At 30.8% G+C, this 115,486-nt stretch overlaps 1 long non-coding RNA gene across 4 annotated transcripts; it reads left to right on the top strand.

Annotated features, from left to right (window-relative positions):
- Window positions 1-4,517: 4,517 nt before the first annotated feature.
- Window positions 4,518-66,517, top strand: LOC137237993 (uncharacterized). 4 transcript variants are annotated; one of them, XR_010949083.1, is made up of 4 exons: window positions 4,518-5,264; window positions 9,202-11,227; window positions 11,291-18,682; window positions 66,431-66,517. It is a non-coding gene; the product is annotated as an uncharacterized lncRNA (long non-coding RNA). The 4 variants fall into 4 exon arrangements; XR_010949080.1 differs by having other exon boundaries at window positions 9,202-18,682; XR_010949082.1 differs by having other exon boundaries at window positions 9,202-18,682; window positions 64,855-66,517.
- The last annotated feature ends 48,969 nt before the right edge of the window (window positions 66,518-115,486 follow it).

The raw sequence follows: 115,486 nt of genomic DNA, 5'->3' as shown, positions 1-115,486 counted from the left end.
TTTCAAACCGCAAAAAAAGATCAAGTACAGTAAAGACTGATGTTGGAGAAATAGAAATTATGCTGGGCTCTATGTTTGATATGTCTTATAATAAGCTTCCGGCATTAAAACATTATTGGTAAAAATTTCCTTCTGTAAGTAATTCTATAATCAAAACTGCCATATTGCGTGTCCGTTATAAATTTTTGTCATCAAAATTATATTTTGCATCAACTCAGAAACGAACTGATTGCAGTAAAACTTACTACATCGACGACGTTGTGGCCTGTTTGAAAAGTACATTTCAAAAATACCGGCAGGATAGTCTTAGGCAGAGTAGAGATGAATGAATCAATGACAGTAAAAGTCGTGACACAATAACATTTTTCATAAAGATCCGCTTAACACAAGCTTATGCATTCCAATAACATCGCAGCAATCAACCAAGATGTTGCGTTTGTAAATATGAAAGAACTTCAGACTTGGCAATTGAAGTTTATTTCGCCTTGCCCATTCACATACAAAATTTCGCGAAGCATTCTTATAAACATTCTCACTGTACAAGAAAAATACTTGCTAACATAGTTTGTGTCGTATTCGATTATATTGCAGTTTTTACTTGGAAAAATGTTAGAAAATTTACCAACCAGTGGGAAAAATAATTTCAATTGCAAAGTGTGTCAACGCCCTTAACAAAAACAAATGTCACATTCTTCTTCTTATGCTTTGCTTGTAATAAAATTTGGGAGATGGCTACTTTTCATTATCAGATGGCGCCAGTGTCGCTCATTCTACCGTGCGTGCAATCTACTCATAATGCATAAGCTTGTGTTAAACTCATCTACATATATGAAAAAGTGCTTATGTGTCGGGGCTTTAAGTTTCGATAGATTCTTTACTACTGTAAATCTACTAGAGACCCTTGAGTTCTCAGGGTTAGGACCATGCATGAAAAATAGAAATAATTTACCATAAACAAACGAAAAGTTGGATGCGCATGGTCAGCACATCTGTAGTGGAATTCACTAACTTATAACGATGCGATTTGTCGAGATTTGAATTAACGATTTTGTCGCTTGCCTTATCGATTGTACTATTCACTAACTTAGTTTTAACGACTCGAAATATATGACATTTAAATTTCGTTTTAATAGTAGAAATGTGGCAGCACAGCTTAACGAAACCTAAAAAATGCGAAAAGCACAAAAGGAGTGCTAAAAATAAATAAATTCCGCATACTGACTGCTTTTAAAAGTTTTTACATATTATAACAAAAGGTAAGTAAATGCGGTATTAATTTTTTTTTTTCTGTTGATATCGCAGTTTTTCTTGTACCCCTTAATTCACCATCAAGTTGAGAAATAATATCATGAGCCAAGCCCAGGGTTAGTCAGTAAAGCTTTAGAAACTCCGTTGCATTCAAGTGGAATGGGTCATCTACTTCTCCACTGGCGATGGACTTAGTAATTCTTCATTTTGTGATAAAACGTACGCCAAGTACTCAAATGCCATTTGATTTATAAATAAAGCAGCTTTTCGTGTTTGAAAGTATTTAATTAAAGTTCCGATTTTCTTTCTTAACTAAAATTGCCAGAAATATAATATCGTGATTTTTAACGCACCCAATTTACTTGCCGTTTATGTAACGACACAGCTGATCGTCGATAAACGAATATCGATACAAAATAGTTACTGAATAACGAAATCGTTATAGTTATCGATTCGCAAATAAAGCTATTGCAAATGTCGTTAAAAAAGTTAGTGAATTCCTCTACTGGTCTTCTTTGCGTTAAATGGCAGGATACAGACGAAGTCATAATCGTTAGCAATTCCCATAAGCCGACAGTGAGTAAAACATTGAAAAATGGAATAAAAATAACAATACAATACAGGTCCATATTCTATAAAATTTTGGGAAAAAAATTGGTGGAGTTGATGGAGCCGATCAAAAGGCAGACATGCATGACTATGATCGCTAGTCAACGAAATGGTGGAAAAAAGTTTACTACCGTCTTGTGATGTTTTCTGCTGTGAATGCGTGGGTAGTTTATTGCGATCTCCGAAGAGACAAATTCCATTTATTGAGTTCATAGTAAGATTAGCCGAGTCATTAATATCTGAAGGTATACATACTCAAAAATAAATTATACCCATATATAATTTTCGAAATTTAAAAATTTTGTGTTTACTTTTTAAACATTTTTCTTGGAAGTGAATATACTTTCTGTAAAACTTCTATTTTTTTCAATAAACGATTAGCAATCAATATGGAAACTTTTTATTATTATTTGTAAGTTGAGAACTGCTGGTCACGAATATTTAAAGCACAGATTTCCACACTGCCAATTCAATGTGGTACATTCGTGCTTTCGGTATTGCGGCAATTTTACAACCGACACTTTCGTTGAATGCGTTATGGCTGGGAGAGAGGGAGGGGATAAGCATGCATTTTCGCGCTTTTGGCAGAATGCTCTGAACAAAATTGAACATACAGCTGCACATACATCAGTGGAAATGGGCAAAATTGCACATTCGTGACTTTGGCATTGTACCGACGATATGTAATTATAAAAAAATAATAATTATTAGGTATTTCAGTAGTTATCTTTCGAGACAGTTTTCACTAAAAATGATGAGGTCCCTGAACTATAGTTTGAAGAAAAATCTAAATATTGCAATAAAATTGCACACATTCTTGCAAAATCAATATGCATTTTTTCAATGTTGTAGAGCATAAAATTGTTTATATCTAAACTTCCAGAACATTACCCGACAATTTTTGGAAGACGATTTTCGTGCTGAGTCACATTCCAATAGAGGGAAAGAGCTGAATATATATGTAAAGCCGTGTTTGTATAGTATGTACTCATTTAAGTGAAAAAATATGTTTGTGAGTACAAGTGTTGCTGTGATATGTATGTATGTGCATATGTACATTTTTTATCTACATATACATGTCTTCATGAGCTTCAGGGGCTACGTAAAATTTTTAGGGAGTATTGTGAAAATAAGGTTCGAATTCTTTAGTTAAGTCTAAGGCAGCCGCGTGGAGTCTGTTACTGTCAGACCTTCGTCATTTTATAAAATTTTGTCAGCGCATACTTCCAACTTAAGTAGGAATAGAGTATATATAGGTACAAAAAAAAAATTGCCTTACTCTCGTCATTGTGCTAGACACTTAATCCTTCTAAACTTTAAAGAACATTCAAGCAATTTTATAATAAAACTTAAATACAAAATCTTGGAAAAAAATGTCAGCTCTTATATTATGAAAAAGTAACTGTTTTGGGTTACAAAAAGTCTCTGGCTGGATAAAGCTACTATGGAAAGTGTCTAGCAATCAGCCTAGTCACTTCTAATATCGTTAGGGGACATATAGGGAAAGTAAAGTCTATATATTTATTACTCGTTTAACATAAAAAATTATGAGAGGTGGTATCAAAACACGCTTTTCGACCATTGTTTTTAGAATCCAAAAGTAAAAATTGTAAATGTGTCGAAAGATATTCAAAAATAACCGGATGATGACCTCCATAGTTTTTTTGGATAGAGCACCTTTCTGAGTTGACGGGCTTCTGCCGCGATTTAAAAAAACAAACCTGGGTGGGTCCAACACCAGTGTGGGTATCAAAATTATATATACATGAAACCTTGCAAAATACAACAACCACATGAAAATTTGAACCGATTATTTGCTTATATCTTTTGAAAGAAATACAATTTTCGATTTCGGATTCTAAAAATGGAGGTCGAAACGCATCTTTTGATACCACCTGTGATAATTTTTGATAAAAATTAGGTGGTACACCGTTTTCAAACTGGTATTCGATATAGTAAGTTTTGTATCACATTAACCGCATGGCATAATGGGATCTAAACCCCTTGCAAACCTGGTGCTTGCGTGCGCCTATGAGCTAAATTAAAATTTGTAGGATCCTATAGCGCATTTACTACAGAGTAGCTAAATAATGGCATATTTAGGAATATGCAAAAAAATCTTCACATGAATATATATTTTCCATAATAATATCTGAATAAGCCAAGAAAATTTCATATTTGTCAAAAATCAATTCGATTGGATATGAAAAATAGAAAATTTTTTTCAGAAACGTAAACAAACCACTTTCAATATATGTACATATGTAATACATATATGGATGCCATTTCCAATCAACATACCCTAACTCTTCTTACATGATGGAATCACCATGCCTCTTTCTATTAAACCACTTTTTGTGCCGTTTGGAATGAGTCAGATATGGGGCGGAAAGAGCAAAAACCATATAACCTTCATAGTACGTGTGAATTTTTATTGAATTTGTGTGCATACGCTGGGGGCCTTCCAATGTACAAATGTTTCTTCTATATGCCTTTTTCGTTTATTCCAATACGAATTAGAAAAGGTGACTCATAAACTTCGTATATGCCAAAGTGAAACAAAAATACTTTGAATCGAAAATCAATACAGACGAGAACTATGGAAAATTCTCGACTTTTCGGGCGATACGCAGTTAGCAAGTATAAATAGAGTAGCCACAGTCAGACCACCGTCATTTGTGATTTGAAAGTCTTGATAAGTGTTTCATAAGAAGTGAAGAAAAAAGAGTTAGAAAGTCTAAAAAGTGTGTAAAAAAAAAGTGTGCATCATCGATAAGTATCTAAATGGTTTTATTGGTCAGCATTTACTACAAATAAGTGGTTTCAAAAAGTGAAAAAGATGAAATCTACAATAATGGTAACCGAAAATGGGTATGCAGGCAAGAGAATAAGACGTGTACTGTTAGGAGAAGATGATCCCGGTTAGCAGAATATACCTAAAGCAGGAAATAAATTTGGAAAATCGCAAACAACACCGATGAATTACATCAAAGATATTCAGGCAAAGGTCAGGACGAATTGGAATTTTTTCCTGGTACTGGTTGAAAATGGCTAAATATAACCCCGTGGTGTTAGATATTAGCCTGCTGATGCTGGGGAAGCAAATATCAAGAAAATTTGCGTATGTACCCTAACAAATGGTATATAATTAATCATATACGTAGGCAGGATATATGAGTTCTGAGTGAGGAATCTGTTCAGGACAGGCCGGAAATCCAACAAATTAGAGACGAGGAATGAGCAAAAATAAATTACGTCAAAGGCAGTGAACAAAAATTAAACGAGCAGGCAGGGAAACGGCAAAAGAAAAAAAAAACGCGAATTCTGTACTGATTTTGTGAAGGTCAACATGATGAACCAATTTTTGAAAAAAGTGCCTCTAAAATGGAGCAGGAAAAATGCGTAAGGTACAAAAACTTAGAAATAAAAATGTTTTTTCTGGTATATATTAAGATATAATTATTTTCTAACAGTTATTACGTATAAAAAAAATCCTCCACTTTATGTTTATATATACATACCTACATTCGTTATTGCGTCGTTAAAATTTTACTTTATCTTGCTAACACAATCATTTTCTTAGACATGTTTTCTACTTAAACTAATGAGAGTTATGGTCGTAAACGTGTCGTAGGCAAGTGAAATAGCGTCGTATATATTTTTTGTATGTTTCGTAAGAACTGCGCCTTATTTGTAAAATTTTCCATCCAGTTTTTTCTGTATAACAAAATTTACCATACATACATAAAAATAATACACATCAACTCGAAAATTCTCTACCTCGTAAACGGTAAACTTATATGTTTCACGGTTTAAAAGTTAGAGCAAGACAGCATGCTACATATTTAGGGTGCCCCATTTATTCGCGAAAAAAAATTATCTATAATGTAAAATTTTCTATATACGAAATTTTGTTAGTAGGTACGTCATCATGTCCAAATATGAATTATCAGTAGCTCGGCGAAATTTCTAGAAAATCTACTTCTTGCTCTTCAGCCATTACACTTTGCTAAAAGACACGAAAAAATACATAAAAAATGATTTGGAGCCTTCAAATGAAAAAATGCATAAAAAATCGAAAAAATCGTTGAAATTTTGCAGGCTCAAAAATTATTTTTTTGGGTATGCGTAGTGGAACTTTTTTCCTGAGCCCAAATTACCTATATCGAAAAATCGATGACGCGATATCGGATAATAAATCGACCCAGTCTAATGTACATACATAGAGGCGGAAGTGAAAGTTGCATATATACAAAAGTGCATTCATACTCTATAGCCATTTCACTCTTTCATGGAAAATTTGTAAATGCAGTTGCGCCGAATTGCATTTTTTCTATACCAGCTCCCTAAAATTTATCACTTAACGATTCCGAGATACACATTTTGCAGTAGCAGCGAAAATTTCAAGCAGATACAGAAAATATATACATACATAATTACACTATAGCCATTTCACTCTGTGTTAAACCAAATTTTAGATGCAGCTCTGGCACCGTCGGGTATTTTAGCCTAATATGTACATATCTGCAATTTTTTTTTTTTTTTTTTGTACCCGTATATCACATGTATATTGAGTAGGGGAAGTGAAAATTAAGAGATACAAAAACGCATTCATACGCTTTAAGCTGCAGCCATTTGGTGCTTTATCGGTAACCGTATCGGTAACCTTATAACAGCTGATTCGACCAACCTTATGGGAATCAATGCAATCGATTATTGGTGCCGATAAGGTCGTAACCGTATCGTATCCAACCAATTGGTTTTTGGTTTACCGTCGTAACGATAAACATCTGATTAGGTTAGGGATACGACTACAGCGATGCGACATACGGCACCAATGACTCCCGCTTTAGACATTTTGCTCTCTCCTACGGAAATTTTTTTAAAGGCAGTTACCCAAATAAATTTTTTTTGTATACCTACATTTTTTTTATCGCTCTTCAATGAAATTTCAAGATACATATTCTGCGGCATGGGTGTAAATTTCAGACATAAGCATATGTATTACATATGTATGTGATTTCAGATACCGCAAAATTTCATCTGCATACTAGATCCTTTTCACTCTTCTTTAATTTAGCATTTTAGATACAGTTGCGCCGTATTGCACATTTTTTCTGTATACCTACCTGTGAAATTTTTAAACGAACTTTCTAGATTTAGCGGAAGCGATTTTTTTTTTTTCAAAACTCTTCCAAGTGAAATAGTTTATTGCGATGCGTTTTTTTTTTTTTTTTTCTCAGCATTATAGCAAGAAAATATGGATACACGTTTCTTCCGTCGACAAATAATCTCAACAATACTTCACAACGAACGTTACGCTTTGAAAATCGTATAAAACTTCAGTATTTTTCCTCCAATAATCAGCTTCAAAAATTATCAAGCAATATTCCAACGAAAGTATTATACTCTACTAAAACTTAAAAATTTTTAAATGACATATTTTTCCCTATGAGACTGCAAATAATCTTTCATTTATGTATTTTAGCACGAGTACTTGTGCTTCGCCGTTCTACAATTAGTGAGATCTGTGAGAAAGAAAAATACTACAATTTCGAATTTTCAACATCAATATCAAACCATAACTTCGAAACGCTAAAAAGAAAGATTTTAGTTTAGTAAACATTTTTTTTTCTGATTTTTTCTAAATTTTTGGTACAGTTTCTGGAAAACACTGGACTTTGCAAAGCTTCAAAGGATTATCTTACTTCGCAGCAAAATGCATTATTCTACATCATTTCAACAGTGTTGGTTTTTTACGAGAGCAGCTAGGTTTTCGCTAACTTTTCCGAGTAAATTAAGTATATTTCAGATAATGGACAACAAAAGAGATCTCATCTGCGAAGAGCTGCAACAACTTTAGTAGACTTTTTTTCCTCGCCAATACTCTCAAGAATTTTGTTTCAGTTTTTTACAAAACAGAAAATAATTTGTTTAATTTTTGTATTTAAACTAGTCATATTTTCTAGCATTTGTATATATATTCAAAATTCTAAAATGGAGAGGATTTTATCTACGAAAACCTGGATATTTCTTTCAGCAGTAGGCTCTAGCAGCTCTTATATACAGCAGCTCTTATATACACAAGTTACAAAGACATCTCATTCTAGGCGTATTTCAGAAATTCAATTTCACTGAAGCCGCAAAAATTCATACATTATCTTTCAGTAAAGCTACAACAAATGGGATTCAATCTACCAAAGAATGCAACAATTTTTGTAGAAATTTTTTTAATCGCCAAATTGTTTAGGCCACGAAAATGGGAATCACTCGTAGAAAACTTATGCATTCGTTTATGCTTTTGAAAGCTTTGTATCACGCAAACAATTTCCTACTCAAAAGGCTAAAATAATTTAAGTAGACGTTTTTTCTCACCATGTTTTGCTATAAATCATGCATCATCTTTCCTATATTCTACGACGAAGGGAATCACTCGTCTAAATTTTTTAAGCTAATCACATTTTCATGTTATTCTATGCACTGATACTAAAACAATTTTTCAAAACTTATTTCAAAATAACATTATAGCTTGGAAGAGATCAAAAAATATTGTCGATATATTTTCCATTGTTAGAATTTTTTGATTTTGTTATATGTATGTATGTACATATATCTTTAAGCAGACTGAACAAATCTTCGTCGATATTCTCACTCCGTCCGTCTTTTTAATTTAACGTTTCTCTATAAGAAATCATATACTGAGTACAACTGCATTGTAATCCACTTAAAATACTTTTGTTATTTCGAAGTTTCCTTGAAATTTTCACTTATCAACGAAGCCTTCGTTTGTTGTTAAGCTCTCTCTACGGTTTCGCTGGCTTTTATGATCAAAACTACTGCGCATGTGAAGATTTATTTCCTTTTTACCTTCTTTATCCAAGAACGGTGCCCCAGAATAAATTTTTTTTATATCGTCCCTGAACACTACGCCATCTTCTCTAGCTACTGTTTAAGTTGAAAATGTATATTAATTTCCCAAGTTAAAAATAATATAGTTTTATTATTTAGGTAAACGCAGTATATCTTAAGTCTGTTTGAAGTTGTTTAGCGTTAATCCACGTTTAATTTGAACTCACTTCATTATCAAATAAAAAAAAAAATCATAAATACATATCGTAAGAGCAAAACTGTAATGTATAAAAACAGCACCTTTTACATATTTACGGCGTTTTTAAAAATCGTTTTTTTGTTTTTCAACTAATATACACAAAAAACATACATAGTTCTAAAATAATATTCTTAAATAACCTTACTAGTTATAGCAAGCATATATAAATTAAGTTTAAAAACATCAAATCTCCTATATATATCGTAACCATATATTTCTTTCTTTGAACTTTATAGTTTACTCGTCGTCGTATGCAATTTTGTCTCGATTTACTTCTACTACATACCTATCTACCAAAAAAAAAATGCAACCATATATAATGTAGATAACTAAATGTTATTTGCAGTTTGCTGGTATAAATCTGAAACTGGGTATATTAGACAGAACATGTACAAATTGATGGTAGGCTGCAGTGATCGTATAAAAAACCGAAGACAAAAGCAATACCGAAACCGATAGCTATTCTTCCTCTACTACGCGCCATTGTAAACTTCTCTTACATTTGCCAAACAAAGCAAAATATACATATATAAACCCCTGTCAGCGATGGTATATAGCAGAATTCTGATTGGTATGTGAGATGATGCAGTGAAAATTTGGTATAATTATTATACTACGTTTTTTGATTATGAAATAGCATAACATATCTACTACATTACAAACCCGAAAAAAAGCGCAAAACTAAAAAAATGAATGAAGAAAAAAAATAATAATAACAGTTAAAGCGTATAATTTTATATAATTTAAATAGGGTTTGAATAGATCACACAAAAAAAAAATCTTACGCAGTATGTTAATAGCTGTAAAATTACATAGTTAAATTAAAACCACAACCTTATTACGAAATATTTTATAAATTTTCCAACTGAATTATGTTACTTTGAAAACTACGTTTTATTTACTAACAACATGTTTTTGAAAACAAAAACAAACGTATATAACCCAATTAAAAAAAAATTAAAAAAGATTGAATAAATAACGTCTAAGCTACAAATAAATTACAAATCTTCCCCCAATTCGTCTAGTCTCTTTAATTATTATATAATCTTTATAGCGTTCACGTCGAACACAAAAGTGAGTACCTATATATACTTACATTCATGCATAATATTTATATTTAAAAAATACTTAAATTAATTAAACTAAAAGGGGCATATAAACAAATTTTAACAGCCAAAAGTAGAAATAACAGGATCCAACTGCGTCGTTAACTGGTAATGTGAACACAAACAATACTTCAGCAAATTCAAATATAAACCAAAATAACTTTTCATTAAAAATAAAAATCTACTAACATAGGAAATAGGATAAACAAACTGAAAACTGCGACGCAACATGTGAAAACGACCCCTAATTTAAAACTTTTAACTATAATCTGCGTACCCAATAAGAAATACAAACTGCGAGGCACCACTTAAAATTCTTCAACTATAGCTTGAAAAAAAAAATTTATAAGACTCCGTACCCAATATTAAACAAAATCCTTAGAAATATATTGCAGCATTGTTGTAAAACGATTTCGCTCTTCCTGTTACGACACAAGTTTTAATTTTTGAACGAAGTGTTTGTTGTCCTTCGTTTTTGAAATCAAGTAGAAGCCAAAAAAAAAAAAAAAAACAAAACTAAAAACTTCCGCATTTGTTCCAAATAATTTAATTGTAATTTTTTGGTAAAAATCCCAGTAGCCTAAAGCTTCGACTTTTTAACAAAATCTGTATCACTTCTTCAAAACTCATTTCACATAAAACACTTTTGCGGTAGTAATTCGCATTACATAATTTCATAATCTAATTTTATCGAGAAAACACACAGTAGAGACAAGAAACAACAGAGAACTAATACAATATAAATAGACTAGACGAGAAAACACCACTCATACAAGAGACAATCTAGAGAATATGTAATACTGACAAACACATCAGAAGGAATACTACTAACTAGTTCGAACAACTCATTAAAACACAATACAAAACACATAGGCAGAAGAGACGAACGAACAGACAGCGAACAATTTAGAAGGATAAAGCCAGACGAGATAAAGTATGACGAACAAAACATAGACAAAAGATAGTTCAGAACAGGAACGAACAATTTAGAAGGATAAAGTCAAACGATATAAAATACGAACAAAACGTAGACAAAAGCTAATTTCAGAATATATAATTCATATCAGAGAACACTCAAATGTGTAGAAGAATTATATATGCAACAGAAGGCAATTGGGAAAAACTTTACAACAACTAAGGCATGGCGTAGCTGAATGCGTTTGTAACCATTTCAACTATCGTAGAAGTGCGGGTTCGAATCCCACTCCCGGGAGAAAAGGCTTTGAAGAGGTTTACAAGGTATAATCGAAACAGCTGTCGCCTTGTCCGTCCTGATGTCACGTTGTTTAAATTTTTCCCAAATTATTAAATAAATTATAAAATTAAAAATTGCTTGAAATAAATGTTTTCATACATTTAAAAGCAATACGGGCAATCCCCGATTAACTCATACAAACTCAAAATAACACCAAGGCGTGTACACATCATTCTGACAAGAAACAAAAAAAAAACCTGATACAAACAAAAAACTTCAGGAGGGATTACAAAGATGCAACGATTCAGATAATACCACTACCTACATTCAACGAGTAATTCGTAGAGAAAACAATACGCACAAGAAACGATCAGGATAATACAGCAACAATGTGGAGAGAACAAAGTAAAAGATAAAATCTAAGGAGAATAATACAGACAATAGAATATAAAAACATTTGCGCAAGAAATGAAACTCTTAAGACGACGTTTGGAAGAGCCCTTCCAAAATATCAGGGAAGCAAATCACTTTACTTGAATGCTGGAATATATTCGATCGGCAAAGAAAAAACGTTTTTAATCATAAACAGACCATCGCAAAATGACTAAATGTCTAATTGACTGTCCCAGTAGGCCAATTTAAGACATAAAAGCACGTATACAATAATAAATACGTAAAAATCAAAGGCCATAGTTTAATGCGAGAGATAAATAGAGTTGAAAAATGGTTGTCGATATATGTATATATGCTATAAATGCGGAAAGCGTATGAAATAAAGAGCTTTGAAGTGAAATTTCTCTTAAATCCCACGAATGTAACGAAATTTAATACATCGTGTTTAAACATATAAAACTGAAGTACGGCTAATACGTCTAGAAATACGGAATTCTACTTAAGGAAATGGTATAACTTTGAAGAATCTATGATAGTGAGGTGTGTGATTTGTTGAGAATCGTTTAACAGCGATGATTATCACAATTTATTGCTCCCTTTTTTCTACTACAGCGTTGTTTTAACTCTGAGAGAAATGTTGAAATGAATTATTCCATTCTTTAATAAACTATTATTAAATTAATTTTGATCTTCGAAAATTAAAATAACTTAATTCTAACTTTTGTCTGAAGACTATGAATTTTCAATTTTTTAATACTAATACAAAATTTCTCTAACAATATTTTTACTCAAATTTTAAAAATGAAATTTATATGATTTCTTAGCAAAATATTCCGACGGCCACAAGGGAACAGGCTATATCAAAATTCTGAAAGTTAAAAGCGCAAATTAAAAATTTGATGTAGATCATTTAAAAAAAATAAGAAACAACTTGAATATGCATATTTGATTTGAAATTCAAACTAAGCAAATAAAATTAAATTCGTATAATTATTCGAAAACGTCTTCCACAACCACAAGGTAAACTGGCTAAATGAATAGGAAAAAAAGAATATTTCTTCGAAAACATATCCGAAACAGGGAACAGGCTTAATGAATAGAGCAACAAAAACACTTGAAATTCAAGTTAAATAAAATAAATTTTCGTATACTTCTTCGAAAACAATTTCGAAAAGCATTAGAGCCACAAGGGAAACAGGCTGAACGAATAGAAAATGAAAATATTTTTTCGAAAACATGCTCGAAAGCCATATAGGACCACAAGGGAAACAGGCTTAATGAACAGAGCAACAAAAACACTTGAAATTCAAGTTACATAGAATAAATTTTCGCATATTTCTTCGAAAACAATTTCAAAAAGCAATAGAGCCACAAGGAAACAGGCTGAACGACTAGAAAAATTAAATGTTTTTTCGAAGACATTCTCGAAAGCTATATAGGGAAACAGGCTTAATGAACAGAGCAACAAAAACACTTGAAATTCAAGTTACATAAAATAAATTTTCGTATATTTCTTCGAAAAGCAATAGAGCCACAAGGGAAACAGGCTGAACGAATAGAAAAATTAAATTTTTTTTTCGAAAACATGCTCGAAAGCCATATAGGGCCACAAGGAAACAGGCCTAATAAACAAAAAACATTTAAAATTCAAGTTACATAAAATAAATTTTCGTATATTTCTTCCAAAATAATTTCGAAAAGCATAAGAGCCACAAGGAAAACAGGCTGAACGACTAGAAACATAAAATGTTTTTTCGAAAACATGCTCGAAAGCCATTTAGGGCCACAAAGGAAACGGGTTTAATGATCAGTGCAACAAAAACACTTGAAATTCAAGTTACATAAAATAAATTTTCGTATATTTCTTCGAAAACAATTTCGAAAAGCAATAGAGCCACAAGGGAAACAGGCTGAACGAATAGAAAAATAAAATGTTTTTTCGAAAACATGCTCGAAAACCATATAGGGCCACAAGGAAACAGGCTTAATGAACAGAGCACCAAAAACATTTAAAATTCTAGTTACATAAAATAAATTTTCGTATATTTAATCGAAAATAATTTCGAATAGAAAAATAAAATGTTTTTTCGAAAACATGCTCGAAAACCATATAGGGCCACAAGGAAACAGGCTTAATGAACAGAGCACCAAAAACATTTAAAATTCTAGTTACATAAAATAAATTTTCGTATATTTCATCGAAAATAATTTCGAAAAGCTAAGAGCCACAAGGAAAACAGGCTGAACAACTAGAAACATGCTCGAAAGCCATTTAGGGCCACAAGGGAAACGGGCTTAATGATCAGAGCAACAAAAACACTTGAAATTCAAGTTAAACAAATAAAATAAATTTTCGTATATTTCTTCGAAAACAATTTCGAAAAGCAATAGAGCCACAAGGGAAACAGGCTGAACGAATAGAAAAATAAAATTTTTTTTCGGCATAATGAACAGAGCAACAAAAACACTTGAAATTCAAGTTACATAAAATAAATTTTCGTATATATCTTCGAAAATAATTTCAAAAAGCAATAGAGCCACAAGGGAAACAGGCTGAACGACTACAGAAATAAAATGTTTTTTTCGAAAACATGCTCGAGAGCCATTTAGGGCCACAAGGGAAACGAGCTTAATGAACAGAGCAACAAAAACACTTGACATTCAAGTTACATAAAATAAATTTCGTATATTTCTTCGAAAACAATTTCGAAAAGCAATAGAGCCGCAAGGGAAACAGGCTGAACGAACAGCAAAAAAAATTTTTTTCGGCTTAATGAACAGAGCAATAAAAACACTTAAAATTCAAGTTACATAAAATAAATTTTCGTATATATCTTCGAAAATAATTTCGAAAAGCATTAGAGCCACAAGGGAAACAGGCTGAATGACTAGAAAAATAAAATGTTTTTTCGAAAACATGCTCGAAAGCCATTTAGGGCCACAAGGGAGACGGGCTTAATGAACAGAGCAACAAAACACTTGAAATTCAAGTTACATAAAATAAATTTTCGTATATTTCTTCGAAAACAATTTCGAAAGGCAATAGAGCCACAAGGGAAGCAGACTGAACGAGTAGAAAAATAAAATGTTTTTTCGAAAACATGCTCGAAACCATATAAGGCCGCAAGGGAAACTGGCTTAATGAACAGAGCGACAAAAACACTTAAAATTCAAGTTACATAAAATAAATTTTCGTATATTTCTTCGAAAATAATTTCGAAGAGCATTAGAGCCACAAGGGAAACAGGCTGAACGACTAGAAAAATAAAATGTTTTTTCGAAAACATGCTCGAAAGCCATTTAGGGCCACAAGGGAAACGAGCTTAATGAACAGAGCAACAAAACCACTTGAAATTCTAGTTAAACAAATAAAATAAATTTTCGTATATTTCTTCGAAAACAATTTCGAAAAGCAATAGAGCCACAAGGAAAACAGGCTAAATGAAAAGAGAAAAGAAAACATTTCTTCGAAAACTACATAGAGCCACAAGAAAAATATTCTTCGAAAAAATATCCGAACCCATAAAGAGCCACACGGGAAACAGGCTGCACGAATAGAGAAAAATAAAATTTTTCTTCGAAAACATGCTCGGAATGTATATAGGGCCACAAGGAAAGCAGGCTAAATGAACAGAAAAAAAAAAAAAACACTCTTGAAAGTCAAATTAAGCAAATTATATAAATTTCGTGTATTTCTTCGAAAAAAAATTCGAAAAGATGATAGAGCCACAAGGGAAACAGGCTAAATAAAGAGTTAAAAAAACCACATACAATAAGAAAAACTAGAAAATCTTGCCAACATAACTAGAGTTACATATGTATATATCTTTGATGAAATGTAGATCGAGCCGTATATTTTTTAATTTATATTTTTAAATTTTGAGTTTAAAGTTAACATTCTTAAAATAAAATTTTGGACTGTTTATTAATTTAAAGATTTTATGGAAGCAACGGATTAACATATCTGTAAAAAATTTTAGCTTAAAAAATCATATTTAACTTTCAAGTAATTTAATAATTTTCTACTTGCAAACAAATTTATGATAAGGTTCAGTAGGAAAAGTGGCGATCTTACTACACTTCATCAACGATATGTAAATTTTGAATACTTAAATTAATTTTACAAAGTAATGTTTAACTTAACGGTAAACTTATTTCAAAAACATAATCAGACCAATTCTAAATATTCTCGCGGAATTTTGTTCTCGCGGATTTTTTTATTCCCGCGGAAAAATTCCTCCAATTCTTTTCTCCTAGGGAGAAGAAAAATTGGGGAATAGGAATTTCGAATTTTCGAAGTCAGCTGTTTTGTCAATTGAAATTTCGTTGCGCATTTCTTATTTTGTTTAAAAAATTGAAAAGTTTAATTATTGTTGCGAATTTGTTTGAAATTAAGAAATAAGGTATAAACAATGCACATTATTGCATTTCATGTGGTATACACTGAAATGAGTAATGAATTGGTGCCACAGCAACATCAACAGAGGATCATAAAAAGAAGACGGCGGATTAACACAAATCCGCCGGAGTTACCTGCTTTCATTCTGCAAAGCAATTTTCTGGCGGCCACGTCGAGTTGAGTTCGCCTTTCACCATATGCCAAAATCTAATTAAGCCTTCTTAAAAAATCCTTGCGCAATTTCTGGATGGCTGCATCAAATATACAAAGAGCTCTTCCGTTGCTTATGATATACTTTTCGACTTAAAATAAAGAATATTGTGGTTGCTGTTGTTGTTGTATTAACAGTGAGAATATTGTGGTAGAATGTAAATACATATTTTAGCGCAAATTTGTACAAATAAGTGTTCTTTCTTAAAAGAACCAATTTCCTTTAACTATTTTGATGCATTCCCTTCAATTTAAGAAAGTGAAAAAACTCCTATGAAATGGCAAAGAAATCTCCCTCTCCCTCACATTCATAATACCTACTTTTCTCCCATAACCGGTTTCCTCTTTTTCGAACATTGTTCAGAATAGGAGGAAAAGGAGAAGTGAAAAAACTCTCAAGGAATTTTTATTTAGAATACGAGGAATGGGAGAAGGGAAAAAACTCGCACGGAATTTTCGTTTAGAATTGGGCTGATAATTTCAATCTTCAAACTGAAATCCTTACTAATCTAAATTTTTATCTGAATAAAGATAAACTTTTGAAATACTTAATAATTGCTTTGGAAATAGAAATTCTTTAATAATATCTGAAACTAGATTTAGTAAAAAAAATTAAATTGAAAATCAAAGAGTTCCTTAACAAATTCCTTCTATTCACTAAAAAAAGCCACAAGGGAAACAGGCTAAATCCAACCTCTAAACGTATAAATAAATAACTATAAAAAAAGTTTCGTAAACAAATATCAAATTTTATATTTCACAAAATAAATCTGAATTTTTTTGGAAATTTCCAAAAAAAAATTCAATTTTAAAATTAATAATTCGAAAGAGGAAGGTTCCAAACTAATTCAATTCGCAAAGAATATCTTAACATATATGTATGTCACTGAAAGAGCCAAAAGGGAATCAGGCTAAATCCTCCAATTTCAAAACCACACCTTCAATATACATAATTTTGAATCGTATAAAAAAGTGTTAACTGTATCACATTCCATAAAAAACGCCTTTCTTCACATAATCACATAACATTTTCATAAATTTCACTCAGGAAGTTTCACTTCAAATATATACCGATTACATTATGAGAGCCACAAGGGAAACAGGCAAAATCCAGGTTTTAAGTATTCACATTAAATTTGCATTAAAAATAAGCTTGACAATTTTTTACTTCGAAAATCGTTTCTCAACTCTTCTCGCTTATAATAATTCGCTTTGATAATCTCAGCCCAATGTTGTGCAAAACCACCAAATATCAATTTTTTGCTGATTTTTTAATAGTACATTAAGTTAAAAAGTAAATTTTTTTATTTGTGATAAGCACACAATTGGAGCGACTTTCCAAAGATAATAGAAACAAAAACTCGAACGACTCTTCACGATTTTTAAGAAATTGTATTTTATGAAAAACAATTTGGGAACAAACCTTACACTTAAAAACTGCGGTTAAATACAAAAATAATTGAATAATAAATAAAAATGCATTGTACTAAACGATAAATTATTTAAATCAAGCTTTTGGAAGCATTCGGATTCTGTATTGAACAGCCAAATAAATAATCTATATAAAAAAAAAAAAAAACAAGGTTAACAAACCGCTATTCGAAACAAATATAAACACGTTTTAATAACTAATGAAATTTTTAAAGGAATATAAAAAAAAAATGATGACCATTCGTTACATTTCACTGAAATACTTTGAAAGCCTGCAAACACAGTTTACAATGAAAGTTTGAAATCAAAGTCAATTATACATAAATTTGAAAGAAGTTCCTCAGTAAATAAAACTCGGATCAGGAATATAAATATACTAAAGACAGTGATCCCAATCATGCCTAAACTATTTCATAAAATATTAATGACTCCTCAAAAGACTTAATATTGCTCCCAAAAAAAAGAAAAAGAGATTCGCTAGTTTAAAAAGAAACCCATAATTTGCAGTCTTGAATGATCTCAGTTTTTTTGAGAGATTAAAAAAACTTGAAAACGAATTCTAATACCAAATTTAGAATAAACTTAAGTGAGTTAAATAATATGGAATCATCTCAAAAGCCTCGAACATTGGAAATAGTCCACCAATACTGAAATTAGAATAAATATTTCACTTCGAAGTATCTCTTATAATATTGAACGATATAAAATGCGTCGAACTTAGAAAATAGTCCCATTAAAATAGGAAAAAAAACGTCGAACATAGAAAATAATCCCATTAAATATGAAGAACTTCGAACTAAGAAAATAGTCCCCGAATATTGTACTTCGAACTAATAATAATACTGAGTTGTTTTATATGAAAATTCCATTGAAATATGAAAAACGTCGAACCAAGAAAATAGTCCCCGAATATTGTACTTCTAACTAATAATAATACTGAGTTGTTTTATATGATAATTCCATTGAAATATGAAAGAGTTGAGGTGTTCAAATAAATATCCTAAAAAACCATGAAAAGCGTCGAACCCTGTGTGTTGACCCTATAAATTTAACGTCGAAATACGTTAAATAGCTGAGTAAGATAAAACTAGAAAACTATAAGTAATATGAAAAACATAAATAGTTAGCTTAAAGTAAAATTGAAACAGTTGAGGTGTTCAAATAAATATCCTAAAAAACCACGATAAGTGTTGAACCCTGAGAATGGACCCTATAAATTAAACGTCGAATTATGTTAATCAGCTGAGTTAGATAAAACTTGAAAACTGGAACTAATATGACAAACGTAGATTTAAATTGAAAGAGTTGAGGTGTTCAAATAAATATCCTACAAAACCGCGATAAGCGTCGAACCCTATAAATTAAACGTCGAATTAGCTTAGTTAGATAAAACCAGAAAACTATAAGTAATATGAAAAGCGTAAATAGTTAGCTTAAAGTAAAATTGAAAGAGTTGGGGTGTTCAAATAAATATCCTAAAATACCACGATAAGCGTCGAACCCTGAGAGTGGACCCTATAAATAAATCGTCGAATTATGTTAATCAGCTGAGTTAGATAAAACTTGAAAACTGCAACTAATATGACAAACGTAGATTTAAATTGAAAGAGTGAGGTGTTGAAATCAATATCCTATTAAAAAACCACGAAAAGCTTCTAACCATGTGTGTTGACCCTATAAATTAAACGTCGAATGATGTTAATTAGCTGAGTTAGATAAAACTAGAAAACTATAAGTAATATGAAAAGCGCAAATAGTTAGCTTAAAGTAAAATTGAAAGAGTTGAGGTGTTCAAATAAATATCCTAAAAAACCACGATAAGCGCCGAACCCTGGGAGTGGACCCTATAAATCAAACGTCGAATTATCTTAGATAAAACCAGAAAACTATAAGTACTATGAAAAGCGTAAATAGTTAGCTTAAAGTAAAATTGAAAGAGTTGAGGTGTTCAAATAACTATCCTAAAAAACCACGATAAGCGTCGAAACCTGAGAGTGAACCCTATAAATTAAACGTCGAATTATGTTAATTAGCTTAGTTAGATAAAACCAGAAAACTATAAGTAATATGAAAAGCGTAAATAGTTAGCTTAAAGTAAAATTGAAAGAGTTGGGGTGGTCAAATAAATATCCTAAAAAACCACGATAAGCGTCGAACCCTCAGATTGGACCCTATAAATTAAACGTCGAGTTATGTTAATTAGCTTAGTTAGATAAAACGAGAAAACTATAAGTAATCTGAAAAGCGTAAATAGTTAGCTTAAAGTAAAATTGAAAGAGTTGAGGTGTTCAAATAACTATCCTAAAAAACCACGATAAGCGTCGAAACCTGAGAGTGGACACTATAAATTAAATGTCGATTTATGTTAATTAGCTTAGTTAGATAAAACCAGAAAACTATAAGTAATATGAAAAGCGTAAATAGTTAGCTAAAAGTAAAATTGAAAGAGTTGAGGTGGTCAAATAAATATCCTAAAAAACCACGATAAGCGTCGAACCCTGAGAGTGGACCCTATAAATTAAACGTCGAATTAGCTTAGTTAGATAAAACCAGAAAACTCTAAGTACTATGAAAAGCGTAAATAGTTAGCTTAAAGTAAAATTGAAAGAGTTGAGGTGTTCAAATAAATATCCTAAAAAACCACGATAAGCGTCGAAACCTGAGAGTGGACCCTATAAATCAAACGTCGAATTAGCTTAGTTAGATAAGCGTCGAAACCTGAGAGTGGACCCTATAAATCAAACGTCGAATTAGCTTAGTTAGATAAAACAAGAAAACTATAAGTACTATGAAAAGCGTAAATTGTTAGCTTAAAGTGAATTGAAAGAGTTGAGGTGTTCAAATAACTATCCTAAAAAACCACGATAAGCGTCGAAACCTGAGACCCTATAAATTAAACGTTAATTAGCTGAGTTACATAAAACCAGAAAACTATAAGTAATCTGAAAAGCGTAAATAGTTAGCTTAAAGTAAAATTGAAAGATTTGCGGTGTTCAAATAACTATCCTAAAAAACCAATATAAGCGTCGAAACCTGAGAGTGGACCCTATAAATCAAACGTCGAATTAGCTTAGTTAGATAAAACCAGAAAACTATAAGTACTACGAAAATCGTAAATAGTTAGCTTAAAGTAAAATTGAAAGAGTTGAGGTGTTCAAATAAATGTCCTAAAAAACCACGATAAGCGTCGAACCCTGAGAGTGGACCTTATTAATTAAACGTCGAATTATGTTAATTAGCTTCGTTAGATAAAGCCAGAAAACTATAAGTAATATGAAAAGCGTGAATAGTTTGCTTAAAGTAAAATTGAAAGGATTGAGATGTCAAATAAATATCCTAAAAAACCACGATAACTATCGAACCCTGAGAGTGGACCCTATAAATTAAACGTCGAATTATATTAATTAGCTGAGTTAGATAAAACTAGAAAACTATAAGTAATATGAAAAGCGTAAATAGTTAGCTTAAAGTAAATTTGAAAGAGTTGAGGTGTTCAAATAAATATCCTAAAAAACCACGATAACCGTCGAACCCTGAGAGTGGACCCTATAAATTAAAAGTCGAATTATGTTAATTAGCTTAGTTAGATAAAACCAAAAAAAATTTAAGTAATATGAAAAGCGTAAATAGTTAGCTTAAAGTAAAATTGAAAGAGTTGGGGTGGTCAAATAAATATCCTAAAAAACCACGATAAGCGTCGAACCCTGAGAGTGGACCCTATAAATTAAAAGTCGAATTATGTTAATTAGCTTAGTTAGATAAAACCAAAAAAATGTTAAGTAATATGAAAAGCGTAAATAGTTAGCCTAAAGTAAAATTGAAAGAGTTGGGGTGTTCAAATAAATGGTCTAAAAACCGCGATAAGCGTCGAACCCTGAGAGTGGACCCTATAAATTAAACTTCGAATTATGTTAATCAGCTGAGTGAGATAAAACTTGAAAACTGCAACTAATATGACAAACGTAGATTTAAATTGAAAGAGTTGAGGTGTTGAAATCAATATCCTATAAAAAACCTCGAAAAGCTTCGAACCCTGTGTGTTGACCCTATAAATTAAACGTCGATTAGCTGAGTTAGATAAAACTAGAATAAATAAAACTAGAAAACTGTAAGTAATATGAATAGCGTAAATAGTTAGCTTAAAGTAAAATTGAAAGAGTTGAGGTGTTCAAATAAATATCCTAAAAACCACGATAAGCGTCGAACCCTGAGAGTGGACCCTATAAATTAAACGTCGAATTATGTTAGTTAGCTTAGTTAAATGAATCCAGAAAACTATAAGTTATATGAAAAGCGTAAATAGTTAGCTTAAAGTAAAATTGAAAGAGTTGAGGTGTTCAAATAAATATCCTAAAAAATCACGATAAGCGTCGAACCCTGAGAGTGGACCCTATAAATTAAACGTCGAATTATATTAATTAGCTTAGTTAGATACAATCAGAGAACTACAAGTAATATGAAAAGCGTTAATAGTTAGCTTAAAGTAAAATTTAAAGAGTTGATGTGTTCAAATAAATATCCTAAAAAACCACGATAAGCGTCGAACCCTGAGAGTGGACCCTATAAATTAAACGTCGAATTATGTTAATTAGCTTAGTTAGATACAACCAGAGAACTATAAGTAATATGAAAAGCGTAAATAGTTAGCTTAAAGTAAAATTGAAAGAGTTGTGGTGTTCAAATAAATATCCTAAGAAACCACGATAAGCGTCGAAACCTTAGAGTGAACCCTATAAATTAAACGTCGAATTATGTTAATTAGCTTAGTTAAATGAAACCAGAAAACTATAAGTTATATGAAAAGCGTAAATAGTTAGCTTAAAGTAAAATTGAAAGAGTTGAGGTGTTCAAATAAATATCCTAAAAAAACACGATAACCATTGAACCCTGAGAGTGGACCTTATAAATTAAACGTCGAATTATATTAACTAGCTGAGTTAGATAAAACTAGAAAACTAGAAGTAATATGAAAAGCGTAAATAGTTAGCTTAAAGTAAAATTGAAAGAATTGAGGTGTCAAATAAATATCCTAAAAAACCACGATAAGCGTCGAACCCTGAGAGTGGACCTTATAAATTAAACGTCGAATTATATTAACTAGCTGAGTTAGATAAAACTAGAAAACTAGAAGTAATATGAAAAGCGTAAATAGTTAGCTTAAAGTAAAATTAAAAGAGTTGAGGTGTTCAAATAAATATCCTAAAAAACCACGATAAGCGTCGAACCCTGAGAGTGGACCCTATAAATTAAAAGTCGAATTATGTTAATTAGCTTAGTTAGATAAAACCAAAAAAAATTTAAGTAATATGAAAAGCGTAAATAGTTAGCTTAAAGTAAAATTGAAAGAGTTGGGGTGGTCAAATAAATATCCTAAAAAACCACGATAAGCGTCGAACCCTGAGAGTGGACCTTATAAATTAAACGTCGAATTATATTAACTAGCTGAGTTAGATAAAACTAGAAAACTAGAAGTAATATGAAAAGCGTAAATAGTTAGCTTAAAGTAAAATTAAAAGAGTTGAGGTGTTCAAATAAATATCCTAAAAAACCACGATAAGCGTCGAACCCTGAGAGTGGACCTTATAAATTAAACGTCGAATTATATTAACTAGCTGAGTTAGATAAAACTAGAAAACTAGAAGTAATATGAAAAGCGTAAATAGTTAGCTTAAAGTAAAATTAAAAGAGCTGAGGTGTTCAAATAAATATCCTAAAAAACCACGATAAGCGTCGAACCCTGAGAGTGGACCCTATAAATTAAAAGTCGAATTATGTTAATTAGCTTAGTTAGATAAAACCAAAAAAAATTTAAGTAATATGAAAAGCGTAAATAGTTAGCTTAAAGTAAAATTGAAAGAGTTGGGGTGGTCAAATAAATATCCTAAAAAACCACGATAAGCGTCGAACCCTGAGAGTGGACCTTATAAATTAAACGTCGAATTATATTAACTAGCTGAGTTAGATAAAACTAGAAAACTAGAAGTAATATGAAAAGCGTAAATAGTTATCTTAAAGTAAAATTAAAAGAGTTGAGGTGTTCAAATAAATATCCTAAAAAACCACGATAAGCGTCGAACCCTGAGAGTGGACCTTATAAATTAAACGTCGAATTATATTAACTAGCTGAGTTAGATAAAACTAGAAAACTAGAAGTAATATGAAAAGCGTAAATAGCTTAAAGTAAAATTGAAAGAGTTGGGGTGGTCAAATAAATATCCTAAAAAACCACGATAAGCGTCGAACCCTGAGAGTGGACCTTATAAATTAAACGTCGAATTATATTAACTAGCTGAGTTAGATAAAACTAGAAAACTAGAACTAATATGAAAAGCGTAAATAGTTAGCTTAAAGTAAAATTAAAAGAGTTGAGGTGTTCAAATAAATATCCTAAAAAACCACGATAAGCGTCGAACCCTGAGAGTGGACCTTATAAATTAAACGTCGAATTATATTAACTAGCTGAGTTAGATAAAACTAGAAAACTAGAAGTAATATGAAAAGCGTAAATAGTTAGCTTAAAGTAAAATTGAAATAGTTGGGGTGGTCAAATAAATATCCTAAAAAACCACGATAAGCGTCGAACCCTGAGAGTGGACCTTATAAATTAAACGTCGAATTATATTAACTAGCTGAGTTAGATAAAACTAGAAAACTAGAAGTAATATGAAAAGCGTAAATAGTTAGCTTAAAGTAAAATTGAAAGAATTGAGGTGTCAAATAAATATCCTAAAAAACCACGATAAGCGTCGAACCCTGAGAGTGGACCTTATAAATTAAACGTCGAATTATATTAACTAGCTGAGTTAGATAAAACTAGAAAACTAGAAGTAATATGAAAAGCGTAAATAGTTAGCTTAAAGTAAAATTAAAAGAGTTGAGGTGTTCAAATAAATATCCTAAAAAACCACGATAAGCGTCGAACCCTGAGAGTGGACCCTATAAATTAAAAGTCGAATTATGTTAATTAGCTTAGTTAGATAAAACCAAAAAAATTTTAAGTAATATGAAAAGCGTAAATAGTTAGCCTAAAGTAAAATTGAAAGAGTTGTGGTGTTCAAATAAATGTCCTAAAAACCGCGATAAGCGTCGAACCCTGAGAGTGGACCCTATAAATTAAACTTCGAATTATGTTAATCAGCTGAGTTAGATACAACCAGAGAACTATAAGTAATATGAAAAGCGTAAATAGTTAGCTGAAAGTAAAATTGAATGAGTTGTGGTGTTCAAATAATATCCTAAAAAACCACGATAAGCGTCGAACCCTGAGAGTGGACCCTATAAATAAAACGTCGAATTATGTTAATCAGCTGAGTTAGATAAAACTTGAAAACTGCAACTAATATGACAAACGTAGATTTAAATTGAAAGAGTTGAGGTGTTGAAATCAATATCCTATAAAAACCTCGAAAAGCTTCGAACCCTGTGTGTTGACCCTATAAATTAAACGTTGAATTACATTAATTAGCTGAGTTAGATAAAACTAGAATAGATAAAACTAGAAAACTGTAAGTAATATGAAAAGCGTAAATAGTTAGCTTAAAGTAAAATTGAAAGAGTTGAGGTGTTCAAATAAATATCCTAAAAAACCACGATAAGCGTCGAACCCTGAGAGTGGACCCTATAAATTAAACGTCAAATTATGTTAATTAGCTTAGTTAGATACAACCAGAGAACTACAAGTAATATGAAAAGCGTTAATAGTTAGCTTAAAGTAAAATTGAAAGAGTTGATGTGTTCAAATAAATATCCTAAAAAACCGCGATAAGCGTCGAACCCTGAGAGTGGACCCTATAAATTAAACGTCGAATTATGTTAATTAGCTTAGTTAGATACAACCTGAGAACTATAAGTAATATGAAAAGCGTAAATAGTTGAGTTGTTGAAATAAATATCTTTTAAAACCTATGAAAAGCATCGAACCCTGACAGTTGACCCTAAAAATTAAACCTCGAATTATGTTAAAGAGATGAGCACGATAAAAATTTAAAACAATTGGTTATATGAAAAGCGTAGATTAAATTTGAAAGAGTTGAGTTGTTGAAATAAATATCTTATAAAACCTATGAAAAGCATCGAACCCTGAAAGTTGACCCTAAAAATTAAACCTCGAATTGTGTTAAAGAAATGAGCAGGATAAAAATTTAAAACAATTGGTTATGTGAAAAGCGTAGATTAAAATTGAAAGAGTTGAGTTGTTGAAATAAATATCTTATAAAACCTATGAAAAGCATCGAACCCGGACAGTTGACCCTAAAAATTAAACCTCGAATTATGTTAAAGAGATGAGCAGGATAAAAATTTAAAACAATTGGTTATATGAAAAGCGTAGATTAAAATTGAAAGAGTTGAGTTGTTGAAATAAATATCTTATAAAACCTATGAAAAGGATCGAACTCTGACAGTTGACCATAAAAATTAATCGAATTATGTTAAAGAGATGAGCAGGATAAAAATTGAAAACTATTGGTAATATCAAAAGCGTAGATTAAAATTAAAAGAGTTGAGTTGTTGAAATAAATATCTTATAAAACCTATGAAAAGCATCGAAACCTGACAGTTGACCCTAAAAATTAAACCTCGAATCATGTTAAAGAGATGAGCAGGATAAAAATTGAAAACAATTGGTTATATGAAAAGCGTAGATTAAAATTGAAAGAGTTGAGTTGTTGAAATAAATATCTTATAAAACCTATGAAAAGCATCGAACCCTGACAGTTGACCCTAAAAATTAAACCTCGAATTATGTTAAAGAGATGAGCAGGATAAAAATTTAAAACAATTGGTTATCAGACCAATTCTAAATATTCTCGCGGATTTTTTTATTCCCGCGGAAAAATTCCTCCAATTCTGTTCTCCTAGGGAGAACAATAATTGGGGAATAGGAATTTCGAATTTTCGAAGTCAGCTGTTTTGTCAATTGAAATTTCGTTGCACATTTCTTATTTTGTTTAAAAAATTGAAAAGTTTAATTATTGTTGCAAATTTGTTGGAAATTAAGAAATAAAATATAAACATTGCACAGTATTTATTGCATTTCATGTGGTATTCACTGAAATGAGTAATGAATTGGTGCCACAGCAACATCAACAGCGGAACATAAGAAGACGGCCGCATAACACAAATCTGCCGGAGTTGCCTGCTTTCATTCAGCAAAGCAATTTTCTGGCGGCCAAGTTGAGTTGAATTCGTCCTTCATCATATGCCAAAATCTATTTAAGCCTTATTAAAAAATCCTTGCGCAATTTCTGGATGGCTGCATCAAATTTGTATACCAAGAGCTCTACCGTTGCTTATGATATACTTTTCGACTTAAAATAAAGAATATTGTGGTTGTAGTTGTTGTTGTATTAACAGTAAGAATATTGTGGTAGAATGTGCATACATATTTTAGCACAAATTTGTACAAATAAGTGTTCTTTCTTAAAAGAACGAACTTCCTTTAACTATTTTGATGCATTCCCTTTAATTTAACTAGTGAAAAAACTCCTATGAAATGGCAAAGAAATCTCCCTCTCCCTCACATTCATAATACCTACTTTTCTCCCATAACCGGTTTCCGCTTTTTCGAACATTGTTCAGAATAGGAGGAAAGGGAGAAGTGAAAAAACTCACAAGGAATTTTTATTTAGAATACGAGGAATGGGAGAAGGGAGAAAACTCGCACGGAATTTTCGTTTAGAATTGGGCTGTATATGAAAAGCGTAGATTAAAATTGAAAGAGTTGAGTTGTTGAAATAAATATCTTATAAAACCTATGAAAAGCATCGAACCCTGACAGTTGACCCTAAAAATTAAACCTCGAATCATGTTAAAGAGATGAGCAGGATAAAAATTGAAAACAATTGGTTATATGAAAAGCGTAGATTAAAATTGAAAGAGTTGAGTTGTTGAAATAAATATCTTATAAAACCTATGAAAAGCATCGAACCCTGACAGTTGACCCTAAAAATTAAACCTCGAATCATGTTAAAGAGATGAGCAGGATAAAAATTGAAAACAATTGGTTATATGAAAAGCGTAGATTAAAATTGAAAGAGTTGAGTTGTTGAAATAAATATCTTATAACACCTATGAAAAGCATCGAACCCTGACAGTTGACTCTAAAAATTAAACCTCGAATTATGTTAAAGAGATGAGCAGGATAAAAATTGAAAACAATTGGTTATATGAAAAGCGTAGATTAAAATTGAAAGAGTTGAGTTGTTGAAATAAATATCTTATAAAACCTATGAAAAGCATCGAACCCTGACAGTTGACCCTAAAAATTAAACCTCGAATCATGTTAAAGAGATGAGCAGGATAAAAATTGAAAACAATTGGTTATATGAAAAGCGTAGATTAAAATTGAAAGAGTTGAGTTGTTGAAATAAATATCTTATAAACCTATGAAAAGCATCGAAACCTGACAGTTGACCCTAAAAATTAAACCTCGAATCATGTTAAAGAGATGAGCAGGATAAAAATTGAAAACTATTGGTAATATGAAAAGCGTAGATTAAAATTGAAAGAGTTGAGTTGTAGAAATAAATATCTTATAAAACCTATGAAAAGCATCGTACCCTGACAGTTGACCCTAAAAATTAAACCTCGAATCATGTTAAAGAGATGAGCAGGATAAAAATTTAAAACAATTGGTTATATGAAAAGCGTAGATTAAAATTGAAAGAGTTGAGTTGTTGAAATAAACATCTTATAAAACCTATGAAAAGCATCGAACCCTGACAGTTGACCCTAAAAATTAAACCTCGAATCATGGTAAAGAGATGAGCAGGATAAAAATTGAAAACAATTGGTTATATGAAAAGCGTAGATTAAAATTGAAAGAGTTGAGTTGTAGAAATAAATATCTTATAAAACCTATGAAAAGCATCGTACCCTGACAGTTGACCCTAAAAATTAAACCTCGAATCATGTTAAAGAGATGAGCAGGATAAAAATTGAAAACTATTGGTAATATGAAAAGCGTAGATTAAAATTGAAAGAGTTGAGTTGTAGAAATAAATATCTTATAAAACCTATGAAAAGCATCGTACCCTGACAGTTGACCCTAAAAATTAAACCTCGAATCATGTTAAAGAGATGAGCAGGATAAAAATTTAAAACAATTGGTTATATGAAAAGCGTAGATTAAAATTGAAAGAGTTGAGTTGTTGAAATAAACATCTTATAAAACCTATGAAAAGCATCGAACCCTGACAGTTGACCCTAAAAATTAAACCTCGAATCATGTTAAAGAGATGAGCAGGATAAAAATTGAAAACAATTGGTTATATGAAAAGCGTAGATTAAAATTGAAAGAGTTGAGTTGTAGAAATAAATATCTTATAAAACCTATGAAAAGCATCGTACCCTGACAGTTGACCCTAAAAATTAAACCTCGAATCATGTTAAAGAGATGAGCAGGATAAAAATTGAAAACTATTGGTAATATGAAAAGCGTAGATTAAAATTGAAAGAGTTGAGTTGTAGAAATAAATATCTTATAAAACCTATGAAAAGCATCGTACCCTGACAGTTGACCCTAAAAATTAAACCTCGAATCATGTTAAAGAGATGAGCAGGATAAAAATTGAAAACAATTGGTTATATGAAAAGCGTAGATTAAAATTGAAAGAGTTGAGTTGTAGAAATAAATATCTTATAAAACCTATGAAAAGCATCGTACCCTGACAGTTGACCCTAAAAATTAAACCTCGAATCATGTTAAAGAGATGAGCAGGATAAAAATTGAAAACTATTGGTAATATGAAAAGCGTAGATTAAAATTGAAAGAGTTGAGTTGTAGAAATAAATATCTTATAAAACCTATGAAAAGCATCGTACCCTGACAGTTGACCCTAAAAATTAAACCTCGAATCATGTTAAAGAGATGAGCAGGATAAAAATTTAAAACAATTGGTTATATGAAAAGCGTAGATTAAAATTGAAAGAGTTGAGTTGTTGAAATAAACATCTTATAAAACCTATGAAAAGCATCGAACCCTGACAGTTGACCCTAAAAATTAAACCTCGAATCATGTTAAAGAGATGAGCAGGATAAAAATTGAAAACAATTGGTTATATGAAAAGCGTAGATTAAAATTGAAAGAGTTGAGTTGTAGAAATAAATATCTTATAAAACCTATGAAAAGCATCGTACCCTGACAGTTGACCCTAAAAATTAAACCTCGAATCATGTTAAAGAGATGAGCAGGATAAAAATTGAAAACTATTGGTAATATGAAAAGCGTAGATTAAAATTGAAAGAGTTGAGTTGTAGAAATAAATATCTTATAAAACCTATGAAAAGCATCGTAACCTGACAGTTGACCCTAAAAATTAAACCTCGAATCATGTTAAAGAGATGAGCAGGATAAAAATTTAAAACAATTGGTTATATGAAAAGCGTAGATTAAAATTGAAAGAGTTGAGTTGTTGAAATAAACATCTTATAAAACCTATGAAAAGCATCGAACCCTGACAGTTGACCCTAAAAATTAAACCTCGAATCATGTTAAAGAGATGAGCAGGATAAAAATTGAAAACAATTGGTTATATGAAAAGCGTAGATTAAAATTGAAAGAGTTGAGTTGTTGAAATAAATATCTTATAAAACCTATGAAAAGCATCGAACCCTGACAGTTGACCCTAAAAATTAAACCTCGAATCATGTTAAAGAGATGAGCAGGATAAAAATTGAAAACAATTGGTTATATGAAAAGCGTAGATTAAAATTGAAAGAGTTGAGTTGTTGAAATAAATATCTTATAACACCTATGAAAAGCATCGAACCCTGACAGTTGACTCTAAAAATTAAACCTCGAATTATGTTAAAGAGATGAGCAGGATAAAAATTGAAAACAATTGGTTATATGAAAAGCGTAGATTAAAATTGAAAGAGTTGAGTTGTTGAAATAAATATCTTATAAAACCTATGAAAAGCATCGAACCCTGACAGTTGACCCTAAAAATTAAACCTCGAATCATGTTAAAGTGATGAGCAGGATAAAAATTGAAAACAATTGGTTATATGAAAAGCGTAGATTAAAATTGAAAGAGTTGAGTTGTAGAAATAAATATCTTATAAAACCTATGAAAAGTATCGTACCCTGACAGTTGACCCTAAAAATTAAACCTCGAATCATGTTAAAGAGATGAGCAGGATAAAAATTTAAAACAATTGGTTATATGAAAAGCGTAGATTAAAATTGAAAGAGTTGAGTTGTTGAAATAAACATCTTATAAAACCTATGAAAAGCATCGAACCCTGACAGTTGACCCTAAAAATTAAACCTCGAATCATGTTAAAGAGATGAGCAGGATAAAAATTTAAAACAATTGGTTATATGAAAAGCGTAGTTTAAAATTGAGAGAGTTGAGTTGTTGAAATAAATATCTTTTAAAACCTATGAAAAGCATCGAACCCTGACAGTTGACCCTAAAAATTAAACCTCGAATTATGTTAAAGAGATGAGCACGATAAAAATTTAAAACAATTGGTTATATGAAAAGCGTAGATTAAAATTGAAAGAGTTGAGTTGTTGAAATAAATATCTTATAAAACCTATGAAAAGCATCGAACCCTGAAAGTTGACCCTAAAAATTAAACCTCGAATTATGTTAAAGAGATGAGCAGGATAAAAATTTAAAACAATTGGTTATATGAAAAGCGTAGATTAAAATTGAAAGAGTTGACTTGTTGAAATAAATAGCTTATAAAACCTATGAAAAGCATCGAACCCTGACAGTTGACCCTAAAAATTAAACCTCGAATTATGTTAAAGAGATGAGCACGAAAAAAATTTAAAACAATTGGTTATATGAAAAGCGTAGATTAAAATTGAAAGAGTTGAGTTGTTGAAATAAATATCTTATAAAACCTATGAAAAGCATCGAACCCTGACAGTTGACCCTAAAAAGTAAAATCATGTTAAAGAGATGAGCAGGATAAAAATTGAAAACTATTGGTAATATGAAAAGCGTAGATTAAAATTGAAAGAGTTGAGTTGTTGAAATAAATATCTTATAAAACCTATGAAAAGCATCGAACCCTGACAGTTGACCCTAAAAATTAAACCTCGAATCATGTTAAAGAGATGAGCAGGATAAAAATTGAAAACAATTGGTTATATGAAAAGCGTAGATTAAAATTGAAAGAGTTGAGTTGTTGAAATAAATATCTTATAAAACCTATGAAAAGCATCGAACCCTGACAGTTGTCCCTAAAAATTAAACCTCGAGTCATGTTAAAGAGATGAGCAGGATAAAAATTGAAAACTAGTGGTAATATGGAAAGCGTAGATTAAAATTGAAAGAGTTGAGTTGTTGAAATAAATATCTTATAAAACATATGAAAAGAATCGAACCCTGACAGTTGACATTATGTTAAAGAGATGAGCACGATAAAAATTTAAAACAATTGGTTATATGAAAAGCGTAGATTAAAATTGAAAGAGTTGAGTTGTTGAAATAAATATCTTATAAAACCTATGAAAAGCATCGAACCCTGAAAGTTGACCCTAAAAATTAAACCTCGAATTATGTTAAAGAGATGAGCAAGATAAAAATTTAAAACAATTGGTTATATGAAAAGCGTAGATTAAAATTGAAAGAGTTGAGTTGTTGAAATAAATATCTTATAAAACCTATGAAAAGCATCGTACCCTGAGAGTTGACCCTAAAAATTAAACCTCGAATTATGTTAAAGAGATGAGCACGATAAAAATTTAAAACAATTGGTTATGTGAAAAGCGTAGATTAAAATTGAAAGAGTTGAGTTGTTGAAATAAATATCTTATAAAACCTATGAAAAGCATCGAACCCTGACAGTTGACCCTAAAAATTAAACCTCGAATCATGTTAAAGAGATGAGCAGGATAAAAGTTGAAAACTATTGGTAATATGAAAAGCGTAGATTAAAATTGAAAGAGTTGAGTTGTTGAAATAAATATCTTATAAAACCTATGAAAAACATCGAACCCTGACAGTTGACCCTAAAAATTAAACCTCGAATCATGTTAAAGAGATGAGCAGGATAAAAATTGAAAACAATTGGTTATATGAAAAGCGTAGATTAAAATTGAAAGAGTTGAGTTGTTGAAATAAATATCTTATAAAACCTATGAAAAGCATCGAACCCTGACAGTTGACCCTAAAAATTAAACCTCGAATTATGTTAAAGAGATGAGCACGATAAAAATTTAAAACAATTGGTTATATGAAAAGCATAGATTAAAATTGAAAGAGTTGAGTTGTTGAAATAAATATCTTATAAAACCTATGAAAAGCATCGAACCCTGAAAGTTGACCCTAAAAATTAAACCTCGAATTATGTTAAAGAGATGAGCAGGATAAAAATTTAAAACAATTGGTTATATGAAAAGCGTAGATTAAAATTGAAAGAGTTGAATTGTTGAAATAAATATCTTATAAAACCTATGAAAAGCATCGGACCCTGACAGTTGACCCTAAAAAATAAACCTCGAATTATGTTAAAGAGATGAGCACGACAAAAATTGAAAACAATTGGTTATATGAAAAGCGTATATTAAAATTGAAAGAGTTGAGTTGTTGAAATAAATATCTTATAAAAGCTATGAAAAGCATCGAACCCTGACAGTTGACGCTAAAAATTAAACCTCGAATTATGTTAAAGAGATGAGCAGGATAAAAATTTAAAACAATTGGTTATATGAAAAGCGTAGTTTAAAATTGAAAGAGTTGAGTTGTTGAAATAAATATCTTATAAAACCTATGAAAAGCATCGAACCCTGACAGTTGACCCTAAAAATTAAAACTCGAATTATGTTAAAGAGATGAGCACGATAAAAATTTAAAACAATTGGTTATATGAAAAGCGTAGATTAAAATTGAAAGAGTTGAGTTGTTGAAATAAATATCTTATAAAACCTATGAAAAGCATCGAACCCTGACAGTTGACCCTAAAAATTAAACCTCGAATTATGTTAAAGAGATGAGCAGGATAAAAATTTAAAACAATTGGTTATATGAAAAGCGTAGTTTAAAATTGAAAGAGTTGAGTTGTTGAAATAAATATCTTATAAAACCTATGAAAAGCATCGAACCCTGACAGTTGACCCTAAAAATTAAAACTCGAATTATGTTAAAGAGATGAGCACGATAAAAATTTAAAACAATTGGTTATATGAAAAGCGTAGATTAAAATTGAAAGAGTTGAGTTGTTGAAATAAATATCTTATAAAACCTATGAAAAGCATCGAACCCTGACAGTTGACCCTAAAAATTAAACCTCGAATTATGTTAAAGAGATGAGCACGATAAAAATTTAAAACAATTGGTTATATGAAAAGCGTAGATTAAAATTGAAAGAGTTGAGTTGTTGAAATAAATATCTTATAAAACCTATGAAAAGCATCGGACCCTGACAGTTGACCCTAAAAAATAAACCTCGAATTATGTTAAAGAGATGAGCACGACAAAAATTGAAAACAATTGGTTATATGAAAAGCGTATATTAAAATTGAAAGAGTTGAGTTGTTGAAATAAATATCTTATAAAACCTATGAAAAGCATCGAACCCTGACAGTTGACCCTAAAAATTAAACCTCGAATTATGTTAAAGAGATGAGCAGGATAAAAATTTAAAACAATTGGTTATATGAAAAGCGTAGTTTAAAATTGAAAGAGTTGAGTTGTTGAAATAAATATCTTATAAAACCTATGAAAAGCATCGAACCCTGACAGTTGACCCTAAAAATTAAAACTCGAATTATGTTAAAGAGATGAGCACGACAAAAATTGAAAACAATTGGTTATATGAAAAGCGTATATTAAAATTGAAAGAGTTGAGTTGTTGAAATAAATATCTTATAAAACCTATGAAAAGCATCGAACCCTGACAGTTGACCCTAAAAATTAAACCTCGAATTATGTTAAAGAGATGAGCAGGATAAAAATTTAAAACAATTGGTTATATGAAAAGCGTAGTTTAAAATTGAAAGAGTTGAGTTGTTGAAATAAATATCTTATAAAACCTATGAAAAGCATCGAACCCTGACAGTTGACCCTAAAAATTAAACCTCGAATTATGTTAAAGAGATGAGCAGGATAAAAATTTAAAACAATTGGTTATATGAAAAGCGTAGTTTAAAATTGAAAGAGTTGAGTTGTTGAAATAAATATCTTATAAAACCTATGAAAAGCATCGAACCCTGACAGTTGACCCTAAAAATTAAAACTCGAATTATGTTAAAGAGATGAGCACGATAAAAATTTAAAACAATTGGTTATATGAAAAGCGTAGATTAAAATTGAAAGAGTTGAGTTGTTGAAATAAATATCTTATAAAACCTATGAAAAGCATCGAACCCTGACAGTTGACCCTAAAAATTAAACCTCGAATTATGTTAAAGAGATGAGCACGATAAAAATTTAAAACAATTGGTTATATGAAAAGCGTAGATTAAAATTGAAAGAGTTGAGTTGTTGAAATAAATATCTTATAAAACCTATGAAAAGCATCGGACCCTGACAGTTGACCCTAAAAAATAAACCTCGAATTATGTTAAAGAGATGAGCACGACAAAAATTGAAAACAATTGGTTATATGAAAAGCGTATATTAAAATTGAAAGAGTTGAGTTGTTGAAATAAATATCTTATAAAACCTATGAAAAGCATCGAACCCTGACAGTTGACCCTAAAAATTAAACCTCGAATTATGTTAAAGAGATGAGCACGATAAAAATTTAAAACAATTGGTTATATGAAAAGCGTAGATTAAAATTGAAAGAGTTGAGTTGTTGAAATAAATATCTTATAAAACCTATGAAAAGCATCGGACCCTGACAGTTGACCCTAAAAAATAAACCTCGAATTATGTTAAAGAGATGAGCACGACAAAAATTGAAAACAATTGGTTATATGAAAAGCGTATATTAAAATTGAAAGAGTTGAGTTGTTGAAATAAATATCTTATAAAACCTATGAAAAGCATCGAACCCTGACAGTTGACCCTAAAAATTAAACCTCGAATTATGCTAAAGAGATGAGCACGATAAAAATTTAAAACAATTGGTTATATGAAAAGCGTAGATTAAAATTGAAAGAGTTGAGTTGTTGAAATAAATATCTTATAAAACCTATGAAAAGCATCGGACCCTGACAGTTGACCCTAAAAAATAAACCTCGAATTATGTTAAAGAGATGAGCACGACAAAAATTGAAAACAATTGGTTATATGAAAAGCGTATATTAAAATTGAAAGAGTTGAGTTGTTGAAATAAATATCTTATAAAACCTATGAAAAGCATCGAACCCTGACAGTTGACCCTAAAAATTAAACCTCGAATTATGTTAAAGAGATGAGCAGGATAAAAATTTAAAACAATTGGTTATATGAAAAGCGTAGTTTAAAATTGAAAGAGTTGAGTTGTTGAAATAAATATCTTATAAAACCTATGAAAAGCATCGAACCCTGACAGTTGACCCTAAAAATTAAAACTCGAATTATGTTAAAGAGATGAGCACGACAAAAATTGAAAACAATTGGTTATATGAAAAGCGTATATTAAAATTGAAAGAGTTGAGTTGTTGAAATAAATATCTTATAAAACCTATGAAAAGCATCGAACCCTGACAGTTGACCCTAAAAATTAAACCTCGAATTATGTTAAAAAGATGAGCACGATAAAAATTTAAAACAATTGGTTATATGAAAAGCGTAGATTAAAATTGAAAGAGTTGAGTTGTTGAAATAAATATCTTATAAAACCTATGAAAAGCATCGGACCCTGACAGTTGACCCTAAAAAAGAAACCTCGAATTATGTTAAAGAGATGAGCACGACAAAAATTGAAAACAATTGGTTATATGAAAAGCGTATATTAAAATTGAAAGAGTTGAGTTGTTGAAATAAATATCTTATAAAACCTATGAAAAGCATCGAACCCTGACAGTTGACCCTAAAAATTAAACCTCGAATTATGTTAAAGAGATGAGCACGATAAAAATTTAAAACAATTGGTTATATGAAAAGCGTAGATTAAAATTGAAAAAGTTGAGTTGTTGAAATAAATATCTTATAAAACCTATGAAAAGCATCGGACCCTGACAGTTGACCCTAAAAAATAAACCTCGAATTATGTTAAAGAGATGAGCACGTCAAAAATTGAAAACAATTGGTTATATGAAAAGCGTATATTAAAATTGAAAGAGTTGAGTTGTTGAAATAAATATCTTATAAAACCTATGAAAAGCATCGAACCCTGACAGTTGACCCTAAAAATTAAACCTCGAATTATGTTAAAGAGATGAGCACGATAAAAATTTAAAACAATTGGTTATATGAAAAGCGTAGATTAAAATTGAAAGAGTTGAGTTGTTGAAATAAATATCTTATAAAACCTATGAAAAGCATCGGACCCTGACAGTTGACCCTAAAAAATAAACCTCGAATTATGTTAAAGAGATGAGCACGACAAAAATTGAAAACAATTGGTTATATGAAAAGCGTATATTAAAATTGAAAGAGTTGAGTTGTTGAAATAAATATCTTATAAAACCTATGAAAAGCATCGAACCCTGACAGTTGACCCTAAAAATTAAACCTCGAATTATGTTAAAGAGATGAGCAGGATAAAAATTTAAAACAATTGGTTATATGAAAAGCGTAGTTTAAAATTGAAAGAGTTGAGTTGTTGAAATAAATATCTTATAAAACCTATGAAAAGCATCGAACCCTGACAGTTGACCCTAAAAATTAAAACTCGAATTATGTTAAAGAGATGAGCACGACAAAAATTGAAAACAATTGGTTATATGAAAAGCGTATATTAAAATTGAAAGAGTTGAGTTGTTGAAATAAATATCTTATAAAACCTATGAAAAGCATCGAACCCTGGCAGTTGACCCTAAAAATTAAACCTCGAATTATGTTAAAGAGATGAGCACGATAAAAATTTAAAACAATTGGTTATATGAAAAGCGTAGATTAAAATTGAAAGAGTTGAGTTGTTGAAATAAATATCTTATAAAACCTATGAAAAGCATCGGACCCTGACAGTTGACCCTAAAAAATAAACCTCGAATTATGTTAAAGAGATGAGCACGACAAAAATTGAAAACAATTGGTTATATGAAAAGCGTATATTAAAATTGAAAGAGTTGAGTTGTTGAAATAAATATCTTATAAAACCTATGAAAAGCATCGAACCCTGACAGTTGACCCTAAAAATTAAACCTCGAATTATGTTAAAGAGATGAGCACGATAAAAATTTAAAACAATTGGTTATATGAAAAGCGTAGATTAAAATTGAAAGAGTTGAGTTGTTGAAATAAATATCTTATAAAACCTATGAAAAGCATCGGACCCTGACAGTTGACCCTAAAAAATAAACCTCGAATTATGTTAAAGAGATGAGCACGACAAAAATTGAAAACAATTGGTTATATGAAAAGCGTATATTAAAATTGAAAGAGTTGAGTTGTTGAAATAAATATCTTATAAAACCTATGAAAAGCATCGAACCCTGACAGTTGACCCTAAAAATTAAACCTCGAATTATGTTAAAGAGATGAGCACGATAAAAATTTAAAACAATTGGTTATATGAAAAGCGTAGATTAAAATTGAAAGAGTTGAGTTGTTGAAATAAATATCTTATAAAACCTATGAAAAGCAACGGACCCTGACAGTTGACCCTAAAAAATAAACCTCGAATTATGTTAAAGAGATGAGCACGACAAAAATTGAAAACAATTGGTTATATGAAAAGCGTATATTAAAATTGAAAGAGTTGAGTTGTTGAAATAAATATCTTATAAAACCTATGAAAACCATCGAACCCTGACAGTTGACCCTAAAAATTAAACCTCGAATTATGTTAAAGAGATGAGCAGGATAAAAATTTAAAACAATTGGTTATATGAAAAGCGTAGTTTAAAATTGAAAGAGTTGAGTTGTTGAAATAAATATCTTATAAAACCTATGAAAAGCATCGAACCCTGACAGTTGACCCTAAAAATTAAAACTCGAATTATGTTAAAGAGATGAGCACGACAAAAATTGAAAACAATTGGTTATATGAAAAGCGTATATTAAAATTGGAAGAGTTGAGTTGTTGAAATAAATATCTTATAAAACCTATGAAAAGCATCGAACCCTGACAGTTGACCCTAAAAATTAAACCTCGAATTATGTTAAAAAGATGAGCAGGATAAAAATTTAAAACAATTGGTTATATGAAAAGCGTAGTTTAAAATTGAAAGAGTTGAGTTGTTGAAATAAATATCTTATAAAACCTATGAAAAGCATCGAACCCTGACAGTTGACCCTAAAAATTAAACCTCGAATTATGTTAAAGAGATGAGCAGGATAAAAATTTAAAACAATTGGTTATATGAAAAGCGTAGTTTAAAATTGAAAGAGTTGAGTTGTTGAAATAAATATCTTATAAAACCTATGAAAAGCATCGAACCCTGACAGTTGACCCTAAAAATTAAAACTCGAATTATGTTAAAGAGATGAGCACGATAAAAATTTAAAACAATTGGTTATATGAAAAGCGTAGATTAAAATTGAAAGAGTTGAGTTGTTGAAATAAATATCTTATAAAACCTATGAAAAGCATCGAACCCTGACAGTTGACCCTAAAAATTAAACCTCGAATTATGTTAAAGAGATGAGCACGATAAAAATTTAAAACAATTGGTTATATGAAAAGCGTAGATTAAAATTGAAAGAGTTGAGTTGTTGAAATAAATATCTTATAAAACCTATGAAAAGCATCGGACCCTGACAGTTGACCCTAAAAAATAAACCTCGAATTATGTTAAAGAGATGAGCACGACAAAAATTGAAAACAATTGGTTATATGAAAAGCGTATATTAAAATTGAAAGAGTTGAGTTGTTGAAATAAATATCTTATAAAACCTATGAAAAGCATCGAACCCTGACAGTTGATCCTAAAAATTAAACCTCGAATTATGTTAAAGAGATGAGCAGGATAAAAATTTAAAACAATTGGTTATATGAAAAGCGTAGTTTAAAATTGAAAGAGTTGAGTTGTTGAAATAAATATATTATAAAACCTATGAAAAGCATCGAACCCTGACAGTTGACCCTAAAAATTAAACCTCGAATTATGTTAAAGAGATGAGCAGGATAAAAATTTAAAACAATTGGTTATATGAAAAGCGTAGTTTAAAATTGAAAGAGTTGAGTTGTTGAAATAAATATCTTATAAAACCTATGAAAAGCATCGAACCCTGACAGTTGACCCTAAAAATTAAACCTCGAATTATGTTAAAGAGATGAGCAGGATAAAAATTTAAAACAATTGGTTATATGAAAAGCGTAGTTTAAAATTGAAAGAGTTGAGTTGTTGAAATAAATATCTTATAAAACCTATGAAAAGCATCGGACCCTGACAGTTGACCCTAAAAAATAAACCTCGAATTATGTTAAAGAGATGAGCACGACAAAAATTGAAAACAATTGGTTATATGAAAAGCGTATATTAAAATTGAAAGAGGTGAGTTGTTGAATTAAATATCTTATAAAACCTATGAAAAGCATCGAACCCTGACAGTTGACCCTAAAAATTAAACCTCGAATTATGTTAAAGAGATGAGCAGGATAAAAATTTAAAACAATTGGTTATATGAAAAGCGTAGTTTAAAATTGAAAGAGTTGAGTTGTTGAAATAAATATCTTATAAAACCTATGAAAAGCATCGAACCCTGACAGTTGACCCTAAAAAATAAACCTCGAATTATGTTAAAGAGATGAGCACGACAAAAATTGAAAACAATTGGTTATATGAAAAGCGTATATTAAAATTGAAAGAGTTGAGTTGTTGAAATAAATATCTTATAAAACCTATGAAAAGCATCGAACCCTGACAGTTGACCCTAAAAATTAAACCTCGAATTATGTTAAAGAGATGAGCAGGATAAAAATTTAAAACAATTGGTTATATGAAAAGCGTAGATTAAAATTGAAAGAGTTGAGTTGTTGAAATAAATATCTTATAAAACCTATGAAAAGCATCGGACCCTGACAGTTGACCCTAAAAAATAAACCTCGAATTATGTTAAAGAGATGAGCACGACAAAAATTGAAAACAATTGGTTATATGAAAAGCGTATATTAAAATTGAAAGAGTTGAGTTGTTGAAATAAATATCTTATAAAACCTATGAAAAGCATCGAACCCTGACAGTTGACCCTAAAAATTAAACCTCGAATTATGTTAAAGAGATGAGCAGGATAAAAATTTAAAACAATTGGTTATATGAAAAGCGTAGTTTAAAATTGAAAGAGTTGAGTTGTTGAAATAAATATCTTATAAAACCTATGAAAAGCATCGAACCCTGACAGTTGACCCTAAAAATTAAACCTCGAATTATGTTAAAGAGATGAGCAGGATAAAAATTTAAAACAATTGGTTATATGAAAAGCGTAGATTAAAATTGAAAGAGTTGAGTTGTTGAAATAAATATCTTATAAAACCTATGAAAAGCATCGGACCCTGACAGTTGACCCTAAAAAATAAACCTCGAATTATGTTAAAGAGATGAGCACGACAAAAATTGAAAACAATTGGTTATATGAAAAGCGTATATTAAAATTGAAAGAGTTGAGTTGTTGAAATAAATATCTTATAAAACCTATGAAAAGCATCGAACCCTGACAGTTGACCCTAAAAATTAAACCTCGAATTATGTTAAAGAGATGAGCAGGATAAAAATTTAAAACAATTGGTTATATGAAAAGCGTAGTTTAAAATTGAAAGAGTTGAGTTGTTGAAATAAATATCTTATAAAACCTATGAAAAGCATCGAACCCTGACAGTTGACCCTAAAAATTAAAACTCGAATTATGTTAAAGAGATGAGCACGATAAAAATTTAAAACAATTGGTTATATGAAAAGCGTAGATTAAAATTGAAAGAGTTGAGTTGTTGAAATAAATATCTTATAAAACCTATGAAAAGCATCGGACCCTGACAGTTGACCCTAAAAAATAAACCTCGAATTATGTTAAAGAGATGAGCACGACAAAAATTGAAAACAATTGGTTATATGAAAAGCGTATATTAAAATTGAAAGAGTTGAGTTGTTGAAATAAATATCTTATAAAACCTATGAAAAGCATCGAACCCTGACAGTTGACCCTAAAAATTAAACCTCGAATTATGTTAAAGAGATGAGCACGATAAAAATTTAAAACAATTGGTTATATGAAAAGCGTAGATTAAAATTGAAAGAGTTGAGTTGTTGAAATAAATATCTTATAAAACCTATGAAAAGCAACGGACCCTGACAGTTGACCCTAAAAAATAAACCTCGAATTATGTTAAAGAGATGAGCACGACAAAAATTGAAAACAATTGGTTATATGAAAAGCGTATATTAAAATTGAAAGAGTTGAGTTGTTGAAATAAATATCTTATAAAACCTATGAAAAGCATCGAACCCTGACAGTTGACCCTAAAAATTAAACCTCGAATTATGTTAAAGAGATGAGCAGGATAAAAATTTAAAACAATTGGTTATATGAAAAGCGTAGTTTAAAATTGAAAGAGTTGAGTTGTTGAAATAAATATCTTATAAAACCTATGAAAAGCATCGAACCCTGACAGTTGACCCTAAAAATTAAAACTCGAATTATGTTAAAGAGATGAGCACGACAAAAATTGAAAACAATTGGTTATATGAAAAGCGTATATTAAAATTGGAAGAGTTGAGTTGTTGAAATAAATATCTTATAAAACCTATGAAAAGCATCGAACCCTGACAGTTGACCCTAAAAATTAAACCTCGAATTATGTTAAAGAGATGAGCAGGATAAAAATTTAAAACAATTGGTTATATGAAAAGCGTAGTTTAAAATTGAAAGAGTTGAGTTGTTGAAATAAATATCTTATAAAACCTATGAAAAGCATCGAACCCTGACAGTTGACCCTAAAAATTAAACCTCGAATTATGTTAAAGAGATGAGCAGGATAAAAATTTAAAACAATTGGTTATATGAAAAGCGTAGTTTAAAATTGAAAGAGTTGAGTTGTTGAAATAAATATCTTATAAAACCTATGAAAAGCATCGAACCCTGACAGTTGACCCTAAAAATTAAAACTCGAATTATGTTAAAGAGATGAGCACGATAAAAATTTAAAACAATTGGTTATATGAAAAGCGTAGATTAAAATTGAAAGAGTTGAGTTGTTGAAATAAATATCTTATAAAACCTATGAAAAGCATCGAACCCTGACAGTTGACCCTAAAAATTAAACCTCGAATTATGTTAAAGAGATGAGCACGATAAAAATTTAAAACAATTGGTTATATGAAAAGCGTAGATTAAAATTGAAAGAGTTGAGTTGTTGAAATAAATATCTTATAAAACCTATGAAAAGCATCGGACCCTGACAGTTGACCCTAAAAAATAAACCTCGAATTATGTTAAAGAGATGAGCACGACAAAAATTGAAAACAATTGGTTATATGAAAAGCGTATATTAAAATTGAAAGAGTTGAGTTGTTGAAATAAATATCTTATAAAACCTATGAAAAGCATCGAACCCTGACAGTTGACCCTAAAAATTAAACCTCGAATTATGTTAAAGAGATGAGCAGGATAAAAATTTAAAACAATTGGTTATATGAAAAGCGTAGTTTAAAATTGAAAGAGTTGAGTTGTTGAAATAAATATCTTATAAAACCTATGAAAAGCATCGAACCCTGACAGTTGACCCTAAAAATTAAACCTCGAATTATGTTAAAGAGATGAGCAGGATAAAAATTTAAAACAATTGGTTATATGAAAAGCGTAGTTTAAAATTGAAAGAGTTGAGTTGTTGAAATAAATATCTTATAAAACCTATGAAAAGCATCGAACCCTGACAGTTGACCCTAAAAATTAAACCTCGAATTATGTTAAAGAGATGAGCAGGATAAAAATTTAAAACAATTGGTTATATGAAAAGCGTAGTTTAAAATTGAAAGAGTGCATCGGACCCTGACAGTTGACCCTAAAAAATAAACCTCGAATTATGTTAAAGAGATGAGCACGACAAAAATTGAAAACAATTGGTTATATGAAAAGCGTATATTAAAATTGAAAGAGGTGAGTTGTTGAATTAAATATCTTATAAAACCTATGAAAAGCATCGAACCCTGACAGTTGACCCTAAAAATTAAACCTCGAATTATGTTAAAGAGATGAGCAGGATAAAAATTTAAAACAATTGGTTATATGAAAAGCGTAGTTTAAAATTGAAAGAGTTGAGTTGTTGAAATAAATATCTTATAAAACCTATGAAAAGCATCGAACCCTGACAGTTGACCCTAAAAAATAAACCTCGAATTATGTTAAAGAGATGAGCACGACAAAAATTGAAAACAATTGGTTATATGAAAAGCGTATATTAAAATTGAAAGAGTTGAGTTGTTGAAATAAATATCTTATAAAACCTATGAAAAGCATCGAACCCTGACAGTTGACCCTAAAAATTAAACCTCGAATTATGTTAAAGAGATGAGCAGGATAAAAATTTAAAACAATTGGTTATATGAAAAGCGTAGATTAAAATTGAAAGAGTTGAGTTGTTGAAATAAATATCTTATAAAACCTATGAAAAGCATCGGACCCTGACAGTTGACCCTAAAAAATAAACCTCGAATTATGTTAAAGAGATGAGCACGACAAAAATTGAAAACAATTGGTTATATGAAAAGCGTATATTAAAATTGAAAGAGTTGAGTTGTTGAAATAAATATCTTATAAAACCTATGAAAAGCATCGAACCCTGACAGTTGACCCTAAAAATTAAACCTCGAATTATGTTAAAGAGATGAGCAGGATAAAAATTTAAAACAATTGGTTATATGAAAAGCGTAGTTTAAAATTGAAAGAGTTGAGTTGTTGAAATAAATATCTTATAAAACCTATGAAAAGCATCGAACCCTGACAGTTGACCCTAAAAATTAAAACTCGAATTATGTTAAAGAGATGAGCACGATAAAAATTTAAAACAATTGGTTATATGAAAAGCGTAGATTAAAATTGAAAGAGTTGAGTTGTTGAAATAAATATCTTATAAAACCTATGAAAAGCATCGAACCCTGACAGTTGACCCTAAAAATTAAACCTCGAATTATGTTAAAGAGATGAGCAGGATAAAAATTTAAAACAATTGGTTATATGAAAAGCGTAGTTTAAAATTGAAAGAGTTGAGTTGTTGAAATAAATATCTTATAAAACCTATGAAAAGCATCGAACCCTGACAGTTGACCCTAAAAATTAAAACTCGAATTATGTTAAAGAGATGAGCACGATAAAAATTTAAAACAATTGGTTATATGAAAAGCGTAGATTAAAATTGAAAGAGTTGAGTTGTTGAAATAAATATCTTATAAAACCTATGAAAAGCATCGAACCCTGACAGTTGACCCTAAAAATTAAACCTCGAATTATGTTAAAGAGATGAGCACGATAAAAATTTAAAACAATTGGTTATATGAAAAGCGTAGATTAAAATTGAAAGAGTTGAGTTGTTGAAATAAATATCTTATAAAACCTATGAAAAGCATCGAACCCTGAAAGTTGACCCTAAAAATTAAACCTCGAATTATGTTAAAGAGATGAGCAGGATAAAAATTTAAAACAATTGGTTATATGAAAAGCGTAGATTAAAATTGAAAGAGTTGAGTTGTTGAAATAAATATCTTATAAAACCTATGAAAAGCATCATACCCTGAGAGTTGACCCTAAAAATTAAACCTCGAATTATGTTAAAGAGATGAGCAGGATAAAAATTTAAAACAATTGGTTATGTGAAAAGCGTAGATTAAAATTGAAAGAGTTGAGTTGTTGAAATAAATATCTTATAAAACCTATGAAAAGCATCGAACCCTGACAGTTGACCCTAAAAATTAAACCTCGAATCATGTTAAAGAGATGAGCAGGATAAAAGTTGAAAACTATTGGTAATATGAAAAGCGTAGATTAAAATTGAAAGAGTTGAGTTGTTGAAATAAATATCTTATAAAACCTATGAAAAACATCGAACCCTGACAGTTGACCCTAAAAATTAAACCTCGAATCATGTTAAAGAGATGAGCAGGATAAAAATTGAAAACAATTGGTTATATGAAAAGCGTAGATTAAAATTGAAAGAGTTGAGTTGTTGAAATAAATATCTTATAAAACCTATGAAAAGCATCGAACCCTGACAGTTGACCCTAAAAATTAAACCTCGAATTATGTTAAAGAGATGAGCACGATAAAAATTTAAAACAATTGGTTATATGAAAAGCATAGATTAAAATTGAAAGAGTTGAGTTGTTGAAATAAATATCTTGTAAAACCTATGAAAAGCATCGAACCCTGAAAGTTGACCCTAAAAATTAAACCTCGAATTATGTTAAAGAGATGAGCAGGATAAAAATTTAAAACAATTGGTTATATGAAAAGCGTAGATTAAAGTGAAAGAGTTGAGTTGTTGAAATAAATATCTTATAAAACCTATGAAAAGCATCGTACCCTGAGAGTTGACCCTAAAAATTAAACCTCGAATTATGTTAAAGAGATGAGCACGATAAAAATTTAAAACAATTGGTTATGTGAAAAGCGTAGATTAAAATTGAAAAAGTTGAGTTGTTGAAATAAATATCTTATAAAACCTATGAAAAGCATCGAACCCTGACAGTTGACCCTAAAAATTAAACCTCGAATCATGTTAAAGAGATGAGCAGGATAAAAGTTGAAAACTATTGGTAATATGAAAAGCGTAGATTAAAATTGAAAGAGTTGAGTTGTTGAAATAAATATCTTATAAAACCTATGAAAAACATCGAACCCTGACAGTTGACCCTAAAAATTAAACCTCGAATCATGTTAAAGAGATGAGCAGGATAAAAATTGAAAACAATTGGTTATATGAAAAGCGTAGATTAAAATTGAAAGAGTTGAGTTGTTGAAATAAATATCTTATAAAACCTATGAAAAGCATCGAACCCTGACAGTTGACCCTAAAAATTAAACCTCGAATTATGTTAAAGAGATGAGCACGATAAAAATTTAAAACAATTGGTTATATGAAAAGCATAGATTAAAATTGAAAGAGTTGAGTTGTTGAAATAAATATCTTATAAAACCTATGAAAAGCATCGAACCCTGAAAGTTGACCCTAAAAATTAAACCTCGAATTATGTTAAAGAGATGAGCAGGATAAAAATTTAAAACAATTGGTTATATGAAAAGCGTAGATTAAAATTGAAAGAGTTGAGTTGTTGAAATAAATATCTTATAAAACCTATGAAAAGCATCGGACCCTGACAGTTGACCCTAAAAAATAAACCTCGAATTATGTTAAAGAGATGAGCACGACAAAAATTGAAAACAATTGGTTATATGAAAAGCGTATATTAAAATTGAAAGAGTTGATTTGTTGAAATAAATATCTTATAAAACCTATGAAAAGCATCGAACCCTGACAGTTGACCCTAAAAATTAAACCTCGAATCATGTTAAAGAGATGAGCACGATAAAAATTTAAAACAATTGGTTATATGAAAAGCATAGATTAAAATTGAAAGAGTTGAGTTGTTGAAATAAATATCTTATAAAACCTATGAAAAGCATCGTACCCTGACAGTTGACCCTAAAAATTAAACCTCGAATTATGTTAAAGAGATGAGCACGATAAAAATTTAAAACAATTGGTTATATGAAAAGCGTAGATTAAAATTGAAAGAGTTGAGTTGTTGAAATAAATATCTTATAAAACCTATGAAAAGCATCGAACCCTGACAGTTGACCCTAAAAATTAAACCTCGAATTATGTTAAAGAGATGAGCACGATAAAAATTTAAAACAATTGGTTATATGAAAAGCATAGATTAAAATTGAAAGAGTTGAGTTGTTGAAATAAATATCTTATAAAACCTATGAAAAGCATCGGACCCTGACAGTTGACCCTAAAAATTAAACCTCGAATTATGTTAAAGAGATGAGCACGATAAAAATTGAAAACAATTGGTTATATGAAAAGCGTAGATTAAAATTGAAAGAGTTGAGTTGTTGAAATAAATATCTTATAAAACCTATGAAAAGCATCGAACCCTGACAGTTGACCCTTAAAATTAAACCTCGAATTATGTTAAAGAGATGAGCAGGATAAAAATTTAAAACAATTGGTTATATGAAAAGCGTAGATTAAAATTGAAAGAGTTGAGTTGTTGAAATAAATATCTTATAAAACCTATGAAAAGCATCGAACCCTGACAGTTGACCCTTAAAATTAAACCTCGAATTATGTTAAAGAGATGAGCACGATAAAAATTTAAAACAATTGGTTATATGAAAAGCGTAGATTAAAATTGAAAGAGTTGAGTTGTTGAAATAAATATCTTATAAAACCTATGAAAAGCATCGAACCCTGGCAGTTGACCCTAAAAATTAAAACTCGAATTATGTTAAAGAGATGAGCACGATAAAAATTTAAAACAATTGGTTATATGAAAAGCGTAGATTAAAATTGAAAGAGTTGAGTTGTTGAAATAAATATCTTATAAAACCTATGAAAAGCATCGAACCCTGACAGTTGACCCTTAAAATTAAACCTCGAATTATGTTAAAGAGATGAGCAGGATAAAAATTTAAAACAATTGGTTATATGAAAAGCGTAGATTAAAATTGAAAGAGTTGAGTTGTTGAAATAAATATCTTATAAAACCTATGAAAAGCATCGAACCCTGACAGTTGACCCTTAAAATTAAACCTCGAATTATGTTAAAGAGATGAGCAGGATAAAAATTTAAAACAATTGGTTATATGAAAAGCGTAGATTAAAATTGAAAGAGTTGAGTTGTTGAAATAAATATCTTATAAAACCTATGAAAAGCATCGAACCCTGACAGTTGACCCTTAAAATTAAACCTCGAATTATGTTAAAGAGATGAGCACGATAAAAATTTAAAACGATTGGTTATATGAAAAGCGTAGATTAAAATTGAAAGAGTTGAGTTGTTGAAATAAATATCTTATAAAACCTATGAAAAGCATCGTACCCTGACAGTTGACCCTAAAAATTAAACCTCGAATTATGTTAAAGAGATGAGCACGATAAAAATTTAAAACAATTGGTTATATGAAAAGCGTAGATTAAAATTGAAAGAGTTGAGTTGTTGAAATAAATATCTTATAAAACCTATGAAAAGCATCGAACCCTGACAGTTGACCCTAAAAATTAAACCTCGAATTATGTTAAAGAGATGAGCACGATAAAAATTTAAAACAATTGGTTATATGAAAAGCATAGATTAAAATTGAAAGAGTTGAGTTGTTGAAATAAATATCTTATAAAACCTATGAAAAGCATCGGACCCTGACAGTTGACCCTAAAAATTAAACCTCGAATTATGTTAAAGAGATGAGCACGATAAAAATTGAAAACAATTGGTTATATGAAAAGCATAGATTAAAATTGAAAGAGTTGAGTTGTTGAAATAAATATCTTATAAAACCTATGAAAAGCATCGAACCCTGACAGTTGACCCTTAAAATTAAACCTCGAATTATGTTAAAGAGATGAGCACGATAAAAATTTAAAACAATTGGTTATATGAAAAGCGTAGATTAAAATTGAAAGAGTTGAGTTGTTGAAATAAATATCTTATAAAACCTATGAAAAGGATCGAACCCTGACAGTTGACCCTAAAAATTAAACCTCGATTTATGTTAAAGAGATGAGCACGACAAAAATTTAAAACAATTGGTTATATGAAAAGCGTAGATTAAAATTGAAAGAGTTGAGTTGTTGAAATAAATATCTTATAAAACCTATGAAAAGGATCGAACCCTGACAGTTGACCCTAAAAATTAAAATCATGTTAAAGAGATGAGCAGGATAAAAATTGAAAACTATTGGTAATATGAAAAGCGTAGATTAAAATTGAAAGAGTTGAGTTGTTGAAATAAATATCTTATAAAACCTATGAAAAGCATCGAACCCTGACAGTTGACCCTAAAAATTAAACCTCGAATCATGTTAAAGAGATGAGCAGGATAAAAATTGAAAACAATTGGTTATATGAAAAGCGTAGATTAAAATTGAAAGAGTTGAGTTGTTGAAATAAATATCTTATAAAACCTATGAAAAGCATCGAACCCTGACAGTTGACCCTAAAAATTAAACCTCGAATCATGTTAAAGAGATGAGCAGGATAAAAATTGAAAACAATTGGTTATATGAAAAGCGTAGATTAAAATTGAAAGAGTTGAGTTGTTGAAATAAATATCTTATAAAACCTATGAAAAGCATCGAACCCTGACAGTTGACCCTAAAAATTAAACCTCGAATCATGTTAAAGAGATGAGCAGGATAAAAATTGAAAACTAGTGGTAATATGAAAAGCGTAGATTAAAATTGAAAGAGTTGAGTTGTTGAAATAAATATCTTATAAAACCTATGAAAAGCATCGAACCCTGACAGTTGACCCTAAAAATTAAACCTCGAATCATGTTAAAGAGATGAGCAGGATAAAAGTTGAAAACTATTGGTAATATGAAAAGCGTAGATTAAAATTGAAAGAGTTGAGTTATTGAAATAAATATCTTATAAAACCTATGAAAAGCATCGAACCCTGACAGTTGACCCTAAAAATTAAACCCCGAATCATGTTAAAGAGATGAGCAGGATAAAAATTGAAAACTAGTGGTAATATGAAAAGCGTAGATTAAAATTGAAAGAGTTGAGTTGTTGAAATAAATATCTTATAAAACCTATGAAAAGCATCGAACCCTGACAGTTGACCCTAAAAATTAAACCTCGAATCATGTTAAAGAGATGAGCAGGATAAAAGTTGAAAACTATTGAAAGAGTTGAGTTATTGAAATAAATATCTTATAAAACCTATGAAAAGCATCGAACCCTGACAGTTGACCCTAAAAATTAAAACTCGAATTATGTTAAAGAGATGAGCACGATAAAAATTTAAAACAATTGGTTATATGAAAAGCGTATATTAAAATTGAAAGAGTTGATTTGTTGAAATAAATATCTTATAAAACCTATGAAAAGCATCGAACTCTGACAGTTGACCCTAAAAATTAAACCTCGAATCATGTTAAAGAGATGAGCAGGATAAAAATTGAAAACTATTGGTTATATGAAAAGCGTAGATTAAAATTGAAAGAGTTGAGTTATTGAAATAAATATCTTATAAAACCTATGAAAAGCATCGAACCCTGACAGTTGACCCTAAAAATTAAGCCTCGAATCATGTTAAATAGATGAGCAGGATAAAAGTTGAAAACTATTGGTTATATGAAAAGCGTAGATTAAAATTGAAAGAGTTGAGTTATTGAAATAAATATCTTATAAAACTTATGAAAAGCATCGAACCCTGACAGTTGACCCTAAAAATTAAAACTCGAATTATGTTAAAGAGATGAGCACGATAAAAATTTAAAACAATTGGTTATATGAAAAGCGTAGATTAAAATTGAAAGAGTTGAGTTGTTGAAATAAATATCTTATAAAACCTATGAAAAGCATCGAACCCTGACAGTTGACCCTAAAAATTAAACCTCGAATCATGTTAAATAGATGAGCAGGATAAAAGTTGAAAACTATTGGTTATATGAAAAGCGTAGATTAAAATTGAAAGAGTTGAGTTATTGAAATAAATATCTTATAAAACCTATGAAAAGCATCGAACCCTGACAGTTGACCCTAAAAATTAAGCCTCGAATCATGTTAAATAGATGAGCAGGATAAAAGTTGAAAACTATTGGTTATATGAAAAGCGTAGATTAAAATTGAAAGAGTTGAGTTATTGAAATAAATATCTTATAAAACTTATGAAAAGCATCGAACCCTGACAGTTGACCCTAAAAATTAAAACTCGAATTATGTTAAAGAGATGAGCAGGATAAAAATTTAAAACAATTGGTTATATGAAAAGCGTAGATTAAAATTGAAAGAGTTGAGTTGTTGAAATAAATATCTTATAAAACCTATGAAAAGCATCGAACCCTGACAGTTGACCCTAAAAATTAAACCTCGAATCATGTTAAATAGATGAGCAGGATAAAAGTTGAAAACTATTGGTTATATGAAAAGCGTAGATTAAAATTGAAAGAGTTGAGTTATTGAAATAAATATCTTATAAAACTTATGAAAAGCATCGAACCCTGACAGTTGACCCTAAAAATTAAAACTCGAATTATGTTAAAGAGATGAGCACGATAAAAATTTAAAACAATTGGTTATATGAAAAGCGTAGATTAAAATTGAAAGAGTTGAGTTGTTGAAATAAATATCTTATAAAACCTATGAAAAGCATCGAACCCTGACAGTTGACCCTAAAAATTAAAACTCGAATTATGTTAAAGAGATGAGCACGATAAAAATTTAAAACAATTGGTTATATGAAAAGCGTAGATTAAAATTGAAAGAGTTGAGTTGTTGAAATAAATATCTTATAAAACCTATGAAAAGCATCGAACCCTGACAGTTGACCCTAAAAATTAAACCTCGAATCATGTTAAATAGATGAGCAGGATAAAAGTTGAAAACTATTGGTTATATGAAAAGCGTAGATTAAAATTGAAAGAGTTGAGTTATTGAAATAAATATCTTATAAAACCTATGAAAAGCATCGAACCCTGACAGTTGACCCTAAAAATTAAACCTCGAATCATGTTAAAGAGATGAGCAGGATAAAAATTGAAAACTATTGGTTATATGAAAAGCGTAGATTAAAATTGAAAGAGTTGAGTTATTGAAATAAATATCTTATAAAACCTATGAAAAGCATCGAACCCTGACAGTTGACCCTAAAAATTAAGCCTCGAATCATGTTAAATAGATGAGCAGGATAAAAGTTGAAAACTATTGGTTATATGAAAAGCGTAGATTAAAATTGAAAGAGTTGAGTTATTGAAATAAATATCTTATAAAACTTATGAAAAGCATCGAACCCTGACAGTTGACCCTAAAAATTAAAACTCGAATTATGTTAAAGAGATGAGCAGGATAAAAATTTAAAACAATTGGTTATATGAAAAGCGTAGATTAAAATTGAAAGAGTTGAGTTGTTGAAATAAATATCTTATAAAACCTATGAAAAGCATCGAACCCTGACAGTTGACCCTAAAAATTAAACCTCGAATCATGTTAAATAGATGAGCAGGATAAAAGTTGAAAACTATTGGTTATATGAAAAGCGTAGATTAAAATTGAAAGAGTTGAGTTATTGAAATAAATATCTTATAAAACTTATGAAAAGCATCGAACCCTGACAGTTGACCCTAAAAATTAAAACTCGAATTATGTTAAAGAGATGAGCACGATAAAAATTTAAAACAATTGGTTATATGAAAAGCGTAGATTAAAATTGAAAGAGTTGAGTTGTTGAAATAAATATCTTATAAAACCTATGAAAAGCATCGAACCCTGACAGTTGACCCTAAAAATTAAACCTCGAATCATGTTAAAGAGATGAGCAGGATAAAAATTGAAAACTAGTGGTAATATGAAAAGCGTAGATTAAAATTGAAAGAGTTGAGTTGTTGAAATAAATATCTTATAAAACCTATGAAAAGCATCGAACCCTGACAGTTGACCCTAAAAATTAAACCTAGAATCATGTTAAAGAGATGAGCAGGATAAAAGTTGAAAACTATTGGTAATATGAAAAGCGTAGATTAAAATTGAAAGAGTTGAGTTATTGAAATAAATATCTTATAAAACCTATGAAAAGCATTGAACCCTGACAGTTGACCCTAAAAATTAAACCTCGAATTATGTTAAAGAGATGAGCACGATACAAATTTAAAACAATTGGTTATATGAAAAGCGTAGATTAAAATTGAAAGAGTTGAGTTGTTGAAATAAATATCTTATAAAACCTATGAAAAGCATCGAACCCTGACAGTTGACCCTAAAAATTAAACCTCGAATTATGTTAAAGAGATGAGCACGATAAAAATTTAAAACAATTGGTTATATGAAAAGCGTAGATTAAAATTGAAAGAGTTGAGTTGTTGAAATAAATATCTTATAAAACCTATGAAAAGCATCGAACCCTGACAGTTGACCCTAAAAATTAAAATCATGTTAAAGAGATGAGCAGGATAAAAATTGAAAACTATTGGTAATATGAAAAGCGTAGATTAAAATTGAAAGAGTTGAGTTGTTGAAATAAATATCTTATAAAACCTATGAAAAGCATCGAACACTGACAGTTGACCCTAAAAATTAAACCTCGAATCATGTTAAAGAGATGAGCAGGATAAAAATTGAAAACAATTGGTTATATGAAAAGCGTAGATTAAAATTGAAAGAGTTGAGTTGTTGAAATAAATATCTTATAAAACCTATGAAAAGCATCGAACCCTGACAGTTGACCCTAAAAATTAAACCTCGAATCATGTTAAAGAGATGAGCAGGATAAAAATTGAAAACTAGTGGTAATATGAAAAGCGTAGATTAAAATTGAAAGAGTTGAGTTGTTGAAATAAATATCTTATAAAACCTATGAAAAGCATCGAACCCTGACAGTTGACCCTAAAAATTAAACCTCGAATCATGTTAAAGAGATGAGCAGGATAAAAGTTGAAAACTATTGGTAATATGAAAAGCGTAGATTAAAATTGAAAGAGTTGAGTTATTGAAATAAATATCTTATAAAACCTATGAAAAGCATTGAACCCTGACAGTTGACCCTAAAAATTAAACCTCGAATTATGTTAAAGAGATGAGCAGGATAAAAATTTAAAACAATTGATTATATGAACAGCGTAGATTAAAATTGAAAGAGTTGAGTTTTTGAAATAAATATCTTATAAAACCTATGAAAAGCATCGTACCCTGACAGTTGACCCTAACAATTAAACCTCGAATCATGTTAAAGAGATGAGCAGGATAAAAATTTAAAACAATTGGTTATATGAAAAGCGTAGATTAAAATTGAAAGAGTTGAGTTGTTGAAATAAATATCTTATAAAACCTATGAAAAGCATCGAACCCTGACAGTTGACCCTAAAAATTAAACCTCGAATTATGTTAAAGAGATGAGCACGATAAAAATTTAAAACAATTGGTTATATGAAAAGCGTAGATTAAAATTGAAAGAGTTGAGTTGTTGAAATAAATATCTTATAAAACCTATGAAAAGCATCGAACCCTGACAGTTGACCCTAAAAATTAAAATCATGTTAAAGAGATGAGCAGGATAAAAATTGAAAACTATTGGTAATATGAAAAGCGTAGATTAAAATTGAAAGAGTTGAGTTGTTGAAATAAATATCTTATAAAACCTATGAAAAGCATCGAACCCTGACAGTTGACCCTAAAAATTAAACCTCGAATCATGTTAAAGAGATGAGCAGGATAAAAATTGAAAACAATTGGTTATATGAAAAGCGTAGATTAAAATTGAAAGAGTTGAGTTGTTGAAATAAATATCTTATAAAACCTATGAAAAGCATCGAACCCTGACAGTTGACCCTAAAAATTAAACCTCGAATCATGTTAAAGAGATGAGCAGGATAAAAATTGAAAACTAGTGGTAATATGAAAAGCGTAGATTAAAATTGAAAGAGTTGAGTTGTTGAAATAAATATCTTATAAAACCTATGAAAAGCATCGAACCCTGACAGTTGACCCTAAAAATTAAACCTCGAATCATGTTAAAGAGATGAACAGGATAAAAGTTTAAAACTATTGGTAATATGAAAAGCGTAGATTAAAATTGAAAGAGTTGAGTTATTGAAATAAATATCTTATAAAACCTATGAAAAGCATTGAACCCTGACAGTTGACCCTAAAAATTAATCCTCGAATTATGTTAAAGAGATGAGCAGGATAAAAATTTAAAACAATTGGTTATATGAACAGCGTAGATTAAAATTGAAAGAGTTGAGTTTTTGAAATAAATATCTTATAAAACCTATGAAAAGCATCGTACCCTGACAGTTGACCCTAACAATTAAACCTCGAATCATGTTAAAGAGATGAGCAGGATAAAAATTTAAAACAATTGGTTATATGAAAAGCGTAGATTAAAATTGAAAGAGTTGAGTTGTTGAAATAAATATCTTATAAAACCTATGAAAAGCATCGAACCCTGACAGTTGACCCTAAAAATTAAACCTCGAATTATGTTAAAGAGATGAGCAGGATAAAAATTTAAAACAATTGGTTATATGAAAAGCGTAGTTTAAAATTGAAAGAGTTGAGTTGTTGAAATAAATATCTTATAAAACCTATGAAAAGCATCGAACCCTGACATTTGACCCTAAAAATTAAAACTCGAATTATGTTAAAGAGATGAGCACGATACAAATTTAAAACAATTGGTTATATGAAAAGCGTAGATTAAAATTGAAAGAGTTGAGTTGTTGAAATAAATATCTTATAAAACCTATGAAAAGCATCGAACCCTGAAAGTTGACCCTAAAAATTAAACCTCGAATTATGTTAAAGAGATGAGCAGGATAAAAATTTAAAACAATTGGTTATATGAAAAGCGTAGATTAAAATTGAAAGAGTTGAGTTGTTGAAATAAATATCTTATAAAACCTATGAAAAGCATCGTACCCTGACAGTTGACCCTAAAAATTAAACCTCGAATTATGTTAAAGAGATGAGCACGATAAAAATTTAAAACAATTGGTTATATGAAAAGCGTAGATTAAAATTGAAAGAGTTGAGTTGTTGAAATAAATATCTTATAAAACCTATGAAAAGCATCGAACCCTGACAGTTGCCCTAAAAATTAAACCTCGAATCATGTTAAAGAGATGAGCAGGATAAAAATTTAAAACAATTGGTTATATGAACAGCGTAGATTAAAATTGAAAGAGTTGAGTTTTTGAAATAAATATCTTATAAAACCTATGAAAAGCATCGAACCCTGACAGTTGATCCTAAAAATTAAACCTCGAATTATGTTAAAGAGATGAGCACGATAAAAATTTAAAACAATTGGTTATATGAAAATCATAGATTAAAATTGAAAGAGTTGAGTTGTTGAAATAAATATCTTATAAAACCTATGAAAAGCATCGAACCCTGACAGTTGACCCTAAAAATTAAACCTCGAATCATGTTAAAGAGATGAGCAGGATAAAAGTTGAAAACTATTGGTAATATGAAAAGCGTAGATTAAAATTGAAAGAGTTGAGTTATTGAAATAAATATCTTATAAAACCTATGAAAAGCATTGAACCCTGACAGTTGACCCTAAAAATTAAACCTCGAATTATGTTAAAGAGATAAGCAGGATAAAAATTTAAAACAATTGGTTATATGAACAGCGTAGATTAAAATTGAAAGAGTTGAGTTTTTGAAATAAATATCTTATAAAACCTATGAAAAGCATCGAACCCTGACAGTTGACCCTAAAAATTAAACCTCGAATTATGTTAAAGAGATGAGCACGATAAAAATTTAAAACAATTGGTTATATGAAAAGCGTAGATTAAAATTGAAAGAGTTGACTTGTTGAAATAAATATCTTATAAAACCTATGAAAAGCATCGAACCCTGACAGTTGACCCTAAAAATTAAACCTCGAATCATGTTAAAGAGATGAGCAGGATAAAAATTGAAAACTAGTGGTAATATGAAAAGCGTAGATTAAAATTGAAAAAGTTGAGTTGTTGAAATAAATATCTTATAAAACCTATGAAAAGCATCGAACCCTGACAGTTGACCCTAAAAATTAAACCTCGAATCATGTTAAAGAGATGAGCAGGATAAAAGTTGAAAACTATTGGTAATATGAAAAGCGTAGATTAAAATTGAAAGAGTTGAGTTATTGAAATAAATATCTTATAAAACCTATGAAAAGCATTGAACCCTGACAGTTGACCCTAAAAATTAAACCTCGAATTATGCTAAAGAGATGAGCACGATAAAAATTTAAAACAATTGGTTATATGAAAAGCGTAGATTAAAATTAAAGAGTTGAGTTGTTGAAATAAATATCTTATAAAACCTATGAAAAGCATCGAACCCTGACAGTTGACCCTAAAAATTAAACCTCGAATTATGTTAAAGAGATGAGCACGATAAAAATTTAAAACAATTGGTTATATGAAAAGCGTAGATTAAAATTGAAAGAGTTGAGTTGTTGAAATAAATATCTTATAAAACCTATGAAAAGCATCGAACCCTGACAGTTGACCCTAAAAATTAAAATCATGTTAAAGAGATGAGCAGGATAAAAATTGAAAACTATTGGTAATATGAAAAGAGTAGATTAAAATTGAAAGAGTTGAGTTGTTGAAATAAATATCTTATAAAACCTATGAAAAGCATCGAACCCTGACAATTGACCCTAAAAATTAAACCTCGAATCATGTTAAAGAGATGAGCGAGCAGGATAAAAATTGAAAACAATTGGTTATATGAAAAGCGTAGATTAAAATTGAAAGAGTTGAGTTGTTGAAATAAATATCTTATAAAACCTATGAAAAGCATCGAACCCTGACAGTTGACCCTAAAAATTAAACCTCGAATCATGTTAAAGAGATGAGCAGGATAAAAATTGAAAACTAGTGGTAATATGAAAAGCGTAGATTAAAATTGAAAGAGTTGAGTTGTTGAAATAAATATCTTATAAAACCTATGAAAAGCATCGAACCCTGACAGTTGACCCTAAAAATTAAACCTCGAATCATGTTAAAGAGATGAGCAGGATAAAAGTTGAAAACTATTGGTAATATGAAAAGCGTAGATTAAAATTGAAAGAGTTGAGTTGTTGAAATAAATATCTTATAAAACCTATGAAAAGCATCGAACCCTGACAGTTGACCCTAAAAATTAAACCTCGAATCATGTTAAAGAGATGAGCAGGATAAAAGTTGAAAACTATTGGTAATATGAAAAGCGTAGATTAAAATTGAAAGAGTTGAGTTGTTGAAATAAATATCTTATAAAACCTATGAAAAGCATCGAACCCTGACAGTTGACCCTAAAAATTAAACCTCGAATCATGTTAAAGAGATGAGCAGGATAAAAATTGAAAACAATTGGTTATATGAAAAGCGTAGATTAAAATTGAAAGAGTTGAGTTGTTGAAATAAATATCTTATAAAACCTATGAAAAGCATCGAACCCTGACAGTTGACCCTAAAAATTAAACCTCGAATCATGTTAAAGAGATGAGCAGGATAAAAATTGAAAACTAGTGGTAATATGAAAAGCGTAGATTAAAATTGAAAGAGTTGAGTTGTTGAAATAAATATCTTATAAAACCTATGAAAAGCATCGAACCCTGACAGTTGACCCTAAAAATTAAACCTCGAATCATGTTAAAGAGATGAGCAGGATAAAAATAGAAAACTAGTGGTAATATGAAAAGCGTAGATTAAAATTGAAAGAGTTGAGTTGTTGAAATAAATATCTTATAAAACCTATGAAAAGCATCGAACCCTGACAGTTGACCCTAAAAATTAAACCTCGAATCATGTTAAAGAGATGAGCAGGATAAAAGTTGAAAACTATTGGTAATATGAAAAGCGTAGATTAAAATTGAAAGAGTTGAGTTGTTGAAATAAATATCTTATAAAACCTATGAAAAGCATCGAACCCTGACAGTTGACCCTAAAAATTAAACCTCGAATCATGTTAAAGAGATGAGCAGGATAAAAATTGAAAACTATTGGTAATATGAAAAGAGTAGATTAAAATTGAAAGAGTTGAGTTGTTGAAATAAATATCTTATAAAACCTATGAAAAGCATCGAACCCTGACAGTTGACCCTAAAAATTAAACCTCGAATCATGTTAAAGAGATGAGCAGGAAAAAAATTGAAAACAATTGGTTATATGAAAAGCGTAGATTAAAATTGAAAGAGTTGAGTTGTTGAAATAAATATCTTATAAAACCTATGAAAAGCATCGAACCCTGACAGTTGACCCTAAAAATTAAACCTCGAATCATGTTAAAGAGATGAGCAGGATAAAAATTGAAAACTATTGGTAATATGAAAAGAGTAGATTAAAATTGAAAGAGTTGAGTTGTTGAAATAAATATCTTATAAAACCTATGAAAAGCATCGAACCCTGACAGTTGACCCTAAAAATTAAACCTCGAATCATGTTAAAGAGATGAGCAGGATAAAAATTGAAAACTAGTGGTAATATGAAAAGCGTAGATTAAAATTGAAAGAGTTGAGTTGTTGAAATAAATATCTTATAAAACCTATGAAAAGCATCGAACCCTGACAGTTGACCCTAAAAATTAAACCTCGAATCATGTTAAAGAGATGAGCAGGATAAAAGTTGAAAACTATTGGTAATATGAAAAGCGTACATTAAAATTGAAAGAGTTGAGTTGTTGAAATAAATATCTTATAAAACCTATGAAAAGCATCGAACCCTGACAGTTGACCCTAAAAATTAAACCTCGAATCATGTTAAAGAGATGAGCAGGATAAAAGTTGAAAACTATTGGTAATATGAAAAGCGTAGATTAAAATTGAAAGAGTTGAGTTGTTGAAATAAATATCTTATAAAACCTATGAAAAGCATCGAACCCTGACAGTTGACCCTAAAAATTAAACCTCGAATCATGTTAAAGAGATGAGCAGGATAAAAATTGAAAACTAGTGGTAATATGAAAAGCGTAGATTAAAATTGAAAGAGTTGAGTTGTTGAAATAAATATCTTATAAAACCTATGAAAAGCATCGAACCCTGACAGTTGACCCTAAAAATTAAACCTCGAATCATGTTAAAGAGATGAGCAGGATAAAAATTGAAAACAATTGGTTATATGAAAAGCGTAGATTAAAATTGAAAGAGTTGAGTTGTTGAAATAAATATCTTATAAAACCTATGAAAAGCATCGAACCCTGACAGTTGACCCTAAAAATTAAACCTCGAATCATGTTAAAGAGATGAGCAGGATAAAAATTGAAAACTAGTGGTAATATGAAAAGCGTAGATTAAAATTGAAAGAGTTGAGTTGTTGAAATAAATATCTTATAAAACCTATGAAAAGCATCGAACCCTGACAGTTGACCCTAAAAATTAAACCTCGAATCATGTTAAAGAGATGAGCAGGATAAAAATTGAAAACTAGTGGTAATATGAAAAGCGTAGATTAAAATTGAAAGAGTTGAGTTGTTGAAATAAATATCTTATAAAACCTATGAAAAGCATCGAACCCTGACAGTTGACCCTAAAAATTAAACCTCGAATCATGTTAAAGAGATGAGCAGGATAAAAGTTGAAAACTATTGGTAATATGAAAAGCGTAGATTAAAATTGAAAGAGTTGAGTTATTGAAATAAATATCTTATAAAACCTATGAAAAGCATTGAACCCTGACAGTTGACCCTAAAAATTAAACCTCGAATTATGCTAAAGAGATGAGCACGATAAAAATTTAAAACAATTGGTTATATGAAAAGCGTAGATTAAAATTAAAGAGTTGAGTTGTTGAAATAAATATCTTATAAAACCTATGAAAAGCATCGAACCCTGACAGTTGACCCTAAAAATTAAACCTCGAATTATGTTAAAGAGATGAGCACGATAAAAATTTAAAACAATTGGTTATATGAAAAGCGTAGATTAAAATTGAAAGAGTTGAGTTGTTGAAATAAATATCTTATAAAACCTATGAAAAGCATCGAACCCTGACAGTTGACCCTAAAAATTAAAATCATGTTAAAGAGATGAGCAGGATAAAAATTTAAAACAATTGGTTATATGAACAGCGTAGATTAAAATTGAAAGAGTTGAGTTGTTGAAATAAATATCTTATAAAACCTATGAAAAGCATCGAACCCTGACAGTTGACCCTAAAAATTAAACCTCGAATTATGTTAAAGAGATGAGCAGGATAAAAATTTAAAACAATTGGTTATATGAAAAGCGTAGTTGAAAATTGAAAGAGTTGAGTTGTTGAAATAAATATCTTATAAAACCTATGAAAAGCATCGAACCCTGACAGTTGACCCTAAAAATTAAACCTCGAATTATGTTAAAGAGATGAGCACGATAAAAATTTAAAACAATTGGTTATATGAACAGCGTAGATTAAAATTGAAAGAGTTGAGTTGTTGAAGTAAATATCTTATAAAACCTATGAAAAGCATTGAACCCTGACAGTTGACCCTAAAAATTAAACCTCGAATTATGTTAAAGAGATGAGCAGGATAAAAATTTAAAACAATTGGTTATATGAACAGCGTAGATTAAAATTGAAAGAGTTGAGTTTTTGAAATAAATATCTTATAAAACCTATGAAAAGCATCGTACCCTGACAGTTGACCCTAACAATTAAACCTCGAATCATGTTAAAGAGATGAGCAGGATAAAAATTTAAAACAATTGGTTATATGAAAAGCGTAGATTAAAATTGAAAGAGTTGAGTTGTTGAAATAAATATCTTATAAAACCTATGAAAAGCATCGAACCCTGACAGTTGACCCTAAAAATTAAACCTCGAATTATGTTAAAGAGATGAGCAGGATACAAATTTAAAACAATTGGTTATATGAACAGCGTAGATTAAAATTGAAAGAGTTGAGTTTTTGAAATAAATATCTTATAAAACCTATGAAAAGCATCGTACCCTGACAGTTGACCCTAACAATTAAACCTCGAATCATGTTAAAGAGATGAGCAGGATAAATATTTAAAACAATTGGTTATATGAAAAGCGTAGTTTAAAATTGAAAGAGTTGAGTTGTTGAAATAAATATCTTATAAAACCTATGAAAAGCATCGAACCCTGACAGTTGACCCTAAAAATTAAACCTCGAATTATGTTAAAGAGATGAGCACGATAAAAATTTGAAACAATTGGTTATATGAAAAGCGTAGATTAAAATTGAAAGAGTTGAGTTGTTGAAATAAATATCTTATAAAACCTATGAAAAGCATCGAACGCTGAAAGTTGACCCTAAAAATTAAACCTCGAATTATGTTAAAGAGATGAGCACGATAAAAATTGAAAACAATTGGTTATATGAAAAGCGTATATTAAAATTGAAAGAGTTGAGTTGTTGAAATAAATATCTTATAAAACCTATGAAAAGCATCGAACCCTGACAGTTGACCCTAAAAATTAAACCTCGAATTATGTTAAAGAGATGAGCACGATAAAAATTTGAAACAATTGGTTATATGAAAAGCGTAGATTAAAATTGAAAGAGTTGAGTTGTTGAAATAAATATCTTATAAAACCTATGAAAAGCATCGAACGCTGAAAGTTGGCCCTAAAAATTAAACCTCGAATCATGTTAAAGAGATGAGCAGGATAAAAATTGAAAACTATTGGTAATATGAAAAGCGTAGATTAAAATTGAAAGAGTTGAGTTGTTGAAATAAATATCTTATAAAACCTATGAAAAGCATCGAACCCTGACAGTTGACCCTAAAAATTAAACCTCAATTATGTTAAAGAGATGAGCAGGATAAAAATTTATAACAATTGGTAATATGAAAAGCGTAGATTGAAATTGAAAGAGTTGAGTTGGTGAAATAAATATCTTATAAAACCTATGAAAAGCATCGAACCCTGACAGTTGACCCTAAAAATTAAACCTCGAATTATGTTAAAGAGATGAGCACGATAAAAATTGAAAACAATTGGTTTATGAGAATTGAAGGAGTTGAGTTGTTGAAATAAATATCTTATAAAACCTATGAAAAGCATCGAACCCTGACAGTTGACCCTAAAAATTAAACCTCGAATCATATTAAAGAGATGAGCAGGATAAATATTTAAAACTATTGGTAATATGAAAAGCGTAGATTAAAATTGAAAGAGTTGAGTTGTTGAAATAAATATCTTATAAAACCTATGAAAAGCACCGAACCCTGACAGTTGACCCTAAAAATTAAACCTCGAATTATGTTAAAATAAAAATTTAAAACAATTGGTTATATGAAAAGCGTAGATTAAAATTGAAAGAGATGAGTTGTTGAAATAAATATCTTATAAAACCTATGAAAAGCATCGAACCCTGACAGTTGACCCTAAAAATTAAACCTCGAATCATGTTAAAGAGATGAGCAGGATAAAAATTGAAAACTATTGGTAATATGAAAAGCGTAGATTAAAATTGAAAGAGTTGAGTTATTGAAATAAATATCTTATAAAACCTATGAAAAGCATTGAACCCTGACAGTTGACCCTAAAAATTAAACCTCGAGTTATGTTAAAGAGATGAGCAGGATAAAAATTTAAAACAATTCGTTATATGAACAGCGTAGATTAAAATTGAAAGAGTTGAGTTGTTGAAATAAATATCTTATAAAACCTATGAAAAGCATCGAACCCTGACAGTTGACCCTAAAAATTAAACCTCGAATTATGTTAAAATAAAAATTTAAAACAATTGGTTATATGAAAAGCGTAGATTAAAATTGAAAGAGTTGAGTTGTTGAAATAAATATCTTATAAAACCTATGAAAAGCATCGAACCCTGACAGTTGACCCTAAAAATTAAACCTCGAATCATGTTAAAGAGATGAGCAGGATAAAAATTGAAAACTATTGGTAATATGAAAAGCGTAGATTAAAATTGAAAGAGTTGAGTTGTTGAAATAAATATCTTATAAAACCTATGAAAAGCATCGAACCCTGACAGTTGACCCTAAAAATTAAACCTCGAATCATGTTAAAGAGATCAGCAGGATAAAAATTGAAAACAATTGGTTATATGAAAAGCGTAGATTAAAATTGAAAGAGTTGAGTTGTTGAAATAAATATCTTATAAAACCTATGAAAAGCATCGAACCCTGACAGTTGACCCTCAAAATTAAACCTCGAATTATGTTAAAGAGATGAGCACGATAAAAATTGAAAACAATTGGTTATATGAAAATTGAAAGAGTTGAGTTGTTGAAATAATTATCTTATAAAACCTATGAAAAGCATCGAACCCTGACAGTTGACCCTAAAAATTAAACCTCGAATTATGTTAAAGAGATGAGCACGATAAAAATTTAAAACAATTGGTTATATGAAAAGCATAGATTAAAATTGAAAGAGTTGAGTTGTTGAAATAAATATCTTATAAAACCTATGAAAAGCATCGAACCCTGACAGTTGACCCTAAAAATTAAACCTCGAATCATATTAAAGAGATGAGCAGGATAAAAATTGAAAACTATTGGTAATATGAAAAGCGTAGATTAAAATTGAAAGAGTTGAGTTGTTGAAATAAATATCTTATAAAACCTATGAAAAGCATCGAACCCTGACAGTTGACCCTAAAAATTAAACCTCGAATCATATGAAAAAGATGAGCAGGATAAAAATTGAAAACTATTGGTAATATGAAAAGCGTAGATTAAAATTGAAAGAGTTGAGTTGTTGAAATAAATATCTTATAAAACCTATGAAAAGCATCGAACCCTGACAGTTGACCCTAAAAATTAAACCTCGAATCATATTAAAGAGATGAGCAGGATAAAAATTTAAAACTATTGGTAATATGAAAAGCGTAGATTAAAATTGAAAGAGTTGAGTTGTTGAAATAAATATCTTATAAAACCTATGAAAAGCATCGAACCCTGACAGTTGACCCTAAAAATTAAACCTCGAATCATGTTAAAGAGATGAGCAGGATAAAAATTGAAAACTATTGGTAATATGAAAAGCGTAGATTAAAATTGAAAGAGTTGAGTTTTTGAAATAAATATCTTATAAAACCTATGAAAAGCATCGAACCCTGACAGTTGACCCTAAAAATTAAACCTCGAATCATGTTAAAGAGATGAGCAGGATAAAAATTGAAAACTATTGGTAATATGAAAAGCGTAGATTAAAATTGAAAGAGTTGAGTTGTTGAAATAAATATCTTATAAAACCTTTGAAGCATCGAACCCTGACAGTTGACCCTAAAAATTAAACCTCGAATCATGTTAAAGAGATGAGCAGGATAAAAATTGAAAACAATTGGTTATATGAAAAGCGTAGATTAAAATTGAAAGAGTTGAGTTGTTGAAATAAATATCTTATAAAACCTATGAAAATAATCGAACCCTGACAGTTGACCCTAAAAATTAAACCTCGAATCATGTTAGAGAGTGAGCAGGATAAAAATTGAAAACAATTGGTTATATGAAAAGCGTAGTTTAAAATTGAAAGAGTTGAGTTGTTGAAATAAATATCTTATAAAACCTATAAAAAGCATCGAACCCTGACAGTTGACCCTAAAAATTAAACCTCGAATCATGTTAAAGAGATGAGCAGGATAAAAATTGAAAACAATTGGTTATATGAAAAGCGTAGATTAAAATTGAAAGAGTTGAGTTGTTGAAATAAATATCTTATAAAACCTATGAAAAGCATCGAACCCTGACAGTTGACCCTAAAAATTAAACCTCGAATCATGTTAAAGAGATGAGAGGGTAAAAATTGAAAACTATTGGTAATATGAAAAGCGTAGATTAAAATTGAAAGAGTTGAGTTGTTGAAATAAATATCTTATAAAACCTATGACAAGCATCGAACCCTGACAGTTGACCCTAAAAATTAAACCTCGGATCATGTTAAAGAGATGAGCAGGATAAAAATTGAAAACAATTGGTTATATGAAAAGCGTAGATTAGAATTGAAAGAGTTGAGTTATTGAAATAAATATCTTATAAAACCTATGAAAAGCATGGAACCCTGACAGTTGACCCTAAAAATTAAACCTCGAATCATGTTAAAGAGACGAGCAGGATAAAAATTGAAAACTATTGGTAATATGAAAAGCGTAGATTAAAAATGAAAGAGTTGAGTTGTTGAAATAAATATCTTATAAAACCTATGAAAAGCATCGAACCCTGACAGTTGACCCTAAAAATTAAACCTCGAATCATGTTAAAGAGATGAGCAGGATAAAAATTGAAAACAATTGGTTATATGAAAAGCGAAGATAAAAATTGAAAGAGTTAGAGTTGAGTTATTGAAATAAATATCTTATAAAACCTATGAAAAGCATGGAACCCTGACAGTTGACCCTAAAAATTAAACCTCGAATCATGTTAAAGAGACGAGCAGGATAAAAATTGAAAACTATTGGTAATATGAAAAGCGTAGATTAAAAATGAAAGAGTTGAGTTGTTGAAATAAATATCTTATAAAACCTATGAAAAGCATCGAGCCCTGACAGTTGACCCTAAAAATTAAACATCGATTTATGTTAAAGAGATGAGCAGGACAAAAATTGAACACTATTGGTAATATAAAAAGCGTAGATTAAAATTGAAAGAGTTGAGTTGTTGAAATAAATATCTTATAAAACCTATGAAAAGCATCGAACCCTGACAGTTGACCCTAAAAATTAAACCTCGAATCATGCTAAAGAGATGAGCAGAATAAAAATTGAAAACTATTGGTAATATGAAAAGCGTACATTAAAATTGAAAGAGTTGAGTTGTTGAAATAAATATCTTATAAAACCTATGAAAAGCATCGAACCCTGACAGTTGACCCTAAAAATTAAACCTCGAATCATGTTAAAGAGATGAGCAGGATAAAGATTGAAAACTATTGGTTATATGAAAAGCGTAGATTAAAATTGAAAGAGTTGAGTTGTTGAAAGAAATATCTTATAAAACCTATGAAAAGCATCGAACCCTGACAGTTGACCCTAAAAATTAAACATCGAATCATGTTAAAGAGATGAGAAGGATAAAAATTGAAAACTATTGGTAATATGAAAACCGTAGATTAAAATTGAAAGAGTTGAGTTGTTGAAATAAATATCTTATAAAACCTATGAAAAGCATCGAATCCTGACAGTTGACCCTAAAAATTAAACCTCGAATCATGTTAAAGAGATGAGCAGGGTAAAAATTGAAAACAATTGGTTATATGAAAAGCGTAGATTAAAATTGAAAGAGTTGAGTTGTTGAAATAAATATCTTATAAAACCTATGAAAAGCATCGCACCCTGACAGTTGACCCTAAAAATTAAACCTCGAATCATGTTAAAGAGATGAGCAGGATAAAAATTGAAAACAATTGGTTATAGAAAAGCGTAGATTAAATTGAAAAGCATCGAACCTTGACAGTTGACCCTAAAAATTAAACCTCGAGTCATGTTAAAGAGATGAGCAGGATAAAAATTGAAAACTATTGGTAATATGAAAAGCGTAGATTAAAATTGAAAGAGTTGAGTTGTTGAAATAAATATCTTATAAAACCTATGAAAAGCATCGAACCTTGACAGTTGACCCTAACAATTAAACCTCGAGTCATGTTAAAGAGATGAGCAGGATAAAAATTGAAAACAATTGGTTATATGAAAAGCGTAGATTAAAATTGAGAGAGTTGAGGTGTTGAAATAAATATCTTATAAAACCTATGAAAAGCATAGAACCCTGACTGTTGACCCTAAAAATTAAACATCGATTTATGTTAAAGAGATCAGCAGGACAAACATTTATAACTATTGGTAATATGAAAAGAGTAGATTAAAATTGAAAGAGTTGAGTTGTTGAAATAAATATCTTATAAAACCTATGACAAGCATCGAACCCTGACAGTTGACCCTAAAAATTAAACCTCGAATCATGTTAAAGAGATAAGCAGGATAAAAATTGAAAACTATTGGTAATATGAAAAGCGTAGATTAAAATTGAAAGAGTTGAGTAGTTGAAATAAATATCTTATAGAACCTATGAAAAGCATCGAACCCTGACAGTTGACCCTAAAAATTAAACCTGGAATCATGTTAAAGAGATGAGCAGGATAAAAATTGAAAACTATTGGTAATATGAAAAGCGTAGATTAAAATTGAAAGAGTTGAGTTGTTGAAATAAATATCTTATAAAACCTATGACAAGCATCGAACCCTGACAGTTGACCCTAAAAATTAAACCTCGGATCATGTTAAAGAGATGAGCAGGATAAAAATTGAAAACAATTGGTTATATGAAAAGCGTAGATTAGAATTGAAAGAGTTGAGTTGTTGAAATAAATATCTTATAAAACATATGAAAAGCATGGAACCCTGACAGTTGACCCTAAAAATTAAACCTCGAATCATGTTAAAGAGATGAGCAGGATAAAAATTGAAAACTATTGGTAATATGAAAAGCGTAGATTAAAAATGAAAGAGTTGAGTTGTTGAAATAAATATCTTATAAAACCTATGAAAAGCATCGAACCCTGACAGTTGACCCTAAAAATTAAACCTCGAATCATGTTAAAGAGATGAGCAGGATAAAAATTGAAAGCAATTGGTTATATGAAAAGCGAAGATTAAAATTGAAAGAGTTAGAGTTGAGTTGTTGAAATAAATATCATATAAAACCTATGAAAAGCATCGAACCCTGACAGTTGACCCTAAAAATTAAACCTCGAATCATGTTAAAGAGATGAGCAGGATAAAAATTGAAAACAATTGGTTATATGAAAAGCCTAGATTAGAATTGAAAGAGTTGAGTTGTTGAAATAAATATCTTATAAAACCTATGAAAAGCATCGAACCCTGACAGTTGACCCTAAAAATTAAACCTCGAATCATGTTAAAGAGATGAGCAGGATAAAAATTGAAAACAATTGGTTATATGAAAAGCGTAGATTAAAATTGAAAGAGTTGAGTTGTTGAAATAAATATCTTATAAAACCTATGAAAAGCATCGAACCCTGACAATTGACCCTAAAAATTAAACTTCGAATCATGTTAAAAAGATGAGCAGGATAAAAATTGAAAACAATTGGTTATATGAAAACGTAGATTAAAATTGAAAGAGTTGAGTTGTTGAAATAAATATCTTATAAAACCTATGAAAAGCATCGAATTCTGACAGTTGACCCTAAAAATTAAACCTCGAATCACGTTAAAGAGATGAGCAGGATAAAAATTTAAAACTATTGGTAATATGAAAAGCGCAGATTAAAACTGAAAGAGTTGAGTTGTTGAACTAAATATCTTATAAAACCTATGAAAAGCATCGAACCCTGACAGTTGACCCTAAAAATTAAACCTCGAATCATGTTAAAGAGATGAGCAGGATAAAAATTTAAAACAATTGGTTATATGAAAAGCGTAGATTAAAATTGAAAGAGTTGAGTTTTTGAAATAAATATCTTATAAAACCTAAGAAAAGCATCGAACCCTGACAGTTGACCCTAAAAATTAAACCTCGAATCATGTTAAAAAGATGAGCAGGATAAAAATTGAAAACAATTGGTTATATGAAAAGCGTAGATTAAAATTGAAAGAGTTGAGTTGTTGAAATAAATATCTTATAAAACCTATGAAAAGCATCGAACCCTGACAGTTGACCCTAAAAATTAAACCTCGAATCATGTTAAAAAGATGAGCAGGATAAAAATTGAAAACAATTGGTTATATGAAAACGTAGATTAAAATTGAAAGAGTTGAGTTGTTGAAATAAATATCTTATAAAACCTATGAAAAGCATCGAACCCTGACAGTTGACCCTAAAAATTAAACCTCGAATCATGTTAAAAAGATGAGCAGGATAAAAATTGAAAACAATTGGTTATATGAAGAGCGTAGATTAAAATTGAAAGAATTGAGTTGTTGAAATAAATATCTTATAAAACCTATGAAAAGCATCGAACCCTGACAGTTGACCCTAAAAATTAAACCTCGAATCATGTTAAAGAGATGAGCAGGATAAAAATTGAAAACAATTGGTTATATGAAAAGCGTAGATTAAAATTGAAAGAGTTGAGTTGTTGAAATAAATATCTTATAAAACCTATGAAAAGCATCGAACCCTGACAGTTGACCCTAAAAATTAAACCTCGAATTATGTTAAAGAGATGAGCAGGATAAAAATTGAAAACTATTGGTAATATGAAAAGCGTAGATTAAAATTGAAAGATTTGAGGTGTTGAAATAAATATCTTATAAAACCTATGAAAAGCATAGAACCCTGACAGTTGACCCTAAAAATTAAACCTCGAATCATGTTAAAGAGATCAGCAGGACAAAAATTTAAAACTATTGGTAATATGAAAAACGTAGATTAAAATTGAAAGAGTTGAGTTGTTGAAATAAATATCTTATAAAACCTATGAAAAGCATCGAACCCTGACAGTTGACCCTAAAAATTAAACATCGATTTATGTTAAAGAGATGAGCAGGACAAAAATTGAACACTATTGGTAATATAAAAAGCGTAGATTAAAATTGAAAGAGTTGAGTTGTTGAAATAAATATCTTATAAAACCTATGAAAAGCATCGTACCTTGACAGTTGACCCTAAAAATTAAACCTCGAATCATGTTAAAGAGATGAGCAGGATAAAAATTGAAAACTATTGGTAATATGAAAAGCGTAAATTAAAATTGAAAGAGTTGAGTTGTTGAAATAAATATCTTATAAAACCTATGAAAAGCATCGAACCCTGACAGTTGACCCTAAAAATTAAACCTCGAATCATGCTAAAGAGATGAGCAGAATAAAAATTGAAAACTATTGGTAATATGAAAAGCGTACATTAAAATTGAAAGAGTTGAGTTGTTGAAATAAATATCTTATAAAACCTATGAAAAGCATCGAACCCTGACAGTTGACCCTAAAAATTAAACCTCGAATCATGTTAAAGAGATGAGCAGGATAAAGATTGAAAACTATTGGTTATATGAAAAGCGTAGATTAAAATTGAAAGAGTTGAGTTGTTGAAATAAATATCTTATAAAACCTATGAATAGCATCGAACCCTGACAGTTGACCCTAAAAATTAAACCTCGAATCATGTTAAAGAGATGAGAAGGATACAAATTGAAAACTATCGGTAATATGAAAAGCGTAGATAAAAATTGAAAGAGCTGAGTTGTTGAAATAAATATCTTATAAAACCTATGAAAAGCATCGAACCCTGATAGTTGACCCTAAAAATTAAACCTCGAATCATGTTAAAGAGATGAGCAGGATAAAAATTGAAAACTATTGGTAATATGAAAAGCGTAGATTAAAATTGAAAGAGTTGAGTAGTTGAAATAAATATCTTATAAAACCTATGAAAATCATCGAACCCTGACAGTTGACCCTAAAAATTAAACCTCGAATAATGTTAAAGAGATGAGCAGGATAAAAATTGAAAACTGTTGGTAATATGAAAACCGTAGATTAAAATTAAAGAGTTGAGTTGTTGAAATAAATATCTTATAAAACCTATGAAAAGAATCGAATCCTGACAGTTGACCCTAAAAATTAAACCTCGAATCATGTTAAAGAGATGAGCAGGGTAAAAATTGAAAACAATTGGTTATAGAAAAGCGTAGATTAAAATTGAAAGAGTTGAGTTGTTGAAATAAATATCTTATAAAACCTATGAAAAGCATCGAACCCTGACAGTTGACCCTAAAAATTAAACCTCGAATCATGTTAAAGAGATGAGCAGGATAAAAATTGAAAACAATTGGTTATAGAAAAGCGTAGATTAAAATTGAAAGAGTTGAGTTGTTGAAATAAATATCTTATAAAACCTATGAAAAGCATCGAATCCTGACAGTTGACCCTAAAAATTAAACCTCGAATCATGTTAAAGAGATGAGCAGGATAAAAATTGAAAACAATTGGTTATAGAAAAGCGTAGATTAAAATTGAAAGAGTTGAGTTGTTGAAATAAATATCTTATAAAACCTATGAAAAGCATCGAACCCTGACAGTTGACCCTAAAAATTAAACCTCGAGTTATGTTAAAGAGATGAGCAGGATGAAAATTGAAAACTATTGGTAATATGAAAAGCGTAGATTAAAATTGAAAGAGTTAAGGTGTTGAAATAAATATCTTATAAAACCTATGAAAAGCATCGAACCCCGACAGTTGACCCTAAAAATTAAACCTCGAATCATGTTAAAGAGATGAGCAGGATAAAAATTGAAAACAATTGGTTATATGAAAAGCGTAGATTAGAATTGAAAGAGTTGAGTTGTTGAAATAAATATCTTATAAAACCTATGAAAAGCATCGAACCCTGACAGTTGACCCTAAAAATTAAACCTCGAATCTTGTTAAAGATATGAGCAGTATAAAAATTGAAAACTATCGGTAATATGAAAAGCGTAGATTAAAATTGAAAGAGTTGAGTCGTTGAAATAAATATCTTATAAAACCTATGAAAAGCATCGAACCCTGACAGTTGACCCTAAAAATTAAACCTCGAATCATGTTAAAGAGATGAGCAGGATAAAAATTGAGAACAATTGGTTATATGAAAAGCGAAGATTAAAATTGAAAGAGTTGAGTTGTTGAAATAAATATCTTATAAAACCTATGAACCTCGAATCATGTTAAAGAGATGAGCAGGATAAAAATTGAAAACAATTGGTTATATGAAAAGCGAAGATTAAAATTGAAAGAGTTGAGTTGTTGAAATAAATATCTTATAAAACCTATGAAAAGCATCGAACCCTGACAGTTGACCCTAAAAATTAAACCTCGAATCATGTTAAAGAGATGAGCAGGATAAAAATTGAGAACAATTGGTTATATGAAAAGCGAAGATTAAAATTGAAAGAGTTGAGTTGTTGAAATAAATATCTTATAAAACCTATGAACCTCGAATCATGTTAAAGAGATGAGCAGGATAAAAATTGAAAACAATTGGTTATATGAAAAGCGAAGATTAAAATTGAAAGAGTTGAGTTGTTGAAATAAATATCTTATAAAACCTATGAAAAGCATCGAACCCTGACAGTTGACCCTAAAAATTAAACCTCGAATCATGTTAAAGAGATGAGCAGGATAAAAATTGAGAACAATTGGTTATATGAAAAGCGAAGATTAAAATTGAAAGAGTTGAGTTGTTGAAATAAATATCTTATAAAACCTATGAACCTCGAATCATGTTAAAGAGATGAGCAGGATAAAAATTGAAAACAATTGGTTATATGAAAAGCGAAGATTAAAATTGAAAGAGTTGAGTTGTTGAAATAAATATCTTATAAAACCTATGAAAAGCATCGAACCCTGACAGTTGACCCTAAAAATTAAACCTCGAATCATGTTAAAGAGATGAGCAGAATAAAAATTGAGAACAATTGGTTATATGAAAAGCGAAGATTAAAATTGAAAGAGTTGAGTTGTTGAAATAAATATCTTATAAAACCTATGAACCTCGAATCATGTTAAAGAGATGAGCAGGATAAAAATTGAAAACAATTGGTTATATGAAAAGCGAAGATTAAAATTGAAAGAGTTGAGCTGTTGAAATAAATATCTTATAAAACCTATGAAAAGCATCGAACCCTGACAGTTGACCCTAAAAATTAAACCTCGAATCATGTTAAAGAGATGAGCAGGATAAAAATTGAGAACAATTGGTTATATGAAAAGCGAAGATTAAAATTGAAAGAGTTGAGTTGTTGAAATAAATATCTTATAAAACCTATGAACCTCGAATCATGTTAAAGAGATGAGCAGGATAAAAATTGAAAATAATTGGTTATATGAAAAGCGAAGATTAAAATTGAAAGAGTTGAGTTGTTGAAATAAATATCTTATAAAACCTATGAAAAGCATCGAACCCTGACAGTTGACCCTAAAAATTAAACCTCGAATCATGTTAAAAAGATGAGCAGGATAAAAATTGAAAACAATTGGTTATATGAAAAGCGAAGATTAAAATCGAAAGAGTTGAGTTGTTGAAATTAATATCTTATAAAACCTATGAAAAGCATCGAACCCTGACAGTTGACCCTAAAAATTAAACCTCAAATCATGTTAGAAAGATGAGCAGGATAAAAATTGAAAACAATTGGTTATATGAAAAGCGTAGATTAAAATTGAAAGAGTTGAGTTGTTGAAATAAATATCTTATAAAACCTATGAAAAGCATCGAACCCTGACAGTTGACCCTAAAAATTAAACCTCGAATCATGTTAAAAAGATGAGCAGGATAAAAATTGAAAACAATTGGTTATATGAAAAGCGTAGATTAAAATTGAAAGAGTTGAGTTGTTGAAATAAATATCTTATAAAACCTATGAAAAGCATCGAACCCTGACAGTTGACCCTAAAAATTAAACCTCGAATCATGTTAAAAAGATGAGCAGGATAAAAATTGAAAACAATTGGTTATATGAAAAGCGAAGATTAAAATTGAAAGAGTTGAGTTGTTGAAATAAATATCTTATAAAACCTATGAAAAGCATCGAACCCTGACAGTTGACCCTAAAAATTAAACCTCGAATCATGTTAAAAAGATGAGCAGGATAAAAATTGAAAACAATTGGTTATATGAAAAGCGAAGATTAAAATTGAAAGAGTTGAGTTGTTGAAATAAGTATCTTATAAAACCTATGAAAAGCATCGAACCCTGACAGTTGACCCTAAAAATTAAACCTCGAATCATGTTAAAAAGATGAGCAGGATAAAAATTGAAAACAATTGGTTATATGAAAAGCGTAGATTAAAATTGAAAGAGTTGAGTTGTTGAAATAAATATCTTATAAAACCTATGAAAAGCATCGAACCCTGACAGTTGACCCTAAAAATTAAACCTCGAATCATGTTAAAGAGATGAGCAGGATAAAAATTGAAAACAATTGGTTATATGAAAAGCGTAGATTAAAATTGAAAGAGTTGAGTTGTTGAAATAAATATCTTATAAAACCTATGAAAAGCATCGAACCCTGACAGTTGACCCTAAAAATTAAACCTCGAATCATGTTAAAGAGATGAGCAGGATAAAAAATGAAAACAATTGGTTATATGAAAAGCGTAGATTAAAATTGAAAGAGTTGAGTTGTTGAAATAAATATCTTATAAAACCTATGAAAAGCATCGAACCCTGACAGTTGACCCTAAAAATTAAACCTCGAATTATGTTAAAGAGATGAGCAGTATAAAAATTGAAAACTATTGGTAATATGAAAAGCGTAGATTAAAATTGAAAGAGTTGAGTTGTTGAAATAAATATCTTATAAAACCTATGACAAGCATCGAACCCTGACAGTTGACCCTAAAAATTAAACCTCGGATCATGTTAAAGAGATGAGCAGGATAAAAATTGAAAACAATTGGTTATATGAAAAGCGTAGATTAGAATTGAAAGAGTTGAGTTGTTGAAATAAATATCTTATAAAACCTATGAAAAGCATTGAACCCTGACAGTTGACCCTAAAAATTAAACCTCGAATCATGTTAAAGAGATGGGCAGGATAAAAATTGAAAACTATTGGTAATATGAAAGCGTAGATTAAAATTGAAAGAGTTGAGTTTGTGAAATAAATATCTTATAAAACCTATGAAAAGCATCGAACCCTGACAGTTGACCCTAAAAATTAAACCTCGAATCATGTTAAAGAGATGAGCAGGATAAAAATTGAAAACAATTGGTTATATGAAAAGCGAAGATTAAAATTGAAAGAGTTGAGTTGTTGAAATAAATATCTTATAAAACCTATGAAAAGCATCGAACCCTGACAGTTGACCCTAAAAATTAAACCTCGAATTATGTTAAAGAGATGAGCAGGATAAAAATTGAAAACAATTGGTTATATGAAAAGCCTATATTAGAATTGAAAGAGTTGAGTTGTTGAAATAAATGTTGGTAGGAATTTGGAAGGGGATTTGTATACTTGCGTGAATGTCCGGTACAATAAAAGAAAAGCACTTCTTAGTTCAACGATTTAATGAGGACTAAAAGATAAAATTCATGTGTACATATAGTTAACTCATCAATATATGTAATATGTCTTATTCATTCTAATTATTAGAAATATGTTCTCAATAGGAAATATTGAACTTAAAACTCCAAGTTATTATTTCAACACTCTTTCTTAAGTTAAATATTTCTTCAGTTAATTTTTAAGACCAAGCATTTGAACAAATTTTACATGTTTCTGTTTTTGCAGATTTTTTGTAAAAATATCAGAAACATTTTCATTTGTGGAGACGTACTCTAATTCTATTACTTTTTGTTCGACAACTTCTCGGATATAATGATATTTCAAATCTATGTGCTTGGTTCGCTTGTGGAACACAGGGTTCTTTGAAATTTGTATTGCGCTCATGTTGTCGCCTTTTAACTTAACAGGACCGATGTCGTGAATAAAACCAACTTCTTTAAGTAAGCGCCGCAGATATACAGCCTCTTTTGCTGCCGTACTTAAAGCGATGTATTCAGCCTCTGTGCTGCTCAATGCGACTACATCTTGCTTCTTTGCTTGCCAGGAAAAAGCGCTACCCGCCAAAAAGAACGAATAATCGGTGTATGACTTCCTATCTAAATCGTTACTCGCCCAATCCGCATCCGCATAGCCTTCTACCGGTTTACCATTTTTGCAGTAGTGTAACTTTAAATTGATGGTTTTTGATAAGTATCGTAGGACATGTTTTGCACCAGCCTCATGTTCGGTGTGGGGTTCTTGGTTTCTTTGTGCTAATAAACTTACTGCGTGCATAATGTCTGGCCGCGTTGAAATGGCCAAGTACATTAAAGATCCAATTAACGATTGATAGCTTGTTGCGTCTATTTTAGTGCACTTGTCATTTCTGCAGCTTACTTGAAAACCAGGATCTAGAGGTGTGCTTACCGGACGACATGATGTCACACCATACATACTCAATAACTCGTTTATATAGTTCTTCTGACACACAGAAATCGCACCTGTCTTAGCCTGACGTTCTATTTCGAAGCCAAGAAAAAATGTCATTGCCCCGCTATCGTGTAGTTGAAATTTAGACGATAATGATTTTTTAATGCTCGCAATCTCTTTCTCGCTTGGACATGCTAAGATAAGATCGTCGACATAAACGGCGATGTAACTATAACTGCCATTGTATTGTTTGACATACAAACACGGTTCGCTTTTGCATGGGCTGAAACCCATATCTTTCAATGCTACATCAAGAGTACTATTCCAGTGTCGCCCAGACTGCTTTAAGCCGTAAATGGCTTTATTTAGCTTTAAAACTTTATTAGAATTTTTATTGTCTACAAATTCTTCTGGTTGTTTAAGGTAAATTTCTTCCGTAAGCTTACTATTGAGATATGCATTGGAAATATCGATCTGATGTAAGTGAAGCTCTTTCTCAACGGCAATAGCAAGTAGCATACGAATTGTTTCATATCGTATTACAGGCGAAAAAGTTTCCCAGTAATTTAAACCCAGCTGCTGACTGCAGCCTTTTGCTACTAGTCTCGACTTGAACTTTTGAATATTGCCATCTGAATCACGTTTTATTCGAAAAACCCACTTCGATCCAATCGCTTTTTGACCATCAGGCAGATCTACTGCTGACCAAGTGTTGTTAGCAAGAAGCGCCGAATATTCTTCTTCCATTGATTTCTTCCACTCAAAGGAGTTTTCGCTTGGCAATGCTTCTTTGACCGATCGAGGCGTGTCTACATCTTCACCATATTGTAGATAATTTAGCATCTGATACTCTTTTTTGGGACGCCCTACTTGACCAGTGTGAATAATTTTTGGCCTACCTCGACCGCGACGTGATTCGTTTCCATTTCTATGAGACTCACCAATTATTTGCATTTCATCCGAAACGATTCCATTCTCTGCAACATTGCCTACATTTGCCTCTTCTACCTCTGTTTCGTCTTCGGTGCAACTTTCAAACTCTTCATCTTCTTTCCGCTCTTCTTCAACATGTTTACGATCGTCGATTTTTACAAAAATTGTAGCAATGTCATTTTCATCTCTGTTTTTGGTGTCACCTTCGGGCACAGCTAAGTTGACTTCATCTTCTAAAAATTTTACGTCACGTCTTACACAAATTTGCCTCGTTTCCTTATCATACAAGCGATAAGCTTTTGCAACCTCAGAATATCCGACGAACAAATACTCTTTGCCCTTTGCGCTGAATTTACCACGCTGAGTTTTATTTAACGCGAATGCGCGCGAACCAAAAACCCTGAAATGTTTTACCGACGGCTTTTTGTTGTACCAAATCTCATAAGGAGTGCAATCTCTAAGTAGTTTTGTAGGTGCGCGATTACGTAAATATACAGCTGTGTGTATAGCTTCACCCCACAATTCTTGTTCTATATTTGCATGCACCAGCAAACTTCTAGCCATTTCTACAATTGTGCGGTTAACTCTCTCTGCCACTCCATTTTGCTGGGGAGTATATGGCACAGTTAACTGCCTTTTAATTCCGCACTCATTTAAAAAATCGGTAAATTTATTGTTTATGTACTCCGTACCATTGTCACTTCGGAGCTTTTTAATTTTCTTCTGAGTTTGACATTCGACCATATTTTTGAATAATTGAAACTTTTCAAATACTTCGCTCTTTTCTTTAATACAATAAACAAAAATCATTCTCGAGAAATCGTCAATAAATGTGAGAAAGTATCGTGCACCACCTACTGATTTTACGTTTATGGGTCCACATACATCTGTATGCACAAGCTCTAATATTTCTTTTGACTCAATTTCAAATTTTTTCGGAAAAGGCATTGCACTTAATTTTGCTTTGTTGCATGTGTCACAATTTGTTTTTGTTTTCACATCTTTTGTGTCCATACCTCGCACTAAACCTTTGTCGGCAATTTTCTTTAAACTTTCGAAGTTTATATGACCATATCGATTATGCCACTTTAAATTATTTAAATAAATTTTTGAACCTTGTACTTGCGCATTGAATATAAACAAATCATTTTGTAATCTAGCTTTAAGCAATGTTAACCGTATGGAATTTTTGACTTCCACAACATAGTTTTTGAATACCACTGTATGTTTATGCTGCAGAGCTTTGTTAACAGAATAAAAGTTCATTTTCAGTGAAGGCACAAACAATACATCACGTAGCTCTATTTCACATTCATTTGTTTTTATTTTGACCGTACCTATACCTTGTGAGTAAGTGAAATTATCTGCTGCTAACATAACTTTTTCCCGTTTTTCGATGAATGACACGAACATATTCTTGTCGCAACACATATGTGTCGTTGCACCACTGTCGACACACCAATTGTGTTTACTTCGTTCATCCCCCACAGCAGCATCATATACAGCGTAAGAAAGCTCGTTAATTTTAGAACTTTGTTTATCTTCACGATCATATTGTTGTTTGCCCTTTCTTTTGCATTGTGAAGCCGTATGGCCACGCATGCCACAACTAAAGCATTTACCCTTGAACTCATTTGACTTTACATGACTTTTTGCTTTTGTATTTATTTTATTACCATTATGCGCTGATTCTCTTACACTTGTATAAACAGCTTGCGCAGGAGCTTTTTGATCTGCTTGTTGTTCCCTTCTAGCACCCTCTTCTAATAGCTTTACTTTTAAAGTACTGAAACTCGGCAATTCATCACGAGTCTCGATAGCTACCACGAAGTTTTCGTACTCGGACGGCAAACTAGATAATAGTATTATGACTTTTAGCTCTTCGTTTAACTCGATGTTCACTTCGGCTAATTTATCTACGACTTCGACAAACGAATTTAGATAAGTTGACATGCTTTGACCAGCAGACATACTGCAACCAAGCAACTTTTTATAAAGCGAAACTTTTTGTAAAGGTCCCCTCGGCACATGAACATCACGAAGTCTCTTCCATGCTTCCACTGAAGTTTTACAAGCCTTAATATTGCTGAGTTGCGTCGGTTTTACGCATAAAATAATATTAGCTAGCGCTTTTTGATCATCTTGATCCCACTTTTCTGCATTTTCATCACTGCGCTTACAATCTTCATTAACGATGCGCCATTGGTCCATATTAACCAATATGCTGCGCATTTGCATGCACCACACATCATAGTTATTATCGCTCAGTTTTTCGATTTGCAAACTCGAACTCATTTTTTAAATTTTATTTTGTAAAACCCGATAAATTATTAAATTTTAAATAACTTCACACGCGATCTGGGCCCATAACCTTTGTTGGTAGGAATTTGGAAGGGGATTTGTATACTTGCGTGAATGTCCGGTACAATAAAAGAAAAGCACTTCTTAGTTCAACGATTTAATGAGGACTAAAAGATAAAATTCATGTGTACATATAGTTAACTCATCAATATATGTAATATGTCTTATTCATTCTAATTATTAGAAATATGTTCTCAATAGGAAATATTGAACTTAAAACTCCAAGTTATTATTTCAACAATAAATATCTTATAAAACCTATGAAAAGCATCGAACCCTGACAGTTGACCCTAAAAATTAAACCTCGAATTATGTTAAAGAGATGAGCAGGATAAAAATTGAAAACAATTGGTTATATGAAAAGCCTATATTAGAATTGAAAGAGTTGAGTTGTTGAAATAAATATCTTATAAAACTTATGAAAAGCATCGAACCCTGACAGTTGACCCTAAAAATTAAACCTCGAATCATGTTAAAGAGATGAGCAGGATAAAAATTGAAAACACTTGGTTATATGAAAACCGTAGATTAAAATTGAAAGAGTTGAGTTGTTGAAATAAATATCTTATAAAACCTATGAAAAGCATCGAACCCTGACAGTTGACCCTAAAAATTAAACCTCGAATCATGTTAAAGAGATGAGCAGGATAAAAATTGAGAACAATTGGTTATATGAAAAGCGAAGATTAAAATTGAAAGAGTTGAGTTGTTGAAATAAATATCTTATAAAACCTATGAACCTCGAATCATGTTAAAGAGATGAGCAGGATAAAAATTGAAAACAATTGGTTATATGAAAAGCGAAGATTAAAATTGAAAGAGTTGAGTTGTTGAAATAAATATCTTATAAAACCTATGAAAAGCATCGAACCCTGACAGTTGACCCTAAAAATTAAACCTCGAATTATGTTAAAGAGATGAGCAGGATAAAAATTGAGAACAATTGGTTATATGAAAAGCGAAGATTAAAATTGAAAGAGTTGAGTTGTTGAAATAAATATCTTATAAAACCTATGAACCTCGAATCATGTTAAAGAGATGAGCAGGATAAAAATTGAAAACAATTGGTTATATGAAAAGCGAAGATTAAAATTGAAAGAGTTGAGTTGTTGAAATAAATATCTTATAAAACCTATGAAAAGCATCGAACCCTGACAGTTGACCCTAAAAATTAAACCTCGAATCATGTTAAAAAGATGAGCAGGATAAAAATTGAAAACAATTGGTTATATGAAAAGCGAAGATTAAAATCGAAAGAGTTGAGTTGTTGAAATAAATATCTTATAAAACCTATGAAAAGCATCGAACCCTGACAGTTGACCCTAAAAATTAAACCCCGAATCATGTTAAAGAGATGAGCAGGATAAAAATTGAAAACAATTGGTTATATGAAAAGCGTAGATTAAAATTGAAAGAGTTGAGTTGTTGAAATAAATATCTTATACAACCTATGAAAAGCATCGAACCCTGACAGTTGACCCTAAAAATTAAACCTCGAATCATGTTAAAGAGATGAGCACGATAAAAATTGAAAACAATTGGTTATATGAAAAGCGTAGATTAAAATTGAAAGAGTTGAGTTGTTGAAATAAATATCTTATAAATCCTATGAAAAGCATCGAACCCTGACAGTTGACCCTAAAAATTAAACCTCGAATCATGTTAAAGAGATGAGCAGGATAAAAATTGAAAACAATTGGTTATATGAAAAGCGTAGATTAAAATTGTAAGAGTTGAGTTGTTGAAATAAATATATTATAAAACCTATGAAAAGCATCGAACCCTGACAGTTGACCCTAAAAATTAAACCTCGAATCATGTTAAAGAGATGAGCAGGATAAAAATTGAAAACAATTGGTTATATGAAAAGCGTAGATTAAAATTGAAAGAGTTGAGTTGTTGAAATAAATATCTTATAAAACCTATGAAAAGCATCGAACCCTGACAGTTGACCCTAAAAATTAAACCTCGAATAATGTTAAAGAGATGAGCAGGATAAAAATTGAAAACACTTGGTTATATGAAAACCGTAGATTAAAATTGAAAGAGTTGAGTTGTTGAAATAAATATCTTATAAAACCTATGAAAAGCATCGAACCCTGACAGTTGACCCTAAAAATTAAACCTCGAATTATGTTAAAGAGATGAGCAGGATAAAACTTGAAAACTATTGGTAATAGGAAAAGCGTAGATTAAAATTGAAAGAGTTGAGTTGTTGAAATAAATATCTTATAAAACCTATGAAAAGCATCGAACCCTGACAGTTGACCCTAAAAATTAAACCTCGAATCATGTTAAAGAGATGAGCAGGATAAAAATTGAAAACAATTGGTTATATGAAAAGCGTAGATTAAAATTGAAAGAGTTGAGTTGTTGAAATAAATATCTTATACAACCTATGAAAAGCATCGAACCCTGACAGTTGACCCTAAAAATTAAACCTCGAATCATGTTAAAGAGATGAGCAGGATAAAAATTGAAAACAATTGGTTATATGAAAAGCGTAGATTAAAATTGAAAGAGTTGAGTTGTTGAAATAAATATCTTATAAAACCTATGAAAAGCATCGAACCCTGACAGTTGACCCTAAAAATTAAACCTCGAATCATGTTAAAGAGATGAGCAGGATAAAAATTGAAAACAATTGGTTATATGAAAAGCGTAGATTAAAATTGAAAGAGTTGAGTTGTTGAAATAAATATCTTATAAAACCTATTGTCATGTAGTAGTTTTCGCACTTACCTTACCACATACCTATTCACGTATAAAATAAAGTAACACTGAATTCATGGATGGCTACGCATGTAAGCGTGGATAATATTAGTTTGCGTTTTTAATTAACGTTTAAAAGAATTCACAGAGTTTAATGAATAATATTTTAATCAAATATATGTTTATTGAAAATGTATGATCGTTGATTGCTGAAAGTTCAACTGTTCTTCACGGCGGCTACTACACGACTCTCCTCTCGTTTTTGTACATCAACGACAGTTGTAGCGTATGTAGGGTTGTCTTAAGTTTAGATCAGGGTCGTATTACAATGGCATTTTTAGTGTTGGATAGAGGTTACGTGACAGCTCGGCCTTTCCTGACTAGATATCGGCCTCGATGTCTTCGTCGCTTGAATCGTCGATATCTAATTCTGGGCAAGTGCTACACCACGGTTTGATTTTATCGACGGTGTATACTGAACAGAATTTCTTTGACGTGACTTGATAACCAGGTATATCTTCGATGAGGTATCTATCGTTGCCCAAAACTTTTCGAATAATATAGGGGCCACGATACTTCGGCTCCAGTTTTCGTGATTCGCCTACAGACGATGGTTCGTTCTCAATGACGACGAGATCGTTTTCGACGTATATTTTCGGTGTTGCATGTTTTCGATCAAATCTCTGCTTCCACTTTTCATGTTCGTTGTTTATATTAATTGCGGCTTGTTCGTGCTTATCGGTGATTGTCGTTGTTGGTTTTGTTTCTATATCATCCTGAATTGCGGCTATAATTTGATTCTGGATAACATCTCGAAGGTTGAAGTCAAATACAAGTTGATTCGGGGTAAAACCCGTTGTTGAATTTTTCTGGGAATTTACGGACCATTGCAGGTTTCGGAGCGTTAAATCCCAGTCTTTAGGCTCTTCTGTTGTTGTTCGTATAAATGAAAGTATAAGCTGGTTGGCGCGCTCCACCTGACCGTTTGCTCTTGGAGTGCGCACTGCGGTTTTTATATGTTGTATGTTGTTATTGTCGCAATAAGACTCAAATGCTTTGGACGTGAACGCCGTACCCCTATCAGATACGATCTGCGATGGAAGTCCAAAGTAACTAGTCATTTCGTTGAGTGTTTTAAGTACGTGAATCGTTTTTGTATCTCGAACAGTTTTAACTATGAGAAATTTACTAAATGAATCGGAAATCGCGAGTACGTAGCAATTTCCACGTTTACTTTTCACAAATGGACCCATGTGGTCGATATGTATTCGATAAAAAGGAATAGGTTTAACTTCGCTGTAATGGAGACTACCTTCGGTTTTTCCTGAGCGTTGTTTCTTATAGCAGCAATCGACACATGCGGAAATATATTGCTTTACATATTTTCGCATTTGCGGAAACCAATACGCCTGCTTAAGGCGCTCTAACGTTTTTTCTACTGCTTGGTGCCCTACTTTGTCATGACAGTATTGTAATATACGCCACCGTACAGCTTTTGGCACTACAAACTTAAGTCCGTCTGGCTGTTTTCTGTAAAGTCGATGATTTTGAAGTTGATATTCTAGTTTAATTTGATTCGCTTCAGCAGCTTTATTTGTACCGTTCAACACAGATATAATGTTGTGCAATTTTTCATCCTGTAATTGCATCGTTAGCAACCAATCCTCCACGTTTGCGGTTACTTTCAGTACTAACCCGGCTGGTTCAATTTCCCTACTGGGTTCGTTTGGCATGCGGCTAAGCGCATCAACATGTTGAAGTCGAGAACCCTGACGATGAACACATTCGAAATCGTATTCAAGTAGCTTAAGCCACCATCGAGCAATTTTTGGCTTAAGCTCCTTGTTTTCTTTAACGTGTGCAATAGCAGAGCAATCTGTTACTACACGGAAACGCTTACCTAATAGGTATATTCGGAATCGCTCTAAAGTTTCTACAACAGCTAGAACTTCGAGTTCATAGCTGTGACATTTACTTTCGCTAGCGGTACAATGACGACTATAATAAAAAACTGGTTTCCAATTTTTCCCGTCTGACGACTGCAATAACACGCCTGCAAGCCCTACGCTGCTTGCATCTGTATGAACTTCATGTTGAGAATTAATGTCGTATAATGCGAGGATAGGCTCAGCTGCTAATATTTTAATGAGCGTCGTGAACGCGTTTTGTTGGTTTTCCCCCCAGACAAAATTGTCAACATTTTCTTTGTGCAAAAGTTTTGTTAAAGGTTTAGCGATTAGGGAATAGTTTTCAACAAACTTACGGAAGAATCCTGTAAGGCCAAGGAATCTTCTTACTTCTGTTATATTTTTGGGTTTCGGAAAATTTAATATAGCGTTAATTTTTGTCTTACCCGGTGTGATTCCATTTTCATCTATAACATGTCCCAAATGCTCGATTTTCTTTTCTAAAAATTTGCATTTGTCGATGCGTAACGTGAGATTTGCTTCTCTTAACAAAATAAGAAATTTTCGCAATCGATTTAGTCCTTCTTCAACCGTTTTGCTCGGTATTATCACGTCATCTAAATACACAAGCACTTCGTTTGCTGGCATTTTCGACACTATATTGTTCATTACGCACTGAAACACAGCTGGCGCATTGACGAGACCAAAGGGCATTCTATTAAATTCATAATGTCCCTCTGTCGTAACAAACGCGGTAAATTTTTTTGAATTTTCTTCAATTTCGATCTGGTGGTACCCCATTCTTAAATCGAGGGTTGTGAAATATGTATTACCGGCTAACTGAGCAAACTGCTCTTCCATGTTCGGCATGGGAAACGGTTGTTTAATGGTTATTTTATTTAAACATCTATAATCAATGCATAACCGATGATCACCACTCTTCTTGTCAACGAGCACGACCGGTGAAGAGTATGGCGATTCACTTTGACGTATAATATCGTTTTCGAGTAATTCCGAGATTATTTTCGTAATTATAGGTCTTTTCGCGAACGGCACGCGATACGGTTTGAGACATATAGGTACGTCAGTATTCAATTTAATACTCATTTTGGCAATAGCACATTTTCCTATTTCGGAAACATTATTCGCGAATACATCGCCGTAATTTTTTATCAGTTTATCAAGCGTTTTACGTTCATTTTCGTTTAAATCGCCGCACGCGTTAATCAATTGTATACGTTCAATTGTACATTTGTCACCTTCGATAACTAATCGTTTATCAGCGCGACATAAAACATCTTTACCCAAAAGCACATTTTCTTTAATTAAATTATCGTCAACTATTAGTAAGTCAGAAACAATTTTATTGTTGTCGATCACAAGAGGAACTCTTACTTTTCCCGAGCAAACGTATTCACCACCCGCAAAACCGTGTAGTTTGGTGTTATATTCTTCACACACTCCTACTTCTTCGGCGAATGATTTTTTTATTAGAGTACATGTACTACCCGGATCCACGATGGATTTCGTTTCCTGTCCGTTTACTAAAATAATTTTTATGATATTTTCAGATTTTTCACACCGCATTGTATTTTCTAAAATTTTATTTATATCTTTTGCCTTTGATGGACACTTATCGGTGGTATGCGACGTACGATTGCAATTAGCACAACGTGGCTTTTTCTGCGGCTCTGGACAATTAGTAGAATAATGCCCGAATTTTGCACAATTATAGCACTTTACATTTTCCAATGCTACCTTTACACGCGGCGTTGTCTTTTGTTTGTTTTCGTTTATATTCGATTCACGCGTATTCGTATTATTTCGCGCCAGTTGCACAAAGTTTTTCGTTTTCTTTTCAATTGTCTTCGGTTCATTATAAATGCAATAGCTTACTATATCACGGAGTAAGTCTTGACAACACTTATATTCGTTAGATATTTTTCTCTTTAAATCGATATCGTTAATCCCATTAACAATATGGCGCACAATACAGGGCTCCGGTAGTCCACCTTTTGTACCGAGCGCCAACATTCGATAATAATATTCCGTCGGTGTCTCCGCGTTTTGACGTTTCGTTTGAGACATTTTTAAATGCACGTCGGCTTCGTTGTCGATATGCGGAAAATCTAATAAAAACTTGTTCACAAATTGTGGCCACGAAACAAAAACGCATTGTTGCGCGTCGATCCACAATTTGGCTGAACCACGCATTTTTTGTTGTAATGCAAAAAGTAAAACACTTTCATTCCATTGGTACGTTTCTTTTAATAGTTCTACACGTTTAACAAATTGTCGCGAATTCAACGATTTATCTGAAGTCGGATCAAAAATTGGCAACAGCTCAATTATGTCACGAATATGACTTTGATAAGGCGAATTGTTATATAAACCGGGAGTGTAATGCCCATAAGCATATGGCACATTTTGTGGTGGCACAGCATTACGCACGTTGCTGTATGACACTGGCACACTGGTATATATTGCATTATTTCGTATATTTTGATTTGGCACAGCACTTGTTGCATAACCCGTATTTGCCGATTCCCATTGCGAAGGAATGGCTTGTGAGGTACGTGGTGGTATATAATTTGACGCGGTAGTGTACACTGCTGGTACAGGAGTCGACGATATTATACGCTCCAAATTTCTTGACACGGCGTTCGGTCTTGGAGTTGATAATTGCAAATGCAATTCCGCTATTGTCCTTTCTAAATTAGAAACGCGCTGTATTACCGAGAAATCGTTTTGCATTAACGTTTCTTCATCGCTTTCATTATTTTCACCATTCATATGCTGCATTAAACGTCCTAACAATTCGTTTTTCCGTCCGGACGTAGACAAACCAAATTTTTTACATTCGTTTTTCAATTCTTGCACCTTCATTTTTCGTAAAGACATTTTGCACTTTTGTTTTGATTATTATAATACGTAAAATCAACCCCTTTCAATCGTGGTAGCTAATGCACTTATTAAACAGAGTGAACACTATTACTCTGATAATCAATTTCTCTTTTTAGTTTTGTTTCGTTTGTTTTTCTTATTCGCACAAAATCTAATTAGAATTTTGTCTTTCATATGAGAATGTAAAAGAGATCGCAAGCTTTTACTTCAGTTTTATCGTTTGCTTTTAACTTCGTTCGCACAAAAGCACTATTATGTTCTGTCTAACTTATTTTAACTTGTTGAGAGTGTAAAAGAGATCGCAAGCTTTTACTTTACTTTCGTCGTTTGCTTTAAGTTCATTCGTACAAAAGCACTATTTTGTTTTCTCTAACTTATTTTAGCGTGTGGTATAACGTGTGGTAAGGTCGTCTTTTTTCTTTACATGCATTTATTTATTATGCACGAATATGCGTGTAGTGAAAATTTGTTTAAATTAACCGATTTAACTTTGACCAAATTCGTTTTGTAGCTTAAACGCTGCTACTTCCAAAAGTTCGGATACATACCGACGTTATTTCAAATCGCGCACGACAAAACTGCATTCGCGATGGACAAAGCGTATGCCCACAACAGCATAAATATACGATTTGAAACGTTTTTTTTTTGCAAGTCTCACATGCAAACGTTCATGGGAGTCTCAATCACAAATACATATGTATATACGTACATATGTATATTCGTTTTAAAGCATTTCGCACATGCTTAACGTTTGTACATATAATCTTATATATGCAATTATCGGACTTTTCACTACAGCACTTCACTTCACTTATACGAAAAGCATTTTTTCTTATTTTCTTAAACGTTTGCGTTTGAAGGGGAGTTCGATCCCTACTTCTGAATAATTGTCATGTAGTAGTTTTCGCACTTACCTTACCACATACCTATTCACGTATAAAATAAAGTAACACTGAATTCATGGATGGCTACGCATGTAAGCGTGGATAATATTAGTTTGCGTTTTTAATTAACGTTTAAAAGAATTCACAGAGTTTAATGAATAATATTTTAATCAAATATATGTTTATTGAAAATGTATGATCGTTGATTGCTGAAAGTTCAACTGTTCTTCACGGCGGCTACTACACGACTCTCCTCTCGTTTTTGTACATCAACGACAGTTGTAGCGTATGTAGGGTTGTCTTAAGTTTAGATCAGGGTCGTATTACAATGGCATTTTTAGTGTTGGATAGAGGTTACGTGACACTATGAAAAGCATCGAACCCTGACAGTTGACCCTAAAAATTAAACCTCGAATCATGTTAAAGAGATGAGCAGGATAAAAATTGAAAACAATTGGTTATATGAAAAGCGTAGATTAAAATTGAAAGAGTTGAGTTGTTGAAATAAATATCTTATAAAACCTATGAAAAGCATCGAACCCTGACAGTTGACCCTAAAAATTAAACCTCGAATCATGTTAAAGAGATGAGCAGGATAAAAATTGAAAACAATTGGTTATATGAAAAGCGTAGATTAAAATTGAAAGAGTTGAGTTGTTGAAATAAATATCTTATAAAACCTATGAAAAGCATCGAACCCTGACAGTTGACCCTAAAAATTAAACCTCGAATCATGTTAAAGAGATGAGCAGGATAAAAATTGAAAACAATTGGTTATATGAAAAGCGTAGATTAAAATTGAAAGAGTTGAGTTGTTGAAATAAATATCTTATAAAACCTATGAAAAGCATCGAACCCTGACAGTTGACCCTAAAAATTAAACCTCGAATTATGTTAAAGAGATGAGCAGTATAAAACTTGAAAACTATTGGTAATATGAAAAGCGTAGATTAAAATTGAAAGAGTTGAGTTGTTGAAATAAATATCTTATAAAACCTATGAAAAGCATCGAACCCTGACAGTTGACCCTAAAAATTAAACCTCGAATCATGTTAAAGAGATGAGCAGGATAAAAATTGAAAACAATTGGTTATATGAAAAGCGTAGATTAAAATTGAAAGAGTTGAGTTGTTGAAATAAATATCTTATACAACCTATGAAAAGCATCGAACCCTGACAGTTGACCCTAAAAATTAAACCTCGAATCATGTTAAAGAGATGAGCAGGATAAAAATTGAAAACAATTGGTTATATGAAAAGCGTAGATTAAAATTGAAAGAGTTGAGTTGTTGAAATAAATATCTTATAAAACCTATGAAAAGCATCGAACCCTGACAGTTGACCCTAAAAATTAAACCTCGAATCATGTTAAAGAGATGAGCAGGATAAAAATTGAAAACAATTGGTTATATGAAAAGCGTAGATTAAAATTGAAAGAGTTGAGTTGTTGAAATAAATATCTTATAAAACCTATGAAAAGCATCGAACCCTGACAGTTGACCCTAAAAATTAAACCTCGAATTATGTTAAAGAGATGAGCAGTATAAAACTTGAAAACTATTGGTAATATGAAAAGCGTAGATTAAAATTGAAAGAGTTGAGTTGTTGAAATAAATATCTTATAAAACCTATGAAAAGCATCGAACCCTGACAGTTGACCCTAAAAATTAAACCTCGAATCATGTTAAAGAGATGAGCGGGATAAAAATTGAAAACAATTGTTTATATGAAAAGCGTAGATTAAAATTGAAAGAGTTGATTTGTTGAAATAAATATCTTATAAAACCTATGAAAAGCATCGAACCCTGACAGTTGACCTTAAAAATTAAACCTCGAATCATGTTAAAGAGATGAGCAGGATAAAAATTGAAAACAATTGGTTATATGAAAAGCGTAGATTAAAATTGAAAGAGTTGAGTTGTTGAAATAAATATCTTACAAAACCTATTAAAAGCATCGAACCCTGACAGTTGACCCTAAAAATTAAACCTCGAATCATGTTAAAGAGATGAGCAGGATAAAACTTGAAAACAATTGGTTATATGAAAAGCGTAGATTAAAATTGAAAGAGTTGAGTTGTTGAAATAAATATCTTATAAAACCTATGAAAAGCATCGAACCCTGACAGTTGACCCTAAAAATTAAACCTCGAATCATGTTAAAGAGATGAGCACGATGAAAATTGAAAACAATTGGTAATATGAAAAGCGTAGATTAAAATTGAAAGAGTTGAGTTGTTGAAATAAATATCTTATACAACCTATGAAAAGCATCGAACCCTGACAGTTGACCCTAAAAATTAAACCTCGAATCATGTTAAAGAGATGAGCAGGATAAAACTTGAAAACAATTGGTTATATGAAAAGCGTAGATTAAAATTGAAAGAGTTGAGTTGTTGAAATAAATATCTTATACAACCTATGAAAAGCATCGAACCCTGACAGTTGACCCTAAAAATTAAACCTCGAATCATGTTAAAGAGATGAGCAGGATAAAACTTGAAAACAATTGGTTATATGAAAAGCGTAGATTAAAATTGAAAGAGTTGAGTTGTTGAAATAAATATCTTATACAACCTATGAAAAGCATCGAACCCTGACAATTGACCCTAAAAATTAAACCTCGAATCATGTTAAAGAGATGAGCAGGATAAAAATTGAAAACAATTGGTTATATGAAAAGCGTAGATTAAAATTGAAAGAGTTGAGTTGTTGAAATAAATATCTTATACAACCTATGAAAAGCATCGAACCCTGACAGTTGACCCTAAAAATTAAACCTCGAATCATGTTAAAGAGATGAGCAGGATAAAAATTGAAAACAATTGGTTATATGAAAAGCGTAGATTAAAATTGAAAGAGTTGATTTGTTGAAATAAATATCTTATAAAACCTATGAAAAGCATCGAACCCTGACAGTTGACCCTAAAAATTAAACCTCGAATCATGTTAAAGAGATGAGCAGGATAAAACTTGAAAACAATTGGTTATATGAAAAGCGTAGATTAAAATTGAAAGAGTTGAGTTGTTGAAATAAATATCTTATACAACCTATGAAAAGCATCGAACCCTGACAGTTGACCCTAAAAATTAAACCTCGAATCATGTTAAAGAGATGAGCAGGATAAAAATTGAAAACAATTGGTTATATGAAAAGCGTAGATTAAAATTGAAAGAGTTGATTTGTTGAAATAAATATCTTATACAACCTATGAAAAGCATCGAACCCTGACAGTTGACCCTAAAAATTAAACCTCGAATCATGTTAAAGAGATGAGCAGGATAAAACTTGAAAACAATTGGTTATATGAAAAGCGTAGATTAAAATTGAAAGAGTTGAGTTGTTGAAATAAATATCTTATACAACCTATGAAAAGCATCGAACCCTGACAGTTGACCCTAAAAATTAAACCTCGAATCATGTTAAAGAGATGAGCAGGATAAAAATTGAAAACAATTGGTTATATGAAAAGCGTAGATTAAAATTGAAAGAGTTGAGTTGTTGAAATAAATATCTTATACAACCTATGAAAAGCATCGAACCCTGACAGTTGACCCTAAAAATTAAACCTCGAATCATGTTAAAGAGATGAGCAGGATAAAAATTGAAAACAATTGGTTATATGAAAAGCGTAGATTAAAATTGAAAGAGTTGAGTTGTTGAAATAAATATCTTATACAACCTATGAAAAGCATCGAACCCTGACAGTTGACCCTAAAAATTAAACCTCGAATTATGTTAAAGAGATGAGCAGTATAAAACTTGAAAACTATTGGTAATATGAAAAGCGTAGATTAAAATTGAAAGAGTTGAGTTGTTGAAATAAATATCTTATAAAACCTATGAAAAGCATCGAACCCTGACAGTTGACCCTAAAAATTAAACCTCGAATCATGTTAAAGAGATGAGCAGGATAAAAATTGAAAACAATTGGTAATATGAAAAGCGTAGATTAAAATTGAAAGAGTTGAGTTGTTGAAATAAATATCTTATAAAACCTATTAAAAGCATCGAATCCTGACAGTTGACCCTAAAAATTAAACCTCGAATCATGTTAAAGAGATGAGCAGGATAAAACTTGAAAACAATTGGTTATATGAAAAGCGTAGATTAAAATTGAAAGAGTTGAGTTGTTGAAATAAATATCTTATACAACCTATGAAAAGCATCGAACCCTGACAGTTGACCCTAAAAATTAAACCTCGAATCATGTTAAAGAGATGAGCAGGATAAAAATTGAAAACAATTGGTTATATGAAAAGCGTAGATTAAAATTGAAAGAGTTGATTTGTTGAAATAAATATCTTATACAACCTATGAAAAGCATCGAACCCTGACAGTTGACCCTAAAAATTAAACCTCGAATCATGTTAAAGAGATGAGCAGGATAAAAATTGAAAACAATTGGTAATATGAAAAGCGTAGATTAAAATTGAAAGAGTTGAGTTGTTGAAATAAATATCTTATAAAACCTATTAAAAGCATCGAACCCTGACAGTTGACCCTAAAAATTAAACCTCGAATCATGTTAAAGAGATGAGCAGGATAAAACTTGAAAACAATTGGTTATATGAAAAGCGTAGATTAAAATTGAAAGAGTTGAGTTGTTGAAATAAATATCTTATAAAACCTATGAAAAGCATCGAACCCTGACAGTTGACCCTAAAAATTAAACCTCGAATCATGTTAAAGAGATGAGCAGGATAAAAATTGAAAACAATTGGTAATATGAAAAGCGTAGATTAAAATTGAAAGAGTTGAGTTGTTGAAATAAATATCTTATACAACCTATGAAAAGCATCGAACCCTGACAGTTGACCCTAAAAATTAAACCTCGAATCATGTTAAAGAGATGAGCAGGATAAAAATTGAAAACAATTGGTTATATGAAAAGCGTAGATTAAAATTGAAAGAGTTGAGTTGTTGAAATAAATATCTTATAAAACCTATGAAAAGCATCGAACCCTGACAGTTGACCCTAAAAATTAAACCTCGAATCATGTTAAAGAGATGAGCAGGATAAAAATTGAAAACAATTGGTTATATGAAAAGCGTAGATTAAAATTGAAAGAGTTGAGTTGTTGAAATAAATATCTTATAAAACCTATGAAAAGCATCGAACCCTGACAGTTGACCCTAAAAATTAAACCTCGAATTATGTTAAAGAGATGAGCAGTATAAAACTTGAAAACTATTGGTAATATGAAAAGCGTAGATTAAAATTGAAAGAGTTGAGTTGTTGAAATAAATATCTTATAAAACCTATGAAAAGCATCGAACCCTGACAGTTGACCCTAAAAATTAAACCTCGAATCATGTTAAAGAGATGAGCAGGATAAAAATTGAAAACAATTGGTTATATGAAAAGCGTAGATTAAAATTGAAAGAGTTGATTTGTTGAAATAAATATCTTATAAAACCTATGAAAAGCATCGAACCCTGACAGTTGACCCTAAAAATTAAACCTCGAATCATGTTAAAGAGATGAGCAGGATAAAAATTGAAAACAATTGGTTATATGAAAAGCGTAGATTAAAATTGAAAGAGTTGAGTTGTTGAAATAAATATCTTACAAAACCTATTAAAAGCATCGAACCCTGACAGTTGACCCTAAAAATTAAACCTCGAATCATGTTAAAGAGATGAGCAGGATAAAACTTGAAAACAATTGGTTATATGAAAAGCGTAGATTAAAATTGAAAGAGTTGAGTTGTTGAAATAAATATCTTATAAAACCTATGAAAAGCATCGAACCCTGACAGTTGACCCTAAAAATTAAACCTCGAATCATGTTAAAGAGATGAGCAGGATAAAAATTGAAAACAATTGGTTATATGAAAAGCGTAGATTAAAATTGAAAGAGTTGAGTTGTTGAAATAAATATATTATAAAACCTATGAAAAGCATCGAACCCTGACAGTTGACCCTAAAAATTAAACCTCGAATCATGTTAAAGAGATGAGCAGGATAAAAATTGAAAACAATTGGTTATATGAAAAGCGTAGATTAAAATTGAAAGAGTTGAGTTGTTGAAATAAATATCTTATACAACCTATGAAAAGCATCGAACCCTGACAGTTGACCCTAAAAATTAAACCTCGAATCATATTAAAGAGATGAGCAGGATAAAAATTGAAAACAATTGGTTATATGAAAAGCGTAGATTAAAATTGAAAGAGTTGAGTTGTTGAAATAAATATCTTATATAACCTATGAAAAGCATCAAACCCTGACAGTTGACCCTAAAAATTAAACCTCGAATCATGTTAAAGAGATGAGCAGGATAAAAATTGAAAACAATTGGTTATATGAAAAGCGTAGATTAAAATTGAAAGAGTTGAGTTGTTGAAATAAATATCTTATAAAACCTATGAAAAGCATCGAACCCTAACAGTTGACCCTAAAAATTAAACCTCGAATCATGGTAAAGAGATGAGCAGGATAAAAATTGAAAACAATTGGTTATATGAAAAGCGTATTAAAATTGAAAGAGTTGAGTTGTTGAAATAAATATCTTATAAAACCTATGAAAAGCATCGAACCCTGACAGTTGACCCTAAAAATTAAACCTCGAATTATGTTAAAGAGATGAGCAGTATAAAACTTGAAAACTATTGGTAATATGAAAAGCGTAGATTAAAATTGAAAGAGTTGAGTTGTTGAAATAAATATCTTATAAAACCTATGAAAAGCATCGAACCCTGACAGTTGACCCTAAAAATTAAACCTCGAATCATGTTAAAGAGATGAGCAGGATAAAAATTGAAAACAATTGGTTATATGAAAAGCGTAGATTAAAATTGAAAGAGTTGAGTTGTTGAAATAAATATCTTATAAAACCTATGAAAAGCATCGAACCCTGACAGTTGACCCTAAAAATTAAACCTCGAATCATGTTAAAGAGATGAGCAGGATAAAAATTGAAAACAATTGGTTATATGAAAAGCGTAGATTAAAATTGAAAGAGTTGAGTTGTTGAAATAAATATCTTATAAAACCTATGAAAAGCATCGAACCCTGACAGTTGACCCTAAAAATTAAACCTCGAATTATGTTAAAGAGATGAGCAGTATAAAACTTGAAAACTATTGGTAATATGAAAAGCGTAGATTAAAATTGAAAGAGTTGAGTTGTTGAAATAAATATCTTATAAAACCTATGAAAAGCATCGAACCCTGACAGTTGACCCTAAAAATTAAACCTCGAATCATGTTAAAGAGATGAGCAGGATAAAAATTGAAAACAATTGGTTATATGAAAAGCGTAGATTAAAATTGAAAGAGTTGATTTGTTGAAATAAATATCTTATAAAACCTATGAAAAGCATCGAACCCTGACAGTTGACCCTAAAAATTAAACCTCGAATCATGTTAAAGAGATGAGCAGGATAAAAATTGAAAACAATTGGTTATATGAAAAGCGTAGATTAAAATTGAAAGAGTTGAGTTGTTGAAATAAATATCTTACAAAACCTATGAAAAGCATCGAACCCTGACAGTTGACCCTAAAAATTAAACCTCGAATCATGTTAAAGAGATGAGCAGGATAAAACTTGAAAACAATTGGTTATATGAAAAGCGTAGATTAAAATTGAAAGAGTTGAGTTGTTGAAATAAATATCTTATAAAACCTATGAAAAGCATCGAACCCTGACAGTTGACCCTAAAAATTAAACCTCGAATCATGTTAAAGAGATGAGCACGATGAAAATTGAAAACAATTGGTTATATGAAAAGCGTAGATTAAAATTGAAAGAGTTGAGTTGTTGAAATAAATATCTTATAAAACCTATGAAAAGCATCGAGCCCTGACAGTTGACCCTAAAAATTAAACCTCGAATTATGTTAAAGAGATGAGCATTATAAAACTTGAAAACTATTGGTAATATGAAAAGCGTAGATTAAAATTGAAAGAGTTGAGTTGTTGAAATAAATATCTTATAAAACCTATGAAAAGCATCGAACCCTGACAGTTGACCCTAAAAATTAAACCTCGAATCATGTTAAAGAGATGAGCAGGATAAAAATTGAAAACAATTGGTTATATGAAAAGCGTAGATTAAAATTGAAAGAGTTGAGTTGTTGAAATAAATATATTATAAAACCTATGAAAAGCATCGAACCCTGACAGTTGACCCTAAAAATTAAACCTCGAATCATGTTAAAGAGATGAGCAGGATAAAAATTGAAAACAATTGGTTATATGAAAAGCGTAGATTAAAATTGAAAGAGTTGAGTTGTTGAAATAAATATCTTATACAACCTATGAAAAGCATCGAACCCTGACAGTTGACCCTAAAAATTAAACCTCGAATCATGTTAAAGAGATGAGCAGGATAAAAATTGAAAACAATTGGTTATATGAAAAGCGTAGATTAAAATTGAAAGAGTTGAGTTGTTGAAATAAATATCTTATATAACCTATGAAAAGCATCAAACCCTGACAGTTGACCCTAAAAATTAAACCTCGAATCATGTTAAAGAGATGAGCAGGATAAAAATTGAAAACAATTGGTTATATGAAAAGCGTAGATTAAAATTGAAAGAGTTGAGTTGTTGAAATAAATATCTTATAAAACCTATGAAAAGCATCGAACCCTAACAGTTGACCCTAAAAATTAAACCTCGAATCATGGTAAAGAGATGAGGAGGATAAAAATTGAAAACAATTGGTTATATGAAAAGCGTAGATTAAAATTGAAAGAGTTGAGTTGTTGAAATAAATATCTTATAAAACCTATGAAAAGCATCGAACCCTGACAGTTGACCCTAAAAATTAAACCTCGAATTATGTTAAAGAGATGAGCAGTATAAAACTTGAAAACTATTGGTAATATGAAAAGCGTAGATTAAAATTGAAAGAGTTGAGTTGTTGAAATAAATATCTTATAAAACCTATGAAAAGCATCGAACCCTGACAGTTGACCCTAAAAATTAAACCTCGAATCATGTTAAAGAGATGAGCAGGATAAAAATTGAAAACAATTGGTTATATGAAAAGCGTAGATTAAAATTGAAAGAGTTGATTTGTTGAAATAAATATCTTATAAAACCTATGAAAAGCATCGAACCCTGACAGTTGACCCTAAAAATTAAACCTCGAATCATGTTAAAGAGATGAGAAGGATAAAAATTGAAAACAATTGGTTATATGAAAAGCGTAGATTAAAATTGAAAGAGTTGAGTTGTTGAAATAAATATCTTATAAAACCTATGAAAAGCATCGAACCCTGACAGTTGACCCTAAAAATTAAACCTCGAATCATGTTAAAGAGATGAGCAGGATAAAACTTGAAAACAATTGGTTATATGAAAAGCGTAGATTAAAATTGAAAGAGTTGAGTTGTTGAAATAAATATCTTATAAAACCTATGAAAAGCATCGAACCCTGACAGTTGACCCTAAAAATTAAACCTCGAATCATGTTAAAGAGATGAGCACGATGAAAATTGAAAACAATTGGTTATATGAAAAGCGTAGATTAAAATTGAAAGAGTTGAGTTGTTGAAATAAATATCTTATAAATCCTATGAAAAGCATCGAACCCTGACAGTTGACCCTAAAAATTAAACCTCTAATCATGTTAAAGAGATGAGCAGGATAAAAATTGAAAACAATTGGTTATATGAAAAGCGTAGATTAAAATTGAAAGAGTTGAGTTGTTGAAATAAATATATTATAAAACCTATGAAAAGCATCGAACCCTGACAGTTGACCCTAAAAATTAAACCTCGAATCATGTTAAAGAGATGAGCAGGATAAAAATTGAAAACAATTGGTTATATGAAAAGCGTAGATTAAAATTGAAAGAGTTGAGTTGTTGAAATAAATATCTTATAAAACCTATGAAAAGCATCGAACCCTGACAGTTGACCCTAAAAATTAAACCTCGAATAATGTTAAAGAGATGAGCAGGATAAAAATTGAAAACACTTGGTTATATGAAAACCGTAGATTAAAATTGAAAGAGTTGAGTTGTTGAAATAAATATCTTATAAAACCTATGAAAAGCATCGAACCCTGACAGTTGACCCTAAAAATTAAACCTCGAATTATGTTAAAGAGATGAGCAGGATAAAACTTGAAAACTATTGGTAATATGAAAAGCGTAGATTAAAATTGAAAGAGTTGAGTTGTTGAAATAAATATCTTATAAAACCTATGAAAAGCATCGAACCCTGACAGTTGACCCTAAAAATTAAACCTCGAATCATGTTAAAGAGATGAGCAGGATAAAAATTGAAAACAATTGGTTATATGAAAAGCGTAGATTAAAATTGAAAGAGTTGAGTTGTTGAAATAAATATCTTATAAAACCTATGAAAAGCATCGAACCCTGACAGTTGACCCTAAAAATTAAACCTCGAATCATGTTAAAGAGATGAGCAGGTTAAAAATTGAAAACAATTGGTTATATGAAAAGCGTAGATTAAAATTGAAAGAGTTGAGTTGTTGAAATAAATATATTATAAAACCTATGAAAAGCATCGAACCCTGACAGTTGACCCTAAAAATTAAACCTCGAATCATGTTAAAGAGATGAGCAGGATAAAAATTGAAAACAATTGGTTATATGAAAAGCGTAGATTAAAATTGAAAGAGTTGAGTTGTTGAAATAAATATCTAATACAACCTATGAAAAGCATCGAACCCTGACAGTCGACCCTAAAAATTAAACCTCGAATCATGTTAAAGAGATGAGCAGGATAAAAATTGAAAACAATTGGTTATATGAAAAGCGTAGATTAAAATTGAAAGAGTTGAGTTGTTGAAATAAATATCTTATAAAACCTATGAAAAGCATCGAACCCTGACAGTTGACCCTAAAAATTAAACCTCGAATCATGTTAAAGAGATGAGCAGGATAAAAATTGAAAACAATTGGTTATATGAAAAGCGTAGATTAAAATTGAAAGAGTTGAGTTGTTGAAATAAATATCCTATAAAACCTATGAAAAGCATCGAACCCTGAGAGTTGACCCTAAAAATTAAACCTCGAATCATGTTAAAGAGATGAGCAGGATAAAAATTGAAAACAATTGTTTATATGAAAAGCGTAGATTAAAATTGAAAGAGTTGAGTTGTTGAAATAAATATCTTATACAACCTATGAAAAGCATCGAACCCTGACAGTTGACCCTAAAAATTAAACCTCGAATCATGTTAAAGAGATGAGCACGATAAAAATTGAAAACAATTGGTTATATGAAAAGCGTAGATTAAAATTGAAAGAGTTGAGTTATTGAAATAAATATCTTATAAATCCTATGAAAAGCATCGAACCCTGACAGTTGACCCTAAAAATTAAACCTCGAATCATGTTAAAGAGATGAGCAGGATAAAAATTGAAAACAATTGGTTATATGAAAAGCGTAGATTAAAATTGAAATAGTTGAGTTGTTGAAATAAATATCTTATAAAACCTATGAAGAGCATCTAACCCTGACAGTTGACCCTAAAAATTAAACCTCGAATCATGTTAAAGAGATGAGCAGGATAAAAATTGAAAACAATTGGTTATATGAAAAGCGTAGATTAAAATTGAAAGAGTTGAGTTGTTGAAATAAATATCTTATAAAACCTATGAAAAGCATCGAACCCTGACAGTTGACCCAAAAATTAAACATCCAATCATGTTAAAGAGATGAGCAGGATAACAATTGGAAACTATTGGTAATATGAAAAGCGTAGATTAAAATTGAAAGAGTTGAGGTGTTTGTTGAAATAAATATCTTATAAAACCTATGAAAAGCATCGAACCCTGACAGTTGACCCTAAAAATTAAACCTCGAATCATGTTAAAGAGATGAGCAGGATAAAACTTGAAAACAATTGGTTATATGAAAAGCGTAGATTAAAATTGAAAGAGTTGAGTTGTTGAAATAAATATCTTATAAAACCTATGAAAAGCATCGAACCCTGACAGTTGACCCTAAAAATTAAACCTCGAATCATGTTAAAGAGATGAGCACGATAAAAATTGAAAACAATTGGTTATATGAAAAGCGTAGATTAAAATTGAAAGAGTTGAGTTGTTGAAATAAATATCTTATAAAACCTATGAAAAGCATCGAACCCTGACAGTTGACCCTAAAAATTAAACCTCGAATCATGTTAAAGAGATGAGCACGATAAAAATTGAAAACAATTGGTTATATGAAAAGCGTAGATTAAAATTGAAAGAGTTGAGTTGTTGAAATAAATATCTTATAAAACCTATGAAAAGCATCGAACCCTGACAGTTGACCCTAAAAATTAAACCTCGAATCATGTTAAAGAGATGAGCAGGATAAAAATTGAAAACTATTGGTAATATGAAAAGCGTAGATTAAAATTGAAAGAGTTGAGGTGTTGAAATAAATATCTTATAAAACCTATGAAAAGCATCGAACCCTGACAGTTGACCCTAAAAATTAAACCTCGAATCATGTTAAAGAGATGAGCACGATAAAAATTGAAAACAATTGGTTATATGAAAAGCGTAGATTAAAATTGAAAGAGTTGAGTTGTTGAAATAAATATCTTATAAATCCTATGAAAAGCATCGAACCCTGACAGTTGACCCTAAAAATTAAACCTCGAATCATGTTAAAGAGATGAGCAGGATAAAAATTGAAAACAATTGGTTATATGAAAACCGTAGATTAAAATTGAAAGAGTTGAGTTGTTGAAATAAATATCTTATAAATCCTATGAAAAGCATCGAACCCTGACAGTTGACCCTAAAAATTAAACCTCGAATCATGTTAAAGAGATGAGCAGGATAAAAATTGAAAACAATTGGTTATATGAAAAGCGTAGATTAAAATTGAAAGAGTTGAGTTGTTGAAATAAATATCTTATAAAACCTATGAAAAGCATCGAACCCTAACAGTTGACCCTAAAAATTAAACCTCGAATCATGGTAAAGAGATGAGCAGGATAAAACTTGAAAACAATTGGTTATATGAAAAGCGTAGATTAAAATTGAAAGAGTTGAGTTGTTGAAATAAATATCTTATAAAACCTATGAAAAGCATCGAACCCTGACAGTTGACCCTAAAAATTAAACCTCGAATCATGTTAAAGAGATGAGCACGATGAAAATTGAAAACAATTGGTTATATGAAAAGCGTAGATTAAAATTGAAAGAGTTGAGTTGTTGAAATAAATATCTTATAAATCCTATGAAAAGCATCGAACCCTGACAGTTGACCCTAAAAATTAAACCTCGAATCATGTTAAAGAGATGAGCAGGATAAAAATTGAAAACAATTGGTTATATGAAAAGCGTAGATTAAAATTGAAAGAGTTGAGTTGTTGAAATAAATATATTATAAAACCTATGAAAAGCATCGAACCCTGACAGTTGACCCTAAAAATTAAACCTCGAATCATGTTAAAGAGATGAGCAGGATAAAAATTGAAAACAATTGGTTATATGAAAAGCGTAGATTAAAATTGAAAGAGTTGAGTTGTTGAAATAAATATCTTATAAAACCTATGAAAAGCATCGAACCCTGACAGTTGACCCTAAAAATTAAACCTCGAATAATGTTAAAGAGATGAGCAGGATAAAAATTGAAAACACTTGGTTATATGAAAACCGTAGATTAAAATTGAAAGAGTTGAGTTGTTGAAATAAATATCTTATAAAACCTATGAAAAGCATCGAACCCTGACAGTTGAACCTAAAAATTAAACCTCGAATTATGTTAAAGAGATGAGCAGGATAAAACTTGAAAACTATTGGTAATATGAAAAGCGTAGATTAAAATTGAAAGAGTTGAGTTGTTGAAATAAATATCTTATAAAACCTATGAAAAGCATCGAACCCTGACAGTTGACCCTAAAAATTAAACCTCGAATCATGTTAAAGAGATGAGCAGGATAAAAATTGAAAACAATTGGTTATATGAAAAGCGTAGATTAAAATTGAAAGAGTTGAGTTGTTGAAATAAATATCTTATAAAACCTATGAAAAGCATCGAACCCTGACAGTTGACCCTAAAAATTAAACCTCGAATCATGTTAAAGAGATGAGCAGGATAAAAATTGAAAACAATTGGTTATATGAAAAGCGTAGATTAAAATTGAAAGAGTTGAGTTGTTGAAATAAATATATTATAAAACCTATGAAAAGCATCGAACCCTGACAGTTGACCCTAAAAATTAAACCTCGAATCATGTTAAAGAGATGAGCAGGATAAAAATTGAAAACAATTGGTTATATGAAAAGCGTAGATTAAAATTGAAAGAGTTGAGTTGTTGAAATAAATATCTAATACAACCTATGAAAAGCATCGAACCCTGACAGTTGACCCTAAAAATTAAACCTCGAATCATGTTAAAGAGATGAGCAGGATAAAAATTTAAAACAATTGGTTATATGAAAAGCGTAGATTAAAATTGAAAGAGTTGAGTTGTTGAAATAAATATCTTATAAAACCTATGAAAAGCATCGAACCCTGACAGTTGACCCTAAAAATTAAACCTCGAATCATGTTAAAGAGATGAGCAGGATAAAAATTGAAAACAATTGGTTATATGAAAAGCGTAGATTAAAATTGAAAGAGTTGAGTTGTTGAAATAAATATCCTATAAAACCTATGAAAAGCATCGAACTCTGACAGTTGACCCTAAAAATTAAACCTCGAATAATGTTAAAGAGATGAGCAGGATAAAAATTGAAAACACTTGGTTATATGAAAACCGTAGATTAAAATTGAAAGAGTTGAGTTGTTGAAATAAATATCTTATAAAACCTATGAAAAGCATCGAACCCTGACATTTGACCCTAAAAATTAAACCTCGAATTATGTTAAAGAGATGAGCATTATAAAACTTGAAAACTATTGGTAATATGAAAAGCGTAGATTAAAATTGAAAGAGTTGAGTTGTTGAAATAAATATCTTATAAAACCTATGAAAAGCATCGAACCCTGACAGTTGACCCTAAAAATTAAACCTCGAATCATGTTAAAGAGATGAGCAGGATAAAAATTGAAAACAATTGGTTATATGAAAAGCGTAGATTAAAATTGAAAGAGTTGAGTTGTTGAAATAAATATCTTATACAACCTATGAAAAGCATCGAACCCTGACAGTTGACCCTAAAAATTAAACCTCGAATCATGTTAAAGAGATGAGCACGATAAAAATTGAAAACAATTGGTTATATGAAAAGCGTAGATTAAAATTGAAAGAGTTGAGTTGTTGAAATAAATATCTTATAAATCCTATGAAAAGCATCGAACCCTGACAGTTGACCCTAAAAATTAAACCTCGAATCATGTTAAAGAGATGAGCAGGATAAAAATTGAAAACAATTGGTTATATGAAAAGCGTAGATTAAAATTGAAATAGTTGAGTTGTTGAAATAAATATCTTATAAAACCTATGAAAAGCATCTAACTCTGACAGTTGACCCTAAAAATTAAACCTCGAATCATGTTAAAGAGATGAGCAGGATAAAAATTGAAAATAATTGGTTATATGAAAAGCGTAGATTAAAATTGAAAGAGTTGAGTTGTTGAAATAAATATCTTATAAAACCTATGAAAAGCATCGAACCCTGACAGTTGACCCTAAAAATTAAACCTCGAATCATGTTAAAGAGATGAGCACGATAAAAATTGAAAACAATTGGTTATATGAAAAGCGTAGATTAAAATTGAAAGAGTTGAGTTGTTGAAATAAATATCTTATAAAACCTATGAAAAGCATCGAACCCTGACAGTTGACCCTAAAAATTAAACCTCGAATCATGTTAAAGAGATGAGCACGATAAAAATTGAAAACAATTGGTTATATGAAAAGCGTAGATTAAAATTGAAAGAGTTGAGTTGTTGAAATAAATATCTTATAAAACCTATGAAAAGCATCGAACCCTGACAGTTGACCCTAAAAATTAAACCTCGAATCATGTTAAAGAGATGAGCAGGATAAAAATTTAAAACTATTGGTAATATGAAAAGCGTAGATTAAAATTGAAAGAGTTGAGGTGTTGAAATAAATATCTTATAAAACCTATGAAAAGCATCGAACCCTGACAGTTGACCCTAAAAATTAAACCTCGAATCATGTTAAAGAGATGAGCACGATAAAAATTGAAAACAATTGGTTATATGAAAAGCGTAGATTAAAATTGAAAGAGTTGAGTTGTTGAAATAAATATCTTATAAATCCTATGAAAAGCATCGAACCCTGACAGTTGACCCTAAAAATTAAACCTCGAATCATGTTAAAGAGATGAGCAGGATAAAAATTGAAAACAATTGGTTATATGAAAAGCGTAGATTAAAATTGAAAGAGTTGAGTTGTTGAAATAAATATCTTATAAATCCTATGAAAAGCATCGAACCCTGACAGTTGACCCTAAAAATTAAACCTCGAATCATGTTAAAGAGATGAGCAGGATAAAAATTGAAAACAATTGGTTATATGAAAAGCGTAGATTAAAATTGAAAGAGTTGAGTTGTTGAAATAAATATCTTATAAAACCTATGAAAAGCATCGAACCCTGACAGTTGACCCTAAAAATTAAACCTCGAATCATGTTAAAGAGATGAGCACGATAAAAATTGAAAACAATTGGTTATATGAAAAGCGTAGATTAAAATTGAAAGAGTTGAGTTGTTGAAATAAATATCTTATAAAACCTATGAAAAGCATCGAACCCTGACAGTTGACCCTAAAAATTAAACCTCGAATCATGTTAAAGAGATGAGCAGGATAAAAATTGAAAACTATTGGTAATATGAAAAGCGTAGATTAAAATTGAAAGAGTTGAGGTGTTGAAATAAATATCTTATAAAACCTATGAAAAGCATCGAACCCTGACAGTTGACCCTAAAAATTAAACCTCGAATCATGTTAAAGAGATGAGCACGATAAAAATTGAAAACAATTGGTTATATGAAAAGCGTAGATTAAAATTGAAAGAGTTGAGTTGTTGAAATAAATATCTTATAAATCCTATGAAAAGCATCGAACCCTGACAGTTGACCCTAAAAATTAAACCTCGAATCATGTTAAAGAGATGAGCAGGATAAAAATTGAAAACAATTGGTTATATGAAAAGCGTAGATTAAAATTGAAAGAGTTGAGTTGTTGAAATAAATATCTTATAAATCCTATGAAAAGCATCGAACCCTGACAGTTGACCCTAAAAATTAAACCTCGAATCATGTTAAAGAGATGAGCAGGATAAAAATTGAAAACAATTGGTTATATGAAAAGCGTAGATTAAAATTGAAAGAGTTGATTTGTTGAAATAAATATCTTATAAAACCTATGAAAAGCATCGAACCCTGACAGTTGACCCTAAAAATTAAACCTCGAATTATGTTAAAGAGATGAGCAGGATAAAAATTGAAAACAATTGGTTATATGAAAAGCGTAGATTAAAATTGAAAGAGTTGAGTTGTTGAAATAAATATCTTATAAATCCTATGAAAAGCATCGAACCCTGACAGTTGACCCTAAAAATTAAACCTCGAATCATGTTAAAGAGATGACCAGGATAAAAATTGAAAACAATTGGTTATATGAAAAGCGTAGATTAAAATTGAAAGAGTTGAGTTGTTGAAATAAATATCTTATAAAACCTATGAAAAGCATCGAACCCTGACAGTTGACCCTAAAAATTAAACCTCGAATCATGTTAAAGAGATGAGCAGGATAAAAATTGAAAACAATTGGTTATATGAAAAGCGTAGATTAAAATTGAAAGAGTTGATTTGTTGAAATAAATATCTTATAAAACCTATGAAAAGCATCGAACCCTGACAGTTGACCCTAAAAATTAAACCTCGAATCATGTTAAAGAGATGAGCAGGATAAAAATTGAAAACAATTGGTTATATGAAAAGCGTAGATTAAAATTGAAAGAGTTGAGTTGTTGAAATAAATATCTTATAAAACCTATGAAAAGCATCGAACCCTGACAGTTGACCCTAAAAATTAAACCTCGAATCATGTTAAAGAGATGAGCAGGATAAAAATTGAAAACAATTGGTTATATGAAAAGCGTAGATTAAAATTGAAAGAGTTGAGTTGTTGAAATAAATATCTTATAAAACCTATGAAAAGCATCGAACCCTGACAGTTGACCCTAAAAATTAAACCTCGAATCATGTTAAAGAGATGAGCAGGATAAAAATTGAAAACAATTGGTTATATGAAAAGCGTAGATTAAAATTGAAAGAGTTGATTTGTTGAAATTAATATCTTATAAAACCTATGAAAAGCATCGAACCCTGACAGTTGACCCTAAAAATTAAACCTCGAATCATGTTAAAGAGATGAGCAGGATAAAACTTGAAAACAATTGGTTATATGAAAAGCGTAGATTAAAATTGAAAGAGTTGAGTTGTTGAAATAAATATCTTATAAAACCTATGAAAAGCATCGAACCCTGACAGTTGACCCTAAAAATTAAACCTCGAATCATGTTAAAGAGATGAGCACGATAAAAATTGAAAACAATTGGTTATATGAAAAGCGTAGATTAAAATTGAAAGAGTTGAGTTGTTGAAATAAATATCTTATAAATCCTATGAAAAGCATCGAACCCTGACAGTTGACCCTAAAAATTAAACCTCGAATCATGTTAAAGAGATGAGCAGGATAAAAATTGAAAACAATTGGTTATATGAAAAGCGTAGATTAAAATTGAAATAGTTGAGTTGTTGAAATAAATATCTTATAAAACCTATGAAAATCATCTAACCCTGACAGTTGACCCTAAAAATTAAACCTCGAATCATGTTAAAGAGATGAGCAGGATAAAAATTGAAAACAATTGGTTATATGAAAAGCGTAGATTAAAATTGAAAGAGTTGAGTTGTTGAAATAAATATCTTATAAAACCTATGAAAAGCATCGAACCCTGACAGTTGACCCAAAAATTAAACATCCAATCATGTTAAAGAGATGAGCAGGATAACAATTGGAAACTATTGGTAATATGAAAAGCGTAGATTAAAATTGAAAGAGTTGAGGTGTTTGTTGAAATAAATACCTTATAAAACCTATGAAAAGCATCGAACCCTGACAGTTGACCCTAAAAATTAAACCTCGAATCATGTTAAAGAGATCAGCAGGACAAAAATTTAAAACTATTGGTAATATGAAAAGCGTAGATTAAAATTGAAAGAGTTGAGGTGTTGAAATAAATATCTTATAAAACCTATGAAAAGCATCGAACCCTGACAGTTGACCCTAAAAATTAAACATCCAATCATGTTAAAGAGATGAGCAGGATAACAATTGAAAACTATTGGTAATATGAAAAGCGTAGATTAAAATTGAAAGAGTTGATGTGTTGAAATAAATATCTTATAAAACCTATGAAAAGCATCGAAACCTGACAGTTGACCCTAAAAATTAAACCTCGAATTATGTTAAAGAGATGAGCAGGATAAAAATTCAAAACTGTTGGTAATATGAAAAGCGTAGATTAAAATTGAAAGAGTTGAGGTGTTGAAATAAATATCTTATAAAACCTGTGAAAAGCATTGAACCCTGACAGTTGACTCTAAAAATTAAACTTCGAATTATGTTAAAGAGATGAGCAGGATAACAATTGAAAACTATTGGTAATATGAAAAGCGTAGATTAAAATTGAAAGAGTTGAGTTGTTGAAATAAATATCTTATAAAACCTATGAAAAGCATCGAAACTTGACAGTTGACCCTAAAAATTAAACCTCGAATTATGTTAAAGAGATGAGCATGATAAAAATTCAAAACTATTGGTAATATGAAAAGCGTAGATTAAAATTGAAAGAGTTCAGGTGTTGAAATAAATATCTTATAAAACCTATGAAAAGAATCGAACCCTGACAATTGACCCTAAAAATTAAACCTCGAATTATGTTAAAGAGATGAGCAGGACAACAATTGAAAACTATTGATAATATGAAAGAGTTGAGGTTTTGAAATAAATATCTTATAAAACCTATGAAAAACATCGAAACCTGACAGTTGACACTAAAAATTAAACCTCGAATTATGTTTAAGAGCGGAGCTGGATAAAAATTGAAAAAAAAAAAAAATAAATTCTGATGTCAAAAAGATTAGAGCCATGCAAGGATATTAGTGCTGATAAACAAATTTAAAAAAAATCAGAGAATAAGCTTCACAAAACTTCGCGTATGCTTATTTTAGTGGCCATAACTGTATGTATGTATAGGCATATAACAATACTATGTATAGCGACTAAGAAACTCACCGTCTACACAAAAATTATTACACTGAAGAAGGAATTACTAAAGCTGATGCTGCACAATTCAATACATAAATATAAGACTTTCTAAAATACACGTTTATAAAAATAAATCTAATTAAACACGTTTTAATTAAAAAAAAAAAAAAATACAAACATTTCTACACAATATACAGAAAAAATCCGAATATTAATTGCAGAATAAATTTCACATTTAACATAAAATATACTATGAATAACAAAATATGACATATACCATCCACAATCCCATCTTTTCCCACGTACATTGCTCCTGCAAAAGCACTCCCAGCATTTTCTATTTCACAAAAGAGTTTTATAACTTTCCTCACAATATCTCATCAACTTCATATTCAAAACATCATTTTCTCACACTCATTAACATTATTAACTTTTTTTTGGTTTGGAGCAAATCTAAACAAGCCCTTCTTCCAATTATCGAAATACTCTCCTGTGCTTCGTATAATAACTCTAATTCTTAAGCTCCTTCATATTGCATTTCATTTCACTAAGAACTCCAAAATTAAGATTCTTCCTTGGTTAATTTATTTCACAAAAATTCTGCATTTTTTTTTAATTCGTTTTCTGAATCTTAATAAAAAAATAAGAAACATTTTCTTAAATGGGCTTGTATTTATTATTTTATAAATAATAATTTTCGGGGTGAGGTTCTCTCCTAGTTTTGAAAAAATAAACTGAACGAAAATTTCTGTGGTATCCCCTACACCACAAAAATGAACCTCACCCAACAAAATCAATAAACAAAGAGATCAAAAACTTACGAACAATATGGTAAAAATCTACGATAAAACGTCAAGTGCCAAGCCCCAGATGCTGCAATCAAAATGGTTCTGAGGTTATTACAGATATCAAATTGGCGATGAGCACCATGTTACCAATAAGTTGGAGTAGAAAAGGCGTTAGAATCATCACGCATATAGTAAAAAACAGCTAAAAAGTTTCCGAATACCCGAGGGTGGATGGCATTAGATAAACAATTTGAAGAAAACAAGTCACCAAACATTATTTTTGGAATACCTGGATACTATCACTATTGTGCGAATCGGAGTACCATGAACAACCGGCCGAATTTAGGTAAGATTTCTCAGCTTTATTTGAAATATAATATTCTAAGGCCCGCTTGCAGAACTTTTTAACTCAGAATTATTTTTAATATATAATGTATAATGTATAATGTATTTATTTATTACGGCTTTCCTAAGCCTAACTTAAATCTATTTTACATGTTTATAATTGTCTTCTGGACTATGCAATCTAGAATAGTTACATCTGTGTCCTACCTTGGAGTACTATGGATGGGAGACTTCCAGATCATGCGAACAAAGCGTTGCGATTATGTAGTATGTAGGCATTTTACGCATGTTAGTAAAGCGCGAAGGCAACATCTGCACGGCGATGCACTGAGTTAATCGAGTGATGCGTTTCAGTATGTGCTTCGGCAACCTTTTTTGTATGCGCACAAGAGCTTGGAAGTCTTGGCGCTACACAGCAGTATAGTTTCGCTGCACTTCTATCGATGCTATGGAAGTCCGCCTGTCCAGCACTAAATTGGTAGTGTTCTGCAATAATTGTACAATTTTTGTTTAAATTTATTGGAATGACATGATTTAATATCAATCGGTAGTTCATTATATGATTTAAGACCTTTATAATACAGATTACATTTGTCTGCTTCAGTTTTATAAGCCGGCAGATTAAAATCATTTTTATTACGAGTATTTACAGAGTGCACATCTTTTACATATTTTATATTAGTCCTCAAATACGCAGGCAAAGTTCCTTCTATTATGTTTTTAATAAATTTTATGGTATAATAAAAAAGTTGCTGTCTAATGCTAAGCCAATTAAGAGAGCATAGCATGTCTCTGATAGGTGTGTCATACCGTTTTTTGAGAATGAATCTCATAGCGCGGTTCTGTTGCTTTTGTAGCTTGTATATCTGACTATCTCGCAAGATGAAAAATATAGTTGGGCAATAAATAAAATTAGGTTCGATTATAAATCTGTAGACGATGATTTTATACCTTCTATTTAAATATTTGCAGGTTCGTTGTGTAAAATATAACTTTTTCGCTATTTTTCCTACCGTATAATCCACGTGCTCGTTGAAATTCAGCTTATCATCTATTTTTATTCCCAAGTATTTTATAATGCTGACTTTTTCAATTAGTTCGTTATTTATATTTAAGTTTTGTAGCTCATTGTTTTGAAAATTGCGTCTAGATATAACCATAAATTTCGTTTTATTGACATTCACTTTTAGTCTGTTTACGCATAACCAACCATATACGCTGTTAAGATCTTCTTGTAGCTTAGCATATATTTCAGTAATATTGTTCCCACTTATCATCAGCAATGTATCATCAGCAAACAATTTTATTTCACAGTGCTTAATGGAGCTAGTTATATCATTAATATATATATTGAACATTATGGGTGCCAGCACAGACCCTTGAGGTAGACCAACAGGTACCTCCCTTTTATCCGCTACGGACGTTCCAATCACTGTTCTTTGGTATCTGTTAATTAGGAAGTCTTGATACCATTTTAGTTCTATACCAGAAACGCCAATGCAAGAAAGCTTTTTCAGCATTAATTTTTGGTCGATCGTCTCGAATGCACGCTTTAAATCCAAAAACACAGCTAATATGTGTTTTTTCCTGCTTAAGTCTTCTTTCCAGTTAGCTAAAACCAAATTCAAAGCACTTTCACATGAATGTTTTTTTCGAAAACCAGATTGTTGAGGTATAATAATTACATTATCTTCTAAATATTTTACCAGCTGATTTTTTACCACTGTTTCCAAAATTTTTTCATCACATTGTAACGTGTTAATAGGTCTTATCTCCTCAGCTTTGATGGTATTTTTCACTTTTTCTAATGGCACAACTATAGAAGATTTCCATAAACTAGGAACGAGACCTTTATCTAAGCTAGAAAAAACCTGTATACGTTATGGAATCTTTAACGACTCCTTCCGACACAAGTTTCTTCCCTCCAATTTTATTTTTAAACTTACTTACTATATCAACTATCTCTGAAGTGGAAACTTTCTGAAACTTAAAAACATTACGGCCATTTTGCTCATCTATAGTACCTTCATTACTAAAAGAAGTAGGAATATTCATGCTAATCTCCAATATACTATCAATGAAATAGTCATTCAAAGACTGCGCTATTTCATTTTCCTCTGTGTAGAGTTGGTCGTTTATTTTAATTTTTTTAATACCATTATTTTCTTTAGCCATGCTTATGGAATTTTTCAAGTTTTTCCACATGACCTTACTATCACCAGCACTATGGTTGATTTTGTTTTCCATGTACTTGGCTTTTTTTATCTTAATTAGCCGTTTATATTGGCGTTTCGCAATATAATATTCACACCATTCTCCAGTGGATAGGCTGATCTTGTAAAGATTTAGCTTACGTTTATTTAAGTTAGCCAGCTCAAAATCATACCACTTGTTCATAAGTTTGACACTGACTTCTTTAGAGTATGTCAGGGTGGTCACTGCGCTTGATAGCGTATTACATAGGAATGTTGCCTTATTTTCGATGCTCAGATTTTCAAAGTCAGTGTAGTTAAGCTGTCGTAATTCATTAACAAGGCTGTCGCTTGTATAATTTTCCCAGGAAATTATTGTTCTCTTCGTTCTCATCTGAAATAGCTTATGTAATTTGATTTTGAATTTAATCGTTTCATGATCTGAAATCTGAAACTCTTCTAATTTTAAACATGATATAGAGCTACTATCTGTAAATAACAAGTCGATCAATGTATCTGTCTTATCGCCCTTTCGTGTATAAAAATCTATTTTTTGCTCCATAGCAAAGGATCGAAATAAGTCAACTAACTGTTTACTATAAGTTGTGCTCTTGTAAAGGTTTATATTGAAATCGCCCACGAAGATAATATTATCCTGTGTTACGCAGTTATTATTTAAAATGTCGTATAAGTACGTTATAAATTCTGCATCACTTGAGCTCGGTGAGTGATATATCAGAGCTATTTGATATTGGGGGAAAATATTTTTAACTTTTAGTATGATACACCAGATGTTCTTGTTTAATGTTCTGTTGTAACTTATTGAGTATTCAATTGTTTCATTTATATATATTAGCACACCGCCTGTGTGCCTGCTGTGGGAATCGCACCGTACAAGTTTATTTGTTTGTATCTGTAGCTCTTGATTCGTTATTTCTTCAGTCGAACAAGTCTCCGAACAAAATATTAAATGTGGTTTATGTACATCTATCAGACGCTCTAGTTCAGCTTTATTGTCAAAATGATATGAGTTTTATCCATTCATGTGAGGCTAAATCTGGGTTAAAACTTTCCGTTCTGCAAGTGGGACTAATAGTTAATAATTTAAGTATTAGTTTGTGGTAACAGTGGCGCAAGGGTGCGGAAATGATACATAGTTTGTATACACGTGTATACTGTTGGTTCCAATCTAACCCGAGGGATCAGGTCTGCGGTTTATTGCGTCACGTTGCCAGATCACTACACTGTCTTTCAGGCGGAAATTGTAGTCGTGAAGAAAACATCAGAAATTCTGGAGGAAACTTGCTTTAGCTGCAGTCGCGTCAATATATATATTGGTAGTCTGGCGGCGATCAAGGCAAGAATCTCAAACAGTCCTCCATCAAGAAGTGTCATGGAATACATAGAAGAATTGTAGAGACTTCGCTCAGGCCTGGACCATACATCTATACTGGGTTCCCAGTCATAAAGGTAAAAGTCACAAAAAGGGCAATGAATTGGCAAAAAGGTGCACCACTCGTTGAGTCGACGGTAGACGTGCCAATCCGTTTGGGAGAAATCAAAAGAAGACAGGAGCTGCACATGATCCATCAAACAGAAAAGGCGTGGACACAAGAGCGAGACCGCAAAATTTTTTAAAACCATATGCAAATCCTAAAGAATCACAACGTTGCTCATATCTCTAAAGAGAAAAGACTTAAGGCTCACGATGGGCATACTAAATGGACGTCATATGCTTAAAAGTTAGGCCTCGTCAGTAACTGCAGATGTAGAAAATGCGATATGCAGCAACAAATTATTGAGCACTTCCTGCTCGCGAGCTCAAGGCTTCAGCTGATAGCGGCGGCAGACTGCCAGATCTCTAGGCAGCAGTAAGGCTACGGAGTCTCAGTCAATCTGAGTTTTCTGGTAAAAGAACGAATCTCATTGGTCATTTCAACAGCGAACAACTGTCAATATTATGCAAAAGCATTAGCTAATTTATAAGAGAAACTTACGCTTAAGGCACTCAATACTTTGATCTTATGACGTAATTTTGTTTTCATTGGTATTATAAGGGTGAAAGTACAGATAACGTACATGATGATGAAAATGGTGTTTGTTGATTTAACTGTTGAAAAAGTTTGCTCATAATCAACCATTTGTGTACAGTTGATTCAACAGCTATTTGCGATGGATAAAAATTGGCAGAAGTTTCAGTTGAATTGGCCCATAATTGGGTTAGGTGGTTAACTTTTTTCTTTTAGTGTTACACTTAGAAATATGCATATGTCATAACTGAAAACTATACAAGATTTCTCTATATTTTTTTATAGATTTCCAACAACATGCATAAAATATGGTACTAGACAGCAAGAATGCGGAATACTTACCCGGATTTGAAAAATATTACTTTCGTCCCACAACACCAACTAATCTGTTATAACCATGGCGGAACTATACAAGGTGGCAGCATGGGACAGCTGATTTATACATATTTTTTTTTTGATTTGATACATCAACTTCCGGCGCAGTATGATTTTGACATTAGTCCATCGAATTTGCAAAAACAAAGTACATGAAACTTTTCAATCAACAACAACATGGAACTTTTATTTATGTTTGTATGTATGTCACCATGCTGCTACCTTGTATGGTTCGGCCATGGTTAAAACATTGAAATATTTGTGATTGAAGCCATATTTATCATAATATATTAATTATTATCAAATTATATAGTCGAAAGTGTTGTTTTACATTTCTTTAAATTAATAAAGCATAAATTTTTAAAAGTATCTTCTTTAATATTTGTATCTTTTTATTTAACGGGTTAACGAAATGTAAGTAGCCTCAATTACATACATCGGACTGGATCAAAAACTAAAATTGTTTAAGCTCGTCATGTCTCAACTTCTTAATAATAATACCTTCTGGGCCGAAGCATCTTTTTCCATTCGCATAAAAATTCCTAGCCAGCGTAGCCGAAAGTTCATACAGCTCATCGGTAATTTCAGTAGCCAACATATAGAAGCTCCATTATTCTTTCGAAAAACTTTTCTCTTGCACACTCCTAGAGCTGCCTCATTCTGCTGCACCATATTCCAGGATGAGCACGATAAAAGTGTTACA

Source organism: Eurosta solidaginis, chromosome 1 (genome assembly GCF_040869045.1).
Source record: "Eurosta solidaginis isolate ZX-2024a chromosome 1, ASM4086904v1, whole genome shotgun sequence".
Classification (NCBI taxonomy): Eukaryota; Metazoa; Arthropoda; class Insecta; order Diptera; family Tephritidae; genus Eurosta; species Eurosta solidaginis.
This window is presented reverse-complemented; position numbering and strand designations above follow the sequence as displayed.